The sequence below is a fragment of the Cynocephalus volans genome, chromosome 6, assembly GCF_027409185.1.
Source record: "Cynocephalus volans isolate mCynVol1 chromosome 6, mCynVol1.pri, whole genome shotgun sequence".
In the NCBI taxonomy this organism is placed as follows: domain Eukaryota; kingdom Metazoa; phylum Chordata; class Mammalia; order Dermoptera; family Cynocephalidae; genus Cynocephalus; species Cynocephalus volans.
The window spans coordinates 95875061-95981812 of record NC_084465.1 but is presented as its reverse complement, the minus strand read 5'-3'; the positions used below and the strand labels follow the sequence as shown (position 1 = coordinate 95981812).

General features: G+C 52.5%; 1 protein-coding gene across 1 annotated transcript; it reads left to right on the top strand.

Annotated features, from left to right (window-relative positions):
- The first annotated feature begins 29202 nt into the window (after positions 1-29202).
- On the top strand, positions 29203-95371 carry LMF1 (lipase maturation factor 1). The gene is made up of 9 exons (XM_063101067.1): positions 29203-29272; positions 31729-31877; positions 52639-52704; positions 74866-75033; positions 82193-82376; positions 82882-83035; positions 84362-84545; positions 85270-85382; positions 95044-95371. The coding sequence occupies exons 1-9, from the start codon at positions 29203-29205 to the stop codon at positions 95237-95239; spliced, it is 1284 nt and encodes a 427-aa protein (XP_062957137.1). The 3' UTR covers positions 95240-95371.
- Positions 95372-106752: the final 11381 nt, after the last annotated feature.

Genomic DNA, 106752 nt, shown 5'->3' with positions numbered 1-106752 from the left:
CTGCAGGGATCAGCGTCATAGCGCTTATTTTCCAGTCCAGCTTTAGACACTGGGTTTAGTTGTCATGTCTCTTCTGTGTCCTCTAATCTGGGGCATTCATCTTTTATGACATCAATGTTTTAAAATAATGCGTGCCTTCAAAGTACAGAGTGTTCCTTCTGGCAGGTGTCTGCTGTTTGCTGTGGTCGTGTATTCCAGGCTGGGATACTGCCTGTGTGGGATGCTCTCCCCAGGGCTCCTGCCTGTCCTCAGGTGTGAGCTGGCTCCCTGGCAGGTGAATCAGTGCTGTGAGGTCACCTGGGGCTGGAGATGTATCACCTCACCCCATGAGAGATGCACAGCTGACATTGTGCGGCTGCAGCAAACGACCACATACAGGGGCTTCAAACAGCAGAGATTCATTCTCTCACAGTCCAAGGGGCCAGAGTCTGAGATCTAGGTGTCCAAGGAGGAGCCTTCCTGCCCCTTCCAGCTTCTGGCGGCTCTGACGCTGCTTGGCTTGTGGCCGTGTCACCCCAGTCTCTGCCTCTGGTCACATGCCCTCCTCCTCTGCATCTGAGTCAGATCTCCCAGTGCCTCTTTCTCTGTGTGATAAGCCACCAGTCACTGGATTTAGGGCCCCACTGGATAACCCAGGATGATCTCATCTCCAGACCCTTGACTTAATGACCTCTGCAGAAGCCCCTTTTCCAAATAAGACAGTGTTTCAGGAATCAGAATGTGGATGTATCTTTTGGAGACCGCCGTGCAGCCCACTGCCCCAGGTTTCCTTTTAACAGAAATAGACTCACAGTGCACCTGCTGTTTCATTCACAGTGTGTTTCCCTTAGCTCTTGAGTAGTTTTTATTACACAGCCTTTTACAGCAATATTTGAAATAACTGTTCGAGAGTCCTCTCACTCAGATCAAATTATGAATCTCCATCTCCCCATGCCAGTGGATGTCCCTCACAACAGCCTTTGGCAGTGCTGTTGTTCTGACACGAGAGCAGGCACAGAGCTGGTGACGTCAGAATGGCCTCCATGCCACTGCAGGAGAGCAGCTGTTGGTGCTGGTGACCACCTCTGCTGACTATGCTTCTGTCTACACAGGACAGTCACACTGTCCCACCAGTCACCCGCACTGTGCCCACCTCTGCTGTGGGTGTTCAGTGCTGTGTGGTGGTGATTGAGCATCTGTGAGATGTATTGATTTAACCATTCCCCACCGCTGGATGCTTCTGTGGTTTCTGGTTTTTCACCACTGGAAATGACGCTTCAATGACCAGCTTCATAGTTCACGGATCTTTCACACACTGCGACTTATGGGGTGGCCCAGACTCCCACAGGTGGGGCTGTCAGGTCAGGGTGTGTGCCGTGCAGGGGCGCACCCGAGTGCTGCAGGAAGGCGCCGCTGACCGTGGCCCGTCGTGTAGGTGCACCGTCCCCACACAGAGTACTGCGTTCTCCAGGAAACTCTCTAAGGGTTTGATGAATGACAAATAACATCATTTAGCACACATTTCACTGACGATTAATTTTTGTTCGTTTGATTTTGCCAGTTTTGTTTCTGTCTTGACTTTGCCAGTTTCCTTTGGTGTGAATATTCTTTGCTTTCTCTTCTGCAAGAGACCTTGACGTGTCAGGCCTATAACCCTCTGCCCCTCAGTGGCGTATACTTTTTAGAGTACACGCATGTGCAACGTAACCCCTGTTGCCTCCCGTTGCTGCATGTGACACTCGAGGTTGCTTTCATGGAGCTGAGCCTGAGAGTCTTCCCCCGTTTACGTTCGTGCCTTTGGTGCTGTGTCAAAACAACCACCAGCACTGTGTCCTCAGCTTTTAGGGGTTAAATGGTGCTGTAGGCTGAATCGCACCTCCTTGGGGAGCTGATCATGCAGCGGGAAGGCAGTGCTCCACGTTCACCCTGCGTTGCTCCGCATTGCTGTCTGGGTTGGAGCCCAGTGTTTCTCACTCCTCAGGCCTCCCAGCAGCCACGTGGGATTTGTCAGTGCCTCACTGCAATTCTGTAAGCAGTGGCAGACATTAGGAAAGGCATCTCTTATTAGTAAATTTTGTTTTCTTTGTTGCATGAACTTAAACACTAGGGAAGCCACGATGTGTTCACGGTGAGCCAGTTGACTTGCCGGCACCTGGGCCTGGTGTGTGTGGTGCAGCCCTGTCCCTGTGGTCTCCGGCAAGCCCTGTCCATTTCTTTCCCTGTGCTGGACAGGCCATGCCGTGGCCCTGCACAGTGGGACCAAGAGCCGTGGCCTTGCTAGTGCTGGTGGGGTCCCATGTCCTGGCAATGGAATGGGAGGTGTAGGGGCCTGATGGGTGTTCCAAGTGCTTCTCCTGCAGATGTAGGTGGACACAGAACCCTTGTGGCGGCTTTGTCACCCTGAAAGCTGTGCTCTTAGTCCTATGGCGTCTTCATCACGAACTTCTTCTGTAAAGAAACGCATGTGTTTGGCCATCACCAGGTGACAGGGATGATAAGCCACAGACACAAGTCAGGAGTCCTGGGGTGGTTCAGAAGAATGTGGTCTATTATTAATTCCCTACCACATGCCTCCTCAGGAGGCCTTTGGGGAAGTTCTTTTTGCTAAGCAAGAAAGTGGAAGAATTCTTGCAAATTTACAGCTAGACTATCCACAACCAGGGGAGCATAATTGAACAAATATTTGTACACAAAGCCTTTTTGCAAATGAAGAGTAGCTGAAAACTAATGTACTCTTAGGTGAAAGGCTTTCTGTAAAAATAGGAGTCTCATATAAAAAATTGCAAGGGTAGAATGAAGCAGGAGGAGCGGGGACAAAAGCTTAGGAGTGATGTGCCCTGTTTCCCGAGGCCTAGGCAGCCCAGTCAAGGTTCCTCCTGTTCCCGGTTCCTTCTGCTGCCTTAGTAGAGAGCCACCTGGTGAATTACAAGTCAGGTGTAGGGAGCCTAACGGCTGGAGCAGGACCCTGTCTTCAACAGACCGTTAGAGGTGACATGTTAACATAGACTGTTCGGGAGCAAAATTTACATCCCTCGGAACAAGGAAGGATCAGAGCTTCTTTAAAAAACAAAACAGAATAACCCCTAAAATAACTCCACGAAAGTCAATATCTTCTAAAATAAGTTGCAGCTGTTGAAAAATATAATAAAAGCTATAAAACTAATGAAGATTTTTTAGTTTTTCATGTAAGTAGCTAAAACAACCTGATATTTGAAAAATCTATCAGGCAGCCTTGAAATTCAAAATTTAAAACAGGTGAAGTTACAAAAGAACCCAATTTCACATATCCTCAGCAGACGTGAAGGTGGTGGCATCTCTAGGTGCGCCGCTTGTCCTACACAGACTTGCATTGTGGTGGTCCGGGCTGTGGTGGGTCCCTGGCAGCTGTCCACCTTAGTCCCTTCCAACATGATCTGATAAAAATGTAAAACTTTTATTCTTTATGGGTTTTTAAAAAATCAGCCTCTTTCCCTTTCTCTGTTCAACGAGGTTATTTCTTGGGAGAAACTATTGGGTATGTTTATTTCTGGAACCAGCTGGTGTGAACGATGGCTGTTTAAAAGGTTTTCTTATGGGAATTAGGAAACAAATTCAGAAGCAGGGAGGACAGCACAGCCCCGTGTCCCATCCCCTCTCAGCTTTGCTTTCTGGAGTTAAAAGCAAATACTAGACGCATTATTTTGCCTGTTGGTAGTGGGTATCTCTACCAGGTAAGGGGTTATTTAAGAAGAAAACACCAGAACCGCCCGACCATCAGCACACCCACTGGAGCTGAAGGACGGGCCACCCGTCCTACTCATTTTCCCTAATGCTTAGAAATGTCTTTTCTTACCATCGCCTGCAGTGTCTTTTTATTCCAGAATGGAAAATCATGAACGCATTCAAAAGCAGGAGAGTGTGGGGAGCACCTGGGACCTGCAGCCGGCTCCCTGTCCTCTCCTGCCCTGCGGTCCTGCCCTCCCCACACTGAGGGTTTCAAGGCGAATCTCAGAACCTGCAGCCTTTCATTCCTATGCATTTCATTAAGCAACTATGTTTTTCTTGACATCTTTATTGAGATATAATTCACACACCATAAAATTTAGCCTTTTAAAGTGTACATGTTGATGGTTTTATATATTCACAGAGTTCTGAAGCCACCACCACTATCAAGGTTTGAAACATTCTCATCACCCCAAAAGAAACCCGTGGCTGTCAGCCACCCCGCCCGCCTCCCCATCCCCTGGCAGCCACTCCTCAACCTTGTGTCTCTGGACTTGCCTGTTCAGGACATTCCATATAAATGGAGTCCCATGCTGTGTGGCTTTCTGTGTGCAGCTGGGCTCACCGAGCTGTGTTTTCGGGGCTCATCCACGCTGCAGCATGTCAGAGCCTCCATCCCTTCTGCTGTGGGAGGACGGGCCCAGCGTTTGTTACAGCTGGCCGAGGCCGGTTTTGTTCTCAATCCAAGCATGGGTTCTGTTGTGACTGGGCTGGGTCCAGGGCCAGAGACTGAGACGTAATGAGGAGTCTGCTCACAGCCAGGTGCAACCCCTTCCCCGTATTTGTTCTGATGTGTTGCAGGGGTTCAAATGTCTGTGACTTGGGCTCCTTTAAACATGTCTGCTGCTCACTCTGACCTTGCCCTCCAAGTGTGCAAAGCGAACCAGGCCTCACCAAAGCCCCATCTGCTGGGATGGCCCCACTGTTCCCATGCCATTCGGTAGGAAGGACACAGGTCTTTCGCAGATCGTAGCAGTGGAGACAAAACCCACCAAATTCCTTTCATTTAAGGTCCCTTTTCCAATCATCTACTCAAGGTAATGGGGTACCCTTAAATTCTCAGATTCCAGGCTATGACATTTTCCTTGGTGTTTGACGGAAATTATTTACACTGCAGGAAAATCAAGTGTTATGTTCACTCATCCCCAAAATATCTTTTGATTGGCCCACTGAGGGCCTGGCCCTGCTCGGGCCGTGTGGGCGGGGGCTTCTGTGTCTCGCTTAGTGCCCACAGGGCTGCCCCCTCCCCCCAACTGTCCTGGGCGCATGGTTGGGGGGACAGTACTCAACTTGGTGGAAAAATATGGTAGTTTAACTTATCATAAGTTTTTGGTCAAAGGAAGCCAAAATTTTAACACACTTTTCTTCTTTTGTTTTTCAGGTATTCTTTTGGTAAGTGAAAACCATTTAGAAAAAATCTCTGCAAGAGTTTACCATTATTGTTGGGTATGTATCTTCATGCATTTTTTTTTTTTTTCTGGTTTTTCTCACTGCTTGAGTGTCTGCCCTCAGCTTTTTGGGTGTTTGAGGTGTCATCTTGGTGTAGCATATGTCATTTAACTGAGTCCTATCCCAGAGCCAGCGGCTAGTGCAGATGTAGGGTCTCAAGAATTCCCAGGCCCCACAGGTGCTCAGCACCTTTGCCAGCTCTGCTGAGTGGTCATGGATAAATCCATGGGTGTTGTCACCTGCTTCTCTGGGGTGAATTGGGAGGTTCTAGGACATTCTCTCAAGCAGGATAAAGCACCCCACAGGCCTGTCCCTCATCTCTACACCCATACCTCGTCCCAGTGGACGTGAGCCTCATGTATGCGTCTGCACCAAGGAGAGGTTCACGTGGTGCTAACACTGGCGGGGTGGCCCCAAGGGCAATTTGGTTTGTGCTTTGTTTGGTAGAGGAAGGATTTCAGGGCCTTGCCCAGTCCAGGCCCCATGAGAAATGCTGGGGTGTGTGCAGGGGATGGCCCCAAGTGGATGGGACAGGGCCGAGGACAGCGACTGTTCTTCCGGGTGGGCTCAGAGGCCTCCAGGAGGTCATAGGGACACACGGTGGGCTTGTAAGTCAGCCCAACTCCAGGATCCTTGGGAGGAAGGGACCCCAGTCCCCCAGATCTCAGGGAGGAAGCAGAGAGGCAGGTCATGTGTAACAGCTGTGCCCATGCTGCATGGCACACCCAGGCACCTCTGAGCACTTGCTCCCCCATGCTCTTGACCCAACTCCCTCGGTGCTCTGGGGTGGGGAGGGGGCTCCTGGCGGGGCTGGGCTCTGCCCGCCCCTCACGGTCCCACGCCTGGGAGCCTCGTCCGTCCGTGTGTTAGAGACCTCTTTCTTCATTCTTCTGTCCCTTAAAGAGTTTCCTCTCCTGAATACAAATTGAGCACCAGTGACACCAGAAATTCCCATCCACTCAAAGAGATGAAGAACATCAGAACCTGTTCAAATAAGGATGAACACAAAAAACATTTTGTCCTGATTGTAACCACCTTAAAGGGCAGGTCACTGTCCAAAGCAGAAGGGACCAGGTTGTTGCATGTCAGTGTCTCTCATCAATCTCTACCTGCCGCCTGGTGCCTTTGCAAGACAGGCTGGCCCAGCGTTAAGGGTGGGACCCCTGTGGCTCTGGTGTTCACAGCTGCTCCCTGCTTTCACGCTGACCCTTTCTCTTTCTTTTTTTTTAAAGCAAGAAGAAGCAAGCAATGGGATTATTTCAGGAAATGTTTTTTTCTATTTGCAATTCTACACAACCTCATCATAACCAGTCAGTTATGGAGCCTGGTGGTTGTGTGCAGTTGTGTAGAAGGGAAGGAACATTCGTAGGCTTGGAAGTGAGGTTAGACATAAGGGAGAACTGTCCTGCAACCCTCCCAGCCCCAGGGGCCTCCTCGTGCAGCAAATAAAAATACACTCGATATAGAAATTCCCCTCAAAGAAACCTGCGTTCTCCAACATTTAGATAAACAAGCCTTCTTTTCTTAGTAAATTCTATTCATTTATTTTATTTATCTGAAACTGCAGCAATGTTATTTTTCTCCAGTTGTGATGACGCACAAAACCTCTATGCCCTGACTCCTTCATTCGGTGGGAGGAGTCCCCGCTTTCTGGTGTGGTGAGTCTGGACAGTTGTCATAAAATCAAGTTCTGTGAAGCAAACCAGGTACACACTGTGGGCACCACTCATGGCTGTGGGTGGACAGGTAGCGGCAGACGCAGTCGCTAGCACACAAGCATGTCCCTCTTACTCCTGGCTGCAGCGGCCCTGCCTCAGCGCTGGGACTGCACAGTGAATGGCAATCAGTGGAGTTGGGCCGTGAGCCCAGATTTTCCAGCATGGAGCCCCCCACCATGCCATAGAGAGAGTGTAGCAGAGCGTCCTGGAGAAGGGACTCCTGTGGGGACGGACGTGCAGGGCACACGCTGCTGGCTAAATGTGCGGCTCTACAGCTGCCCTCCCACATCCCAGCACTAGTCCTGTGGCTGTGGGGACAGGGCACTGGTGGCTGCGCTCTCTGCGGAGCGTTGCTGGGGCTCCTTGCTGCTCTGTGCTCTGAGCGCAGGAGTCTGTGTTCCATTTGTGCTCGTGTTGGTATTATCTGGGGTTCGTGATCTTAACTCCTTCTTAGGTAGCAGATGATCATTTTAGGGACTTGGAGGCAAATTGTTGACACATTGATACATCGTCCTTGTGAGAGCCCCAAGTAAGACAGAGCCTCATGCCGTGCGCGCTCCGCCAAGCTCACGGGTCACTTTCCCTGCTGCTGATGCGCACTTGGAGGACTCCGGCAGCCACGCAGCCCCTCCTGCCCCTGAGCGCGGATGTCTCGGCACTGCCTCCTTCCCTGATCTTGGGGAACATGAAGGCACCAGTCACCGAGGTGCGAGGCTGGTGCCAGGTCCCAGGACAACCAAGCTCAGGGACCGGAAGGCCGGGCGTCCTGCTCCAAGAGGCCTCCTTGGGGGTCACTTGGGGAAACTCAAGTTTTCTCACGAGCACATAATCGAATCCCAGTTGGACTTGTTTTCCTGTGTTCATTTGAACTATGTGTGTTGTGTCTGTATTTTGTAAAATGGACTTTCATGGAAGTGAGGCAGCTCCGTAGAATTGCCCCACGCCCACAGTGCAGTCTTGTTGGACATCGTGGCATCCCCCGAGTGGCTGGCTGATGGTAAGTAAGCCAAGTGTCCAGAGCCACCCTGTCCTGCATAGCAGCCCTGGCCACGTGTTCTGTAGTCCCCAGCCACTGCAAGTGCCCAGAGGTCACCTCACCTGGTGGATTGTAGACGGTGCTGTCACTGAGGAAGGGCTTGTGGACCTGTCAGTCTAGGGACTCCTTACGTTCACCCAGCCGGCAGAGCCATCTCTCCCAAGGGGCTTGCCGCGCAGCACATCCTCTTGTAGACATGCTCACAGTGGGTGTAGGCAGAACCCACCTAAAATTTAGAAGGCAGGACGAGGGAGCTTTCTTCCCCTCACAGCTGCTCTTTGGTAAAATGCATGTGGCTGAGGAGTCTGGACAGTGGACAAGTCCCATTACTAGTGCCTCCTTTTTCTCAGAATGACCATGGTTTCCCCAAGACATTTGACGTTCTATTAGCATTTTTCTACTGTCTTGAGAAGTCCCCCTCAAACATGGCAGCCCCGGGACCTGCTCTGCCACCTGCCGCTGCCCGGGCTGTGTGCGCCGGTGTCTCCACTGCCCCACATGCAGACAGGCGCGATTGCTGAGTCAGGTGAAGTGTGTCAATGGGGCTGTGTTTGCAGGACACAGGAAAACCGCAGCATTCGTTAAAACCCTGCCCCACCATCAGCAGCTCTGCTACACCAGTAGGTATGGCTGAGCTTTAAAGGCTGCTGAGTTTGGCAACATTTACTTCAAAGAAGGAGTCTAAATGTGATTAATTCAGCAGCCCTGCATGTGCTGACTGCTTCCTGCCCCCTGCAGGAAGTGTATTTTTGATATTCCTAAGCTGGGAGCTGGGAGGCTTTTGGGGACTTCACGCTGTCCTCATGCTTTGAAGACGATGCAGGTTCCACAGGACCCGGAGCAGCAGGCAGCTGGGCTGGGTGCAGCGGGGGCTTCCGGGCTTATCCTCCAGGACCAGGCTGCTCTTGGCAGGAGCCTCGTGACAGTGTGCCATCCTCCAACATGGAAGCTGTCCCCCAGCGTGGCCTCCATCCCCCAGCATGGTCTCCATCCCCTAGTGTGGTCTCTGTCCCCCAGCATGGTCTCTGTCCCCCAGTGTGATCTCTGTCCTACAACAAGCCCACTGTCCCCCAGTGTGGTCACTGTCTCACAGCAAGGCCAACTGTTCCCCAGTGTGATCTCCATCCCCCACTGTGGTCACTGTCCCCCAGTAGGGCCTTCATCCCCCAGCATGGTCTCTGTCCCACAGTGAGATCACTGTCCACCAGTGTGGTCACTGTCCCCCAGCAGGGTCTCTGTCCCCAGCGTGCTCACCATCCTCCAGTGTGGTCGTCTCCTGTGGGGCTCTGGCCCAAAGCCTGGTTCTGCAGGGAGAACACTCATGAATGGGCCGCAGCAGCATGTCCTGGAACCGGGTCCCATGACTCCCATCCCCATGGGTCTACAGAGTCTGCGTTCAGAGGAGGCACCATCCCAGGCCTGGGGCAGTGAGGGCTGGTCCGGGGTCAGACTTGGGCCGAAGGTGGGGCAGCAGGCTCCTCCTTGCCTCTGCCTGGCCCTCAAGCTGTTCTGCAGAATCCTTGTGCCTGGCAGACAGTCACAGAGGAGGACTCAGACTCCTGAGGCCTTTGGGGTGTTCTGGACCCCAGCAGCATTTGCCAACTCCCTGATTGTGTTGTTTAGCTTGATGGACCTAGGTGTGTAGGTGTTGACCTCCAGTTGAAATCCAGAGACGGTGAAGGTATACACCCCTTCCCGCTAACCTAACTCACCCTGTGCTGACTGTGCCCCCTGGGGAGGAGCATGGGGGATGGACACACTCAGAGGACCGAGTGTCGATGGGGACAGGTCGAGCAAGCACTTCGTGGGCCCCAGGTAGCACCCAGGGCATGGGGGATGCACGCCTTTGCCCCCAGCTCTTTCAGGGCTGTGCATGTTCCAGGATGGAGGCTGGGGGCCTGCAGGGCATGCAGAGGCGGATTCCAAAAAGCTCCATGCCCGGGACATGCCTTTCTAGGAAAAGAGCATTGCATGTGTTACTGCAGTCCCAGCCAGGCAAAAGCGGGACACGTTAGGGCCTGAAGGAATTTGGGATCCTTTGTCTTAGTAAGAAGCTCAGTTGAAGGATGATTAGTTTATCCTAATCTCACAGAAGGCAAATGCCGGCCAGCCCTCATGTCTCCTGTAGGGCTGGGCCGAAGACTGCCCCAGAGCGAGTCAGGTGCAGGACATGGAGGCAGGACTTGGACTGCACTACGGCTAAGGCGTAAGCACATGAGCATGGGAGGGATGTTCACACAGTAGGGGCGGGGCATGAATCTCAATGTTCAAAATAAGCAGACCAGGGCACAGGTGGGGCCATCCCAGGCAGTCAGGAATCAGGTAGGGAGTTGACATGGGGCACCTTATGTGCAGGGTGCTGAGGGCCTGGGCTTTGTCACAAGGACTTGTACAATAGGTCGCATTGTGAATTCTGTCATTTTTCGCTGTTTCAGAGGCTTGCCCAGTGAACATGGCTCTTCCTGGGTTTGGGAGCTCTGCTCTTGCCAAGTGGGAGGCACTCCCTTCCTTTGCTAAGTCTGTTTTTCAGGCTGTCATTGACGCAGTTCCATGTGACGTCGGGTGCTCACAGGGCCAGGACACTCAGAAGTGGGTGTTTCCTAGCATGGTGGCACCTCCCGCCAGCTGTTGTGAATTAAATGCTCCATGAGATACTTTACTCCTGCTGCTCTTAAATTCATGCTTTAAAAACAGCTTAATGAAGGGTTTACTGGCTCAATTGGAAGTTTTTATTAGAACCTATTCGTGCTGGAGTGGAGCCTTCCTGCGGTAAGCCATTAGCCCGGCTGCAGCAGGCCACCGCATAGCCTCCAGTCCCGCCCGGTTCTCACGTCCTCTGCACTAACTTACGGCTCACCTAATTCCCTCCCCAGCCCCTGTGTGCAAGAAAGCAGTTTCCTTTAATTAATTATTCCCAAAATCAGGTGGCCCCAACTGCCTCACGGCAAGCTTGCTGGCCGCCAGGTTGTGGCTTCTTCCCGGGGGGTCCTCCCTCTGCTGCTTCAGTGTCAATGTCATCACGTGTGTGTCATGGGGAGAAACACCCTCACAGTGCACAGATCCTGGAGGTGCCAGGTCGAGCCAACAGCAGAGCCCTCACCCCAGTACCTAGGGAGGGAGCAAGATTCACCATCCTGTGGTTTGGTCTCAGCGTCTGGCCGTGTCCCTTGCAGGGACCAGGAAGGCCAGCTCAGTGCTTTCAGAGCCCGCAGGCGCCCTGTGCTGGCATGGTCCAGCTCAGCCAGGCATTTCCAGGGTGAGGAAGATGATCTCTGCCAGCTTCTGCCGTGTTTCCATTACAAGCGGCCCTTGGTTGGCCTTAGTGCCAAGGGGAGGGGCCACACCTGGCTTTGCTAGGATCCCCTCAGCCCTGCTGCACCTGGCGAGGCCATCCAGCCTCTGCACCTGAGGCTCCCCAGTGCTGTGGGCTTTCTAGCACCTCTGAGGGCTCCCCCAGGGTCTTGGGGTCTTTCTTGACCCTCAGAATCATGTCTTTGCTTCATCATCTCTCTGTCATCACATGACCCTGTGGCCCATTTCCTCAGGCTGCTGTGATACCAGTGTTCAGAGAAAATGCTGCCAGGGCATGACCTGCTACTGGAAGGGGAAGAAGCAAGGAGGCAGGGTTTGTGGAATTGGGCACAAGACTAGAGGTGACTTCTGACAGGTGGACAGCAGGCCTCATGGTGGTGAACCCCGCCTGCCACCACTGTCCATGGGGCCTCAGTGCAGGTGTGTGGCCAGTGTGCAGGCTGGCACATCACAGGGGAGAGAGAAAAGCAGCCTCTGGGTGGACACTGGGACCTCCTCAGGGTGTGTGGAGGCCCCTCATCTCTTGTGGCGCTGGATTCTATGGTCTTTATGTGGCACACACAGCTCCACGTAGGCTTTATTTTCAGGGAAGTCTGCTTTCCTGGTTGTGTTTTTCTTATCTTTATGCCCGCTTAGATCTGTACACAGACATGGACATACACACACACACATCACACACTTACACATGCATACACATATACATGCACACACATACACATGTACTCACGCATACACATAAACATACAGACATGTATGCATACACAGCACACAATGCACATACGTGCACACATACACACATACACACGTGCACGCCCATACATGCATGCACACATACACACATGTGCATGCACAGACACACACCACACATATGCATGTGCGTGCACACACCACACATGTACACACACACACCACACAGATACATGCACCCACACATACAGACACACACATGAGGTTTAGGGCCATGTTATATGCATTTCTTTCATTTCCTTTTTCTCCCTGGTGAAACTATTTAGCTTGGCCAGGAGGAAATGTATTTTCTAGACCATGTCTTTATTAACATGGTCGTCAACATTCTGCATGTTCTCAACGTCTCCCATCATAGCCAGCTACTGCTTCTGCTTCTAAAACATGCTTGTCTCTTTAATTTGCAGAATTCTGAAATACTGAAGTGTTTTGTTGCTGTAATTCATACTTGCAGCCCTGAATCCATTTGGGTGGCTTTTATCTAGAATTCTTCTGAGTCACTGTTTAATTTTATTTACATTAAGTTGTGTAGATGTGGGACATTTGACCAGTGTGTGCTTTTCACTCACAGTGCGATGATAATGACAGCTGCAGTTGCAGCAGCTGAGCATGGCTGGGGTGGTGCGTGGTGGCTACAGAAAGCAGCTTCCTTACCACCCCCTCCCAGGGCAGCTGAGGCTGGCAGGCAATGAGGGGCTTGCCCCAAGCCCCTGTGGACAAGGGTCTGTCTGATGTGAGCTGGCCCTCTACCCCAACCTTGATTCCCCCGCATTATGCTCAGGACCCAGTGTTCCCCACCACCACCCCCCAAGGTCGGAACAGCTACAGGTTGTCCCCTTTACGGGTCTTTTCAAAGAACTGGGCTTGTTTATCAGATATTTTAAAAAATGCATTCTAGCTCATTTTTACTTTTTTTGGGTTGAGTCCGGAGGGAGGGGTTTATTCTATTTTTCTCCAATGTTTTGAGTTTATTGCTTAAATCATTTATTTTCTGTCTCTTCTTATCTGCTGAGGAAAGCACCTGGGCAGGCAACTGCCCCCTCTGGCTGTGACCCTGTCCTACCCTGTCAGCTGAGACCCCAGGGTTCCCTGGACAGTAGCAGGTGATGTGGTTTTATAACCTTTAGTGCTTATGCCTCTTTGGACCAAGTACTGTCTAGAGAAATGCTTCAAATGCCCCCTGCTTAGAGTTTTATAAGTTACCTTTTGTTTCTCAACTTCAGACTTTATTACACTATGGCCAAAGTCAGGCATGTGCATGGATTAGTCAAACTGTGTAACATGGCTTATAAAAAACAGCAGTCAGTACCCTCCTTTACCTCTCCTCACCCCACGTCGTGTTCTCCAGACCATCCCCTCTGTCTCCTCTGCACTTGTTCTGGTGTTCACCTCCATATGTATGAACTGTATGTTTACATGGAGTGTTCCTGGTGTGTCACTTTCATCATTACCAGGACACTTCCTGCTGTGAATGGCAGGATGACTCTCACGTTCCCAGCTCTGCTCACATCTCAGTGTGGCTGTGTCACAATGTAACTTTCTATTAATTTAATACTCAGCCCATGCATTATTGTGACTGTGTAAATATAGTTGTCTGATGAGCCAAATAGTGAACTGTTGTAGTTTTTTTATTCTGATAATTGTTTTTCCTGGAGTTGGCGGTTGCCTCTTCATTTTTGGTTTGCTTTGTTTTTTATCTCTGGTGTCTTAGCAGATTTCTCCAAATTCACCAGCACAATTGCTCAACCCCTTCCCAACACCATTTTTTACAGAATCAAGCATGTTAGACAACCCATCAGCTCCCTCTCCCCACTTCACAGAGATTTCTGCCAAAGACCTCCTGACACCGCTTCGAGCATATGCTTTCTAGGCCTCTGGATTTGGAGACTGTGGGGCAGGTTAACTGTCTTTGCCAGATTGGCTACCACAGATTAATCTGTTCCTCTCCCCATCTGAGGGATCCTTATGCTTCATGGGGGCAAAAACATAGTTGTGCTGGGGGTGGGTCTGGGAGTCCATGGCCATTTCTCCCCACCTCTCCTCCCTCCCACCCCCATCTGATCCAGAGTGGTATTCTTAAGGAAGGTCGTTGTTAAGCCCTCGACTTGATCACATTTATAGAAAGACGCCTACAAGCAGCTGGTGAGATGGATCGGTCTATGCTTGTCCAGCATTAGCGGCTGCCTGTCTGAAGCATGGGGAACCCTCGTCGTATTCCTGTTGGTACAGTGCTGCTCCCCTACTGGGTAAATGCATGTGTCATGCATGTGTCCTGAGCTGTGAGCAGTCAAGAGGCCAGAGAAGAGCTGTTGATCTCGTCAGACTCCATCGCAGCTGCCAGTCACTGGGCACCTGCAGCATCTGGTGAGTGTCCCAGGAGGATCCTGGCTGCACTCCCCGCTGTTGAATGTAAGAAGAGCACAGCACCGGGAGCCCGACCTTTGCCAGCGCAAGTAACTGGAAGAGGCATGGGTTAGCCCCAGAGTAGCATCTGTGAGCCAGTGTCTTTCGTAAATGCTTTGATATTTTAAAACAGAGATTTTCAGCCAGGAAGCCATGATTTGCTGCTGTTACAATAGCAGCTCTTGTTTGTATGATTTGTTGAGCGGAGACATAGATACTGATCAGTTTTAGTAGCTTTAACGGCTCCCAAGTGCGTACAACTCTCTTCTTGATGGCTTATGTCCTTGTCTTACCAAGCACATTATGCCTCTTCTAAAGCAGGGTCCTGTGTTTATTGCAGGCGTATTGGCTGATCAGACTTGTGCCCTGTGACAGGGCAGAGTGCTGCTGGTCTCCGTGTTGTCTCAGATCTGATGAACATGTCTTGGACATTTAAGACTGACTGGGAGACAGGATGCAGAGATGAGTTTTTGTGCAGTGTCCATTAACGCCCAAAGGCTCCCATGCTGGCTGGGCCACTGCGCCTTCACAGCAGGGTTCCCCACCCCTCCGTGCCTGGCTTTGTTTTCTGCACCTCCCCCACCGGATGTGGCTCTTCCTCGTGTGTGGGTTTATCGTCTCCATGCCCACTCCTCGTCCCACCTGACCACACACCCTGCATTTGTTCGTCCTGCTATGTCAAATCCTTACCACTTATCAGGCATCGTTCTTGGCCCTGGACTTACAAAGGTGAGCAACACAAATGAGTCCCCTGTACTCAAAGAGTTGACGTTACCAGCAAGGGAAAAAACATAAGTAAACCAATAATAACACATGAAGATAATGTCAACTAACGATCCATGCTGTGAAGAACATAACACACAGTGTGTGGCGGAGAGTATGGTGAGGCTGAGGAGGAGGAGCAGCTGGATGTGAGGTCTGGAGAAAGCGTTCCACAAAATGAGACTAGTGAGTATAGAGGCAGAGAAGTGGAGTGAGCTCAACGTGTCCTAGAAATAGAAATAAGACAAGATGATGCCCAGCACAGGGAGGAGCCGTGTCACCGTGGGACTGACCGTGCAGCAACAACGCATAAATCCGCAGGAGCCTGGGCCCAACGCAGCCTCATGGGAAGGCACCTGCTCCTGCGTCATCCCCGTGGGAAGAGGCATCACGAGTGACGTGTGGCCACAAGGAACCCGATGACCTGTTTCATTTTCAACAAAATATCTCCCAAACCCAGAACTGCAAGCACAGTTGCAGCGTGCTCCAGGGCTCCTGAGAGAGGGCCTCAGGGCACACACGTGGCTGTCCTCAGGGACCTCACTGGCTTTGGCGACAGTCATAGGACTGAGAACACAGTGTCTTTTCTCCACGGCACCGTCAGTCACATGCGTGTGAAGCTCCAGGCACACGTGCACAATCTGCAGACTCAGCCCGATCAACAGCAGAAGCAGAGCCCAGTGCAGAGCCGAAGCAGCAGCCACGCTGTCCTGCCCAATGTGCTCTCCAGGTGTCAGCTGGGTGATGTGGGAGATGTGGCTGCACCCAGGCTATCGGCCGGCCCGAGGCTATGGTCACACGGCCCAGTGGTGGCCTCAGCATGGCTGGCAGGGGGGTGTCTGGGCAGGCAGAGCCTGTTCACATCCTGCAGGGACCCAAGGTCCAAGGTGAATGGCCTTTCTTTGGCTGGCCTCCCTCTCGCCCACTGACGAGAGCAGATGAGACCAGAGAGGGGACAGCCATGCTGTCCTCTGCATCGTGCCAGCTGCAGTGTTACCCTCAGACAACTAGACTGCTCGCCACAAGGGAGATGCCCTGATCCAGCACATATGGCCATCCCCATCCAGCAACACAAAGTGCATGGGGTGGCCTCCACTCCACATGTCAGAAGCCTCCCACTGAGCTCATACCTGTGTGACTCCATCCGAGAGTCGGGGCATGGTCAAGACCCTGGTCCTCGGGCTGCTTGCTGCCCAGTTAGGACCCCGGAGTTCATCCCTCAGCAGCCCAACAGGAGGGGCCAGCAGGCATCCTGCGTCCCGTGTCCCGCATCCCGCATCCCTCGTCGGGGCTCGTTTGGCTCCCGAGTCACTGGAGCGGGAGCAGCTCCCAGGCCTGTCTTCCCAGCTGCACCCCCTCATGGCAGCAAGTGCACCCCTGGTGAAATGATGTCAATGGCACTTTAAAAAATTATCTCAAAGTAGTTTCAGACTCACAGAGGAGCAACATAGACAGCCGAGAGCGCCCGGCCCCTTCACCAGCCTCCCCGCTGCCAGCATCCTGTGTGACCGCAGCATGGAGACCAGAGTTGGGAAGTGGGCCCTGTGCAGTTACTGGTACTGACTTTTACTGATTTCTCCAGGTTTTCCACCAATGCCCTTTTTTGTCCCAGGACCCCATCCAGGAGGACACTGCATTAGTCCTCAGTCTCCTTCATCCCCTCTAGTCTGTGATGGTCCCCTAGACTTCCCTACTATGTCACAACCATGACAGTTTTGAGCAGTCCCAGTCATGTATTTTGTGGAATGTCCCACAAATTGGGTTAGTCTGATGCTTCCTCATGATTAGACTGGTGTTTTAGTCCGTTTTGTGTTGCTATAACAGAATACCTGAGACTGGGTAATTTATAAGGGAAAGAGGTTTATTTGGCTTACGATTCTGGGACAGCTGCATCTGGCATGGGCCTCAGGCTGCTTCTACTCGTGGCGGAAAGTGGCAGGGAGCCGGCAGGTACAAGCAGATCACATGGCGAGAGGAAGCAAGAGAGAGAGAGGAAGTGCCAGGGACCTATAAACACCAAGCTTTCGTGAGAACTATTAGAGCGAGAACTCACTCATTACTCCCCCCTCCCCCAGGGAGAGCATTAATCCATCCATAAGGTATCCGCCTCAATGACTCAATCAATCAGTTTCCAACACTGCCACATTGGGGATCAAATTTCCACATGAGTTTTGGAGGGGCAACACATCCAAACTCCATCAACTGGGGTGATGGGCTTTGGGAAGACTCCCACAGAGGTGAGGGGCCTTCTCCCCACACCATTAGAGAACCTGACCTCCCATGCCCTACTGGCCACCTGCTAAAGGTGTGTCTGCCAGGTGCCCCACTCCCCCCGCCAAGTCATGACTTTCCGCCCACTCTGCCCTCTGGAAGCTGGTCATGAGTCCAGCCCACCCTCGGGGGAGGGGAGGCCCAGTGCCACCTCCTAGAGGGGGCATCAAACAGTCAAGCTCCATTGAAACTATGCTGCTACCACAGAGGTCCAGGGGAGGTCCCTCAAGGTGACGCCCTGCACTGAGGCCCTGCCTACAGCGCTGCTGCCATGCATTCCGGGACGTGGCTGTTTCCCTCACTCCTGCTACAGTTACTCATTGGAATTCCTGCACAGGGAGAGCTGTCCTGCCTCCATTTATTTATTCAAACATTTTTTTTTGTCACTACGGCTATTTATCTTGCTCTTGTGGGTTGTCATCAACTCTGTCGTGATCTGCTTTGTGGTTTCCACCGTCCGGCTCTAGCCCTGGGAGCCCCGTTCTTTTTCATGGAGAACATGGTGTTTAGAAGCCACGGTCCAGGGCTGGGTGCTCCCACTGCTACCAGGCGTCATGTCTTCTGGGCCCTCTTGGTGGACAGAGCTGGAAACGTGAGCATTTACAAACCCTCGCAGTGAAAGGGAATGAATCACGGATGTGACAGAGGCAGCCACCGAGTGGAAGGAGCCATCTTGGGTTCCACAGGACGCAGGAGCCCACAGAGCTATGGGAGGGATGCAGGCCCCGTGGGGAGGCTGCTCCATGTCCTGATGGTGCAGGGCTACAGGATCTCATTTGTGTCAAAATGCACAGATCTGGGGCCAGGGAACACAAGGCAACTCTCTGTACTTTCTGGGCAATTTGCTGTAAACTTAAAACTGCTCTAGAAAATAAAGTCTATCAAAAAATTCGTGGAACTATTCATCACGGAGAGTAAATGTTAGCACATATGCATTTTTTAAAAATCGAGCAGGATGTATAAAGAACCCAAATATAAACTGTATCAAATAAGCCTGTTTACAAATAATTAGCATTTTGTAGACTCATCACATAAAACAGATAACATAACACTAGATTTGACTACTTGAATGTATGAAACAGAACACACATCACGGGGTTATTATCCTTAACAGACACATTTTAAAACACAAACTACACCACTGTAAGCCCCAAGCAGCTTGTCCCAGAGGTTTAGGTGGCCAACAAGCATGTGAAATAATTTGACAGTACTTATGAGAGACGTGTCTGTTAAGCCAACAACCAACCATTGTCTCCAGCATCCGGCATGAAGTAGGATTGTCCACAGGTGGCCTGGGGGTGGCTGGGGCACCATCTGGGGAGGGCCCTCCCTGGGGCAGTGTGGCCCTGAGGTTAGGAGCCTTAGCAGAGCATGACCCTGTGGTCACCAGCTCCACATCAGGGTTCCCCCAGAGCAGGATTGGGAATATGCAGAGGGACTCAGCAACAAGAGTCTCACCCTCGGGCAGGAGGAAATGAGAGTGTAAGAAGGTGAGCCGTGGGGCATCAATTAGGAACTCATGTGTCTTTTCTGTGGGTGCCGTGAACACCACAGGCTGGGCATGAAGACAGTCAGTCATGGAGAGAGTGGGGGATACAGTGGAGTTCTCTGTGATGTAGGTCCTGATGAGGCAGGCGGGGCTAATGGACCAGGGGAGATGTCATCCTCCGATGAGAGCCCTTGAGCCCAGTGCAGGTGGAGGACAGTGAGCATGGGAGGACGTCAGAGCTGAGTGGCCTCTCTAACCACGCTGGGCTCGCCTTGTGCTGGAGTGCTCTGGGCAGGTCGGCAGCCTGTGGTACTGGGCCTGCCTGGCACTTGGGCATTCTGTCCGTGCCTCCTTCTACCTGTTTCATGTGGACTGTGCTCTTGGGTTTTGTACCTTTTGATGACAAGAAATGTCCTCTTAGTAAGAGCTATCGGATCTGCCCCAAGGCAAGACTGTGGGGCATAAAACCTTTGACACAGGAAAGAGGGAACCGTGACTGTAACCACGGCATGGCCTGCAGTGAGGCTCTGGCCTCTCTGGGCCTCGGACTGCTGTGAGTGTCCAGGGCCGGGCCCCTTCCTCTTCCTGCCTCTAAGCGTGTGTATGAGTGTGTCAGGACTTACTTGAACGTCTCACGTCGGGTTTCAGTCCACGTCAGTCCACGTGCTTTCTATTACAGCAGCGCAGGGACTGCCTCACTGTGGCCCCGTCTTATGTAAGACGATGAGGTGAGTGTCACAGTTTCAGAATAAGCCTCGTGATGCAGTGTTCACTGAGGACATCTTGTCCTCCCTGTTCAGTCCCTTGGCTTCAGGACCCAGATTCGGGAGAGTGGGCGCCATTAAATCCACTTGGCTCTTTGTCGGTAAATGGACAGTTCGTTCCTTTTTTCCCCCTTTTGATTGTTCCACAATCAGCAATTATACCCTTAATCCCTAGTGGACGTAACAACTGAGAAATGTCAGGGGATGTGCAGGTAGCCAGCAAGGCCTGTCGGCAGGTAGTAGAGAAGACCGGAGCCTGTGGCAGGCACAGCGTGAGCTGGTGGGGAGCCTTGCACATGCACCTGTGGTCTCTCGGCTTCACAGCATGGCCGGGTGGGTGCTCTCCTCCTCACGTGGATGTTGAGCTAGAGCAGAAGTTTTCAGGTTCCCTAGAGAACGTGGCCTTTGTGCTCCAGAACATGGGTCCCTGCTTCTCGTCCCTCAGGCACTACACAGTGCCCCCATCATAGTAGAAGAGCTTCACTTCTCAAGCCCAGCATCCCCTGGGCAGTGGTCCCAGGAGGCAGCCCCAGCAGTGGTCCTGGAAAGCAGCCGTGGGCAGTGGTCCAGTTCTGCAGAGCCTGTGACTCCACTCTGGTCTTACTTCCACATGAGGTTGAGATTGGTTGACCACTAATTGAGACAAAGTCAAAGAAGTTCCTATCAGTCCCGTTTCAATATCCAATTCTTAGCCACCTGGAGAAAACCAGTCATGCTGAAAAATAGATCACTTATATGTTTTGGAAAACATAATTTTTAAAATTGTTTTCATAGCTCAGTTGGTTATAGCTCGGCCTTATAGCACCAAGGTCACGGGTTTGGACCCCCATACTGGCCAGCCACAAAAAAATTAAAAAATCTCCATAATGTGCTGATATGATGGCCAAATTCATAATGGTTAAAACTAAATAAAATTATTTAAAAATACTAAAATAAAATTGTTTTCCGAACACCCCTGCGGAGCTTGACAAGGCTCACAGCACCGCCTTCAGGCTGTGCTCACGGCTTCTTCTACAAATGCTCGCTCGTTCTGCTGCTTTTTAAAAAAACATTTTATCTCTCGCTATAATATTCAGTGATTTTCTCCATAAAGCTTTTCAACTCCTTTTCTAAAGATTTGTTTTCACAGTCATCATACGCTTGGCTTCTAGAACAAATGGTAATTTTAAAAACCTGCATTTCACCATTTTTCGATGTTTTGTGAGAATGCTGGTGGCCAGTTCTAAACATCCCAAGCAGAAGATGGGAGAGTTCTTTGTTTTTCTTTAACTTTCGATTATGAAAAATTTCCAACAACTATGAGAGCACAGAGAGTGGCACAGTGAACGTCAGTTACCATCTCAGGGTGTCGACCTCATCAGCCCAGCCTGCCACCTGCCAGCCTACCCGGTGCTGTATTACTTTAAGGCAAATCCCAGGCATCCTATTATTTCGTTTGGAAAAACTCCATTATGTGCTTAAAGGGTAGGGTCTTTTAAAACAATGTAGCTACAATACCATTATCACACCTAAAACCTTGAGAAAGATTCTATCCAATATTTAGTCTGGTCCTAATGTTGCCAGCTGTCCCAAAGATAACGCCTTCCACAGTTGGTTTGTCCAGGTGAGGTCCGACCATTTGGTTGACACACCATCATCTCTCCTCTCTCTTTCACGATCCCACGCAGGTTTGTGCCAGACATTGGGCTCGGCCTGCGCAGCAGCCGCTGTCCCCAATTGAGCATGAGCTGGCATGGGCACATACACCAGAGCAGCCTCTTTCTGTCCCATCCCCGTCAAGAGGCACAGGCTGCTTCCTCCCTGTCTGTGTGCAATGGCGAGACTGACGGGACCAGGTGCCACGGCCTGACCCATACTCTGGAAGGTCCAGCGGCCTCTGTTCGTCAGGGCCTGCAGGACGTGGTGTTCTGACTCCCTGGCTTCATTTGCAAGTGCTGTCTGGACATTTTCTGTCAAAGTCACTTTCCCTCATCAACTATCTGGTTGCTCTAAATCCAGGTGTTCGGGAAAGTCAGGATAAATGCTTCATTCCTTCCCTTTACTTACCAATTTTCAGAATAATGATTTGGTTTCCAAGTATCCGCAAGGACTCTTTTTAATTTTGTATCCAGTAACTTTGCTAACGCCTCTCAGTAGTTGAGCTCATTTTCTGTAGATTCTCTTGTTTCATATATAAATTTTCTATGTAGGCAATCATATTTTTTTCCTCTTCAAACCTTATAACTTTTATTTCCTTTTCTCATTATAAGAATTGTATATTAAAAACCCATATAGAGGCCACTTAGACTCTACAGTTCATATTTTACTACATTTTCTTCATTATAATAAATAATAAAGATTAATGTATATTATATTATGTAATACCAGGGTACTTCAAAAAGTTTATGGGAAAACAGAATTAAAAGATAGTACAAATCTTTCCATGAACTCTTTGAACACTTCTCATATACATATTACCAATATACTTAACTATATAGAGATTAATATATAGTAAATATGTATCAGAGCTCATCTGTTAATGTCATGTCATCCATCACCCCATCACATATTTGGACGCATTTCAAAGTACGTGCCATTTATCAGAGTACTTCTCCCTACATATCTCAGTGTGCAGATCATTAACTGAAGTTTACTGTGTATTCCGTTTTTTCCCTTGATGGAGACTTCACACACAATTAAATGTAGATCATAAGTATATATTTTTAGAGTTTTGACAAATGCATACGCTGTGTAATCAAAACCCCCATCAGGATATAGAAAGTTACTACCACCCCAGAAAGTCCCTCGTGCCCCCAGTTAGTCACCACCACCGTTCACACAGAGATAAGACGTGGACTGTTGTACTCTCAGACTGGGCCATGTGGCCCCAGACACTCCCAAGGTGGGGAAGCTTGCTTTGTGCTCAGGCCCAGCCTGCCAGCCGGGAGTTCACATCCCGCATCTTTGATTTCAGTGGCCCCTCGAAAAGGGCCACGGTGACTGTGTTAATGGCCCTGCAGGATTCAGCATTGTCTGAAATCAAAATGTCCCGAATGAAAGCAGATTTTAGATCATTCCTGTTAGGGAGGCTTTCTCCTGCTTTCTTATTTATAGGCTATGACGCTTGTTATAATATGTATTATTCCATCTGTTTGTTGTTATTGATCTCAGGCACGTAAGTCACAATCTTACCTCTTTGATTTATGTCCAGAAGAAAATGGTCTGGTTTTGACTGAGAGCCTTTTGAGCACAGTCTATGATAATGAGCACAGCCTATGATAATGAGCACAGCCTATGATAATGAGCAACATTCTGTCCTTGCCTTGCTGAGACAAATTGCCTGACATATCCTGCCAGTGAGGTCAACAATGGTCCCCTTTGTGTAAAAACCACCCTTCACACCTGTACTGGGATCACTTGAGCACCTTATCTCCTCTTTAAATCTTTGGACTTGCTTGACATCCTCCCTAGGCACACAACTTGTGTGTCTTGCTGTTTGAAAAGTCTTTAGACTCTGGGCCCCAATCTCAGAGCAGGTGGTCCCTGGGGGACTCTGCTGCTGGTTCTCCGTGTTTCTGGCAAGAAGTCAGCTGTCCTTCGTAAGTCAGTCTTCTGAATGTCATGTGCTGTTTTTCTCTCACTGCTTTGGAGGTTTTATCTTTGGTTCCAGGAGTTGGACTATGATGGGCCTATTTCTTTTTTAAAAAATATACTATCCTGCTTATGATTCACTGAGGTTCTTGAATCTACAACTTAATGTCTCTTACCAAATTTGGATTATTGTCAATATTTTTTCATTACCAAATTTGGATTATTGTCAATATTTTTTCAAAGTTTGTTTCTGCCCTGCATTCTATCTCCTCTCCTTCTGTGTCTCCACTTCCATGTACATTAGGCCTTTGAAGTTGTTTCACAAGTTCCTGATGCTCTGTTATTTTAGTATTCAATTTCCTTTTAAATTTGTTCTTCAGATTGAATAACTTCGATTGATCTATCTTCATGTTCACTGCCTTTTTATTCTCTGTTCTCCAATCTGCTATTAAGCTCACCCAGTAAAATTTTCACTTTAGATATTTTATTTTTCAGTTCTAGAATTTGTTTGGTTCTTTTTTTATAGTTTTATTTGTCTGCTGAGTTTTCCTATCTGCTTATGCCTAATGAGCACATCTTCCTTTATATCATTTAACATACGTATTGTGGATGCTTTACCTTGTCTGCCATGTAGCTTGCCCTCTGGGTACAGAATGAACAGAGAAAGGGAGGAAGTGAGACCTGCAGCCTGTGGCATGGGGACAGAGTTGTAGCATGGGCAGTGCCAATGGACTGAGGCCCAGGGTGAATGTTATGTCCAGGGAATGCCTGAGAAGGTGGCATCTGAGCAGATATTTGACCACAGGGTCGTCGGGATGGGTACTGGGGACAGAAGCCTGAGGTGGGCCAGGGCCTCCAAGGAAGGGAAGAGACCCCCAGGCAAGCAGAGGGGGAACTAGTCAGTGGGTGCTGCATGGCCTTCCCCACCCCTCCCACCCCCAAGTTTCTGTTTGTGGATCACCATGTGGCATTTTCCCATGATGATGCATGTCCCCTGACTTAGCTGGAACATGATCCCCTGCCGTGCGCTGATTCTTCTAGAAGGAAGAATTTCTAGAGATTTCCCCTGATGGCATTGAGGACACTACCTCTGAGCAAGACTGGCCACCAGCAGTGCCCTTGGGGTCCTGGTCATGGCTGAGGCACCCACCCTGTCCCTGTCCCTGTGGTGTACACACCCTGGCCTGGCTGGCAGCACAGCACCCAGAGCTGGTCTGTGGCATGGGCTACCCCTCAGCAGCCTTCCCAGCCACCGTGTCCCAGTGCTGACCTCACAGGAGGGCCAGAAACAAGGTCTGCAGGGAAGTGGAGGTGGCCAGGGTGGCATGGCCCACTGCAGAGGGTCAGGGAGGGAAAGAGAAAAGAGCTCATGTGTATGCTGTGGGCTCCTGTGTAGAGCAGAGGCCACATGGCCACCTGACCTGGGCACATGCCAGTGGTGGTTTGGGTGATGTCACCCACTCTCAGGTGTGCCAATCCCCAGCTCTTTCCTGGCCAGCATGAGTTCCTGTGACACCTGGACACGCTGCCTCCACATGTGACAGGCCATGCCCGTTGGCAACACCAAGGATACCCCAGTGCTGTTCACTACATGTGGGGAGATCCACAGGCCAGGAGCGAACACAGGTCACCCCAGATTGTGTGGGGTGAGGGAACACCCCATTTCTGTGGCAGGGGACCCAGCAAGCTAACGGCCCACTCAGATGCCACGTCAGGGGTGTCAATGCCCCTGGTCTGTGCAGGAGCCCTGGCAGGTAGAGGTGGGCATCTGAGTGGGGCTGGGGTGGGGTGGAGGCACCGGTGCCTCTGAGTGGAGTCCTGAATTGGGATCCAGACAGACCTGTGCCATCCACCATGGGGATGCTGGCCCCACACGGCCACTTAAATTTACGTTCAGTTGAACTAAAATTAAATAAAATTGAAAATTCCCTTCCTCAATCACACAAGCCGCATTCTGAGGCTCAGAGGTCCCCGTGGCTACTTGATGGCACCAGCCCGTACAGAACATCCCCATCGTGAGGGATGTTTCCATTGGCCAGTGCTGCTCAGTGCTGCTTTAGGGTCCTGATGAGTCCCTTTGAGGCTCAGCAAGCATCGGCTCATTTTCATGCACAGGAAACAAAAGACAGAGGAATGGTAGTGCGTCGTGCCCTTCAGCCTGACATATGTTAAATGTTTGGAATATATTAATCCTAAAAATATCTGTTGCTAAGTCTGATTTCCATTGACAGGAAGCATTTTTGTATTTATCCCAAACCAATGAAGCTGGCTAAGGTCATTACTATGGATTTTGTTTTCAGGCTCCTGGTGACACCTGGACAGATCTAAGCAACAGGGACACCTGGGGCTAGGAAGTCTAGTTGTCACAGCAACCGAGTATTAACAAGCACCGTGACAACAGGCAGGGATGAGGGTCGCCACAAGGGCATGCAGGTTACAGAGGTCATTTCCTGTTTCTCTGCAGGGCCCAAGGACATCTTTAAAATACATATTAACGATTTGCTAAATGCTTCATAATTGGGAGCATGCAATTTATCATAATTTTATTTAAACTTTGAGGCCTTTAAGCAGCTCTTTCAAAAATATCTATTTGCTGGAAAATGCTGTCCTGTTCACAGTGTGATCTCTGGAGTAAATCCTGCCACTGAAATGTGACCTTTCCCCAATGCTCGCTTCCCTTCAGTGGGTCGGGCCGCCTGTGTGTGTTTCTCATGGCTGCCCACAGGAGGACCATAGAACCTCACAGGAGATGTCCTCCAGATGAACCGCAGCCACGGAGAAGTGTGGTCCGGTGCTCATGGTTCTGTGGGTCCAGCCTGTGAGCGCTGGCCCCTCAACCATGTCACAGGCTGGGCCCTGGGCCTCAGCAGAGCATGGACTGCCCCCTCCCGTGTCCAGCCCCGTTGAGCTTCTGTGGCCACAGCCCTTCTCTTCCACATTAGCAGTAGCACAAAATAAGATTTTGGTATGCTATTTCATAACTTTTCATCCTAAAATACAACCTATGAAAATTATGAAGGAAACTTTTAAAAGCTCCCAGCTCTCTCCAGGGCCGTCATTAGAAGCCCCTGGGGTGGCAGAGGGCGGCCGGCTCAGAGCTGGAGTGACAGGCAGTCAGGAGGGAAGCGCTCTGCTCCTTTTTCCCTGTTTTTAACAGAGAAGTTAATGGATTTCCTCTTTCTAACGTGGATGGTGGCTGTCATTTTTGAAGGATCCATCTGTGCTATATTTAATTACTCTTTCTAAGTAACTAAAATAGTTTCGATGAAGTTAATGAGACCTTGGTGGTGTTTTCTCGAGTGGCCATAGTGGTGACTTGCACCTTTGAAAGCTTGCTTTAAATCAAATGTCTTCTTTGGTCAGGGCGGCCCAGCCCACAACACACTGACCCTGACTCTGGGTGACGTTCACCAAGTCTCACCTGGGCCTCATGGCCCATGTGGGCCAGACCATGACATGGCTCTGGCCCTGCCCTTGCTGAGCAGCAAGTGCCTGGGTTGGCTGAGTGTCCCACCCCGTGAGAGAGCACAATCCATCATGCCTTCTGGAGCCTTCCCCCGCCCGCCACCTCGTGTGGCCCTGGGGCATCGGGTCTGGCTCTGGCCCATTTTGTGTGCTTCTTTCAAACTGATCATCCTGAAATCCTGCCTCCGTCACTTCTCACCTCGGACTGCCGTCGCCTCTGTTGCTTTCCGCACGAACCCCAGCTCAGCTCCTGCCCCGACACTCAGCCCGGCCGGTGACACACTCCCCGTCCCTGGCTGGCTGCCCGGATGCCTCTCCCTCGGAGTGTCTAGTCTGGTCCTGCAGAGTGGACAGCACGGGTGGAGCTCGTGGCCCTTCCTCAGACTGCGCAGCCCCTGTCAGGCCGGGTGGAGAACAGTTTTACCTGCTCGGACAGCTGCTGCTCTCGAGGGGACACAACCCACCCGGCTTCTTGTCTGTCTGCACTGTGTTCACAGGATGTGGGAGGATTTGTACTGAAGCAGTCGCAGGCTTTCTTAACATGGAGTCCTTCCTCACAAGGTCACAGATGGCCCAGATGCAATGTCAGGCATGTGCTTGTCCATAGCACCCACACAGAAAACATGCTTCCAAAATCCAGAGCTTCTGGAAGCCACGTTGAGAGGTGCTCTGTGGCAGTCACCTTTGTCGGCACCATTCACCTTCAGAGTCTTTTCATCTGTGCTTGGGCAGAGTGTCTATGGGGCGTCTGGCCCCACCACACCATCTGTGTCCCCATGTTTCCTGCACCTGCAGAGCCCAGTGTCCAGCACCTGAAACCCTAAAACATTCCCGGCAAGTTGGTTATAAGGCTCATTTCATTCTCTTGTGTCTGCCGTTTCTAAGTGTCCTGAGAAGCCTGTGCCTGGTGCAGAACAGCCATGGTGGTGGTTGCCCATGACTCCCGGCCAGGCCTGCCTGCCTATGGTGTTGGGAGTCTCCAAGGTGGGGGTGTAGCTGGAGGCCTCACCATCTGTCTCCCCCAGATTCCAGGATGCTCATGCCTCAGGTCCCTTCTGTGTAGCGTCAGCATGAGGTTCAGTCAGCAGAAGCCCCTCCCTGAGGCAGGCAGTGGACAGCTGGCATAGTGCCTGGGCTAGGTGGACACACAGGTCAGAAGTCAGGAGACTACAGGATTTGGACCTCTCTGGTCTCACACATCAGTGGTGACCAGTCACCAGAACATGACTGGGACGTGAGGACATGGAGCTCTGCCTCCAGACGCTGGGCCCAGATCCGTGTGTTTCATGTAGGGCCTCTTCTCAGGGTCCGTGGGTATTGCCCTGGCAGACACGGACCATGGTCCCCACCATGGATGTTTAAACAGTGAGCAGCTCCAGAAACACAAACCAGGAGAGCAAGGACTGTGGGAACATCCGCTCTGTCGATGCCAAGCCAGGTGTCAGTCTCCTCGCCCTGCACGTCAAGGCTGCTCAGCCATGCTGATCTGGGCCTGCAGGGTGAGGGGCTGTGGCTGGTGTTGACCTGGAGGCCATCAATGGGGCAGCTGTCCTCACAGCTGTGCCAAACATGCATCAAGGTTGTTGTCTGTCAGGACCAAGCTGGATGCAGTCTGAGGATTCCCTGAGCATGGCCCCAGCCTCGGGACAGTGTCTGTCTCCTCCCCACCGTGCCCTCCCCAAAGCGGGAGCCCCTCTGGGGACATCCCTGGGAGACAAGCAGCAAGCGGACTCTCGGGTTGGCGCTCCAAAGAAAGGCAGAGCCCTGGGGCACTCCTGACTCATCCTGCACTGATGGGGCTCCACCCCAACAGCTACACGCGTGCAGGGCTCTGGAAGCACCAATTTCTTGGTCTTTCTCAAATGGGAGCGTCTTTTCCTTCAGTTTTGTGGGGGTAGCTTCTCAAGCAGGACTGGTTCAGTGCTCGTCTGCATTATTGGAAAGGAAAGTGACAGAGGTGACAGCTCCAGAACCAGGCGCCTATCACTGTGTGGAAGCTGTCCACGCAGGGCTCACTCTCAGGGCCTTCTTGTGGGCCTGTAACCCTGTAACGTCACTGGCAGGACCATCTCGTCAAGACCTACACTGCAGCTGGGTATAAACAGCTTCATCCTGGAGGCATGGAGCAGGGTAGGGTCTGCCCTCTAAGTAGAATGTCAAAGAGGCTCCTGTGGAAGAGCAGGGAGCCTGCTTTTGTCCCCTTAGGAAAAAGGACCAGACATGGGTTGTGGAGCACAGGTGCTGTGTGTGTAGGACTTTCCTAATGGACAGGAGGCCCTCAGTGAGGCTGCTGGTTGAAGCAGGGCCAGCATTTGTCCACAGTTACAAGCAGTGGCATCGCAGACGGGCTGCAAGTTCGCTGCAAAGAGGCTTGAGGACCCACCAGCATCTCATCACTCAGCGCTGGAAGCCGCCCCTGGTAGCGCTGTTATTTATTTTTCTGTGGACTCATCCTCCGCCACACTGAAGTGGAGAACAATGGTGTTCCTTGTGCACGCAGCACAGCTGCTGGAACTTGACAAGATGCAAGCAGGGAACACAGGAGCAGGTGGGTCTGCACGACCCTTTCCTGCCCAGAGCAGCCGTGAGGGCCCTGCAACCTGCCAGTGTGGCTTCACCATCAGGGAGATGGGCTCCAGCAGCCGTGGCCTCCCGCGAGCTGGGGTGAGGGCAGAGGGGTCCCACTGCAAGAAGCCCCCCAGGCTCAGCTCAGCAGCCTCTGCTCTCTGTGCCTGGAGCAAGATCAAGAGCCTTCCTCCCACTCAGCGGAGGCCAAGCAACCTCTGCACATGCGGCACATTCCTGTGGTTTCAGCAAGTCTCCCATCACCCCCAACCCACCACCCACTTGGCACTTAGGCGGGTCTCTGGGTTCTGTCATTGTGTATCAGTCACTGTGATCGGTGTCACTCAAACTGCGTCTTAAAATTCCATTCCTCACATCTGTGCAGATTGAGGTGACAATTAGGGAAGGCATAGGCAGGCCCCGCACCCTGGGGAACGTGTCCCCCAAAGCTGTGGGGCCACACTGCAGCTGTCATGGAGCCAGCCCTGCTCGCCCCAGAGCCGCGAGGTTTGCATGGAGGGCATGGGGGTACCTCAGCCCCAGGCAGTCGCCGTCCTGCCTCCCAGGCACTCTGCCAGACGCCATCTGCCCCCGGCTGCAGGGGGTGTAGGTCTCATCAGCCTCCTGTTCCTGAGTTTTCTCACCTGCCACACAGAGGCAGGGACTGGACACGTGGGCCTTTGAGGTTCCCTGAGGCACACACGCCCACGCCAGGCCATCAGCACTCCCCTGTTCCATGGAATCCTTTGGTCATAAAATCCTACACATTATAAAGTACCCCCCAGGTGAAACGAGCCCAAACTCAATACTAATTGTCTCTCAGGATAAAACTAGTGAGACTGTTCTACGAGGAACAAAGTCCATTTTTTCCTGGTTGAGACAAGCAGCAGAGTTTGCAGTCAGTCAAGAAGTCACGGCACTAAGTCTGAAATCCCAGCAGAAGAGCAGCTGGACTGTGGCAGCTCAGAGGGAAGCGGGATGTGAGGGGACAGTGCCCAGCTCTGGCTATGTCCCCCCCGGCCCTGCCCACCCACAGTGGCTGCACCAGTTCTGCTCATTCTGGAACCTTCTGTAAGGGGAAGCACAGAGAGCATGGTTTACTCAGCGTGGCATTACATGTCACTCGTGGGTACGCATGCAGCACAGGCACCTTCAAGGGGCTGGTCTGACTACAACCTGGCATGGAGCAGCCTCGCCTGGAGCTCGCCAGGCCCTAGGAGCTGGTGCTCCGTGAACGTCAGGTGTGGACCCCTGGGTGTTTACCTTACACTTTGGGTTGTAATTCAGCACTGCTTTATTAGCTTCTACTTTATAAGCTTTTATTTTTTAAATTATTTCTAATGTACAGGAAAGTTGCATGAATAGTAGGAGTCCCTCCCAGGACTCCCCCTTGGGAGCCTCTTCCTGCATCTAACTATGCCCTTTACTCTCTGTATGTGTGCACACACACACAAACACACGCGCACACGCATATGCACGCATGCACACACACACTCACGCGTGCACGCACACACACATTCATGTAGGTACTATTTCTGTGGTGAACCCTCTGGTCGTTATCACAATGGGAAGCAGGTACCTCTGGCTCTGTCTTGTGTCCTCGGAGCCCAGCAGAGAGTCTGGCGGTGAGGGATCACCAGTAACCCTGGAACAGTGATGGGTGTGGACAGACGAGGGACATGGGAGAGCTTCCAGCAGCTGTTTGCACCTTAGGGTTCAGCTTGGTGAGTTTCCGTGAGAGCAGGACGTGGTGGACTACACACATGCATGTTTCTCCCAAAGAGTTCTCAACAGGGAGAATTAGGTCCCACACCACACATCACGCAGCAGGGCTGTGGGCTGTCAGTGGCAGCTGCGTTTGGATCTGCCATTACCTGGCCCCACATCTCCGCCTGGCTTCCTTCCCCACCAGGGGAAGACTCTGCCCCCCGCATAAAGGCTGTCCTGCCTCGGTGGCACCTACTTCTGTCCTGGTGAATAGTTCTCGGGGAAGGATGTGCACAGCTGGGACTCTGCAGGCATGCCTACTGAATAGGAACGGCTTTCTGCAGATGCCGGCCGGCGGTGGCCTGTGCTCAGCATTGGGCTGGGATGTTGTGCATGCAGCGTCCTGCCCAGGATGGCAGGCAGTGTCTGAACTGCTCGGGGCAGGGCCTTCCCTCCAGGGCAGAAAGGTGCCTGGGGTCATGTTAAGCCCCCAGCCCCAGGTTCAGCCCCGTACTCCGTGTTCTGGTCCCGCAGATACATTCCCATCCTTCCTGAGGAGCTGCACATTTACCCTTAGACTGGAAGGTGGGGTGCGTCCTGCCTCTCCATAGCAATGCCAGTCCTGTTTTAAGGACCATTCTAGTTAAGATGAGTTTGTGCTGTGATTTCTTTGTTAACGTCTGGCTCCTGCTAACATGATCCTTCATGTGTCTCCTACTGTCTTTCCTGCAGGGTGGGAGTCGCAGCTGCTGGAAACAGGCTTCCTGGGGGTCTTTCTGTGCCCTCTGTGGACTCTGTCTCGGTTACCCAGACACACCCCCACGTCCCGGATCGTCCTGTGGGGTTTTCGGTGGCTGATTTTCAGGATCATGCTCGGAGCTGTAAGTAGAACTTTTATTTTCACATTTGGGAAATAAGGTACCAAGAACACCCCCGGCAGCTCTTCCAGGCTGTGCTGGCTTCCCGCTGAAGCGGGGGTGGACTCCTTCCCTGTGATGTGCTTGCCCACCTGACCAGCCACCTCCAGTGGCCTTCAGTGGCCTGGCTGCCCCGGCCACATTCGGGACTGTGTTCTGTGGTCCATTTCACAAGGAGACTCGGAGGAGCCGCTGGACTTACCGTTTCTCAACCAGCTGCTCCTATGGCTTCTGGAATATCCAAAACATTCCAAAGACCATTTTCAATGATAGAGCACGCGCCGTTGTGGGTGGTCGTTGAGCTCACTGGGCACAAGGAGGGTGCATGCGGCCAGGGCCCTCGCACCCGCCGGACCAGCCTGCTTCCCTTCCGCCTTCTGCACTCTCCTTCTGGACCCACAGCTGGTCTCATAGGAGCTGGGTCTATTCAGATGTTTCATTGTGACCCAGAGCAATCTGGTTATTTAGCAGGCCCCTACAGAACATTCAAAGCTACACATCCTTCCTGCTTTCCATTTCAGTGAGGCTCCCTTTAAGGTTTTCAAAATGTGATTGGAACTTCAGAGTCAGCAGCGAGGTGGCTCCTTCCGACTCCTGACTGTACTGAGCAGAGAGTTCAGCAGCTCCTCTCACTTTCTTCTCCACTCCTTGCCCTCTGCTAACAGTATCCTAATTTTTACACTAGAATTGTTATGAAGTATTAATTTTTTACATTGGAAACCTCATTGTGCAGATATGCTCTCTCAGCATCAGTTTGTTTAAGCTTTTGGGGTGGGGGGATCAATCGCAAACTCACAGAGGAGTTGGGCACAGCACAAAGTGGAGAGCCCATAGGGACAGGGCCCTCTCAAAGCAGGCCTTGCGTGGACCTAGACCATCCCATCCTCTCCCTCAGTCTAGAACATTCCTCATCTTTCCCTGCTTGCCTAACCATGACACTGGGCTTGTCTGCTGTGACTTGAGACCAGCTTTCAGCCATGCACAGGCATGGGGGCAGCTTCCACGTGTCCCATTCCTGACCCCAGCACTGACCACCAATCCAGGAGGGTCCTTCCTGGGAAGCTGCTTCCCCACTGTGATGAAGCATTCTGTGAACAGCTGTCTGGGACACGGACAGGACCGTGCCTCTCAGACTTCCATTCTGAGCGTGGGCTCCTGCATGCCCACTGCCTCGTCAGCAGCTCTGATTCTGAGTCCCTGCCACCTTGGCCAGTGGCAGCTCTTGACCGGTGCCATATGATCTGCTCTGTGACGACAGGACTGGCCAGTTGTAGAGTAAGACAGGGCCCCTGATTCCTCTTGTCATGGTTAGGGCTGCTTGGCCTTGCACCCACAGAAAGGGCTTCAATGCTGAGGTCCCTCTTACCTCCTGGGATAAGGGCTCTAGAGGTGCATCATCCCCGGTAGGAGTCCCCCCATGCACAGCACGTCAGCCTGGCTGCTGGGTGCTCCTGCCCTGAGGATGTCACTGCAGCCCCAGCAACAAGGAGAGTGACGGGCACAGTTGGTTCTGGTCACTTCACGTGAATAGGCTCAGACAGTACATGTGTGGACAGCAGGTAACCAGGTAGCACCCAACAAGTGATTCTCTGGGGCTATGAGGAGCCCTCAACCGCTTCTCCAGGCCCTGTTGTTTCTACCGTGCAAACATAGAAGCCAGCCCATTTCCCAGGAGCCCATTCTCATAGGCCTTGACATCGAAGCATGTCCATCCTATGTGGTGACTATCCATGGCTGGTTAACTCTGCATCTCTGTGTTTGTGTGGATCAGGGTCTTCCATGGAGGGGCACCAGAAGCAGCTGTGACCCACCATGTACACTCACGGGGGTGGTGAGCAGACGCCAGCAGCTGCCAAGAGGCTGTGGGCTCCCCAGCTCAGCTCCTGCCCGGGTTGGCCATGTGAGGGGCTGTGGCAGCCCAGCAGGAGGGGCAGACAGGCATATGGGAACCTTCTGAGAGCCGTGGGAACTAGCATGGTCGGCCAGGTCTACAGATAATTGGAAATGCCTTGTTGGGGTCACAGTGGTGATCCCATGTCCAGATCCCACAATAAAGTGTGATGCTGTCTCCGAGTTCATTTTCCCATTTAATTAGAAAGATAGTAGATGTTTTCATGGTTCCTTTTAATGAAGCATTGAAATTCTTGGTTGTCTCTAGTCACAATACAGATATTCTTAGCTGGCTGTGATTCCTTATCCATGAGGGACTTAATTTTAGATTCTTCCCTTGGCTGGCTTTAATGACCATAAAAATGTATGAAATGTTTCAAAGAACTTTATGTAGACAGCAGATTCATCAGCTGAGGCAGCATCAAGCTAAGAGTCCAGAGTAGAGAAGCTGAGCTCCAAGTAGAGAAGCTGAGCTCCAGGTAGAGAAGCTGAGCTTTGTGGAGAAGCCCAGCTCTGTGGAGAAGTCAAGCTCTAGGTAGAGAAGCTGAGCTCCAACTAGAGAAGCTGAGCTCTGTGGAGAAGCTGAGCTTCAGGTAGAGAAGCCCAGCTCTGTGAAGAAGCCAAGGCTGTGGAGAAGCTGTCAGGGCTGTTCTGTGCATGAGGCAGAGAGTCACCAGCACATCCTGCAGCACTCTTCATGCATCTTGATTGACAGGTAGCACCAGCTGGATAGAAAACAATCAGGTGAGATTACTAGAGGTGCGATTACTCGATACAGTCTTCTGCTGGATGTTACCAGTCTTCCTTCAGTGGGAGCAGAAGATAGAGCTGAGTTGGTAACAAAGAACAGCAACAGCAAAATGTCATCTGCTGTTGAGCCAAGGAACCGCAGCAGGCCCAGCAAGTTGGTGCAGCCGCCCATGGACGTGGCAAGCAGCCTCTCCGCCCACTCTGCTGCCACTCAGGTCACAACCAGCACCATTCAGTCAGCTTCACAGGCTCACCCAGACACTGGACGCCATGTTCCAAATCCCTGAAAACTGGGCGGGCTGCTTCAAGCTGAGTCCCAGAGGGAATCCCACAGCCACGTGGGTGAGAACGCCCAAGCTGGAGGTCAGGGCTGCCCCAGCCTGTGGCTTAGGTGCATTGGCACTTTGACCGCAGAGGACACTGTGCATCCCAGCAGTGGAGACAACACCAGGCCACCCTGCCCCCTGTGACCACTGGGAGGCCAGGCACAGCGCAAGACACTGCATCCTCACATTGGAGAGCATAGACAGCAGCCCAGAGGGAACCCCAAGCTGAGCCCTCTGTGGTCTTGACTTCTGCAGGGTGGCAGGGAGGGGAGAGGCACTTTCTGGGCCGCAGCCTGGGTGAGGGCAGGCAGAGGAGGGTGATTCTGTGCGGTGGAGGAAGTGGAGGTCAATGGAGGGCGCGGGGCTTTCCCATCACCCTTAATCCTGCGGCAGCTGAGGGAGGGGTACAGAGAAGAAATATCTGTGCACAAGAGGGGATCCGAGAAGACACAGCCACTCTGTTGTATTCTTGCAGAAAAAGCAGAGGCTCTGTCTAATCATGAGAAAACATCAGACAAACCCTAACATTCTTCAAAATAACTGACCAGCATTATTTTGAAGTGAAAAAGTCGTGAAAGACAGTATGAGTGAGGAATTGCCAGATGCAGGGAACATGTCAATTAAATGCAGTGTGGCATCCTGGATTGGAACACAGTTCAGAAAGGGCAATAGTGGGAAAACTGCTGAAATTCAGGGACGGCGTTTTTCATAGTAGCCATCGTAGCAAGTGTGAGGTGGTATCTCATCATGGTTTTGCTTTGCATTTCCCTGGCAATTAGTGGTGTTAAACGCCTTTTCATATAACTGTTGGCCATTTCTGTGTCCTCTTTGGAAAAGTGTCTGTTCAGTTTCTTTGCCCATTTTTAAATCAGGTTATTTGATTTTTTGCTGTTGAGCTGTAGGAGTTCCTTAGATATTTTGGATATTAACCACTTATCAGATATATGGTTTGCAAATACTTTCTCCCATTCTGTAGGTTGCCTTTTCATTTAGTTGATTGTTTCTCTTGCCATGCAGAAGGTTTTTAGTTTGATACAGACTCACTTGTTTATTTTTTGCTTTTGTTTCCTATGGTTTTGGTGTCAAATCCAAAAACTATGGCTAAGACCAGTGTCAAGGAACCAGTGCGTTTTCTTCCAGGAGTTTTACCATTTCAGGTCACATTTAAGTCTTTAATCCATTTTGAGTTGATCCGTTCTAGGTTCAGTGAGTAGTGTCAGATGGGGGTCCAATTTCATTCTTCCACATGTGGATGTGCAGTCTTCCCAGCAGTATTTATTGAAAAGAATGTTGATCCCATTGTGTGTTCTTGGTGCCCTTGTCAAGTATTAGTTGACCACATATGCATGGGTCTATTTCTGGTCCATTGGTCTGTGTCTGTTTTGTGCCACTACGTGCTGTTTTGATGACTGTAGTTCTGTGATATAGTTTGAAATCAGGAGGTATGATGCCTCCAGCTTTTTTCTCTCTCAAGACTTCTTTGGCCAGAGTTTTTTCTGGTTCAGATGAATTTTAGGACTGTTTTTTCTATTTCTGTGAAAAATGCCATTGGGATTTTGGTAGGGATTGCTTCAAGTAGCATGGACATGGGATAAGTGTTGGTGAGGGTATGGAGAAAAGGGGACCCTTGCACACCATCGGTGGGAGCGTAAATTATGGAAAACAGTGTGGAGGTCCCTCAAAAAATTAAAAATAGAACTACTGCTTGGTATCCCACTCGGTATATATCCAAAGAAAACAAATCAGCATGTCTGCACTGCCATGTTCATGGAAGCACTATTTATTCACAATAGCCAGGGCAGGAAACAATGTCCCTCAACAGATGGCTGCATAAAGAAATACTACTTAGCCATAAAAAGAAGGAGATACTGCCATTTCCGAGAGCATGGATGACCCTGAAGAGCGTTGTGCTGAGGAAATAAGCCAGCCACAGAAGGACAAACACCGCATGGTCTCACTCACATGTGGAACCTGAGCAGGCGACTTGTAGAAGCAGAGTGGAGGGCATTGCCAGGGGAGGGGTGGGCGGATGAGATGTTGGTCAAAAGGTACAAACGTTTAAAGATGAGTAAGTTCTGGGGATCTGGCATATAGCATGGTGACTAGAGTTAATAATCCTGTACCGTGGACTTGAATTTGCCACAATCGTAGATCTTAAGCAGCCTCACCACACACACAACAGTTGCGGGGGCTCAGGGGCAGCAGGCTCAGGTGGATAAAAGGGGCTTCCAGTAGCCCCTTTTATCCACCCGCCACGGGATGATCAAGAGAGGGAACTGGTAGGATTACTCCTGCCACCCTAGTGGCCAGGAGAGCCCGGGAGGAAGGTGAGTATGCTGCCTCCTATTCAGCCCCACAGAGAGACACTCAGACACGGCAGGGGTTCCGTCAAGCAGTTCTGTTTATTTTCACACAAGCACCTGCTTTTATAAGCATATGGCAAGGGGATTTCCTAACTTCAACCTATCATCTTAAAGGTCATGTGAACATGCATCTTGCTCTAATGCTTTGCTATTGCAATCACGCGGTGAGCACGAGTGCAGAAATATCTTTTATCCAATAATTTTAAACTATGTCTTTCTTTGGTCACTCACCGGTGGCTTCCATCAGGCACCATCTTTATCTCTCCTGTCTAGGCGAATGTTTTCAACAGATTACATACGCGTATGTGGGTGGGGTCGTGGCTAGTTCTCTGCCCGGGGAGGAGGTGTGTGGCCTCAACGCCCCAACAAGCAGTGGTGCTGTGCGAGGGGACAGATGTAACTAGCTCGACTGTGGTGGTCACTTGACAGTGTACTCGGATATCAGGTCATCGTGCTGTACACCTAAATATGTACCATTTTATCCATCAGTGATAAAGCTGGAAAAAATAAAGATGAGGAAGCTAAACAAGGAAAAAAAGAAATTCAAAGTTGGTAGCTGAATAAATAGTATTGAATTATTTGTGACAGGGGTATAGGAACTCCATACTATTTCTACAACTTTTCTGTAAGCCTAGGATTTTTTTTAATTAAAAAGTTTAAAGGAAATATTATATGCAACTTTATGCACATAAATTAAGCAACTTACATGAAATGGTTAAATTCCCTCAAAGACACAGATTACCAAGACTGCAGAAGAAGAAATAAAAATGCTGAATAGTTCTGTAATTGATATGACTAAAACAAACAAAAATCACCTTCCCACTAAGAAAACCCCAGGCTCAGAAAACTTCAACGATGAGTTCTATGAAATATTTGAGAAAGAACTACTGCGACTCCTACACACACTCATTCAGAAAACAGAGGCAAGGGAATACTTCCCAACATGTTTTTACGAGGCCAGAAAAGACAGGAACGTTTCAAGAAGAGGGAATTACACAGCAGTGTTCTTCAAGGCCATAGACAAAACATTCTTAAGGAATTATTAGCAATTGAATCCAACAGTACGTAAAAGCAAAATGCATTAAGACCAGGTGAGGTTTTCCCTAGAATGTAAGATTGGTTCCACATTAATGAAATGATATAATTCATGAAATTACCAGATTAAAGGAGAAAGATGTGAAATAATGCAAACATCTCAATAGATGTAGAAAAAGCATCATACAAAATTAAACACTTGATCTTCATGATTAACAAAGAAATTTTTCAGCCAACTAAGAATAGAAGGAAGCTTTCTGAACCTGATAAAAGATGACTACATAAGCTGCCTATACTAACACCATGCTTAATGGTGAAAGATAGGACACTTTTCCCATGAGACCAGGAACAAGGCAGGAGGTCCCCCTCATTGTGGCTGTTGACTATATACTGAAGATCTCAGCTTGTACAATAAAGCAAGAAAAAGAAAGAAAAGCTGTGAGGATTGGAGCAGAAAAAGTAAAATAATCTGTATCCGCAGATGAAATTGTATGTGGAGGATCATCAGGGCCCTCAGAACTGAGTGGATTTCACTAGAGTGCAGAATTCAAGGCCACGTGCAAAGTCAGTTATGTTTCCATATGCTAGCAGAAACTGTCAGAAAATGAAATGTTAAAATATAGCATTTATAATAACATCCAGAACCATAAAATCGGAAATTTTAACAAAAGCAGTGCAACACATACCCTGGAAGTTAGCAAACATTGCTGAGAGAAATTAAAGACTTAAATAAATGAAGAGACTTACCCTGTCCATGGATCAGTCTCAATACTGTTAAACGGCCAGTTGTTCCCAAATTGATCTGTAGATTTCATGAAACCCCAAACATAATCCCTGAAGGATTTTTTTTTTTTTTTTAGAAATTGATATACTATGTCTTAGATTTATATGGAAATGCCAAGGACCTAAATGGCCAAAGCAATTTTGAATTAGAATAAAGTTATAGGAGTGACATTATTGTTTCCAGGACTTATTGTAAAACTACAGTGAAGGGGCATTTCGTAGTATCAGTGGATTAGAGTCTAGAAATGAAATCGTCCCACATTGAAACCACCATCAGGTGGTTTGTGGACAGGGCACCGAGAGAGGTAAGCCTTTCCAACAGTTGCTGCTGGAACAGCTATATATCCATTTGGGATAAATGAGCCCTAACCCCTCCCTTGTACCGCACACAAAAATTAATTTGAGATGGATTGCGAACCTAAGAGCTGAAGCTATCACACTTCTTGAAGATAACACAGGAGAATATTTTTGCAATCTTGGGATAGGTAACAATCTCTAATGACACAGAAAACATTAATCATAAAAGAAAAAAGTGGATAAATTGGATTTAATCAAATTTAAAATCTTCTGTTCTTCAGCAGACACCACTGGGAAAGTTGCAGGACACAGCTTGGGAGAAAATACTTAGAATATCATTATACCTGACAAGGACCCTGTATGTATCTGGAATACATAAAGACATCATAAAGGTCAATAATAAAGACAATTTTATTTTAAAACAGAGAAAGGATTTCAGCAGATACCTCACAGAAGAAAACATGCAAATGGCTATTATAAGCACTTGAAAAATTCCTCAGGTTTATTGGCGATTAGGGAATTCAGAGTAAATCTACACTGAGATGCCACTGCATACCCACAAGAATAGCTAAAATTTAAAAGATTGACAAAACCAAGTATAACCAAGTGTATAAGTCAGCTCAGGCTGCCATAACAAGACTCCAATGGGGCAGCTTCAACAGTGGGAATTTATTCTCTCACAGCTCTGGAGGCTGGAGGTCCAAGATCAAGGTTCCAGCTGATTCCGTCTTAGTGAGGACTCTCCTCCCTGTGTCCTCACATGGCCTTTCCAGTGTGTGTGACCAGGAGGGTCAGCGTTCTGGTGTCTCTTCTCCTGAGGACATGAATCCTGTCGGATCAGGGTCCCAATCCCAGTTACAGTGATACTGGAGGCTGGGGCTTCAACATATGAATGGAGGGGCACAATTCAGCCCACCCAGCGAGGGTGTAAAGCAGAGGGACACACTGCACTGCAGAGGGCATGTGACACGGTGCTGCCACATTGGGAAATAGTCTGGCAGTTACTTGTAAAGTTAACTTGCTCTACCTTATAACCCAGTATTCCACTCCTAGATATTTACCCAAGAGAGATGGAAACGTGTGTTCCCAAAATGTTCACAAGAATGTCCATAGCAGCACTATGCATGAGAGCTAGGATCTGGAGGCAGCCAAAGTCCATCCACGGGATAAACAAATGGTGCTGCATTCCCACGACAGAGCATGACTCAGCAGTAAAAAGGAGCAAACTTCAGATGTGTAGAAAGCTGCAGATGGCCTCGGAATCGTGCTGAGTGACAGAGGCCAGACGCAAGCAGCGTGTCCCAAGTGAGTCCTCTCACAAGAGGATCGAGAACAGCCAGCGCCGGGGCGTGGATGAGCCAGACAAGTCACCTCTGGGGCTTGGGGTGGGGGCAATGGGGACTTCCCGGGTGTCAGAAATGTCTTGCATCTCGTGGGGCGAGGGTCACACAGGTGAGTGCACTTACTGAAGCTCCTCGGGTAGGACTGAAGGGGGCTGCACGCAGATTATTTTCTGAACCCTAACAGGAGGTTGGCACACGGCAGCAGAGGGCCTGCACTGTGCTGCAGGGACATCTGTCTTCTCCAGCAGCGAGGAGGTAAATAATCCCACTGAGCCGCCGTCCCTGTCTTCCTTAAGCTGAGCACCAGATGAAAGCCATGCACCTCAAGCCTGGAAAGACCATCAGCTCAGCCAGACCCTGCGGCCAGACAGACGGCCCCCAGGACGGGGCTGAGGAAGCAGCTTCCTGCTGTCGCCATAGGCTCCCTGTGGATGTGGGCCCAGGCAGGGTGGGGACGTTCTGTTTCCTCTTCTGGTTATTGGTGCACATGGATGCCTGGGTGACATTAGGTGACACAACAGTTCTGAACTGTCACCTGCTGACAGCCAGTCAGGGGCCCCAGCATCAAGGAGAATGCAGGTGTGTCTCCAGGTGGGTGCCTGCTGGGGGGCTGGCGGTGGTGCCTAGCGCTCAGCTGGCCTCACTCCCACAGCTTCCTACAGGCTCTGGAGCAGCAGGACACCCTCACCCCATCCTGAGACTGTGCCGCCCACAGCACAGCTAAGCTCGGCCAGTACTGCGGGGCCATCAGCGGCCGCAGGGGACGAGGATCAGGCACCCATCTGCCATCTGTGGCCCCGATAAGCTTGTCAGATGTTCTTCATTAGCAGGACTCAGGCGGCTTCTCCTCTGCTGGACATACGGGGATTTGAACGAGCCCAGGTGCTCCTCTCCATCCGGCTCTAGGCCGACTTGTCTGGGGTTTCCCGAATCTGCCAGTTGTTCAGGAGCATCCGGCGTCCTGGGGCTGGGCTGAGCCAGCATGGAGCGTGCTGGGTCTCTCCACACCAAGTGGCCCACAGACCCGATGGCCTCCCCTGACTTCCACTTCCTCACCTGGCCAGGAACAACAGGTTTTCCCAGGACAGGCACCAGCCCGCATTCCCATGGGAACTGGGCACGCACATGGGAGATGCTTCTCTTGGAGGGCCCTGGAGCATTTCCGGTGTTTAGGCTTGACTTACTGCTTTAAATGTGTTGATTTCGGACATATCTGTAGGATCCCTTTCACAGGGTGTGGGTGCACAGGTCACTGTGTTTAAGGCAATAGTTTGCTTTTACTTATGCTTTTAAATTAGATACTTTTCCACTTTTCCCTTGATCTTGACTTTTGTCTAGAGACAATATATGTGTTTGCAGCAGGGTTTGTGCATTCTCCATCCCCAGGCACATCGAACACCTGTCAGTGGAGCCACAGCCCTGGCTTTGGGGCCCCTGTGCTCCCTTCATGGGGCAGAGGATGGGGTCTCCTTGCAGCGCTCTGGGGCTGGGGGTGGCCCTGATGATTTTGTTCCTATGAGCTGTGCCGTGCTGGGGGTTGGAGTCTCAGCTGCTGACATTCTGGGATCTGAGCCAGTATCCTTGTTGCTAGGAACTCTCAGACCTGGAAATACCAGGGGAGACCACTTGGATTTTAGTTTGGCTCCTGGAGAACTGAGAAACTGTGAACCTTGGGAACCTGTCTCTTTGCTGCCCCCCCATCCCCCGCCGTCTGGAGGGGGCGTGTCTACGCGGCCATCCCCCTAGCAGGCAGCAGACTGCAAGGCCCCTCATGCACCTCCCTCCTCCTGCTGGAACGTGAGCCAGCACAGGCGTAACCTTGCAGAGGCACTGAGGGCCAGGAGAGGACACAGAGGCCAGAGAACACATGATTCTGAAAACATGCATGCCCGTGACATTCAGAGTGGCCAGAGCAAGGGAGGGAGACATCAGGGTGCGAGTGCACCCGCTCTCCCACACAGGGCGCATCTCCCCAGCTGCTGCACTACCTGAGGTTCCCAGCATGGCCTTTACTTTTCTGTGGATTCCTTCTACCTTTCTTCTACCATCCAGTACTACCATTTCTCCTGATAGTGAATTATTTTTATTATTGCTTCATATTTTAAGAGTTGAGGATTTAATACCCTAAACTCTTATTGAGCAAAATATCAGGTAGAATGAGTTTTTTTCATTGAGATCCACGTCTGCTGTGGCTGGAATGGGTTGCTTTCATGCAATGTAAATGGAGGGGAAATACAAGAGTAAGACCTGGAACTCAGGTGACTGTGGGCTTCCCAGCGCCCCTGGGAAGCTTGTGAGGATCAGCGTCCCTTCATCGTATGTGTAGGTGGCCCCAGCCTGCAGGATGCAGGAAGCAGGGACAGCAGCTGGCTTAGTTTCCATGCTGCATCAGCTGCAGCTCACCTGTGCACTCACACCTGGCCACAGCACCCAGCAAGTGGGGCCCTCTGGAGCTCTTATGTGCAAACTGTCCTGGCCTTTGTCAACACAAGAAAGAAAGCATCTGAGAAGTGGAAATATAAACCCACAGGACCAACAGTGTTCAGCTCAGAATTAAGCAGAGGCCAGGGAGCCACAGCCAGGCTTGTGATTAGGGGCACCAGGAGAAAACATTTCCTTCAGTAACCTCAATTATGTCTGAAGTGCTGCATGAAGAGTCACTGGGGTAGTAAGAAAGCTTTAGGCCAGCGAATTTGACAACCTAGGTGAGATGGACATGGTCCTTGAAAAATGCAGCTTACAAAATGGAAACAGAAGGAAATGAAATCTAAATAGCTCCATATCTGTTAAAGAAATTGAATTTGAAATAAAAAAATCATTTCAGAAAGAAAACTGTTGGCTCAGATGGTTGCACCAGTGAATTTCGTCACACATCTAGGGAGGAAATCAAAGCAATCCTACACAAACGCTTTCAGAAAATAGTGACCAGCGTGACAGTAACACCAAACCTATTGAGGACATCATAAGGAGGAAGGTCAGAGTCAGTGTCCCTCACGAGAAGAGGCACAGAAACCCCTCACGAGTTATCAGCAGACCCAGCTGGCAGTAAAGAAAGGCATGGCTCCTCTCAGGAACATAGGGTTGGTTTGACATTTAATGATCAATTCATGTCATTTACTACAGTAACAAAATAAAGAGGAAGAACCATTTTGTCATCTCAACAGATGCAAAAAAAAAAAGCAAATGGTGAAATTCAACACCTATTCATGACAAAGATTCTCAGCAAGTTAGTATTGGCACGGAATTTTTTCAACCTGATAAAGAAAGGGCATCTGTGAAACACCTGCAGCTGGAATCATCCTTGATGAGGAGGAATGAAAGCATCTGCCCAGGATTAGAAACAAGGTGGGGCCATCTGTTCTCACCACTCATCAGCATTGTATCAGGAGTCTGTGCAACAAGACAAGAAAAAGAAGTACAAGACATAAAGACTGGAAAAGAAGAAAAGAAATTATTATTCTAAGACATGGTTATGGGTTTTCTACAGAAAACCCGGTGGAATCTAAAAAGCAACTGCTAAAACAAACACACGAATTTAGGAAGGTTGCGGGATATAAGAAATAAATTGTACTTCATATATGTAGTGGATTGAATTATGTCCACCCAAAACTCATTGAAGCTTGAATTGTGTCCCCCAGGTTTTATGTATTAGAAACTTTGCCCCTACTGTGACTGTTAAGAGGGTGGGAAATCCTATGATGGTAATTGAAAGGTGGAGCCTTGAAGAGAAGATTAGGTTCTAGGACCGTGCAGTAGTGAATGGATTAAAAATGGTGGTCAGGGGCGTGGTTCTGAAGGGCTTTAAAAGAAGAGAGAAGAGAGTCTGTCTCTCTCTCTGTCCTCTCTGCTTCCACCATCTTGCAATGTGAGGGGTCACTGTTGCCACCACCAGATATGTTCCCTGGACTTTGGACTTCCCAACCTCATAAACTGTAAGCAATAAATTTTGTTTTCTTTACCAAATACTCAGTTCCATGTATTTTATTATAAGCAATAGAAATGGACTAATGCAATATACGATTAACAAATCATTAGAAAATAAAAATTTGAAAATGCTATCTACAATGGCATCAAAAAACCCTCAAGGACCTCATAATAAATCTGATTAAGGATATCTAAGACGTGTGCATTAAAAACTGCAAAACATTGCTGGTGAATTTTAAAAAACCTAAGTACATGGGGAGAGATACCATGTTCGTGCATCAGAGGACGCAGTATTGCTAAGACGTCTATTTTGCCCAATCTTATCTGTAGATTCAAGGCTATGCCTATCAAACTTACAGTGCGCTTTTTTGGGAGAAATTGACAAGCTGATTCTAGAATGTATGTGGAGATACTGAGGATGTTGAAAAAGATCCAATTTTACAGCTTAATTCAAAGCTGAAGTACGGCATTGATTTGAGCTAGAGAAACAGACCAGTGGAAGAGAAGAGAGATAGGCCCAACTCCACTGTCCACCTTCAACCACAGCATGAGGCAGTTTAGCGGGAAAGGAAGGTCACCTGTGACAAACAGAGCTGAAATAATCAGACATCCTCATAGAAAAACAAAATGAGCTCCAACTGCTATTTCATCTATTCCAAAATTTAATTTGAGAGAGATCACAAACCTAAATGCAAAAAAAGCAGAACAACAAAGTTCTCTGCAGAAAACATAAAAATTATCTTTCAGAAATAGACCAAAGCACTAAGTCACCTGACGACTTACGTGTTGGGAAGTCTTTTTTTACAAATATAAAAGCCAGAATCATAAAGTTTTTTGAGGGTAACATAAATAATTACCTTGGGGTAGGCAAGGACTTCTTGGACAGGGCGTAAAAAGCACGAACTACTAATGAAAAAATATTGATAAATTGTTCATCAATATTTAAGTTTTGTCATAACACCATTGGGAAAATGAATGAGCACATCACAGATGGGGAACAGTATTTGCAGTACATAGGTCTGACAGAAGGTTAACATCCAACATGAGTGCATCAACAGTGGGAAGGTGGACAGAGGGCTTGAACGGACTTCACGGTTGAAGATATGAGAATGGCCGTGGGTCAGGGAAAGCTCTGAGACACCGTTTCACACCCCAGACAGGCCAATGCTAAGACACTGTCACCATCAACGCTGATGGGCTGGCAGGCGACTGGGCTCTTGTGTGTCGCAGGATTGTACACTGGTACAGCCCCGCTGAGGAACTGCCAGGCGTGTTCTTACAAGGGATACATGCACCTCCCTTTGAGCCATCAGCTCTACTCTCAGGAGTTTGCCAAGAGAAGCAGAGGTGTGCACACTAGGCATGTACAGGAGCATCGTCAGAGCTTTATCCATGGCAGCCAGGCACTGGAAACACCCAGCAACCCTCAGCAGGCATGGCTGACTGCGGTCCATTCACACAGGGAGAGGACCAACAGCCAAAGGGAGCCAGCTCCCTACACCGGTCACAGCATGGATGAACCTCAAGACCACACTGCATGCCACAAGCCAGGACAGGAAGCCCCTGGTGCACAGGTCCATGTAGGTGAAGTCCTGGAACAGCAGGACTGTGGGGCTGGGCCATGGCTGCCCCAAGGCAACTGGAGCACGGAATTGACCAGAAAGGGCTAGGAGAGAGCGCTCTGTGGCATGGAAATGTTCTGTACCCACTGTGGGTGGTGGGCACCTGATTCAGGATCACGAGCGTTGAAACGCACTGATCTGAGCACGTGAGACGTGCATGTTTCATTTAATGTGAATTATGGCTCAACCTTTTGACTTAAGAGCAGGTGTTGTAAGTTTGCTTCTTACATGCAACAGTCACTCCAAGATGCAGCCACAGTGAACTGCACAGACCTTGCCGGCTTGAGTGGGTCGATTATAACTAATGTCAGGAGGGTGCAGGAGAGGGCAGCGTGGAGCACAGGGCGTGCACAGCAGAGGCGGGACGAGAAAGGGCACCATACCTCCCAGGAGGAGACACAGGCCAGGCCTCCTGCAACATGGTCCTTGCCCCCAGCCCTGTGAGGAGCAGCGTGGCACATAGGACCTCTCAGAGCCAAGCATGGCTCAGACCCTGGACCCATCAGAGGGCAGGAGGTCACGGAAGGCTGTGAGCTGGCAGGAGACATGGACATGTGGCTCTGGGGGAGGTACTTCCAGAAGGGAAGAGCCAGGAGGACAAGGCTGGACACAGACCAAAGGCCATGCTGGGGGTGGTGAGAAATGAGGAGAAGAAGGCAGGTGGGGGTTTGGGCCAGACAGGAGAGGCCACAGAATGGTGGCCACGTGTGGCCCCTCAGCAGCCTGTCCCTCCTCCCCTGAGTCCATGCAGAACTGCGCTGTGGCCAAGCCCTGCACGGTCCTCAGGCCTGCAGCATGTCCACAGATGGCCCAGATCCTCTCGCTCCCACCGGGCCACAGAGTAGCTGTCGGAAGAGGCACGCAGGGTGCGCAGCTGGCCCCATCCTTGCAGCCGAGTCCCTGTAGCTCACAGCAGTCCTGGGGCACACCCAGGAGCACCACACTGGGATGGGGAGTATTGTGCAGACTTGCTGCTTCCCTCCTGAACAGACCTGAGTCTGGGGACACAGGGTCAGGAGGAAGCAGCATGTCTCCCTTGACACTGAGATCTGTGCACTGTTTTGCTGGGATCTGGGGCTGACTGTGCAGCAGCTCGGTGAAGCTCAGGGTGCGTGTGTCCCCTGCAGCATCCATACCACTCACCACCTCAGTGGCTGGGGTGTCCCTGCAGCCTCTGCACCCTGAGGCTGGGGAGTCTCATCTGATGGGAAGAATATCTGCTGGGATGAGGCCCCGGTTTCAACAAAAAGCTCTCAGCCCACCTGCGTTTTGATCGCTCTCTTTTCCAGCAGGCCCAGATACTCTTCCAAACAGGAAGAGCCAGAATTATTTTAAAAGCTGTTTCCATGTTAGCGAGCTCCGCCCCCGGAGCATTCCCACCAGAGATGCTCGAGCCCTGCGGGAAGGGTTGGATCATGGGCGGCGCTGAAAGACTAGAGAGCAGAGTGGAGCTGCCATCAGCGGGGAAAGCTAAGTAACAAGGAAAAGCAGAAGCTTTGAAGTCGCAGGCCCCTCCTGGAGCCAGAGCGCCTCTTGTAACATCGCATTAAATGTAATGAAATAAATGTCGGAATGCAGCGCGTCCCTGTGAGGACCAGAGTCAAACAGATGTCGCCGCCGCTTCCTCGACCAGCCTGCCCTCATCCTGGGCATCCAGCCCCAAAATGAGAGCAATTATTCTAATTTGTTTTATTGCATTAGCGTGGGCAGTGCTGAAGAAAGGGGCTTTCTTTCCCGTGCCCGTCACCCTTCATGCGAGACTAGGAGGGCAGACCTCTGACTCCGCACTGGGGCGCCATGGGAATTTTTGGAAAATGATGTCTGTAGTGTCTGACCTCTGGCCCCAGCTGCAGCCCCCACACCAGCCACGTCCTGGGCTGGACTCCTTAGCAACTCTGCGTTCCCGTCTCCCACCATCTTTCTCAGCACAGCCCGTGGCGGGAACACATCACTCCTCCTCGGTGGCTTAGCAAGGCACCAAGACCTTCATGCTGCGCTGAGGACTTCAAAGTCCTCTCCCGCTCCTTGCAGCCCCTCGTCAGTCTGCCACTTGCCATGTCCTCATGATAATTTTCAAAGGATCTCCAGGACTGGGGGGCGGGGGCTCGTGCAAAATAAAACTACAAAATCAGCATTAGCAGCCTCTCTTCCCACGGCTGATGGCCATGCTCACCGTGTGCACACACACACCCTGTCCCAGCAGACTCCAATTTAGTCACACGTTGTTTGACCAAAAAAAAGGAAGAAGAGGTATAGTACAACTGAAATCTCCTCCGTCAGATGTTTAAGTTAAGGAAGTTATTAGCACAGAAAAGCAAGTGAATTTGCATGGTGGAATTACTTGCTGAGAGGGCAGTAGCTTCTAGAAGGAAAAATGATTGTCTACAGAACATTTATGACAAATCTGTACTTTGAAGGCACCAAGCTGCCATGATCATCATCCTTTTAATTTTCCTCTAATTAAGCTATTAAGCCATGGGTTGCTGTTTAGGGTTATGTGGTGGTGGTGGTCTGGTGCAGTGGCAGCGTGTGATTTACATTTCAGGGTCTCCAGGGCTCAAATATGCAGCTCCTCACCCTTCCCTCGCCTGGCTGCTCTGGGCCTTGTGTCAGATGGGTGCAGAGCTGTGCCTGGTATTTTGAAAGAGGCCTTTGCTAAAAGGCCTTGAAATACAAAAATCCCAGGCTCTGCCTGGCCAGTGTTTGTCGGGACGTCACGGTGGCAGCCCCTTGCTCAGGCTGCCTGCACACCTGCCTCCACTTTTGAGGGTCTGGATTCGCGGCCCCCTCAGGCTCTGCAGCAGCCCCTCTGTGTGCTTGGGGGCAGTGTGTTCTGGGTACTTGGGGGGCAGATAGAACCACCCTAAAGCTCATGGGAATTGAATTCCAGGCCTTGAGAGAGTTCCTGGGCATTAATCCAGGCTCCCTATCCCTTGGAATACAAATCCTAAACTGGCCGGTTTTGGACTGAGTCATTGAATCACGTTTCCAGGTGAGAAGCTTTGTCCTCACAGTGCGGCACTGCTGGGGCCCAAGGTGACGTTTGTCAGGAGTTGGGGACCCAAATTGATCGTGCTTTCCTGCTCCAGCAGCTATGTAGAGGCCTCGAAGCACTTCAGATGCCGAGTCTGTTATTCCTGAGCAGATGCCCATCTTAGGACAAAATACTTCAGCTTTTGGGTGCCACTGAACTACAAACAAGTCTCCATCTGCAACCTGGAGCACGTCGAGGTGACTCTTCCATGACAGCCAGAGTAATGGGCCAGGAGGGACAGCTGCAGGACCACTGCCCGGGCCAGGCCCTCAGACCTCTCAGGGGTCCTGTGAGGCCTCAGAGCCAGTCTCACAACAGCACCGCCCACACCCTGAGACACACATCCACCCCACACCTGCTCACAGGGCACTGGGCTCTCCTTTTGGCACTTGCCCAGGACAGGCTCTTCCCAGTTCGTTTCTCCTTGTGGGGAGAGGAGCAGCCCAGCAAGCAGTCCGTATGTCTGTATTTGGGGAGAAAGACCCTGCAGAGTCATGCCCTCCTGGGCACTGTCCCCGTAGCTTCCATTATCTTGGTGTTTTCCATGTTCAGGTGGGAGTCCTTCAGAAGCATGTCCTGGGACAGGTGGGCATCCAGAGAGAAGCCTGTCTGTGCCCCCAGGCCACCTCTGCCACTCACTGCCTGGCCGAGGCACCTTCAGTTGGCCCAGAACGTGCCAGCATCCTGTGCGCTCCCTTCCCTGGCGGAGGGGGGCCCACGGACAACAGCAGGTCACCCAGCTCCATTCGGGCCTGTTCTTGGCCTGTCTGTGCCATTTTTCTCAGAATTAATTTTGGGCTGAAAAAGTCTCAAAGAAGTCTTTGTTCCTTTGACACTCACTCTGGAAGAAAAAAAGTCCGTGGAAAATCTGACATCTGCAGAGCAGTGCGAACCCCATAGATGGAGAGGAGTATAATTACCCTCCGCTCCTGAAAGAACGCTTCAGATTTTTAAGTGTCTCATATCAGCTTAGAATTTGAATGACATTTTAATTATTTTGTTTTTTTCTTCTTTTCCTGGTTTGAATCTCCAAAGAGTCCCACTCTCGGATCCTGGGGGGATGCTGGGAGCGGAGGGGTGCTCGCGGGGGAGCATCCCACGGTAGCGGCTGTGTTTTCCTGTCCTCCATGTGGCACGTTTCACTGGAAGCCAGCAGCTCCACCCACGTTGGTACAGGACAGGCTACACCATGATGGGACTTGCTCGGATCCTGGTCCACAGCACGCACTCAACCTTCGGAAGCTCTGCTTTTATGCAAACATGTCATGCAAAGCAGGAGTTCAAGATGGAGACTGTCTCTGGTGTTTTTCTGATCTAAGCAAACATGGTCTCCAGAAGACACAACTCTTGCTGTTCAGAGAATTTCATCCCATGAGGCTTTACAGCAGCGCTCTTAGGCTCTGCACACAGCTCCCACAGGATTTGGGGGCATAGAGCTGGGTGGGGGCCAGTGTCGAGGGTTTGGGCCACGCCACAGTGTGAACACTAAGACCCTAGAGATGCAGGTGCTGCCTCCACAGTCATCCTTGGGTGAGGGGCTCGACATGACCAAGTACAGAGTCCCTTTGAGATGTGGCTGCAGACTGATGCCAGCCGTGGGTTGGGGTGTCACGTCTGGCCCATGTCCCATGGAAGCCAGGCTGGTGTTCATGTCCCAACTCCCTTGTGAGGTCCCATCCCTGCTCCTTTGGGTGTTGGTCACTGCGTCCATCCTACAGGGGCAGGCAGAGGCCTCGGTGTGGCTCAGCCTCTCCTGGCTCCTGCCCTCAGCCAGTCACAGCCTCCATGTTTCAAACACATCTGGACCTGGACACGGAGTTGCCTGCCCAAGTCATCCTGCCTGAACAGCCACAGAGGCCACTGCCTTTGCAGACCACACGGCAGCCAGAGAATTTGGGACTCGTCCCCTGACCCATCCCCTGCTCAGAGACTGCAGCCACCCAAGGTCCTTCCCGTGTGTGGAGTTTGGTTTTATGTCAACCTGGCTAGGCAACGGTCCTCAATTACTCCCCAAACCCTGATCTCAGGGTTGCTAAGAATGTATTTCGTAAATGTGGTTAAAGTCCGTATCAGTTGACTTTAGTAAGGAAGATTGTCATGGACGGCCTAGGGGCTGGTCCAAGCAGCTGAGAGGCCGGAAGGGCAGAGCTGAGGCTTCCTGGATGGCAGCTGCAACCCCAGAGGCCAGCTGCGCTTCCTGACAGCCTCGCTATGGACCTTGGGCCTCATCGGCCTGCCCCACCATCCCCCGTAATAGTCCTCCTGGTTCCGTTTCTGTAGCTGTGGCCGACGGTTGGATCTGGGTCCTGCAGGACTTCCCAGACCTTCTCGCCATGCCTCACATCCCCCTCCTGGGAGTCTGCACTGTTCTTCCTGCCTCCCACGGAGCTCCCCACCTCTCCAGGGCTGTGCCCCCGCCCCCAGGCCACCTTGTCAACCCATCCACAGCTGCAGGCTCACCCCCTGCTATGAACTGAATGTCTGTCTCCCCAAATCCATGTGTTGAAATTCTGACCCCCATGTGACAGTGTTGGAGGAGGTGGGGCCTGATACCCGCAGTACCTTGTGGGGGCAGCCCTCACCAAGGAGATTCAGTCATGAGGGGGAGCCCTGTGGATGGGATCAGTGTCCATATAAACAGGCCCAGAGAGACTGCATGCCTCTTCTGCCACGTGAGAACACAGCAGGAAGTCTCCTGTCTGCAGCTCGGAAGCAGGCGCCACAAGGCAAGTCCCTGCGCCATCCCATGGACTCAGGCAGCAAAGCGGCCACTGGGAGCCACCATCGGCTGAGCCTGGGGGTTTCCCTTGTGTGCCGTGACACGGCAGCACCCACTGCACATAGGGTGCATGTCCTCATCCGCCCCTGAGGCTGTGGAATCACTCAAGGTGCAGCCGCTGAGACGCTGTCTGTTCTTGTTGTCCTTAGGAGGAGTGTGAGGACATCATGCTCACGGTGTCAGCGTGGGCTCATTTTAGAACTCACAGTTGCACCGTTGCAGTGATGCTCAGAGCTCTTAGAACAAGTTTTACAGAAAGCGCAGAGGGCGTTGACTTATGGAAAGGAAACCGCTATTTATTTTTCCCTGTATCATTCATTTGTTAACTTTTAGTCCTCAAGAAAGGCCTGCATGTGCCTTTCACAAAGCTTTGTTTAAATGTTGCCTTTTAGAGTATTTTACCTGTAAGGAAAAGTCATCCCTCAGAGTTTCTTGCAACACCAGATCCCCAGCCCTTGTGGAAGGTTCGCTTCCCCATGGGGTCATCGTCACCCTTGGGAGGTTCTTCCTGTTCTGGTCATGGCATCCCCGGGCCCTGCCCCATGGCGATTGATGCTGTCTTCCTGTCTTCCTTGGCAGGGCCTGATCAAGATCCGGGGGGACCGGTGCTGGCGAGACCTCACCTGCATGGACTTCCACTATGAGGTGAGCAGCTTGGCTGGCCATGCCCTGCCCCAGCGCCACGGCCGTGCAGGGATGCAGGGACGCCCACATACCTGAGCTTAGCTCACCTGTCCCCATCTCTGCTCCTGGGGGCACTTGGCCCTCCATGCCAAGTAAGCCAGCCACCTCCTTTACAGACTCACCCCTGGTTTATTTGGGATGACCCCTCCTTCTCTCTCTGGGTGGGATTAGGTCATGAGGTGGCTGGTAGAGCATTTCCCGCTAGCCAGGGTTGGCCAGATGGGGCGTCAGGTCCTCCGTTGTGGCGAGTCCAATTGGTTCCCTCTGGTTTGGGCCCCAGGTCCCTCTGCTGCTGTCCTCGGTCCTTCCAGGCCTGTGGACCAGAACACTCCCTGCTATAGTCTGCAGATCCCCCATTGGGCCCCCCAGGGTAGAGCAGAGTGGGGGCTACGAGCCCAGCCACACAGCTGCAACTCCATCGTCCACCTGCACACAGGCAGGTGTGTGTCCCAGGGGCAGGTGCAATCCCTGCTGTGCTCAAACTCCCTAAGGAAGGCCCCCTACCCCACCTCAGCCCAGGTGTAGGTCCCTCTGGGCCTCCTGATCCTTCCAGCTGCACATGTGTTCCCATTGGGTACCAGGGGGTCTGGGAACGCATTGCCCTGTGAGTTAGTTTGAAGGCATTTGACATCCCGGTGATGCTCCTGTTCAGTGTCCCCGCGCAGGGCCTGCGTTGTTCTGGGCAGCAGAGGGCTCTGTCCCATGTCCCCCACTCGTTGCTCACAGCTTCTGTATGGGAACGCAGCCGCCGCCTACTTCTTTGCTGAAAAGCAGGTCCCCAGTGGCCTTATACCTGACATCAATCTTCAGTCCTGAATGTTCAGGTGCTTGATATCACCTCTGGACACCGAGGGGACGGTCCCTCTCATGGCCAGGCGTCTTCTGTGCGTTCGCGTCTCACGTCATGTGTCCAGGGGCTGGAGTGTCATCATTTGTGCTTCCTTAAGAGGGACATCTTGACTTTATTTTTAAGGTCTTAAGAGCTCCCCACATCCCATCAACTATGCCCCAGAGGCCCTGTCCCTTCCCTGCTGAGGGCACCACGAGTTTCTTTCTTTGTTCCAGAGCAGGTTGGCCAATGCCCTGTGAAGTACAGAGAGTAGGTGTTTTCGACTCTGTGGGCCAGACAGTTTCTACAGCAGCCACTCAACACTGCCATGACAGGGACATAGCCCACAGGCACAGCGAATGAGTAGCCAGGCTGCATCCAGTAGATCTGTTCCCACAAACAGGCCACAGCCACAATTTGCTGCCCCTGACCCAAGGACGAGGTCCAGAACCCTCAGCACTAACAGAGAGCCCCAAGTTGTGGCCCCATCCCTCCAGGCTGGGACCTTCCAGGCAAAGTTGCCCTAGCACAGGGCTGCAGGGGCTGCAGGCGCCGTGGGCACCAGTCATGTACAGGTCAGTGCTGGCCAATCTGAGAACCATCCAGATGCAGATTTTAGTGGGAATGATGAGAACAGCCCATGCAACTGACCACCCCCCCACCAAAAAACAAACAGAACAGAATGTCCACTCCACCAACTATTGCATTTTGTAGCCAGTGGCTCTTATCCAGATGTCCTGGTCTCCTCAGTAAATGTGGGACTGCTCTGGGAGCCTGGAGCATCTCAGGGTCCTCATCCCCTTCTCCTGGGCCTGGCCAGCCAGAAGGGTGGGGGGCACAGTGCTCCTTGGATGCAGGTTACACCCTGTGGAAGCTGACGGCCTCTGCTGTGCTGCGTTGAGTGCTCAGGCGTGACTCTGGGAGCGGAAGGCCAGTGGCAGTCGTTCCACGGAGGCTGTTGGAGCTGCCTATAGCCTGCAAGATGCTAGTGGGCTGAGGCAGGACCCTTCTGCCTGCAGTGGGTGCCCGGTCCTTCCTGCACCCCAAGTGCCTGGCAGCACCCTCTCGCAGTTGAGGTCTGTCCACTGAGTCAGCTGTCGTTTCCACTGGCCCAGGGTCGGCCCATGCTGTGGACAGGAGTGTGGCCAGAAGGTCGGCCGGCTGGAGAGCACAGATGGACAGCAGCAGGCATGACTGTTAATAACTCCCACATTCCCACCCACCCAGACCTCAAAATCTGACTTATCTGGAAAAAGGGTCATTGCAAATGTGATTAGTTAACGTGAGGTTGACTGGACTCAGTGGCCTCATACCCAACGACTGGTGTCTGTCCGTAGAAGAGAGGAGGAGACCCAGACACGGGGGTCCAAGGGCCCAGGTGGTCGCATTCCAGAAGGTGCACCTGGGTGTGACATCTCTGCCTGGGAAGGTCCCATTTCCAGACCTCATTTGTCACAACTCACAATGTGAGCTGCAGCATGAGGACACGCAGAGGCCATCCCGTCCTCACTGTGTGGCCCTTGGCCGTGGGGCAGGGAAGGAGGCTGCCTCGTGGCCCCTGTTTCTAGTGAACAGTGGGAATCTTGGCAGATGAGTAAGCTCTCACTGACCTCCCTGCAGCTAGCCAGGACTCCCTTTCCCGAGGGTGTCATGGGTGGCCTTTGGCAGTCATCTGAGGCCTGTCTTTCTGGTTAGAACTTTGTCATTCGCATTTACCACCAGCATGTGTATTTGCTCTGTGTTCTCAGTCACATGTCCTAGGCGGAGTCAGTGGTTTTGGTCATCAGTGCAACTCGAGAAGGCAGGTACTGAGCCATGTTCTGGAGACTGGTCCAGGCTGTGACATCAGGTAGCATGAGGTCAGGGTCATTTGGAACCAATGTACAAGGACAGGCCGAGCTGTGGCCATAGAGGACTGGAGCTCAATGGTCTGAAGGTCGCACAGGATCCAGAGCTGGACCAAGCGGCTGGGAGGCCCTCAGAGCCACAGAGCCTGGTCCTCCTGCCAGCCTCAGAAGCCTTTCCTTGGGGGGTCTTGCTGCAAACCCACCACCCTGTGCCCCGGAGTGAGGGTGTCTGGCTGAGATGGGGGCAGAGCAGGAGCTCCCTCAAGTGTCCATGGGGGGATGGGTCCCGGGACACCCACATATACCAAAGTCCATGTACACTCAAGTTTTACAGATGCCCCCCATGAGCCCACCTACACAAGAAGTATATGCAGGTCCCACATCCTAGGAATACTGTATTTTTGACCCATATTGGTCAAAATACATCGTATGTGAGTGGACCCGCAAAGTCCAAACCCGTGTTGTTGGGGTCTGCTGTGCTGAGATGGCAGTCACTGTGCGCTCAGCCGTGACCCATCCTTTAGGTGGTCTGTGTCCTCCGGGCAGGGATAGAGGGCCATGCGGCTGCCCTCCGTGATGTGGACTCGGCCAGGCAGCAGGCACAGCAGTGGCCGAGCCCAGTCCAAGCCTAGAGCAGCAGGACCCAGGCGTGGGGAGCTGTAGGAAGAGCGGCTGATGGAGGCCTCAGGAGGGGTCAGGGAACCACGTCAGGGATGGGATGAGTGTTCCACCACTCCCAACCGTCCCCACCCTCTCGTCATGTGGCCAGTTCCTCTGGGACCAGTAGGCCCCCTGGAGTCACCTCTATAGCATAAGCGCAGGTGAGGCTGGAAAGGGCTTCTTAGGAGTAAGCTCTTCCCACCCCATCCCAGGGAATCCCAGGGGTATTAGAAGCTCTGAGCAAGGAGCAGGAGGGAGACCAAACATGTATGTCTCACCTCATCACAGCACCACAGGGACTGAGCCAGGCCCACCAGGGCCACCTGCTGCTCCTCATGGCACTGCCCGCCATGGGCTTCTCCCACTTGACATCAGGGAATTCCACATCTGCGTGGCCGTGTGTTGCCCACTGTCCCCGCAGCTCTGTCTCCCGGAGCGTGATGTCCACTCCGTGCCCACTGAGCCGTGGTCCTATAAGTCTGTGACCACTTTGTCTGGGGCCTGGATCTCAGCTCCGCGGCTGACTTCATGCTGCCCCAGCAAAGCCAGCCCTCACCCACTTTGTACCAGAGTCGCGACCTCGGAATCTCGTGTGCTGGGTGAGCTCCAGGCTCCATACCACAGTGGTCTATACCATGGCCAATGTGGCTACACTGTCCACGAGAAATGCCCACAGGAGCACCTCGGCTTCTAGACACTTAACAGAGGAAGGAAGAGGGTGCAGCCTGGCTGCCAACGGCTTTGCTCTCGTTTGGCTGGCTCTGGATGGCAGCACTCCGTTTGCAGCAGCAGGAAAGGCCATTTGCAGCTAACTCGCGTTCCCATGTTAACCTCTCTGCTCTGTACAAATTAGTCAAAATTTGAACTTTCTAACCTTGCAACAATTGGTTATACAGATTTTTACCTTAAAATTTCTCTGCGTTGGACACATCACTTGCTAAAAACCCTGCAGCTTCACGGCTGGACTGTGACAAGGGTGCATGCATTTCTGGTTGCTGCATCTCACAGCCTAGCTGGAGCCCTGGTCGCCCCCGCGGGCCACCTCTGCTGTGGGTTTGTGTTGGGTGTTGCAGATCTTCATGTAGCTCCTCTCTCTGTCTCTCTGTTTCTCTGTCTCTCTCTCTGTCTCTCCCTCCCTCTTCCCCCCCTTTCCCCCTCTCTCCTTACCCCTTCCTCCCTCTTGGGCTGCATATGAATGCATTAATAGAAGTTTATGCTGTTGCTTTGCTCCAGAATCTGCGCCAAGCTAACCTTTAACCCAGGGAAATAAATCACTTTCCATTCCTATTATCAGTAAAGTCCCATAGCCTAGCAAGGCATAAAAGAAGCCTTTGTGTCATGTTAATTGAGTTTTTAGGTTAGAGTTTCAAGCCCATGGTAAGAACAGCTGACTTACATGTCACTCAACAGTCACCACTCGGAGCTCCAAACAGTGATATTCAGTTGCCACAATTGTGACCAGCAACGAGCGGGATCAGCACTGCATGTGTACGGTGCACACGTGGGCTCACATGCATGTGTGCTCATGTGTACAAGTGTGCTTACGTGTGTATCTGCAAGCATGCTCATGTGTGCACAAGTGTGTATATGCATGCTTACATGTTTGTGTGTGCTCACACATGTATGCAAGTGTGTGTGCGTGTGCACATGCTCACATGTGTACACGTGCTCGTGTGTGCACTGTAGTACAAGTGCACACTCACTTCATGTGCTCTCCTGCTTTATGCCTTTCTGGTGTGCACATGGCGTGACCACACAGTTCTGTCACGTCAGTGCTCACCTGAGGTATCAGCCTGAGCGCCAAGGGGCTCCTAATTCACTTCCTCATTATTCTACTTCTCAGATCAGGAACTCTCAATGCTCATAAGGGCAACTGTGCTTGGCATTTCTAGAAGTTTTTTCCTCCTTCTCTTGGGATGGGAAACTGTCTCACTTCCTGTTGAGGTATGCCTGTGTTTAAATTCATCACAGTGGACAAGACTGTCCCCAGTCGTGGCAGTAACGACTCAACTCACAAAAGGTTAGTGCGGGCATCTGTAGCCGTTTGTTCTGGACACTGTTTCCATCTGCTGCACATGGGGGCACCATCCATGCATGTCCCTTGGCCCTGGGTGCCAGCCGGAAGGGGAGCTGGAGCGTTGGCAGCTCTGACTGTGGGGAGGACCCGAGCCTCTCTCACTTGACCTTCTGGCTGTTCACACTCCCAGCTGCACTGCATGAGCGCTCTGACAGATGCCCCGATCGGGTGTGGACTGAGGCATGGCGCTGCCTGTCAGGGGTACGCCGTCTCCTGGCACACGCCTCCGTGGGGCCAGGCATGATGTAGAGACGCCCGCCTATGCTTCTGCAGAGCCCAGTGGCTCCAAGGGCAAATGCTATATCCAGTCGGGAGGAGCCCAATCCTTAAGCCAAGTCTGCACGGGTGGACGGGATGAGGTCGTTGCTCCGCTGTCTGGGTCTGTGCTCTGACCACCCACAGCAGGCATGGAGGGGCCGTGGGCATCCTCTCTGTGCCTGGTGGTAGGCTTACCCTCTCCTATGCACTTCTGTGCATTCAGGGCAGGGCAGGTGCTCTTGAAAACCTTGGGGAGGCTGGTTGCAAGTCCATGATTTCAAGGATCCTGAAGAAGCGCATCTTGGCAGGTGTCATTAGGAATTCGGCATGTTACAGAATACAATGCAAACCCTAGGCTTGTCCTTTCATCTTTTAAACAAACTCCTGTTTCTGCAACTTCAGAAGGCATCATCATGCTGTGTTTTCATAACACAAGACACCTAAAATGCTTGTATTACAGAAATAAGGACGCAGTATGTGCCCAGGTCCTGCCGTTCTGCTCACTAAAGAGGCTCCCTGTGAAATGGGTGCATCCATCAGAGGGCCCAGGTTCTCATGCAAGTCCCCCAACTTCTAATTTAATATGTGGATTTGGGTAAACAATTTCGTTTCTTTGAGCCTTGTTTCCTCATCCTGTGCTTGCCCTTTAAACTACAGGGTAGGAAGAGACGGCTGCTAACGAGAAGGTGGGAATTCAGAAACCAGGGCCGCAAGGCTGCTCTGGCCTCCCTGCAGACTGTTTATTCCAACTTTTCTTTCGTGGATTCTCTCTTCTAAACAATTATGCAGCATAGTCAGGGAAGTCCAGAATCTTCCCCCATCACAGCTGGCGGGGCTCAGGCCATAGGCGCTCCGTGCTGAGGAGCAGTGGAGCTGTCTGGGTCTGTAACACGGCGAGACACACCCGAAACCAGAGGGTGCCACTCGGCACTGGCCACCCCAGTCCAATAGCCATAGCATTTATGCCGCTGAAGCCACTCTTGTGTTCTCTCACTATTCCAGCATCTTCTGGGCACCAACGATCGTGAACAAGACATGGTCCCTGCCCTTAACGAGTTCATAGATGTCTGGGGTTCACAGAGGGTCATGTGCACAGGGCTGGAGGGATGAGGTGAGGGTGTTTGGAGGTTGTTTCCCCAGACAGTCCTGAAACGCCAAAGTGACCACGGCGTGGGGAGCTGATTTATTTGGAGTGTGTCGACCCTGTCCCATCTGGGGCTGACCTTCTCAGAAGTTGCCCAAAGGGGCCTGTGGGCAGCAAGAGCTGCCTGTGCTATTGCCACCAGTGCTGGGAGCTGGCTGACTCTTAAACATCTTGTATAGTCTCGTTCGCCTTAAAATGGCAAAGGCAGGCCAGAGTTCCCCGCAGCAGAAGGTTCGTTTTGTACACCAGGAATTGTGGACGCAAGAGGACCGGCGCATGAAGATTCCATGCGGGCCCTTCTGGGGGGCTGCAGTCTGGCCATTTCTTTCCCTGAGTACTTGCTGAGAGTAGGGGTGGGCTGAGGAGTGGGCGGGGGTCCCCTCCTAAGGAAAAGAGAAACCAGTGGAGCTTTGGCCACGTCTGGAAGCTAGAAGAGCTCCAAGCATGCGGCCGCTTTTTCACATGGATTTCTGCTAAGCGCTGAAGTGGAGCAGGAGGCAGGAAGGGCGGGTGGAAAGTCCACAGCCTCCAGTATTCTAGGAGGGTCACTGCAGATGCACTAGGGTCTCACCTGGAGACACATAAACATCCAGTGGAAGCTACAGCACAGCCTCCACCCAGCCCACTCTCTGGAGGGTGAGTCCCTCACTCCAGCACGCAGCAGAGGACACGATCAGCTCAGTCTCTGCCGTTCTGTTGTACACCTGACACTGTGCAATGGAACTAGAGAGGCTGAGCTGATGCTGTCAGAACCCATCAGATCACACACTCGACACACGTGCAGTCTGCTGCACCGAGTCATGACAAGATGGTAAGCACACGAGCGTGGAGGAGCTAAGAAGAGAGCCTCCCACGCACTCTCAGCCCCCTCTGTCCCACCTGTGAACTGGGGGCAGCAACACGGAGTTGGCGGCAGCCTGCCACCCGTCGTGGCTGCAGTCGGCGTGTTGTGGTCAGGCGTATTTCTCAATGCGGTGCTCATGGCCCAGAGTGTGCGCTGGTGACATTTCACCAAGCTGTGGATGCACAGGTCATGACCCTTCCTCTAGGTGCATGACGCCTCCACAGAAAGGCACCAGCACACCCCAGGGACTGGAGCTCTGGGCCATCTTCCATTTCCTCGTCGTTTGTATTTTGTTAAAATTGCACTGAGAGTACAATCTGCCTCATTCCCTTTTCCTGTGCATAAGTCTGACCACACATAGCGGTGGGAAATGCGGAGGCCAACACCCCTCCCGAGACCCAGGTGGGCACCTAAAGGAAAACTTTCCTACTCAGGGCACCCCTGAGACCGCATGCCAGGGTTCCACACTGAGCAGTTCTCCATTCTCTGTGCGCACCACTGGGCGTCCTGCATCAGCTCAGCTCTGCCACTGCCCACCTGCAGTCAGCACAGACCTCACAGCTGCCACACATGAGATCCCAGTTGTGAGTCCAGGACTCCCGTACTTCTGACCAACCTGCTATGAATCGGGTTCCACGCCCCCTCCTAGGCTCCCAGAACTCAGGAGAACGGTTTTCTTACTGTCACCAGTTCACTGTACAGGACAAGCTCTGGGGAGGGAGCGTGTGGAGATTCCACCCTCCAGCACCCACCTGCTCACCAGCCCACAAGCTCCGAACCCATCGTTTAGGGCTTATGTGGAGACTTCACTGCGCAGTAATCTTTGGACACTGAGGACAAATCCTTCTCCACCCCTCCCAACCGTCCCCACCCTCTCCTCCCAGCCTGGCCCCCTGTAGTCACCTCATTAGCATAAGCACAGGTGAGGCTGGAAGGGGCTTCTTAAGAGTACGCTCCTCCCACCCCATCCCAGGACATCCCAGGGGTGTTAGAAGCTCCCAGCCAGGAGTGGAAGGGAGACCAAGCGTGTATGTCTCATCACAGCTCAGCACCCCAGCTCCTACAAACAGCCACACGCATGCCACGAGGGCCACCTGTGCCGTGACTTGGGAGCACATGGGATCAGAGGGTTTGGGCAGATCTAGGGGTGCTGCCTCTCTCACTGTGGGGTGTGGGTTTGTTGGGATGCCAAGGTCCCAGGAGCCGTGGCCTGTAGCCAATGTGTCCGTTGTGGCATCTTCAACCCTTCCCAGCATTCGATTGCTTGTTTCTGCTGAAACCAGCATACGTTTTATTTTTCACTGTGGACAATTTCAAAGTAGACCAAGTATCACAGTGAACCTACATCCTCCCACCCACTGTTATTTTGCAGCAGACCCAGCTCATGGCAAGGACACGTGTTCTAGGAGCCCCTGCAGGTTGCTGCTTAACTGTGCTCAGTGTGCCTGGCTGTCCAGGGGAGCACATCTCAGCCCTCGTGAAATCCCCCATGGCTTGGCCACCCCCTCACAGATCCCCAGAGAGGCTACAGGAGCGGGACCCTGCTACCTCTCCACCCCAGGCCCCCAAGAGGGGCCCATCCCTACACTGCGCAGGGACTGGGCAGGGAGGCTCCCTCGGGGGTGCGTGCACCCAGAACAGCTCAGGTGAGCCTGTTAGCACAGGAGAAGCCAGAAGGTGGGGAGGAGCCCCATCTCTTCCTCAAACCTTGCCAATCCCGGCTCCGAGGGCAGGACATGCACTGAGGGCGAGTCACCCCCAGCCAGCAGGGGGGCCAGCACCACTGTCCTCAGCCCTTTCCCTGGGGACCCCAGGAGCTGGGCAGGTAGGTCATGAGGAAGGATGAGCATAGATGGAAGCAGGGCAAGCTCTTGGCCGTGGCCCCATTTGTCACAGGTGTGGGCAGGAGCCACTGCATCTTTCCCCAGCATGTGAGTATCTCCCGGTGTGTGTGGAGTTGCTGGTCCCAGATGCCTGTGATATGCAGCCTGCTCTTCAGCAGTGGGGCGTTGGTGCTGGCTGGTGAGAAGCTTCACCAGGGAATGTTCCAGGCATGTCCTGTCTCCACTTTGGTTTTAAGAAGTCAATTTTCATCAAGAAGGATCAGGGTACAGATTTCCCCAGATGGTTTTGATACCAGAGAAAATGTCCTAAAAGCTGGGTCTCCAGTAATTGGACCACAAATGTTGCAGACAATCATACATGTGCTTGGCAGGGAGGAGGTGGATTTAGTCCTGTTGCTGGAGATCTGGAGGAAAGGTAATAACATCTTCAGTTCTGCAGCTTGAAACGGCTGCGCTCACACCAGCCTTCTGGGTCGGGAGGAGCTGCTTTTATGCTCAGCACCAGGGAGCAGCCCCTGCAGGGCTTCTGGCCAGGCAGGAATGCTTGCCCACCTCCCTGCAGCTGGCAGGAGCACCCCTGGGCTTGCCACCCAAGGCACTCCATCTCCCGAAAGCTTGGCCAGAGGAGGGACCTATCTGCGGAGCTCGTGCTCACTTGTAGAGAACTAGTGTGTCTGCTGGCAAGACATGGCCCCTGCCCCGGGCAGAAGTGTCCAGGGGCTTCTACACACACCCCCACACAACACATCTTCTGTGTAGCGGTCCCCTGTTGCCAGGCAGCATTGGGAATCATCCCTCTCCTATCAGCAGCTGAAGGATGGTGGCAGGGCTGTGGGCAGATCAGCTGACAGGCATGAAGACCCAGGTGACAGCACCATCAGCAGGCCAGGCCATGTAAGACAGACCCACCGGGCACTGTCCTTGCATTACAGGGACACCTGGGGCTTGATTGGTGCCACCTGACACCCCTGAAGCAGGAGCCAACCAAGTCCAGAGCCCCAAGGACCCTGGGGTTACTTCTTGGGGCCCCCACACATGGAGGGGGGAGTTAGGTGAACAGTTCAAGTCCTCGTCCACATGTTCTGGAGGCACCGACCTCATGGCCTGAGCACCGCCAGCCAGCTGTCTAGTCACCTAGCCCCGCCTTGGCCTGCAGCTAACTTCTGCCCCCAACTCCAGGGCCCCAGCCCAGCCATGCCCCCCAGGGTGCCTGTGACCACCACACTTAGCCGAAGGTGCTCAAGGAGACTAGTGGGCGCCATGTGCCAGGGGCCCTGCACTCTGTGTGGGGCAGGGGGGTCACACTGAGCAGCACGCCCTGGATGACTGGTTCACAGCTCTGTGGGGACACAGGTGTCCTGCAGGAGTGACTGGAGCAGGCTCAGAGCTGAACTTGCTGCCCAGGATGGCCTTGCTGATGGAAGCTTCTAGCTCATGCCCGCCCTCCACACACCAGGCTCCTTCCCAGGTGCTAACTCTGTTGTGTCTTGACGCACCTGCTGGGAGCTGCAGGAATTCACCTGTAAACATGCAGCCCAGCCCAGCCACCTTCGACACGGGTGTATTTCATGGCCGGTGTGGCCCCAGTGTCAGGCATGCACTCCTTCCCAGTCTGCTCCCTCGTGGTGCACACAGAGCACACGCATGTGCAGAGCACAGCATCTGGGGCCGTGCCTGGACAGCTCCACGCAGTGAAGCTCAACACCTTTCTTCCTCCTGTGTCCCAGAACCACCGCACGGGGGCTTGGGCCCGAAGACCCCACTTTCAGTTGCAACCAGGGGATACGTGCTACCAGGCGTTTTTTGCTGTAACTGGACATGAGTCACTGAGCGCCCTTAGATACAGATATCCACTGATCTGGGAGTAATGTGTATCAAGGTTAATGTTACCCACAAAAGCTGTGAATGTTAACTTTATAGAAGCTGTGACTGAACAACCTTTAGCAGGTTGGGAGTTGTGGCTTATTCAGTTTGTCCGCTGGCGGGTTTACTGATCTTGTAAGAAGAGAATGTTTATGTGTGTCCTGGGGACTGGACAGGAGGGGCAGTGCCACGACTGGGGAATGTCAGGGCCTGCGGGGACATGGCCTGGTGCGGGACCAACCTCAGGATGGTTTTGGGGGAGCCACTCACAGACTCAGGTCAGTGCCCTGGATCACCTGGAAGGGTGAGCCCTGCCAGACCAGGGCCAAGGCTGTTAGGGCCGAGAACAGCAGCCAGGCTTCCGTGGGCATGGATTTTTATCCCTCTTGTCAGGGACCTCAGGATCAGAAACAGTCACAGCAGAGAGGTGAGGATGGTATTGCCCAAACTTGAGCCCAGGTCCGTATCACTCCCTCCTGTTTGTACAGAACTGTGCCGCCTGCCCTCCGTGGGATCCTGAGCGAGCTCCATCATCCGCACCTTAAATTGATAACACAGTACCCCAGGGTGGTTGTGAAAATGATGTGACATGACACACAGTGGAATGCAAGCTCCATGAAGGCTAGGTAGAGTGTACAATTGAGCTTCCAAATATGTGGGGATTTTCCAGATACCTTTCTGTTATTGGTTTCTAATTTAATTCCTTTATTGTCAGAGAATATACTTTATATGACTTGAATCTTTTAAGATTTAGTCAGACTTGTTTTGTGGCCCACAATAAGATTTATGTTAGTGAAAGTTCTATTTGAACTTTAAAAAGAGTATGTATTCTGTATTCTATCAAAGTTAGTTAGGTCAGGTTGGTTGAGTGTTTCTCAACTCTTCTCTGTCTTTCCTTCTTTTCTGTCTACTTGTTTCATCAATTATCGAGAGAGAGATTGAGACCTCCAATGTAATTGTGGATTTGTCTGCATCTGCTTGCAGTTCTATCCATTTCTGCTTCATGTATCTTGAAGCTCTGTTGTTAGGTGCATAAATATGTGAGAGTTTTATGACCTCCTGATGAACATAAAGTGACTTTGTTCCTGATAATATTCTTTGCTAAAAGTCTGCTTCGTCTGATATTAATATAACCACTGCAGCTTTCTTTTGACTTGTGTTTGCATGGTATGTTTTTCCAGACTTTATCTTTTAACCTCTTCATATTTAAAGTATGTCTCTTATAGGCAACATATAATTGGGTCCTATTTTTTCATCTAATCTGACAAATTCTGCCTTCTAATTGGCTGTTTGGACCATCTGCATCGAATGCAGTCTTTGACAGGGATAGGTGTTAGTCTGTCCTCTTACTATTTGTCTATTTCTCCCATCTGTTTTTCATTCCGTTTTTCATCTTTTCCTGCCTTCTTTTGGATTAATTGAATTTTTTATGACTCCTTTTTATTTCCTTCCCTGGCTTATTAGGTTTTTTTTTTTTTTATTTCTTGGCTTATTAGCTATAACTCTTTGTTGTTTTATTTTTGCGGTTGTTTTTGGGCTTATAGTATATATCTGTAATCCATCATAGTTTGCCTTCAAGTGACACTATACTTATTTCATAAATACTGAAAGAATTTTACAGTCTTCTTCCATTTGTCCCTCCTGCCCTTTTTTATTATTCTTGTCATACGGTTTACTTTTACATATATTATAAACCGTATACTACACTGTTATTGGGAAAATAACCTCATAGGTTTATCCGTGTACTTACCATGTCTAGTGCTCCTTGTCCCTTTGTGAAGATCCAGATTTCCATCTGTTCTAATTTTTCTTCCACCTAACAGATTCCTTTGCATTTCTTGTAGTGTAGGTTTGCTGGTGATGAATTCCTTCAGATTGTCAGTGTCTGAAAACATCTCTATTTCACCTTTATATTCTGTTTTGGAGCATAGAATTCTGGGCTGAGAAGTTCAATACTTTAAAGATGTTCCACTATCTTCTCACTTGCATTATTTTCTATGAAAAATCTGTATGTACATTACTTTCTAACATATCTTCTTTCTCTGTTTACTTGTAAGATTTACTTCTTATCACTAGTTTTGAGAAATTTGATCATGATGTGCTTGGTGTAGTTTTCTTCGTGTTCTTGTGCTTAAAGTTTGTTGAGTTTCCTGGATCTGTGGGTTTATAGTTTTCCTCACATTTGGAAAATATTTGGCCAATACTTCTTCAGATATTATTGCTATAACCCTCTGTGTGTATTTCAATTTAGATAGTTTCTGTTGCTATGTCTTCAAATTGACTAATTTTTTTCTTCAGTGTCTTATCTGCTGAAAATCCTATCCAGTGTATTTTTTTAATAGTGAAATATTTAAGTTCCTTTATCTTTTCCTTTTGTGTATATTCTTAAGCTATTTTCTCTATAGTTACCATGGGGATTACATTTAACATCCTAATGTCATAACACTGCAGTTTAGATTTATAAGTTTATCTTCAATAACATATAAAAACTCTGCTCCTTTACATCTCCGTCCCATTCCTTTCAGTTGTTGATGTCACAAAATTGCATCTTTATACTATGAGTGTCCAAAAACATAAACTAATAATTTGTAAAAATACATTGGTCTCTTAAGTTATGTAGAAAACAAAAGATGCAGTTACAAACCATTGTTACAATAATACTACCTTTTATAATTGCTTGTATATTTACCTTCATTGAGATCCTTATTTCTTCCTCCAGCTTCACATTACTTTCTAGTGTTTTTTTCATTTCACCCTGCATGACTCCCATTAGCATTTCTCACAGGGTAGATCTGGTGGTAACAAACTCCCTCCACTTTTGATCATCTGAGAGTGTCTCAATTTCTCCCTCACTTTTAAAGGACATTTTTGCTGGATATAGAACTCTTGCTTGACAGTTTTCTTTTATTTCAGCACTTTCAATATATCAGCCCACTGCCTCTGGCCTCCAAATTTTCTGATGAGAAATCTGCTGGTAATCTTATTGAGGATCCCTTGTATGTGATGTGTCACTTCTCTCTCTTGCTGCTTTCAAGGTTTTCCCTTTATCATCAAACTTTCAAAAGACAAAGAGACAATGTGTCTCAGTGTGGGTTTCTGTGAGTTTAACTTTCTCAGAGTTTGTTGAACTTCTTCTATGTTTACATTTGCCTTTCATAAAATTGGGGATGTTTTCAGCCATTATTTCTCCAGATATTCTCTTACCCCCTTTATCTCTCTCTTCTCCTTCTTGGACTTCCACAAGGTGTCTGTCACTCTGCTTGATGATGTCCCACAGGTCTATTAGGCTCAGTTCACCTTTCTTCATCTTTTTTCCTTCTGTTCTTTTGGCTTGATCATTTCCATTGTACTGTCTTCAAGTTCACAGATTCTTTCTCCTGCCTGCTCAAATCTGCTTTTGAATTCCTCTAGTGAGTTTTTCACTTCAGTTGTTGTACTTTTCAGCTCCAGAATGTCTTTTTGGTTTCTTTTTAGGTTTTGTATCTCTTCATTGATATTTTCATTTTGTTCATATGTCATTTTCTTGACTTCTTGTACATCTGCCATCAGGTCTTTTACAGGGGTAGTTTCTGTTGATTTATTTATTTATTTTTCCTTTGGGCCATACTTTCCTGTTTCTTTGTATGCTTTGTGATTTTTTTTTTTTTGGTTGAAAACTGGACATTTGAATCTAACAGTGTGTAACTCTGGAAATCAGATTTTCTCCCTTCCCTGGGGTTTGCTGTTTTTCATTATTGTTTTTATTTATTTATTTATTTTTATTGTTGTAGGCTATCTCTGTACCAAGGATCAGACTGAGGTGTAAACATAAGATCTTCTCAGGTCTTTTCTCAGCCTGTGCCTTTTGCTGGGCATGCATAGTCACTTTCTAATTTTCTCTGTATATGCAGTTGCTTTGGAATGTCCTACACTTTAATGTCTGGCTTACAAAAGAGGAAAAGGGAAATATTAAGTGGGGAGGGGAGGGTGCTGGCCCTTTAAATCCCCTAGAAGTCAGTGGAGTGGGGGCTTACAACAAGGGTGGGACCACAATGACCTCTGGCCTCTGCACCTCTGTGATCAGAAGGAGCAATAAGTGATCAGAGCATAGATCCCTGATGTCTGGAGGACAGAGTCTGCTGCCCACCATGGCTCCCTCAAGCTGTGTGCAAGCTGCGTGCAAGCTGCTCCAAGAACACGTGCACAGCTGCCTGCCACGGGCTGGGGGTGGGGGATGAGTGGCTGCTACTAAGCTAAGAGCTGAAATTCACCAAAATTAACCACAATTCAGGGTCCAAGGCTTCCCCTGGAAGTTACCAGCCTTCAAAAGTTTCCACAGCTCCAAAACAGTTGTATACGGTAGGTTCAGCCTGTGTAGTTGCCTTGTGGAGATGCAGGTTCCCAGCACCTCCAGCTATGCCATTGTCCCTGAATCTTCCTGTCCACACCCTGAAGTTTTCCTAGAAGTTTGATGAGGGTCTTTTTGTTTTGTATCTTCCATGTCTGTATTTAAGTTTTTAAACATAAGGAATATAGTTAAAACTGTTTTCATGCTCTTTTCTGCTAACTCAAACATCTGTCAGTCCCATGTGAGGCCGTCCCATCCCATGTGTGGGTGTCCTGAGTGTGGCCATTTTGTCCCACGTGTGGCAGAACTAGACATGACACTGCAAGGCACTTGGGACACCAAGGGGGCTGGCCTCCTCTTGACAATCACTGGTCTTCAGTTAAAGGACAGCTCAGGACATGCTGCCCTGCAAGAAAGGACTGCAGTATGGGAAGCTCCATCAGGAAGATACCACGTGCCTACGGAAAACAGGGCAGCCTCCTGTCACAGCCATGCCCAGGTTCCTCTGACCAACACATGAAATGGCCAACTAGGAAGACACATGAAATGGTCAACTAGGAAGATAAAGGTGCCTAATCTGACACAGTGACAGTGGAGACAGAGGCCATGGGTGCCTGCTTCCCAGCAGAGCTGCTGTCTCCTGAAAGCCACGGGTTCTGAGAGCTCCTGCTCAGCACTAGGCACTGTCCAGGATAGTCTCATTGTTCAGGACCAGCTTTCCCAGGCTCCTCGCCCCGGGCACTGGGAGGACACAGCATTTCAGGGCATACAAGCAGGATCTCCAGTGGGGCAACACATTCCCACTTACTTTAAAGAGAAAATTGTTTAATCTTTAAAACCCTCTGCTGCTGCATGGGATTAGATTATGGAGTAGTTCCCATGGGATGAAATACTCACATGGTCCAATTGGGGTCTGACTGGGACTTTTCTGTATATATGGCTCTGATGTGGATTAAACCATTCTGGGGCTGAAAAGACCCCCCTGGAGTGTCTGCAGAGTTGATTACAGAGGTGCCATCCCAGGCAGGTTGAGGAAGAGGGGTCTGGTCTGTTTGTGTTCCCAGTGTCAGCGCCAGTGTGGGATGGAGGGGCAACTGCAGCCCCCGTGAAGGGCTGTCCGCAACTCTGAGCCTCCACTGCTGGAAGTGGACACCCCACGAGCAGATGCTGGCCAACTCCTCAGTCGCTAGATCCAGCTGTCTTAACCGGGCATGTGGGTAGAGATGGGGGATCCACCTTTACTCTTTTCACTTCAGAGACAAGGATTGAAATACTCAGTAGGCTTGAAGGAGGAGAAGGGATTTGGGGATGGTGATTTAGCTGGTAGATGGCTCTGAGTTCCATCACGAAATTCTTCAAAAACTATCCTGGTCCAAACATGCCTCAATGCGGGCTCACAGGCATGAGCGCTGAGCCTTGGTAGGGGCCAGGAGCATGCACAGTCTTCTGATTCTTTATTCTGAATTAAGAATCAGAAGAGCTCTCACTTGGGTCCTCTGAAATGGGAGCTTTCTTGCTGACCTCAGAATCCGATCCTGCTTTGGCTTCTTAATCCAGACTTTGTCTGAGGTGTCCACTGATGTGCACGCTCCACACACCCCCGTGTCCATATGGGCAGCCAGGACTCCTGTGATGCTGTGCTCGGCTGGGCTCAGCCCAAGATCCCTGTGCTCCATGTCAGGTCAGAAGGTCGTTCGTGGCTGATGGGCAGCCACGCCGGGAGGTCCAGGGAGGCCTCCCTCATGTGTCCCCATGGCCTTGCTGCACGGCAGCCAGGCTTTCTCCCAGCATGGTGGTCTCAGAGCCAAGGGACTCATCACTGGTGATGCTGTCTTCTGGTCAGAGCAAGTCCCAGGTCAGCGGGGACTCAAGGGGAGGGGGTGTCTTCTCCCTCTTGTCCTCTCACAGGTTAGGTGGGTGCACACGGGCAGGGGCTCCACCATCGACAGCTGGCATGAAGTTGTCAACATCTTTCTTACCGTGGTGTTCCGACGGCCCCAGGTCTACACCCATTGCTACTTGCACTGTCTTTATTACACATTTTTCTTTTTTCTCCATCTCCAGTCACCTCAGCAGGATGTGGGAAACAGCCCAGGGTGGCTCGTGCTCACAAGAGAGCAGCCATCCATGCACTGTGCCTCCCCCTCCCAGTGCAAGGCTCCGAGAGCTGGTGGCAGTCACCACTCTAGGTCTCAAATCTCCAGGGGCCTGTTCCCTTGGGGACACTTGTCACTGTCTGTTCCTGGAACACATAGTGGCCTCGCTTTCTTGTCCTAAGACCCTCCTTGGATAAGTGTAAGCGACCCTTCCCCATTGGGAGCTCGGCCAGTGCACAGACACCCCCAAGTCCCCCAGGATACACTCCGTGTGTGAGGGAAGAGGAGACGATAAAGTCACCCCAGAAAGGGGTGGAGGGAGAAGGAAAAGGGGAGAGATTGGATAAGGGGCATAAAGAATAAGTATGATTTGTAATAATGAATATGCTAATAAAAACTAAATTTAAAAAAATTAAAATTAAAATAAAGTCACCCTAGAAACCAGACTGAGCACTTGGGCTTTGGTGTGGACCTGCCTTGGAGATGCATGTTCCTCACGTGCCCGGTGAGGCTGCCGCCTTCCCTGAAGGTCTCACCCCTGCTCTGGACGGCGCCCTGTGGGGTGGGGGGCCATGTCCCTGGATCGGCAGGAGAGAGGGCACAACCTGCAGAGTTCTCAGTTAAAACAGAGTTTTAAGAAATACACTCTGCAGAGGAGAATTATGTGCGTTCCCTTTCTGGCTAAAACCCCAAGCACGTGATTCATAGTCTCTGAAATGGGAAGGCGTCAGCCCAATGTTCCTGTTCCTCTGACTTTTCCCTGCGGGGATGGGGGGAGGGTGCTGACCGGGACTCACTTTCCCCCAAGGTCTGCTACCTTCTAAATCCCTGAACAGTTGTCATCACCCTTCAAGTTTCCCTCATGTTTTTCTTATTTAAAATTGTCTCCTTTTAGGAGGACAGATTTGTGAGAAGTTACCTAGGGCCGGGTGGCGGGCCGCGCCTGCACGCCAAGCTGGCGCTGTACTGCGACACGTCATCACTGCTCTCCAAGGAGCGTGCTAAGCGCTCGGCAGAGGCTGTGCTGCCAGCGCACACGGACTCCACAGTCTCCGTGCTTTATAGGGTGCGATGTGGTTGTCCTCACCACCACGGTTAACGACCAGGTTTTATGTCGTGAGGTTTTTTCCAGCTTTAGTGCAAACAAAAATAAAGCTTTGTCCCCAGGTTTGCAGGAGCAGGGAGGCCGTGGGACCCTCCTGGCACTGTGGCTAGTGGGGCACATTGGGGCCTATGCCTAGGGGGTCAGTGCACAGAGCAGGCACCACTGGACAGGCAGGTCATCAATCCACAGAAGGGGCCAGGACCCTCATCTAGAGGTGCTCACCCTCGGGAACAGAACCTTCCTGCAGGGAGTTCCCGCTGCTGCTGCCACACTAACACTGCAGCAACTGCATTTCTTCTCATTCTACCCGGCGCAGTGAAGACCACGAGGGTCGAGGGGCGCAGGGCCTCACTTCAGAGCCCCCCACCCCCTTCCCCATTGGACTCCCACGGAGCTGGCCGCGCCCCCAGCCTCCCTGCCCCTGCCCTGCGGAGCTCACCTGGGCCTCATGTTGGCACCAGCACGTGGGTTTGAGCTTCTTCGCAGCACTCACTGTGCAGGTGATGAGCATGTGAGATCCAAGGCAGATGACCTGCAGTGACCCCTCCCAATTGTTAAACTGGGGTTATGCTCTTCCCCTTCTCAAAAACCTTATGTGCCCCCCATAGCGGGGCACCCGAGTCCCCACAGAGTGGCTGTGGCTGCTTCCTCCCTAGGGAACACCCCTTCGGGGGCCAGAGGCTGCGCCATCCATGTGCGGGTCTTGCCCTGCTGTGTCTCACGGTCTCTCCAAAGCCCAGTGGCTGCCGTGCCTCCCTCCCAGGATGTCAGAATTATTCAAATTACTCAAATCCAAAGGGAAAAACCCTTTTCCCAGTGATGTGGAATTAGAGGCAGTGACTCCTAGAATCTGCCCCCACCCTAGGAACAGGCAGCTGAGCTCAAGAAGACGAGCGGTGGCAGCCATGTCAGGCCGCCCTGGGCCAGTCCTGAGCTGCTTGCAGACGTGCTGATTTTGCTTTCTGGGCCTGTGAGGTGGAGGATGGGGCTGGGGGAAAGTGAAGGAGGCGCCCTGAGGGCCAGACAGACCCAGGACATGCAGTAGGCTGGACGTGTCCATTCTGCTCAGACCAGACCATTCATTTCTGTGGAAACACTGGGTCGATGCAGAGCCACCTGCTCCGAGGGCCTCCCCTCTGCAGAGCTGGGTGTGGGCGCCAGAGCTGCTCCCTGCAGCACAACCAAGTAGTTTGGCTTCTCTCCCCACCCCAAGCCAGCCAGTGGGCTGTTTATTTTTCTTACTTTCATACGGATCATACAAGCAGCAGGGGCTACCCTTCAGGAGGCCTCATGTGGGGCCCAGGAGGTGCGGTGGCCGCAGCATGGCCAAGGCACACACCTCACAAGGACGTGCAGTAGGAACCTCCTTCCCCCAGCATGTCATTCCCTCCCTCCCTCCATCTACTCAGTGTCACCTGGTGCTGTCTGGGGGAGGGGGGACGCCCCAACACTCACAGCCCCAAGTGGCTTTTCCAGAACGGCCCTGCAATGTAGACCCTTCTGCACATAGACTGCAGAGCCTTGTGCTCATCACCCCTCAGCCTGGGAAGGGCCCAGGGAGGCATGGCCAGCGGCCAGAGGACCCTGCAGGGTGGGCCAGCCATGTGCCTACTCATCTTGTGCAGGTGCCAGGCAACTCCAGCTGACCTTTGGGGTTGCCCGGGCACCCCACGGCCTGTGCAGCTGGAGGACTCTGAGCCCAGGATGTAGCCGGATGATGCACCAGCTCTAGGCTCAGGTGTGGCCCCCAGGTGCGATCACATGCACTCTCATTCCTACAGACCTGCCCTGGAGCACTGTCCAGGCATAGACCCGCATCCACATTCCTGCCACCTGGAGGCTGGCCCCAACCTTCATGTGACCGCTTCTGACCCTGGGAGTCTCCAGGGCCTCGGAGCCTGACCTGGGATGCGTCTGGCCCCTGCCTAGGGTCTGTGTGGGCTGAGGGCTGAGGGCTTGTTCGTTTTTTTCCCGAGCGGGTGCTTCTGGATCACATGGCTGATGCTCCGCAGATGCGTGGACCCAGCCCCAGCCTGCAGGCTGACGGTGAAGGTGCTCTGCGGGGAAGGGGCCTGGCCGGCATCTCTCCTGAACAATCCATGGCCTCAGAGTGGCCTGAGGACATGGGGGGAGCCCCAGCCACAGGAGCAGTGGGCAGCTCCTGACCCCAGTGGCTCCCCCACTGCCATGGCCACCAGGCCTCCAACCCTGAGGTGTACAGGGCACCTCCCTCTGCAAAGCCAGGGACAGCGGGCGGCGACGCTTCACCACAGGCACTCCTATCAGCCACCACCAGTTGCCCACAGCTGCGCTCCTGACTGAGACTGGATCCTAGAAATGCACCTCAGGGTCTCGTGGGACATGGGTCTCTGAGGAGACATTGCGTAGTTGGCCACGTGCCTGTGTGGGTGTTCTTCCAGACGTCCACGTCAGAGAACCATCTGCAGAGCTGGGTCTGAATCTCAGGACAGGGCAGGCTCCCAGCCTTCCTCCCGAGGGGGCTGCTGAGCAGGACCATGGCTGGGGGGCTCCTCAGGACCCCACATCACTGTGCCTGGGGGGATCTGAGGTCCCCGCCACCAGGTGTGGAGCAAGGAACCCCCTCATCTGGGCCTGCTCCTGCTCTGTGTCCTTCTGGCTATAATGGAGTGACCCTGGTCCCCACCCTGGCTCCCTGTGCTCAAGCCTCTGCCCATCAGGAGACCGTCACGACCCCATGGGAGTATCCCTGAGGAAGGCAAGGGGTCCCAGGTGCAGAGCAGTGAGGGTACTGGGGTCCTCTGGCCCAGGACATGGGGGTGCAGCAGGCCGGGCTGTCGGCACTGGGCAAATTCGGTCTGGGTTCCTGCTGCTCAGACGGAGCAGGAGGGGCGGGTCCTGGGTCTGAGAGGCTGCCTGGTGTACCCCGGCTCTGCCCAGCCCTGCGAGCATCAGGCAGCATGTTCCCAGATTGCTGTGTCTTGATTTAAGCACAACTGGTTTAGAGATGTGTGTCTCCGTCAATTGGGGTGTGTACTTTTTCCTTTTAAATGTGAAGATTTTAAAACAAAGATGAGAACTTCCTTTTGTTTCAAAAACTAGCTTCCCCAAAAAGCCCCCTGGCCCTTCTCAGATTGGCCGGTGGGATCCGCATGTGTGGGGGGCGGGGCTGAGGTCTGGAGGTGCCCACCCCAAAGACCCAAGCCAGCCGCTCGGCTCCATGCACTCACAGCCTCCTCCTGCCTGCAGACGCAGCCGGTGCCCAACCCCATGGCCTATTACCTGCACAGGTCACCCTGGTGGTTCCACCGCTTCGAGACATTCAGCAACCACTTTCTCGAGCTCCTGGTGCCCTTCTTCCTCTTCCTGGGACGAAGGATGTGCATCCTGCACGGCGTGCTGCAGATCCTGTTCCAGGTGAGCCAGGCCACTACCCCACGACCTGGGGCACACCCTGCTGCCCCCGTGTCCCATTCCCCCCACCCTGTCCCCTGTGTCCTGTGCCCCCTGCCCTGTCCCTTGTGTCCTGTGCCCCATGCCCTGCTGTTCCCCATGTCCTGTGCCCCCACCCTGTCCCCCTGTGTCTGCAGAAGGTGCCAACCCATCTCACTGTGTCTCTGGTGACCCATGTTGAGGAGGACTCTGGGGGTGTCACAGGCCCTGCCCCAGCCTGCGTTAGCATCAGGACCTCTGGGAAGAGGGCTCACCAGCTCTTCTTCACCCCTCACAAGAGCCCCACAGGGTCCCCCATGGCAGGCCCCATCGCAGGCTGGATGCCAAGGGTCTCCTACCCCGCTCCCTCTGTGCCCCAGGCAGGGTCTGGCTCCTCCTGAGAGCACACATCCTGGCCAGCGAGCAGCAGCGGCTGGGTCTGTGGTTCTGCAGCAGGCTGGGCCAGGTGCGTGGTCACCCGTTGTTGGGACCCCAACCTAAAGATTCTGAAGTTCTAGGGGGTTCCTCTCATGCATCAGATGTCAGTCCACCAGGAATCGGGGTCCTGAGAGAGGCCAGTTCCATTTTGTTTCCACATGGATGAGTGTTTGAGCCCTTGGGATTGAAACATTTTCTGTCTTATTTATTGTGCGTTTTTATTGAGGTATTGCTTACCTCCAGTGAAATGCACAACTCTTAGGTGTGTGTTTGACGTGTTCTTGCAAATGAACACACCTGAGCCCACACCCCGTCAGATGGGGAGGTCCCCACACCCGTGCCCTTGGTTCCTGAGTCTGCCAGCCCAACCTTGTGTCCAGGGCGCTGGGCGTTCTCTGTGGAGGGGAGCCTCCTTCCCCAGCACCATAGCATGTGTGTTTGCCCTTAGTTGACTAAGCACCATGCCAGCCCACAGATGCCCTGCAGTTGGGCTGTCCATTCTTCCATCCATGGGCTTTCAGGTTGTTTTCAGCATTTTGCCGTAGCCAGCTGTGAACACTGGCGCACTCCTCTCTCTGTGACATGCTTCCCAGGGCATTGCTGTCACAAGTCTGGTGGCTCCTCGCTGACAGCTGGCTGTGGCAGGTCTCCCCCGTCAGCCGGCCATGCGTCAGCAGGGGCGTCTCAAGGTGTTTCAGTTTTCCTGACGGCCAACCGTGTTGCAGTAAACCTGACTGGGTAGGACTGACATATACAGAATTGTCCTCCTGTCCAGGACCATGAACCCACTACTCCGAGCCTTCAGGTGTCCCCCAGCACCTTCAGCAGTCGGCCCTCCACATCCGTGCATGTAACAGCCTTTCTGTCCTTTTTAGCTTTGAGTTTATTCTCATTCTGTCGTTTTCTGTCTTCTAGTTAGTAAGTTACACACTCTATTTCTCTCACAGGTTATTTGCTCAGTTAATGAACTGGGGTCTCAGTGTAGTCTGCACTGTTGCCACCGTGACTCGGGACCTTAGAATGTGTGACCCAGCTCTGTCCCCAACCAGTTCACCTGCTTTTGTTGTTCCAATATCTTAGGGCTATTTTGTTTTGTTTTTTAATTAACAGACTTCTTTTAGAACAGTTTTAGTTGACAGAAAAAATTGTGCAGAGACCACAGAGGGTTCCCGTGTGTTCCTCCGTGCCCCCTCACCCCCCGACACACACACACAGTTTCCCCTTCATGAGCACCTTGCACTGGGGTGTTACATTGTTACAGCTGATGAGCCAATATGGACGCATTACTATTAACTAAAGCCCACAGTTGACACTGGGGTTCACTCTTGGTGCTGTACATTCTGTGATTTTGACAAATGTGTAACGACATGTGTCCACCACTACAAGATCATACAGAGAAGTTCCACTGCCCAAAAAATCCTTTGCACTCCGCCTCTTCATCCCTGTACCCCAACCCCCGGCAACCACCGATCTTTTTACCCTCTCCCTAGCTCTGCCTTTTCCAGATCATAAACCTGGAGTCATACAGTACACAGGCTTTCAGACTGGCTTCTCTCAGTAAGATGCATTTAAGGTTCCTGCACGTCTTCTCACGGCTTGGTTGCTCATTCTTTTCATTGCTGAATCATTGTCTGGATGCTCCAAAGTTTACTTGTCCGTTCACCTACTGAAGAGTTGCAGACAGAGCCACCAGGCCACACAAGCTTCCTGCATGGGGCACTGTTGGTAACTTTGCCGAGACGCAGGCATGCTGCGACCAGCCCCCCGCAGGCTCCACAGACACCAGGGAGGGGGTGTCCAGCCTGGAAGGATGGGTCTGTTCCAAAACTCCTAACCTGGACCGGGCAAGGTGGGTGGGGGTTCCTTGGGAACAAAACCCGGGTTGATAGCAAGGGTCTCCTCACGTTGGCACAGCTTGGTAGCTGCCCCAGGGCCTCTTATGTGAAGCAACTCGCCCGCCCCACACACCGGCGGATCCTGAGCCACCTTCAGCCCTGTGGTCCCAGCCAGCAAGAGGAGGCACCGGGCAGAGGGTCAAACCCCCTGAGAAGCATCTGCCAGCGTGGGGTCCATCGCCTGCCCAAGTATCCTGGCCAACGGCTCCCACCTGCCCCTGCAGGTGGAGAACGTGGAACCATCCACACCAGGCTCTGGTCCCCAGTGCCCAAGGCAGCTAGACACCACTGGATGACCAGCATGGCAAGGAACGTGGGTCTGCAAGGGCTTCATGCTCGCCGCAGTGACTGAGCCGTGCTCCCTGGGCTGGGAGGTGCGGACGAGGCTGCTTCGCTGCTGGTGCCGCACTTCAGCCAGCCTGTGCCTCTGTGGCCATGAGCCACTGGCTGGCGGGGACCCTCTGTGCCCCTCAGGCTGTGCTGAGCTGGCTCTGGGAGATGCTAATGAAAAGCAAACTGCTGTGTGGCTTGAAAGAGTAAGTGAAAGAGGCGTGAGACACTTGTGCCGCTGCAAAGGGCTCAGCCACCTGAGCATGGAACCAGGAGGAGCAGCTTCAACCTTTGAACCTTGTTTGATTGGAATGAGGTTGGCACAAGTCACACGGTGTGCCAGGAAGAGACTCTGGCAGCCACGCCCCAATGCAGAGGGCTGTCCTGTGGGCTCCATCTCCGGTGTCCACCCAGGTCTAGGGTCTGCTGCCAGCTGGACCTCCTGACCAGACTCCCTGAGATGGCGGTGGATGGGGTGATGCAGGAGCACCGGACAGGGGAGAGAACAGAGCTGGACTTCAAAGGACCCTACCGCCAACCCAAGACTCTGGATGTTATTCCAGACAACCCGACCCCAACACCAGCCTTCCCTTCTTCAGGAGATCCAGGCACGTCCCTGACATACTCCTCTCCAGCCCCATGCCACATCCAGGACATGGCAGGAGAAGCCAGGGTTGGCACCCTTCTCCAAATCCGGGTCTGGTGTCCCCCCTCTGCAGAAAGGACAAGTGGCTAGCTGCTGTGGCTGTGATGTCTCCTGCCCCTCCCACACAGCGTGGGGCCCTGGGCTCAGGGAGGCGGGGGTGGCCTTTGCTCCCCCAGGCCAGGTCCTCTTGGGCATTTGGGGGACAACATCACACGGGATTGAGAGAGGCCGTGTGCTCTCTCAAACACAGGGTGCTTGACGGGGCCGCACTCCCATCTCTGGCCCACCTCTGCTGGCCGAGCACCCACATCCCGAGGCGTAACTCCAAGTGCAGCTCTCTCACCGGAGCCCGCCCTGATTCCGCCTGTTCCTATCTTCCTTCCTGTGGGACAGGCTGTGCGGCTCACCTCCTCCCACGCTTGGTTTATACAGCTGCTCCGGAGGGTTCCGCAAGGCCACAGACCCACTGTCCACTTGGAGAAGCACACGTGAGAAGTAACAGAGGAGCGGCCACCCCAGCCTGGCATTCGCTCTGAGGGGAGACCCAGGAGAGGCAGCAGGGCTTGGCCTGGAGACTCAGCCCAGAGGCCAGCAGGGGTGGCAGGGTCGGGGGTGGTGGGAGTCAGGAGTTGGTCTTGGGAGAGGTGGGAGTTTGCAGACATCTGTGGCCCACTGATGCCCCTGCCTGTGTTGGGCTGCCCAGCCCAGCCTCAGGGAGTGTCACCGGCCAGCCAGGGCTCTCCTTTCCTGTGGCTGCTGGGACCCCCTGCCCACCCCGTCCCACTCCATCAGCAACACACACACCACTGTCCCCAGAGCTGGGCACCTGGACCCCTTCTTATTTTTTCTTGGCTGTGTTAAAGTGCACAAAACCTTAATTTACCATGTTGAGTGTGTATAGTCCAAGGGAATGAAGTTCATGCACGTCATTGTGGGGCCACCACCTCCACCCAGTTCCAGAACTCTTCGTCTCCCAAAAGGAAGCCCCATGCCCGTCAGCCATCACTCCCCAGTGCCCACCCCAGCCCTGGCTGGCCTCTGTCTCTGCGGATCTGCCCAGCCGGACACTTCCTGTAAATGGAATCACACAGCATGTACCCTTGTGTCTGGCCCCTTCCCTGAGCATGATGTTTCTGAGGTTCATCCGTGTTGTAGCATGTGTTGGAATTCGGTTCCTTTTTAAGGCTGAATACTCCTCCATCATGTGGATACATCTAACTGTTCATTCGTCAGGTGTGTGGCAGTTGACCAGTGCATTCCTGGACTTTGATGAGACTGATGTTAGATTCAGACTGGATTCCTGTTCTCTATCTCCTGCCAAGTTCTGCTTTTTTCTAATCCCAGCACAATATTGATTAGAGTCCTGGGTTCATGGCCACCAGAAAGTCCACCTGGGAGCTCACAAGTGGCCTCTGTGGAAAGTCCCCCATGAGCACATGTGTCCTCTGTGGAAAGTCCCCTGTGAGCATGCGTGTCCTCTGTGGAAAGTTCCCCGAGAGCACATGTGTGTCCTCTTGGAAAGGCCCCTGTGAGCATGCACATGTCCTCTTGGAAAGGCCCCTGCGAGCACACGCATGTCCTCTGTAGAAAGTCACCTGGGAGCACACACGTGTCCTCTGGTAACTGGGAGCCCAGAGGGGATATCCTGAAATCCACCCTCTTCCTTTCGGGTCAAGTTGCATCAGCCCCAGAACATCTGCTCGGCGTCTCCTGGGCCACAGATTTTACCACCTCAAGTCCATCTTCCTCTCCGTCCTCCGGGGCCTCTCCTCATCTCGCCTCCGCACAGCAGTATGGGGCCAGTGGCTCCAGTGTGGTCATCTGCAGCCTGCACTCAGGGCCATGACTCGGCACTGAATCCCATTTTTCTTATTAAAAAAATAGCCCACCAGATGGATGGAGGAGATAAACCGGACCAGGCCGAACAGGGACAAGCAGCCGGGCCACATGAGGTCCATGTGGGGCAGGCATTTCTGAGTCCTCAGGGTCCTGCAGCTTTATTAGAAACAGGATTTGCCACCAAATCTGTGCCTGTGGACCCTAGTTCACTGAGTCTGGGGTTCTCCACCTGGGCTCATGTTAGACTGACCCAAGGAGTCTTTGCAAATATGCTCGTGCAGGGCCCCATCCTGACCAACCAAGAAGACGCCAGTGGGGCTGAGCTGCACTCGAAGCTCCCCAGGCAGTTCTGGCTCATGGCTGGGCTGAGAGGCCCCCGGAGCAGCCAGCGCCGGGCCTCAGGCCATCTACCGGGACAGCCCCAAATGGATCAGCTTGAGTGGGAGCATCGGCTGAGAATTTGTTGTGTGTTTCCACTGCTAAAAACACACAGCCACACACACACACACACACACACACTTGCACAAACACACACATACACACGCACGTATATTTTAGAGCTCTGCTTGCACAAGGAGAGAAGTGGACGGCAAGTGTGTCTGAATAAGCCATGAATCCACACTTCACAGAATGCTGTCATAATCCATAACCAACCCAGCTGGCTCCCTGTGCAGACCCCTGATCAGACATCCACATCTAGAATCTTCAAACTCCTCCCAGTTACTGGGGTTTGTGTTGTGCTGCATGATTCATCCCCCCGCTGATGCTGGGCTCGGCCACACAACCCTGTGGCCAGCAGGATGTGACCAGAGCATCCCAAGGAGGACAGGCCTTAGAACTGCTGGCCCAGGAAGGAAAAAGTTGACTCCATGGGCCCCAGGGCCCCAGAGCAGCGCAGACCTCAGGCTACACGGCTGTCACTCTTCCCATGACTGCTCACGCGCAGCTGTGACCCCCCAGCACCCTGAGCAGTCACATGCCTCACAGATCCGTTCTCTCTCTCGCAACGTATTTCTGTAAGACCAACTACGACAGGGACTGTTTTCTCTGGAGATTTGGTAGGACCACCTGGACGGGGTCCTTGGGGGCAGGAGCTTGATCACCAATTCTATTTAACAATTGCTAGTTACTTGTGTCTTTCTTCTTGCACCAACTTGGGGACTTCATGTTTTTTCCAGAAATGCATTTCTTTTGGCTAAGCATGCAGATGCACTTCCACGCTGAGCTTTAGGAAATCCTCCTTTCATCATTCGTGTTTCCCTGTGATTTTGCCTCTCTCGCTGGGAGCTCTTTGCTGATGCCCCTGAAGTTTGTCTCTGGACCCTTCTTCAGCAGCTGCGGGGCTCTGCCGTCTCCTCTGCCTGCCACTGTCACCATTCTGTCTCACTGAGTTCTGCTTCTCTCTCATTTCCTTTCATTTCAGTTTCTGGAACTGGGAGTAGGGATGGGGGCTACTGGTGACTCCAACTCCAGCTCTGCCGTCCTTGTTTCCTGTTTCCTGAGGGACATCCCCCGGCAGACACGGTTTAACTGCCCTCCTTGACGGTCACCTCTGTTCTCTTCCTCATGCAGAACTTGTTTCTCACCCTCCCATCTGGCACTCCAGCACTCCTCGGTCACTCTCATGTCTTTCTCTAATTCAGGAAAGTTTTGGCATTTAGACAGGGCCACAGGTCGTGGGTTGCAGATCAGGTTGGGGGCAGCATGTGGGGTGGGTGGCATAAAACGCCGATGGCCTGTCCCATGGAAGGGCAAGCTGTAGAGGCGCCTCTGGGCCTTTGTTTCCGGTGCCTTTGCTTCTCTCCAGCAGAGCTTGGGTTGTTCGGGTTGGCTTGGTGCTGAGTTGGTGGGTCCACGCAGGGCTCGTGAGGTGTGGTGGCTGTGGGGACGGCTGAGAGGCAGCGTCAGGTGCAGAGTCCCCTTTGCTCCCGGAAGCAAGGATCCTGCATCCTGGGAGGCTCTGCCTCCCTCACTGGGACTTGGGTGCTGCCCCCAGGTGGTCCTCGTCATCAGCGGGAACCTGAGCTTCCTGAACTGGCTGACCATGGTGCCCAGCCTGGCCTGCTTCGATGACGCCACTCTGGGATTCCTGTTTCCTTCTGGGCCAGGCAGCCTAAAGGATCAAGTTCTTAGAATGCAGAGGGAGGAAACCCAAGGGCACCGGCCCATGCCAACATATGGTAGGTAGGACGCGGCCCCAGCCAGCCCGGGTAACCCCGTGCCTAGCACCCCATCATGTATGTGTGCATAGGAGAGCTGAGCATCCCTCCAGGCAGGGGTGGTGGGCTGGGTGGGAGGTGAGTCCATGCCCTCTGCTGCACAGGGACCGTGCACTGTCCCTGGGAGCTAGGCACGGTGGCTTCAGGGCTCTGTTCCATCCCCAGGACCCAGGACAGCTGGCCCTTCATGAGCTACATCCAGGCCCCTTACAAGGGCCACCGTCATGACTATCTCCACACCAGCCTCAGAGGCTCTTGGCTTGGGGACAGGGTAGGGCACCTTCCAGACTCAGGGTGGGGAGCCAGCAGCCACACAGCCAGCCAGGCACCCCCTTGGCTTCTGTGAGACAGGCGGGCCGGACAGCGGCCACAGTCTCCCTAGGGGATGCAAAGCAGGGCAACTCGGCCTAGAGAGACCTCGGTGACCCGGGCAGAAACTCACGCCCTTCCTCCCTCTCTCGGCCAGGCTGTGTGGTGCGGCGGATGGTCAACCTCTCACTGGGCATCCTTGTGACCTGGCTCAGTGTCCCCGTCATCATCAACCTGCTGAGTTCCCAGCAGGTCATGAATGTCTCCTTCAACCCACTCAGAATCGTCAACACTTATGGGGCCTTTGGAAGGTATGGGGCTGGGCTTCTCGTCTCAGGTGCCTCCTGGACCCGGGTGTGGTCTCACCTTGCTCAGTGCGAGCACCATGTGGTCATCAGTGTCCTCCCGAGGCCCTGAGAACAGACTCAACCCTGACCAGCCTCACTGGGCACTCTCGTCCAGGGGTACTGGGGTCTGCTCTCCCATCCCTCTGGGTCCAGTGTGGCCCCATCAGGGGCATGCGGGTTATGCCCACGTCACCTGCCTTGCTGCTCTTCCCCCAGCCTGGCACACAGCAGTAGCAGTGGGAGATCGGGTGGAGGCCACAACTGGGCTGCCCCATCACCAGGCAGAGCTGAGTGCATGAAGGTCTGGGGTGAAGCAGCACGGCTCCCCACACAGGGTCAGGAAGGAGCCAGCAGTCCCCGCTGGGTGTGTGAAGGGCTGTCCTTGGTCTTGACCCCATGAAGTGGGTACTCAGGGGTCAGGGGTCAGAACCCCAGATTGCCTGGTGGTATAGCCGTGCTCCCTTGACCCCTTCTGGGGGACCAGTGAGGAGGCCGGCACCCCCCACCCACCCAGAAGAGCAGGGAACTCCTGACCACAGCCAGGGCCTCAGTCCACCCACTGATGTGTCCAGAAGTGTCCACACCTGAAGGGGATCGGGAGGGGGCAGCCAGGCCTTGACTGGCCCTTGGCCACGGCTGCTGGGCAGGAGGCTGGGGGGGTCCCAGGCTTCCTATAGTGCTCCATGCACATGGGTGGTGTCCTGGGGTCTTGGTACCCTCCCTGCTCTGGAGCCAGTCCCGGTGTGTCCCTCCAGTCTCATGCCACTCTCACTTCAGAGCAGCCACTGGCTTTGGTTTCCCGGCCTCTGGTCCCTGCACAGTCTCCACTTCCCAGGTGCCCAACCAAAGCCACTGAAGGGTGGTGGGGCATGTGCTGGCTGCAGGCTAGGGGAAGGGGGGCCCTCATATCAGCCCACGAAGGGACCCAGGTGGCCCCAGCAGCAGGCAGAGTGACCCCTGCTGAGCACCCTCCCCCAGCCCCTCCATGCACCACAGCCTGCCCAGAGGGTGAGGAGGGGGCTTCCTGCAGGGACAGGAGCCCAGGCGGCCCTCTGGGCCTCCTGCACCACCAACCAAGAGGCAGGGGGTGTGTGCTGGACCCTCTAGAGGGCCGCACAGGCGGGGGGCAGGAGGGGCAGCTGGGAGCCCTCACCAGGCACCCCACTCAGCGTACCCCAAGGAGTCTGGGGGAAGGTGGACACCCCCAGGACCGCAGGAGAAGCACAGCTGGCACCCCACATGCAGTATGGACATGCAATGAGCTCCCAGCCTGCCTCGGTCTCCCCACAGCATCACCAAGGAGCGAACAGAGGTGATCCTGCAGGGCACGGCCAGCCCCAACGCCAGTGCACCCAATGCTGTGTGGGAGGACTATGAGTTCAAGTGCAAGCCGGGCGACCCCAGCAGGCGGCCCTGCCTTATCTCCCCCTACCACTACCGCCTCGACTGGCTCATGTGGTTCGCGGCATTCCAGGTAAGGACTGCCTGCAGTTCTTCACAGGGCAGCCCCCACCCACTACCTGAGCCCACACACTCTCCTGACCTCCCCTCCTGTGGGCAGTCACTGCAGACAGAGGCCTGCGGTCACTCCAGCATCTCCAAGGCTGCAGCACCCTTGGTGGGGAACCCGCAGCCCCCAAAACACCCGCCCTGGGGTCTGGTGGGGGAAGGCTAAGAAATCCCCTGTGCTGGGGGGCACGGCAGGGGACAGAACTCACTGCTGTAATCCTCCTACTGAGGCCCTCGTGGTCCCATCTTACCTGTCAGAAAGTGGGTCTTCTGGAAGGCTCCATCCAGGGCTAGCCCAGGGCGTGGCCAAGAGGCCCAGCACCTGCTCAGTGGCCACCTGGCGGAAGGGCTGGGGGCTCCCGGCGAAGGCGCTGGCTGGGCTGGCACAGGAGTGAGGGATGTATGGACATCCGCCTACAGGAGCCCCCACCCCCATACCTGAGCCAAAGAAGCAGGGCCTACTCCCCCCAGGGGAGCCCAAGTGCCCAAGTCAGGGAAAGCCTGAGCAGCCCAGGCCCAGCATGACAGACTGACAGACAGAATGACAGCTGGCAGCAGAAGAGAGTGAGGGCACAGCTGGAGGGTCTGTGGAGGCTGCGCCTGGACGGGGCACCCAGTGCTGGCCTGCAGGGCGCACTGCTGTCTCCACTCCAGGACCTCGCCTGACACCCTGCCCTCTCCTCCTCCAGACCTATGAGCACCACGAGTGGATCATCCACCTGGCGGGCAAGCTCCTAGCCAACGACCCCGAGGCCCTGTCCCTGCTCAGGCTCAACCCCTTCGCAGGCAGGGCTCCCCCCAGGTAAGACTCCCCTCCCAGTGTGGGGTCCCCTCCACGGCTGACCTCTCAGGGCTTGTCCCCCAAATCCACACGTCGGCCTGGGACCCAGCCACACCCCTGCAAACGTGCACAGGCCCCGGATTCCCTCCACCTTTCCCCAACCCCGCTGCTAGAGGCCTGCAGCCTCCTCCCTCCCATAGGGGAGGCACTGGCAGGGGCAGGGTGGGCCCCAGGCAGGTGCGGAGAACTGGGTGGGGCTTGTGGGGTGGGCGGGGGCCTTGCTACAGGGTGGGGCCTGCGGGATGGGGAGGGGCTCTGCTGTGGAGGGCGGGGACTGCCCGGTGGTGGCCGGGGACCGCAGTGAGCAGCAACTCTGTGACATCCTAGGGAGGAGGCTATGTGTGGTCAGGAACTGGCAGGAGCCAGAAGTGGTGGGCGATGGAGGTCCTGGGTGGCGGTGGGGTGGGGGGAAAGAAGGGGCTGACGTTCCCGGCTTTCCAGACTCCACACTGGGGACCTGGGGGCTCAGGAGGAGGCAGGACAGGGGTCCCTGGGGCCGTACGCATGAGGAGTCCCGGACAGCCGGGGACTCGGGAGAGATGCAGGAGGGCCCTGAGTGTCGCTGCCCGAGGCTGGAGTTCTGGAAAGAGCAGGGGGCTGGAGAAGAGGAGGAGGCGTGGGGGATTCAGGGGCAGGGACTGCAGGGCATGGACGGCAGTACACCGGCCATGGGGGTGGGATGGGAGCAGGGAGGACTGGAGACCCCCCAGGTGACCTCCTGCTCAGACCCAGGGCTGGGGTGGATGCTCTGGCAGACGTTTGCAATCCCTTCCCCCAGCATGTGGCTTAGAGTTGAGCAGCACCCAAAGATCATCTGCGTGCTGTCAGCCACTGCTCCTGACAGAAAACACCACTCCTGTTTTCCCTCCAAGAAGCCTTGCTGAGAGAGGGACAGCGGGACAGCTGCAACCCTGGGCCCACTCACAGCTGTCTGCAGTGGTGGTGGTGGTGGGGCAGTCGGGGAGGGACTGCAGAGGCAGCAGAGCAGCTGCGCCCAGGTCTGGCAGCCCAAGAAGGATGCCTGTGAACAAACCATGAGCCCCTTCCCCAGCAGTGCCATTCTGTAGAGGTGGAGAGGCCTGGGACTTGGGATGAGGGAGGGGTCCCCTTCTCATGAGCCAGGCCTCAGGCTATCCAAGGGAGAGCATCCATCCCAGAGCCCCTGCTGGCTCCAGTACTGGGCCCCAGCTCCCCATGGGCACACCATGGGCTCTGGCACTCAATATGGTGGGGTGGCCATGCCTCCCACCAGGCATCCCCCTCAGGCAGGGCCACCTTTCTGGGAGCCAGCATGAAACCCCAGGTGACCTGCCTGTCCTGTGGCCCCCAGCAAACCTGGGTGTGGGCAGAGGCAGCCATACGTGGAGCCTGGACAGGTGCAGTCACTTTAGGCAGACATTCGTCCCCAGGTTTGCTAGTGACCAGGCCTTTCTTTGGTCCTGGAGCTGTGTCCTTCAGGCTCGAAGCAGGTTCTCTCTGTTACTGTCCCCTGCCTCGGCAGCCCCAGGTGAAGACTGGCATCTGAGACCTGGCCAGGCCCCACAGTCTTGGTGTTTGTTCCTATCCCCTTCAGGGTAAAGCTTTCAGACAAGAGCCCCTCATCCCCAGCAGGAGCCCCTTGCCACCTTTAGAGTACCTTCACACCCCCATGCCAGTCCAGCCCAGGCTGCTGCAGCCTGCTCGGCACCCAGGACTTCTGGAGCTGGCTCAGAGAAAGATCTACTGTCCTCAGGCCCAGGCTTTTTCTTGAAAGTGTATGGATTGGATCATCTGTTTTTCAGTCAGAGATGTTGAAAAATAATCGTATCTGAGCCCTTTCAGGTGCACTTTGTGGATGCCAAAATCGTCCCTAACAGGGCTGGATGTTGTGAAAATTGAGATGTGAAAACCAGTTAATCTTTTACTTGACTAGGTAATGAATTAATATTTGGGGGAAACATTTTAAACAGCTGAAATATTTATAAATCACCACAGAGCACATGTCCCTCAACCATGTCTTCCCTTTGTTTGGCAGCTGCAGTGGGCTGCGTTGTAGCAGGGCATGAGCCTGACCATGGCCTGCATTTAGTTCATCTGTGACTTTTGAAAGTGGGTGAACAGAGACTTCCACTTCTGAGAAGATGGAGTGGATGATTTCCCCTGTTCCTCCCACTCAGTACAACTAAAACCCCAGACATTACATGTAAAACAAACACAGGAAGACTCACCCTGAAGAGTGGAGAGAAGAAGCCTCTCCCACAAGGGACCCCAGGACCCAAGCAACCACACTGAAAAGGAGGGGAGCTTCTGGTTCTCTTTGTGCCTCATTTCCTATACTTGGAGATGAAAAAGTCAGCAACTCAGCAATGCCAGCAGACACAGCCAACAGGTGCCCCAACAAAAGCCTGGTCTCCCTAACCAAGGGACCAGGAAGAAGCAGCTTCACAGGACAGGAGACTTACAGAAAATAATCACTCTGCAGCAGCCAAGCAACACAGAAAAAACTATGGCCCCACCCCACCATGCCAGCAAGATGTAGTGGGGGCCTGGGCTCCCACTCTCAACAGGCTGTCAGGAGATGTTCGCTACCCACTGCAGTGCTGTCAGAGGAGGCGAAGAGCGAGATGGAACTTTCATCCCTGTGGACAGCAATGAGCCTCCCTTCCACAGCATCAGTGGAGACGACATGGGAGCCTGGATTTCCACCCCCGCCTGCAGCACTAAGGGGCTCTTCCTTTTCCCCCTGGAGTGTTCTAAGGTGATACCTAGTTGAAAGTCTGGACTTTCACCACCACCCAGCAGTGACAAGGAATATCCCTCACATGTCAACTGGAAATAGCAAGATGGTACCCCTCCTTCCTCTACCATATGGTGTCAGAAGAAGCCACCTAAAACAGAAGGTTTAAGTAAGACCCAGAATCTCATAACATCACTCCCAAAATGTTCAGTATTTAAATGAATAATCACTTGTCATACCAAGAATGAGGAAGATACCAAACTGAGTGAAAAAAGACGATCCATAGATGACAACACCAAGGTGACAGAGATGCTAGAGTTTTCTCACAAAGACTTCAAGAAGCCATCATGAAAGTGCTTTAGTAAGCAAGTATGAACATACCACAAATGAAAAAGTACAGTCTCTGCAAAGAAATAGAAGACATAAAAACAGGCCAAATGAAAAGGTTAGAACTGAAAAGTACAATAACTGAGATAAAATATTCAGTGGATGGACTCCACATCAGAATACAGGGGACAGAGAAAAGAACCCATGAACTTGAAGGTAGAAAAATAGAAGTTAACCACTGTGAACAACAGCGAGAAAATAGACTGGGGGGTGGGGGGTAGGGAAGAAAGAAAAGAAAAGAACCAAACCTCAGGGACCTGTGGGGCTCTAACAAAAGATCTAGAATTTGTGTCATCAAAGTACCAGAAGGAAAAGAGAAAGAGCTTGGGCTGAAAAAATATTTGAAGAAATAATGACTAAAATTTCCCATATTTGGCAAAAGGCACAAACCTACAGAGTCAATAAACTGAGTGAACCCCAAACAAGAAAAAAACAAAAAAATTCAGACCAAAGCACATCTAAGTCAAACTTCCAAAAACTAAAGACAGTGAAAAAGCTGTGAAAGCAGCAAGAGAGAAACAAGGCCTTATCTATAAGGGGAAAACAGAATGACAGCAGATTTCTCCTCAGAAACCATGGAGGGCAAGGGTAAGTGGCAAACAGTTTTCAAAAGTCAACCCAGAATACTATTTCCAGCAAAAAAATATCCTTCAGGAATGAAGAGGAAATCAAGGCATTCTCAGATAAAGGAAAAATAAGAGAATTTGTCATCACTATAATTACCCTAAAAGAATGACTAAAGCAAGTTCTCTAAACAGAAAGGAAAAAGGAACTTTAGAACATCAGGGAGAAAGAAAGCAAAAATATGGGAAATAGACTTTCCTTCTTCTCTTAAGTTCTCCATCATGTTTCGTGGTTCAGCAAATGTTATAACTGCCCAAAGGTAAAGATTTACATAGAGGAAATATTTAAGATGATTATTTTGCAAATGGGTAAGGGCAAGTGGACATAAAGGGAGATAAGGTTTCTATACTTCACTTGAGCTGGTAAAATGACACCACCAGTAGACTATGATAAGTTATGTGTATATAATGAAATACCAAGAGCAAGCACTAAAAATAATCTATGCAAGTACAAAGAGATACACTTAAAAACACTATTGACATATCAAAATAGAATTCTAAAAAGCATTTGCATAATTCTTAAGGAGGAAGGGAAAAAACAAATACATTAAAAGCAAAATTGATGGAAAACAAAAAATAAAATGATAGACTTAAACCCTAATGTGTAAATAATTACATTATATGTAAATGGTCTAAATATACCAATTACAAGATGAAAACTGGCAGAGCTGATTAAAAATCGTGACCTAACTATATGCTGTCTACAGGAAACTCACTTCGAATATGACAGTATAGATAAGTTGAATGTAAAAGGATGGAAGAAAGTGGGAGTGACTGTATTAATATCAGATAAAGTAGATTTCACTACAAAAAAATTATCAAAGAGGGACATTATATAATGATAAAAGATTCAATTAATTAAGTAGACATATCAATCCCAAGTGTGTGTGCCCTCACTACAGAGCTGCAAAATATGTGAAGAAGAAATAGATAGAAATGAAAGGAGAAATAGACAAATCCACAATTATAGAAGGACACTACAACACCCTTCTCTCAACAATTGATAGAGCAAATAGATGGAAAATCAGCAAGAACGTAAGAGAACACAACACCACCAAATCAACATTTGTAGAATATGCCACCCACTGAACTGAATGAAAATGAAAATACAACATGTCAAAATTTGTGTGATGCAGCTAAAGCCATGATGAGAGGGAAAGCAGTAAATGCATACATGAGAAAAAAGAGAACATCTCAAGTTAATAATCTAAGCTCAAGATTATATCAAGAACTAGAAAAAGAAGAGAAAAATAAACCCAAAGCAAGGAGCAGGAAGGAAATAATAAAAAACAGAAAATGAAATTGAAAACAGAACAACAGTAAAGAAACCAATGAAACAAAGAGATGGTTCTTTGAAAAGATCAGTAAAATTGACAAACTTCTAGTAAGAATGACAATGAAAGGGAAAAGATACACTTACCAATCAGAAATGAAAAGACATACCACTACAGACCTTGCAGACGTGAAAAGGATAATAAGGGAATACTGGAACGATTCTACAATTCTACACACATAGATTTTTCAACTTAGATGAAATAGACCAATTTCTCAAAAACCCAAATTACTACAACTCACCTGGTATGAAATACATAATTTGAATAGCCCTATAACTTTTAAAGAAACTGAATTTGTAATTTAAAACTCCCAAAAAGAAATCTCCAGGCCCAGATAGTGTTAGTGGAGAATTCTTTCTATGTTTAAAGAAGAATTAAAACCTACCCTACCCAGCCTTTTCCAAAAAATAGAAGGGAAGGGAGAATGACTTGATATATTTTATGAAGCTAGTGTTTCTCTGTGAACAACAGCGAAAGCCACACAAGGTAGTATAAGAAAATTACAAACCAATATCCCTCATGAATACAGACACAAAAAAATTTTAACAAAATATTAGTAAACAGAATTCAGCAATATACAAAAAGGAATTATGCACAGTGACCAAGTAGGATTTCTTCCAGGGATGCAAGTTTAGTTTAATATTTGAAAATCAATCAGTGTGATCCACCATCTTAGCCAATGAAAGAAGAAAACTTGCATGATTATATTAATTGTTGTAGAAAAAGCCTTTGACAAATTTAACATCAATTCATTATATATATATATTTTTTTTTTTTAAACTCTTGGAAAAATAGGAAAAATGAAGAATTTCCTCAGCTTGGTAAAGAGCATCTGCAAAAACCCTGCATCCAACATTATACTTAATGGTGAAAGAGTGAATTCTTTCCTCTAAGATCAGGGATGAGTAAAGGGTGTCTGCTCTCACCACTCTTATTCAACACAGTACTGGAAGCACTAGCCACTGCAATAAAGCAAGAATAGGATATAAAAGGCATATGGATCATAAAGGAAGAAATAAAACTGTGCCTGTTTGCACATGATTGTCTGTTAGAAAATCCCAAGGAATCTACCAAAAAACTCCTAGAACTAATAAGTGAGTTCAGCAAAGTCAGAGGGTATAAGACCAACATACAAAATTCAATTGTATTATTATTATTTTTGTAGCTGGCTGGGACCAGGATCTGAATCTATGACCTTGGTGTTATAAGCCTGTGCTCTAACCAACTGAGCTAGCCAGCCATGCCTCAGTTGTATTTCTATATACTAGCAATGAACACACCCAAATTAAATAAACAGTACCATGGACAAGCACTCAAAACACTGAAATACTTAGGTGTAAATCTAACAAAACATGTACAGGACTTGTATGGGGAGAACTATACAACACTGCTGAAAGAAAAAAAAATCTAATTAATGGAGCGATGCCATGTTCATGTCTTAGAAGACTCAGCATAGTAAAGATGACAGTTCTCTCCAAGTTGATGTACAAGTTTAGTGCAATTCCTGTCAAAATCCCAGCAAGATTTTTTTGTAAACGTGGATAAGTTAATCCAAAATTTATAAGTAAAGTAAAGGAACTAGTATAGCTAAAACTATTTTGAAAAATAATAAAATGGAAGGACTCAATCTACCAATATCAAGACATACTATATAACTACAGTAATCAGGACAGTGTGTATTGGTGGAGGGATAGACACACGGATCAATGGAACAGAACAGAACCCACAAAGAGAATCACAAATCTGCCCAACAGATTTTTAGCAAAAGCAATTCAGTGAAGAAAAGACAGCCAATTCAACAAATGGTCCCACAGCAACTGGACTTTCCCAGGCAAGAGAAAAGAGAAAACCAAACCCTTCAACCCGAGTCTCACATCCTATACAGAACTAACTTGAAATGGATTGTGGATTTAAACATAATACATAAAACAATAAACTTTTAGGGAAAAAGAAATAGGAGAAAAACTTCGGGATTTAGGGCTATGCAAAGAGTTCTTAGACATGATACTGAAAACATGACCCATAAAATGGAAAAATAGTAAATTGAACTTCATTAAAATTTAAAAAATGTTTGCTCTGTAAAAGACCCTGTTGAAAGGATTTTTTAAAAGCTACAGACTGTAAAAAAATATAACAAACCATATATCTGACAAAGGACTAAAATCTAGAACCTGTGAAAAACTTTCAAAACTCAACAGTGAAATAATCCAATTAGAAAATAGGCACAAGACATGAAGAAACATTTCACCAAAGTGGACATACAGTGGCAGACAGCACATGAAGGTGCTGGCCTTTAAGGAAATGCAAACGAAGAGCACAGTGGGACACACCATACACCTGGGAGAATGGCTAAAATAAAAAATAGTGACAATACCAAAAGCTGCCAGATGCTAAAATCGGATTCCTCATACATTGCTGGTGGAGAGTTAAAATGGTACAGCCACTCTGGAAAGCAATTTGGCAGCATCTAAAAAATGGAACCTACCGTTACCATACAATCCAGCAGTTGCACTCATGGACATTTAACCAGAGGAATGAGAATCAAGGTTCGTGCAAAAACCGTGCACAAACGTTTATACTAGCTCTAATAGCCAAAAACTGGAAACAGCAATAACAAGGAGCACTGGTCAGCTGCAACAAGGAGCACTGGCCAGAAGTCACAGGCAGCACTAATCAGAAGTAACAAGGAGCACTGGTCAGAAGTCACAGAGAGCACTGGTCAGAAGTCACAGGGAGCACTGATCGGAAGTCACAGGGAGCACTCCTCAGCCACAACAAGGAGCACCACTCAGAAGTATCAAGGAGCACTGGTGAGCAGTCACAAGGAGCACTGATCAGAAGTCAAAAGGAGCATTGGTCAGCAATAATGGAGTACTGATTGGCAGTCACAGGGAGCACTACTCAGTGGTAACGGAGCATTGATCAGCAGTCACAGGGAGCAGCACTAATCGGCAGTCACAGGGAGCTCTGGCCAGCAGTCACAGGGAGCACTGATTGGCAGTCACAGGGAGCTCTGGTCAGCGGTGGTGAAGCACTGATTGGCAGTCACAGGGATCTCTGGTCAGCGGTAATGGAGCACTGATCAGCAGTCACAGGGAGCCCTGGTCAGCGGTAATGGAGCACTTATCAGCAGTCACAGGGAACTCTGATCAGCAGTAGTGGAGCACTGATTGGCAGTCACAGGGAGCACTGATTGGCAGTCACAGGGAGTTCTGGCCAGCAGTGGTAGAGCACTCATCAGCAGTCACAGGGAGCTCTGGTCAGGGGTAATGGAGCACTGATCGGCCATCACAGGGAGCACTGGTTGGCAGTAATGGAGCACTGGCTGGCAGTCACAGGGAACAACATTGTGCTGTGCCCAGCAACCTGGATACTCCTCCAGGGACTGCTGAGTGAGAAAAGTAATTCCAAAGGTTGTGTGCTGTGGGAATCCGCTCACTAACATCCCTGAGATGACAAAGGAGAGCAGAGGAGTGGTTTTGGGGGGCTGAGGAAGTGGTGGGGTAGGCAGGGTTCATGGCTATAAAAGGGCAGCAGGAGGGGCTTGGTGGCGATGGTGTTCTGCATCTGGATGGTGTCAGTGTCAGGACCTGGCTGGGATCTTGGACTACAGTTCTGTGAGATGTTATCCACTAGTCCTGTTAAATGTGCTGGGAGAGGCCCTATTGTAATCACCCTGAAGGTCCTTCTAGGGACAATGTCATGGCCCTCCCAAGCACATCGTCTGCAGGACCAGGGGCACCCCTGGCAGTTACTGGTTCCCTGAGGCCCCTTCCCACCCACCTGTCAGACACAGCAGAGGCTCTGGCTCTTTCCAAACTCTCCAGTTGCAGCCCTTGATGTCTCCCTCCCACCATCCAGGGACCCCACCTGCCACGCCCAACCTTGGTTGTCAATGGATAGTGTGGCCTCTGACCCTGTCCTGGGAAGAAGAGTGCAGGAAAGATGGGGTGATCCCACTATAGGAGCCTTTCCTGGGAGCCCCCACCCTCCCCAGCCTGCTCAATCGCACGCTCCAGTCACCCTCCTACTAGGTCTGGCCCAGTGGTGCAGGCGTCTGCACCCCCTGATACACAGGCAGAGCCACAGGCCAAGGCTCAGACCCCAGTCTTGCCCCAGTGCCCCCTGCTGAACCCACTCCACCCTTCCTCAGGCTGGACACTCTTTGTGGTGGAGTCCCTGCAGGGCCTGCCTTCCTAGAGCCCACCCCAAGCCCCCAACCCATTCCAGGAGCCTCAACCCCGCTGTGCTATCCACTGGTGGAGGGTGCGGTCTGGAAACCTTCATCTTGCTCATGGGTCTGCCTGGGTTCTGGTTGTGCTCAGGGTGGGGTCTCCCTGGCACCTGTCAGTCCAGCTGGGGGCCCCCTGGGTGGCCACTGTCCATGGGTGGCCCAGACTCAGGAGACAGAGGCCGGAGGGGCCCCTGGTCCCAGGAGCGAGGACCCAAGACTCCACAGCCTTGGGCCCCTCTGAGGAGCTGCAGCTCAGCAGGTGGAGGAGGGAAAGGGGTCTGTGTGGGGTCTGAGTGGGCTCCAGGCTGACATGCTGCCACTCTTGCAGGTGGGTCCGAGGAGAGCACTACAGGTACAAGTTCAGCCAGCCCGGGGGAAAGCACGCAGCAGAGGGCAGGTGGTGGGTCCGGAGGAGGATCGGCCCCTACTTCCCCCCGCTCCGTCTGGAGGACCTGAGGGGTTACTTTAGGTCACGGGAGTGGCCTTATGTGGAAACCAATGCAGACACTGGGCGTGCACCGTGAAATAAAGGCCAGAAGACCCCCAGCCCGGGCTGCTCTGAGTGAAATCTCAGCCGTGTGCTTCTGGGACATGGCCGTGGGTCCCTTGCTCTGCCGCCTGGACGCTCCAAGCTTGGCACCGCCACTGAGAAAGAAACATGGACAGGAGGGTGTTAGAGACCCCCCGGGGGACAGGGAGGCAAGTGGGGGTCAGCAGGGGTCCCAACTGGCAGTCTGCACTGTCTCCCCTCACCAGGGTGGCTCGCAGGCCCTGCCCACCTGTGTCCCAGTCACTTCAGTCTCCAGTCATTCAGGTGAAGCCCAGGAAGCCCCTTGGCCCTGCCCATCCCCCCAGAGCCATCCCCTGTGTGTAGCCCCACAAGCGGGCAATCCCTGTCCCCTGATATCCCACCTGTCCCAAGTGCAGGTCCTCTTCTCACACAGGCTCCTGCCCTGCCGCCACCAGGACCACTCTGCCTGGCTGTGCCGCCAGCAGGCATCTGGACAATGGTCATCGCATAGACAGCCCCTCAGCTGAAGCCTCGGCTGTGGGCCTGGTCCTGGGGTCTCTTGGGTCCTTGACATCCTGGCGGTCTGGTTTCTGTTCACCCCTCAGCTGTGTTCACAGCCAGGCCCTAAACCCCAGTGGCTGAGGCCGTATCACGTGTCCAACATGACTGAGCAGCAGAAAATCTTTATTCCCCCACTGACGCAAGACACCTCCTCATCCGGGATGGGGTGTGGGGGGAGAAGTGAAGTCCCCCTGTCCTCACCCTCGTCTCCCTAAGCCCCATGCACACGCATGCACGTGCACACACAAGCCACACTTGTGCACGCACATCCCAGACCGGCCTGGGCTCCATTTCATCCCAAGGTGGTCAGCATTTGTGAGGCGTGGACAGACGGCCTTTGTCCTCTCCTTTGGACCCCCTCAGTGTCCCAAGGTTTGGGGTCCCACTGACCCCGCGGCCCCTAGGGCCCTGAGCGATGTACCCCCTTCCCCTCAGCTTGTGACCTTGTCCCCAGATCATGCTCCTCAACCTGCAGAGGTGGGGATGGCAGAAGGGTCAGCCCTGGCCAGGGCACTGGGGCGGGGCTCAGTCCAAGAACACCGCCCTGGGCCACCAGCCTCCAATAGGGACTCTGAGGTGGGAAAGTGGGTGTGGCCCAGAGTGTTTGTTGCATCATGTTTGACGTGAATGAGCCAGACTGCCTGCAAGGATGTCATCCCTGCAGGAAGAGCAGCTGCAGCCCTGGGTGGAACACACCTCCCTGCGCCCGGCCAGGGTCCCTGGAGAAGTCGGGAGCCGGCCTCACACGGGGCAGCAGCCCCTCCCTTCTCCCAGGACTGGTGGGGGCGACCACCCACCCCCACCCCGACCGTCCCCGGCGCCTGGAGCCACACTGCGGAGGGTCCTGGCGGGGACAGCAAGGTGGTTCAGGCCGGGGAGGCTGGGCGGAGGGGGTACAAGCTCAGTTCTGTGTGGAGCCCCCTCAGCCTGCCTGGAGGGCCAGCCGGCCCAGGTGCGAACAGAGAGACCCTGTTCCGGCTCCGGGGGAAACAGGGTGCCCTGTGTCTGTTGAGGGACAGACGGGCCTCAGAGGGCAGAGCTGGAGCCAGCAAGTCTGCCCACGGCAGCCACCACAGCCTGGCCAGCCCTTCCCAGGGCTGTGCTGTCGGTGGGGGGCACGTGGGGCTGCCCCCACTGGGCGGGCTGGAGCCGGCTGGTGGGGCCCAGCCTGGGGGACAGCTGGGAGGGCGTCTTGGGCAGGAACAGGAGTTGCTGGAACAGCCCAAGGGATCCATCATCTGGGAGAGGCTGGCACCAAGGGGGCCCCACAGGCCTCTGTGTGGGCAGGGGGAGGCCCAAGGAGACGCCAGCCCTCCAAGCCCCCCACCCGGACCCTCCACATGCAGCCACCCTGCCGGGACCTCAGTGGGTCCCAACAGCCCCTCCTATCCTGGCTGTATGCTCTAGCAGAGGAAGTCCCCAGACTCAGCACCCCCAACTGAGCTCCCAGACCCTGATGACCACCAATCTGCTTCCTGTCTGTGGCTCTTCTGGGCATTTCGTGGAAGTGGAATTGCACAATACATGGTCTTTTGCATCTGGCTTCCCTCATGCAGGGTCTCATGTCAGGTCCGTCCTCATGTGGTGTCTAGTGCTTCATTCCTCTCTGAACAAAAGCTACTCCCCTGCGTGGGTGCCGCACCGTGTTTACCCAGATGTCAGCGGGTCAGCATGGTTTGGAAATAGCCCCAAGGGAGTCTGCAAGAGGTAACGTGGACAGGGCTGGGGTGCCCCTGTGTGGGGTGAGGCCCAGGGTCTGCCAGTGACCAGGACAGAGCCATAGTGGACATGTGGGGGCTGGGAGACCTTGAGTGGGTGTCCCCCACATGTTGGGTCATTTGGACTCCTGAGAACCAAGTTGTAACCCTCACATGCCCAGCCCTGTGGTAGGAGACACCTGCCCAGCCCGGGAACAGGGGCAGGGGATGGGGCCCACAGGGGAGAGGGGCACCAGGGCTGGTGCCTGGAAGGTGGCATCCATGCCCCAAGGAGGACGAGGGACGGTGTGTGAGAACCTGGCCTGTCATGCACACCCAGGGTTGCAGGGGATGGCGGTCTGAGGGGCCTCGAGACAGTCCTGGTGGCCTGAGGCCTCTGCCCAGTGAGTGTTGGTGCCCCGGAGCCATGGGGCACTGGAGGGTCATCCAAGTCTGATTGGGCTTGGGGAGGAAACGGGGAGGAGGAAGGGAGCCTGTGGCAGCACCCCACCACACCCCTGGGGGCGTGGCCCAGGAACACCCTGGGGCTGGCCTCCATCCCGGGCCCTCCTGCCCTGCAGGACTTGGTGTCCCGGCAGATGTGGATTTGGGCTTGAACCTCCAGCGGGAGTGCAGGCATGAGGCCAGACCCCAGGTTGGCCCTGGAGCTCCCCACACCCGCTCTGCAAGGGACAGGGTTGGGCACTTGGCCTGGGGCGCAGGTGGCCCCTCCTCCCCTCCTTCCACCTGCCCTGGAAGCTGCACGGGGAGAAAGTGCTCAGGCCCGTGGGAGCCCCTTCCTCTGCTTACCTGTTCCTCCCGCATCATCCCATGCACTCGCATGTCTGGGCATGAGCACACACACACGCGGCTGCCCGGTGATGTCCACCCCAGGGCCCTGAGCAGGCGCAGGCTGGGGTGCCCCTGCCCCCTGCACCAGCTCTCTGAATAGCAGGGCATTGTGGGGTCTCAGAGCCAAGGCCCAGCAGCAGGAGGCCACCCCTGACTCCCGCCTCGGTTGTGTGTGGCTGAGGAGGTCCCCACCTGCTGGGCAGGGGTCATGGGGCCCAGGCTGTCCCCACATTTGCTGGGTTCCGGGCAGCAGCATGGCTGGTAGACTTGGATCCTGGGGCAGCCGGCAGTGGCCCCATCATTTGAGGAGGGGCTCGGGGCACAGGAGCCATGTCACCCACCTGCCCTACCCTATGCAATTGCTCCCAGTGGGGTCTTGTCCCTGTGTGTGCAGCCCCACCCCATGAGGTGCAAGATGCGGGGGGCTTGAGGGGAGCATCTCGGTTCTGCTTGGTGGAGACGCGGGTGCCGCGTCAGAGTCGAGAATGTGAGGGACGGGGAACCTCATGTTGGGTGCAGCTCTGTCCACCCCAACACCAGGAGTCGGCCTGAGCACAGTAGCCCCAGGATAGGTGATGGCTGCATGGGCCCTGCTGCTCCTGGGACCCCAGGGTCCACCCCCAAGGGGGAATGAGCAGGAGAAGGGAGTGGGATACCCTAACACATTCGAGGGGGTAGGAATTTAAGAAAATCACCCCTTGTAACTCCCTCCTGTCTCTCTAGAGCCTATGCCCCCTGGAAATCTCGGGAGCCTGGCCCTCTTGGAGAACCCCCACCCATCAACACAGCGGGGACGGCCCATGCTGGGGGGTCCCACGGTGTGGGCATGCTGCTGCTGACCTGGCCTGTGAGGTCAGAGACCAGAAAAGAGGGGTGGGTGAGAGGGTGGAGCATGGCCTCCACACAGCCCCTGCCCCGCCTGGGGGCTCCCCCCAGCCCTGTGCAAGCCGGACACGCCCCTGGCTGACACACACCTGGACTAGGGGGGCTGCCTGGGGGTTGGCTGCCGAGGCCTGGGCCACCTCAGCACCCAGCCAGGCCGGGACCCGGTGAGGAAGCTGCAGAGCTCAGCCTTGCAGCCGCTCACATTCCAGAAAGTTCCTGAGCCCAGGGGCTGAAATATCTGCGCCCCGTCCTGCAGCCACCCAGAACACACTCCACCCCGTGGGCCCCACGTCAGGGACCGTCCATCAAGGTGAGACCCATGGCCATCGCCAATTACTGCCAGGAGCCCACGTGGGCCCCATGGCCTGACCAGCAGCGTGGGGCTGGGAGGGCAGAAAGAGCTTCCAGCAGGAGGACTTGCAGATCACAGGAGCTGCGGTGTCCTGCCACCCCCTCCTCGCGGGGATGGCGGGGACTCAGGACTCAGGTCATCCAGGCACGTCCACTGGTCTGTGGCTGTGCTGGGGTGGCCACACGCAGAGCAGTGGGCTCAGCTGGCACCCTGGGCCACTGCTGTCCCATCCTTGCTCCTGCTCATGCCATTCAGGAGTCGCAGGCCAATCATGCCAGAGGCTCTGGGCTGCTGCTGCTTTCTAAGAGCCTTTTCACTCCATTAAAGATGATCAAGCACATTTCAGCATCTGCCAAGGCCAAGCACGTGCTATTGCCCTTCAGCCCAGTTCAGACTGAGGACCTTCCGGTGTCGGGCTGCCCCTGAGCGCCCAGCACTGCCCCGCTGGCCAGGCCCGCCAGCAATTGTACTGGGGTTCACATCTGTCCCCACTGGGACTGCAGCCCTGTGGTCTTGGGCCGCCCTTTCCTCCATGAATGAGGCTCCCAGACAGACAGGAATCATCCTGCTCAGAAGGTTTGGAAAAACGGCCTCCAGCCTGCCGATGGGGGCTTGAGGGGATGCACAGGAGGGGCTGGAGCCCAGACCAGCAATGCGCCAGTTTAGGCGCACCACAGGCTGTCACCTGGGCACACACAGTGGAATATTACTCAGCCATGAAAAGGGATGAAGCACTACGGCGTGGGGGCACCTGGAAAACCTGGTGCTCAGTGAAATAATCCAGACGCAAGGGCACAGATCGGAGAGCCCACTGCCAGGGACTGTCTATGTCCCCCCAAATTCATGTGTTGAGGGCCTAATCCCCAATGTGGTGGTATTTGGAAGTGGGGCCTTTTGGAAGTGATTAGGGTTAGGTGAGGTCATGAGGATGGGGCCCCATGATAGGATTAGTGTTCTTATAAGAAAGGAAGGGACCAGAGCGTGCCCTCTCCCACCCCACTCCTCTCTCTATCTCTCTCTGTGTGTCTCTCTCTCTCTCCTTCCCTCTCTGCTTCCCTCCCTTCCTCCCTCCCTCCCTCCCTCTCTCTCTCTCTCTCTCTCTCTCTCTCTCTCTGCCATGTGAGGATAGCAGAGTAAGAAAGCAGCCATCCACAAGCTAGGAAAAGAGCCATCCCAGGAGCCAAACCAGCCACCCCTGCACTGAGGACTCAGCAGCCTCCCTGGCCTCCACCCACCTGACGCAGCAGTGTTCCTGAGATGCGATGAGCAGAAACGTCTCTGGAGTGGCCTGGTGTCCCCTGGAGAGCAGAATCGCCCAGTTTTTTGTCTGAACCTGTTAGCCAAGTGTGGGTAGCTGGTTGCTGATCCCGTCTGCACCACAAAACACTTGCGCAGCAAGCAGCCTCCGTCCTTACCGTCCTCCCCATGCTCCCCGCAGACCCTGTATTAGTCCGTTTCTGTTGCTATAACAGAGTACCTGAAACTGGGCAATTTGAAGAAATGAGGTTTATTTCTTACAGTTTTGGAGGCTGGAATTCCACAGTCCTTGGGCACATCTGGTGAGGGCCTGGTCCTGGGTGGAGGCTGTGCAGCAACACAAGGTGTCACACAGCAGGGATGGCACAAGCAAGAGAGAGCTCACCTGCTCACTGACTCTCCTTATAAGCCCATCAGAGCCACGCCCATGACCACCCATGACAGCATCAATGGATCCGTCCACTCGTGAGGGCATGGTCCTCATAATCCAGTCACCTTTTTTTGTCCTTTTTGTGACCAGTAAGGGGATCGCAACCCTTGGCTTGGTGTCGCCCACACCGCGCTCAGCCAGGGAGCGCACCGGCCATCCCTATGTAGGATCCGAACCTGCGCGGCGGGAGCGCCACTGGCTCCCAGTGCCGCACTCTCCCGAGTGCACCACACGGTCGGCCCATAATCCAGTCACCTTTTAGAGGCCCCACCTTCCACCACCGTACTGGGGGCTAAGCTCAAACATGAGCTTGGGGGGACGTTCAAACCTCAGTAGACCCCTTCTGTGCTCCCTGAAACCCAGGCTGTGAGTCTCATTCTTCGTAATTAGAGCTTCCCAGGAAGCATGGAGCAGCATCCCTTCCTCCTGTCCTCATCTGAATTAGGACGGCGATGGCAGGTGGCACCATGGGTCTGCCAGGCCTCCACCCCTCCCCACGCAAACCACAGATCAGCCCAGAGCCAGACTCCCAGGCCCTGCCCCAGCCCAGGAGGAGCACTGAACAGGAGCACGTCCTGGCCTCATGTTCGGGGAACAGTTTCCCGACATGGGGAGGGGTGCAGTGGTCCGGGAGCCAAACTAAAACCCGCCAGCTTGACATCACACGTGGCCTCGCTCTCAGGCAGGCTGTGCTGGTGTGAGTTTTGCTCGGCCACTAGACATCTTCCTAGCAGAAGCCCCAGGGAATTATGAATTTCAGTCACACTCTCTAAATTTTCATTAAGAGCCTTCACCCGGAGAAAATGATGGATTAGATTTTATTGTTGGAAAGAAGCCAGATAAAATTAGACGTCTCTTTTCCTTCCCCACCCCCACCCCCGTTCTTTCCTGAAACCTCCACCTCACTCCCTGGGCTCCCTGCAGTAGGTGTCGGGGAAGGTTCACTAGCCGAGAGCACTTGGTTCGGTCACTCCCCACGGGCCTGTCCGTGTCTGCTCTGCGTGTGACCCGGCTCTGGCTCCACCTTCTCTGTGTCTGGGCAGCTCAGCTCCGGGCTCTGCGGGGCGTGAGCACACGCGTCTGCGGCTTCTTTCCGCTCCTCGGAAAGGCTTGCTAGAACTTTACAGCTGTAAGCCACTGAAAGATTTTGCTGCACAAGAGAAATTAATCAGATTCCTCATCTGTCTCTTTTCCCTTCCAAGTTCTCCTTCTTCCTGATGTGGGTAACCTGTTCCCAAAACCATTGAAATAGAATTAAGAGTTTGTCACCAACTCACCACTTTTTAGCAGAGCCAGTTTTGCACAGGCTGCTATCTACTGTCACTGTGCATGGATGGTGGGTTTTAAGAACAGGTGTTACTTCTTACTACATCCATGGAAGACAGAAAGATTACTCTGCACTAAACTAGAGCTTCGATCCAACCCGTCAGCTCATCGTTCGAAAACTATTGAAGAAGGGACCCACCCAGCTGGCATTGGCTACAGGGGTGCGAAAGCCGCGGGTGTTGGCGATATTTGTGCGGGTGTTGATTTCTGCAGATTAGATTCCATGTGGATCTACCTGCAGAGACCTTGAGCAGGTTCCAGACCCCTCGCCCCACCTCTCAAGCATCTTAACTTCATTGTGTGGGAAGGTCTGCATGACAGACACAGGCAGAGGCGACATCTGCACTTTATTCAGTGACAGCTGCCTTCGTGCTCCCCTTGGGTGGGAGGAAACCCAGGTCAGGCACCCATGGCCAGAGGACCTGGTTATAAACCAGCTGACTCCTCTGGGATGGAAACGTGTCCCGGCTTCTCTCTGCCTTATGCTTTCCTCTTCACAGTGCCAGCCTGGGACTGCACACTTAGAGACACCCCCACCAAAAATGCATCCTGCCACCCCATCCCCAAGCGTCGGTGGATGTCCCAGAGGCACTGCCAAGCCGGCTGGAAAGACAGCGTCAGGGCTAGTTCTGCTGGGGTCCTGATGCCATTTCCCAATGATGTTGCCAAAATCCTTGGGAACATTCTGAGACTGTGGGTTTCAGGGACACTGGCTGAAGCCTGGCAGGCAGTGGGGTGGGGTGTGCCCAGCCCTGCCATGCCTATCGGTGGAGGTCAAGACCACAGAGCCAAGTCCTCCCCAGGGGTGGAGGTCAAGACCCCGGGGCCAAGTCCTTCTGATCGTTACTCTGTCCCCCTCCTTGTCCTCAACTCGGGGCTGACGGCTGCTCTGGGGTTTCATGATTGTTCATCTGTCATTCATTCATCCTCAACAGACTGACCCAGCGCCCTCCCAGCCAGGCACAGTGAGGGGGACCAGGGACTGGCAGAAGAGGGGTCCTGGGCACCAGAGAAACCATGTACACAAAAGGGTCTAGAGCTTCACTGCCCACCATGGCACCATGGGCCACATGTAGCTACCAAGCCCTAGAGATGTGGCTGGTCAGAGCCCAGGGGCCCTCCGAGCATGACAGGCAAAGACAGCACAAAAAGTGATGAAAACAGCAAATCAATAACTATTGTATTGATTACGTGGTGAAGCAATAATGTTTGAGATACATTGGGTTAAATGAGATATGATATTAATGTTAATTTTACATGTTTCCTTTTACTTTTTGGATGTGGCAGCTAGAAAACTACATCTGTGGCTCACATGTTTCTTTCAGATGAGCTGTGCCAGAGCCCACCTTCGTGGAGCACACAAATATGTGTGCACACGTGTGCGCACACACGTGGGCATGCACACATGCACGCACACACATGGGCACACACGTGGGCACACTCACGTGGACACACACAGTGAGCCCAGCTCGGGCTGGGTCTCCATGTGGGGCCGCCCGGGCCCACCTCACCAGCCACCTCCCTGTATCCAAGTTCTTTAGCATCCGCTACCCGCCAGGCTCCAGAATGGGAGGGCAGGGGGGTGTCTGGCTTTTAAATTTAAAATTATAAAAGCCTTTTCAAAAGACACCAGGCCGAGGAGGGGGCCATGCTGAGGGAGGAGGTGGTGTGGGGCGTGTGTATGTACGTGTCTCTCTGTGCATGTGCCTCAGCATGTCTGCGTGTGCACGTGTGTGAAGTGGTCCCTTTGCACACAGGTGTCTTCCCACCTCAGGCAGGTGCCGCCTGTTTCCTGTAGTGTCTCTTCTCGGCTCAGAGCCCTCCTGTGCGTTTCTGCCTCATCTTTATGAACCGTTTGTCCCAGGCCATTGGTCATGATGCAGATTCATGTGCTCTGTGGTCATAATGCTGCCATCTGAGCGACTGTGGCAACTGTGTCCATGCTCAGGAGGTGCGAGCCGCGGTACCCAGGGCTTTCACAGTGTTCTGCACGGTGGCTCCTGCTCCCCAGAGCCTGGGTGGCATGACACAGCTGGCATCCGTGCCGCAGTGGCTGGGATCCTCGCTCCGTGGCCCCCTGCACTGGCAGCCAACACTCTTGGCCTCTCAGACATCTTCTCAGGTATGCTCTATGGCTGTCCCCATTGTACAGGCAAGGAAACTGAGGCACAGGAAAGGGAGCAGCTGGCCTCAGCTCATGTGGCCAGAAGGAAGTCCAGGTAGGTGGCTCCAGAACCCTCACACTTCACCTTATGCCGCAGATGCGATAGCAATGCACTCACTTACACACAACACGGGCACACGCGCACACAGGCACAAGCACACACACACGTGACACGTGCACGCACACACACGGGCACAAGCACATGAACACATCCCCCCCATGCCACAGACACATTATCTGGGGCCCAGAAGCTTGTTCTTGGGGAGAGGCTGGCGTTTTCCTTTTCCCCCCTTGATATCCCAAGAGAGGACCCTAAGGAGCCCCATGGCAGACAGGACCTGGAGGGATGTCCCAGGCCCCGGGAACAGCCGGAGCGCAGTGCAGTGGGGCGTGGGCAGGCGTGGGCATGGGTGGTGGATGCCACACAGCTCTCAGAGGGGCCTGATCCCCATGCTGTGGGTGGGGAAGAGACAAATTCTCGGCCTGGACAGTTGGGGGTGTGGACACCATGCAGGACACCTGGGAGGAGCCCCTGTCCTTGAACAGTGACGCAGAGAGGATCTGAGACAGACACCCGCTGCACCAGCCCTCTTGACCCCCAACACTCTCACTGCCGCTTTTCAGTGATTCAAAATAAGTTCGGTTTTACCCATTTCTTTTTCTTTTCTTTTATTTTTTTTTTCAATCAAGATGAAATTCACACAACATGAAATTCACCATTTTGAAGTCAACAATTTGGGGCACAGAGCACATTCACAATGCTGTGCAGTCACCACCTCTGTCCAGTTCCAAAGCACTTGTCACCAGAGAAAACCCTGTCCCCATCAACAGTCATGCCCATTCCCTCCCCAGCCCAACAAACACCAACCCACGTTCCACCTCTCCAGATCTGCCTGTCCTAGACAGTTCTTGTCACTGGAATCACACAGCACGTGGCTTGTCATCCGTCTTCTTCAAGGGTCATCCGTGTTGGGACATGTGTCAGGATGTCATTCCTCTTCATGGCTGAGTAACGCTCCCCCTGTGGACGAGCCACCTCTGCTCATCCCTTTACTGCTGACGGACACCTGGGTGTTCACCTTTGGGAATGACGCGCTGTGTGCACGGGGGTGCAGGCTTTCATTTGAGCACCTGTTTTCAGTCCCTTGGGGCCTGTTCCTAGGAACGGAGATGCGTTGGCTCCACTCTCCCGGCCCCTCCCAGTGTCACTTGCAGACCCCAACTCACCCACCATAACCCCCACCTAGGGCTCACATGCCCCCCCAGGCCCAAGGGAAGCAGAGGCTGGAAAAGCCAGATTCATTAAATGCACTGAGGTTTCCACGCCTGGGGCCTCAGATTGCAAACCAACAGTGTTTTAGGCTCAAAAGCCAACCTCTGCCCCGAGAGGGCTTTATAATGCTGGATTTAATGCCCAAGATTCTTTTGATAAAATGGACCCAGGTTATTTTTCAGGCCTTAGGCTGAGAGTGGGGGCAGGGACCTGCACCGTCTCCTCAGTGGACCCGCCAGTCCTGGGCAGGGCAGACAGGCCTCCCCTCCTAGGGTGGGGAATGATTATGCCTGCTGGCCCCAGGGCAGCATGTCAGGGACCCTCTGGGCAGGGGAAGATCTGTTTGGAGCCCACAAGCTGTCTCAGGTAGGAAGACTGAGTTCTGCTGAGGATCATTAGGGGCTCAGTGAGCTGGGGTTGGGGGAAAGTTTGGAACAGCTGCTGGGGGAGGGCCTGGCCTGTGAGGGGCCTCAAATCCAACTCTCCTGGTGGGTATCAGTGGGACCACTGTCACAAGCAGGCTCCTACATCCCAGGGGTGGGGCAGGACCAGCCCCTGACGGTGGGCAGGGTCCTGTCCCTCTGTCCCCATCCAGCCAGGGGGTGACAGTTCCGTCTCCCCCCCACACCGACTAACAGCCCCTCCTAGGAGGTTTCTGGGTCTGTCTGCTGATTCCAGGGCGCTGGGGCGAGGACAGGGAGGGTGAGGAAGAGTACGGGACCTCCGTGG

Excerpts from the sequence above, each read along its gene's own strand:
- LMF1 (XM_063101067.1), top strand. The coding sequence starts at position 29,203 with ATGGTGTTCCTTGTGCACGCAGCACAGCTGCTGGAACTTGACAAGATG. Across the intron at positions 82,377-82,881 it reads CCGGCCCATGCCAACATATG|GCTGTGTGGTGCGGCGGATG; the intron begins GTAGGTAGGACG and ends TCTCTCGGCCAG. Across the intron at positions 85,383-95,043 it reads GCAGGCAGGGCTCCCCCCAG|GTGGGTCCGAGGAGAGCACT; the intron begins GTAAGACTCCCC and ends CCACTCTTGCAG.